The sequence below is a fragment of the Nycticebus coucang genome, chromosome 11, assembly GCF_027406575.1.
Source record: "Nycticebus coucang isolate mNycCou1 chromosome 11, mNycCou1.pri, whole genome shotgun sequence".
Lineage (NCBI taxonomy): Eukaryota > Metazoa > Chordata > Mammalia > Primates > Lorisidae > Nycticebus > Nycticebus coucang.
This window is the reverse complement of record NC_069790.1, coordinates 33539922-33684100: the sequence shown is the minus strand read 5'-3', so window position 1 is coordinate 33684100 and position 144179 is coordinate 33539922. Positions and strand designations below refer to the sequence as shown.

The 144179-nt window shown below is 40.2% G+C and overlaps 3 protein-coding genes, 1 long non-coding RNA gene and 1 pseudogene across 9 annotated transcripts; 1 reads left to right on the top strand and 4 right to left on the bottom strand.

Annotated features, from left to right (window-relative positions):
• Positions 1 to 41768: 41768 nt before the first annotated feature.
• Positions 41769 to 46299, bottom strand: LOC128598631 (cytochrome c, somatic). Of its 2 annotated transcripts, XM_053609250.1 has the most exons (4): positions 46155 to 46251; positions 45573 to 45742; positions 44948 to 45124; positions 41769 to 44831 (listed from the first exon to the last, which is right to left on the bottom strand). In XM_053609250.1, the coding sequence occupies exons 3-4, from the start codon at positions 45114 to 45116 to the stop codon at positions 44683 to 44685; spliced, it is 318 nt and encodes a 105-aa protein (XP_053465225.1). In that variant the 5' UTR covers positions 45117 to 45124; positions 45573 to 45742; positions 46155 to 46251; the 3' UTR covers positions 41769 to 44682. The 2 variants fall into 2 exon arrangements, with proteins under 2 accessions (XP_053465225.1, XP_053465224.1); XM_053609249.1 differs by lacking the exon at positions 45573 to 45742 and having other exon boundaries at positions 46155 to 46299.
• A 164-nt stretch (positions 46300 to 46463) lies between these two features.
• Positions 46464 to 93034, top strand: LOC128598632 (uncharacterized). The gene is made up of 3 exons (XR_008383676.1): positions 46464 to 47026; positions 77266 to 77500; positions 92898 to 93034. It is a non-coding gene; the product is annotated as an uncharacterized LOC128598632 (long non-coding RNA).
• On the bottom strand, positions 58234 to 103861 carry C11H7orf31 (chromosome 11 C7orf31 homolog). Of its 5 annotated transcripts, XM_053609242.1 has the most exons (10): positions 103524 to 103860; positions 102699 to 102856; positions 92270 to 92446; positions 88013 to 88084; positions 85045 to 85074; positions 74298 to 74479; positions 70805 to 70893; positions 63026 to 63200; positions 62652 to 62743; positions 58234 to 59272 (listed from the first exon to the last, which is right to left on the bottom strand). In XM_053609242.1, the coding sequence occupies exons 2-10, from the start codon at positions 102830 to 102832 to the stop codon at positions 58466 to 58468; spliced, it is 1758 nt and encodes a 585-aa protein (XP_053465217.1). In that variant the 5' UTR covers positions 102833 to 102856; positions 103524 to 103860; the 3' UTR covers positions 58234 to 58465. The 5 variants fall into 5 exon arrangements, with proteins under 5 accessions (XP_053465217.1, XP_053465218.1, XP_053465220.1 ...); XM_053609243.1 differs by lacking the exon at positions 85045 to 85074 and having other exon boundaries at positions 103524 to 103861; XM_053609245.1 differs by lacking the exon at positions 88013 to 88084 and having other exon boundaries at positions 103524 to 103861.
• Positions 86969 to 87066, bottom strand: LOC128560589 (uncharacterized; annotated as a pseudogene).
• Positions 103862 to 126620: 22759 nt separating the features above from the next.
• NPVF (neuropeptide VF precursor) lies at positions 126621 to 129891 on the bottom strand. Its single transcript, XM_053609248.1, has 3 exons — positions 129754 to 129891; positions 128054 to 128460; positions 126621 to 126675 (listed from the first exon to the last, which is right to left on the bottom strand). Exons 1-3 carry the CDS (start codon positions 129889 to 129891, stop codon positions 126621 to 126623), a joined length of 600 nt encoding a protein of 199 aa, XP_053465223.1.
• Between the last annotated feature and the right edge of the window lie 14288 nt (positions 129892 to 144179).

The following is a 144179-nucleotide window of genomic DNA, read 5'->3' as shown; positions in this document are numbered from 1 at the left end:
CTCTGCTCCCATTTGGATTCCCTTTATTTCCTTGCCTTGCCTAATTGTATTGGCCAGAATTTCCAGCACTATGTTGAATAGTAAAGGTGACAGAGGACAACCTTGTCTGGTTCCAGTTCTAAGAGGAAAAGCTTTCAGTTTTACTCCATTCAGTAAACTATTGGCTGTGGGTTTGTCATAGATAGCTTCAATCAGTTTTAGAAATGTGCCACCTATGCCTATACTCTTCAGTGTTCTAATTAGAAAAGGATGCTGGATTTTATCAAATGCATTTTCTGCATCTATTGAGAGGATCATGTGATCTTTATTTTTGCCTCTGTTAATATGGTGGATAACGTTTATGGACTTGCATATGTTAAACCAGCCTTGCATCCCTGGGATGAAGCCTACTTGATCATGTTGAATGACTATTTTGATAAGCTGTAATCTATTGGCTAGGATTTTGTTGAGAATTTTTGCATCTATATTCATGAGTGAGATTGGTCTGAAATTCTCCTTTTTGTTTGGGTCTTTTCCTCGTTTTGGTATCAGGTTGATGTTTGCTTCATAGAATGAGTTGGGGAAGATTCCTTCTTCCTCAATTTTTTGGAATAATTTCTGCAGTACAGGAATAAGCTCTTCCTTGAAGGTTTGATAGAATTCTGGAGTGAAGCCATCTGGACCAGACATTTTTTGGTTGGAAGCTTTTTTATTGTTTCTTTGATCTCAGTGCTTGAAATTGGTCTGTTCAGGAGCTCTATTTCTTCCTGGCTGAATCTAGGGAGAGGGTGTGATTCCAAATATTGATCCATTTCCTTCACACTGTCAAATTTCTGGGCATAGAGTTTCTGGTAGTATTCAGAGATGATCTCTTGTATCTGTGTGGGATCAGTTGTTATTTCCCCTTTATCATTTCTGATTGAGGTTACTAGAGATTTTACTTTTCTATTTCTCGTTAGTCTGGCGAATCGTTTATCTATTTTATTTATTTTTTCAAAAAACCAACTCCTTGTTTCATTAATTTTCTGAATGATTCTTATGTTTTCAATTTCATTGATGTCTGATTTGATTTTGGATATTTCTTTTCTTCTACTGAGTTTAGGCTTAGATTGTTCTTCTTTTTCCAATTCATAAGATCGCTTGTGAGATTGTTGATGTGCTCTCTTTCTGTTTTTCCAATGTAGGCAGCTAAAGCGATGAATTTTCCTCTCAAAACTGCTTTTGCAGTATCCCACAGGTTTTGGTAGTTTGTGTCTTCATTGTTGTTATGCTCAAGGAAGTTAATGATTTCCTGTTTTATTTCTTCCTTCACCCATCTGTTATTCAACAGAAGATTGTTTAATTTCATGCCTTTGGGTGGGGTCAATCGTTTTTGTTAGAGTTGAGTTCCACCTTTAGTGCCTTATGGTCTGGGAAGATACAAGGTAAAATTTCAATTCTTTTGATTATGTTGATATTTGTTTTCTATCCCAGGATATGATCAATTTTGGAGAATGTTCCATGGGGTGATGAGAAGAATGTATATTCTTTATCTTTGGGGTGGAGTTTTCTATATGCGTCTATCAAGCACAGTTGTTCTAGGGTCTCATTTAAATCTCTTATATCTTTGTTTAATTTCTGTTTAGAGGATCTGTCCAGCTCTGTAAGAGGAGTGTTAAAGTCCCCTGTTATTATGGTATTATCAGATGTCATATTGCTCAGACTGAGTAAGGTCTGTTTCAAGAATCTGGGAGCATTTAAATTGGGTGCATAAATATTTAGAATTGAAATGTCTTCTTGTTGTATTTTTCCCTTGACCAATACGAAGTGCCCATCTTTGTCTTTTTTCACTTTAGTTGCTTTAAATCCACATGTATCTGAAAATAAGATTGTAACTCCTCTTTTCTTCTGAATTCCATTTGCCTGAAAAATTGTCTTCCAACCCTTGACTCGGAGCTTTAATTTGTCTTTTGAAGCCAGGTGTGTTTCTTGCAAATGGCAAATAGATGGCTTGTGTTTTTTAATCCAGTCAGCCAGTCTATGTCTCTTCAGTGGGGAATTCAAGCCATTAACATTTATTGAGATAATTGATAAGTGTGGTAGTATTGTATTCGTCTTCTTTTGTGAGAGTCCATTGCTTAGTTTTATCTTTTGCATCAGTGTGGAGGTTAGGTTCTGTCCTTTAATTTCTGAGTTCTGACTTTGCTGCTGATCCATTGTGGTGGTCAGTGTGCAGAACAGGTTGAAGTATTTCCTGTAGAGCTGGTCTTGTTGTGTCGAATTTCCTCAATGTTTGTATATCCATAAATGATTTCATTTCTCTGTTAATTTTTAAGCTTAGCTTAGCAGGGTACAGAATTCTGGGCTGAAAATTGTTCTGTTTAAGTAGATTAAAGGTAGATGACCATTGTCTTCTTGCTTGGAAAGTTTCATTAGAGAAGTCTGTGGTCACTCTGATGGATTTGCCCCTGTTGGTCAACTGGCTCTTACTCCCGGAAGCTTGCAGAATCTTTTCTTTTGTCTTGACTTTGGACAGGTTCATCACAATGTGTCTTGGAGAAGCTCTGTTAGAGTTGAGGCGACCTGGGTTCCGATATCCCTCTGAAAGCAGTGTGTCAGAATCTTTGGTGATATTTGGGAAATTTTCTTTTATAATATTCTCTAGTATGGCTTCCATTCCTCTGGGGCATTCTTCTTCCCCTTCTGGAATTCCTATAACTCGTATGTTGGAACGCTTCATAAAGTCCCATAATTCTGACAGTAAACGTTCTGCTTTCTCTCTCTTCTTTTCTGCCTCTTTTACTATCTGAGTTATCTCAAGAACTTTGTCTTCTACCTCTGAAATTCCTTCTTCTGCACGGTCTCACCTGTTGCTGATACTTTCCATTGCATCTTTAAGTTCCCTAATTGACTGTTTCAGTTCCTGCAGCTCTGCTATATCCTTTTTATATTCTTCATATCGTTCATCTCTTATTTGATTCTGTTTTTGAAATTTCTTTTGTTTATTTTCCACTTTATTAGCAGTTTCCTTCATTGTTTCCATCATTTCTTTCATTGTTTTCAACATGTGTATTCTAAATTCCCTTTCTGTCATTCCTAACATTTCTTTATAGGTGGAATCATCTGCAGTAGCTACCTCATGGTCCCTTGGCGGTGTTGTTCTGGACTGCTTCTTCATGTTGCCAGAAGTTTTCTGCTGATTATTCCACATGAGTGATTTCTTTTCCCTAATTTTCCTTTCACTTCCTCTTGTTCTTTAAGTTCTCATGCCTGTTACAGGACCAGAAGGGTGAGAAGGTTGAAGAGCAAAAAAGGGATGAAAGAAAGGAGGACTGAGTGATAAGAAAAAAAAAAATAGAGAAAGGAGAGGGGGTGGGTAAAAGGAATATTGACAAAAAGAAGAGAGGCACAGAAAGAGGGAGACAGAGCAATATAGGTGTACAGTAGGGTACTTCGACACAACCTTAAAAAAAAAAACTCACCTTCTGGGTGTGCCCAGTTGGATGGTTCCCTTGAGGTCAGCAGCTCTTTGCTAACCTGATCAGACACAGTTCCCCACCTCCACCAAGTAGAGAGGAAAGACAAAAATAAAATGCTATAAATCAAACCAAAACAAGCAAACAGAAAACTTTACAGGATAAAATGGGGTGAAAAAACAAATAATAGCGGTAGAAACACTAGCAAAAATGAAGTTCTAGTTATTGAAAAAGGCAGCAATGGGAAATTATAATTAAACCAGAAAAATTGAGAAAGAAAAAGGATCTGTATGGAAAGAGTTGAAATTAAAAAACAAAACAACATGAACAACATCAAAATAAACAAAAAAACCAACCAAACCAAAAAAAAAACACTACCAAAAACAAAGCAGTATGTATATGTTATTGAATATTGTCTGGGCAACACGTGGTCTTCTGGGGTATGAGATGTTAATCACAGTTCTGATACGACTGGAGGCTCCTGATTTCTCAAACCCCAGCAGGTAGACACCCTAAATCTCTCTTCAGCCCACTTAAAAGGCACTTTGAACTTGTAAACTTGCTGAGCAGAAGCTTTCCCAGGAAAGTGCTTGTTGCTGGAATCACTGCTGAAGTTGCTATCCACTTACCCAGTGTGCCAAAACCGGTCTCACTCTGCCCCTGAGGGTTAGGGCTGTAAGGCGGCTCAGACCCCACCCTTAGGCTACTTGGTCGCTCGGTTACCAGCTCCCACCTGATTCTAGCTCTGCTACCCTGAGGGCGGAGCTTGCCGGGGCAGATCGCTCACAACGGCTCCCTGTGACCCACAGCCAAACACTATTAGCTCCATCTGGCTCAGTGGTTCAGACTGGGGCCCTAGACAATGGCCAAAGTTCCCCGCACTCCCGCTCAGGCTCTCCCCAAGGCAGTTCAACTGAGTGCCAAGTCCAAAGACACCAAAACAGTTCACAGGTAAGGCCTGTTTGGTTTGCAGTCTCGCTGCTACTGAACTTACAGTTGCCGGCGGGTTTAGATGGATCGAACACACGCGACCACTTGCCGTTTTTCCACTGTTTTAGTCCTCCTCTTGGGGTCCAGAAGTCTCTCGCTGACTCCCTGTATCCTCACAGGGGTGATGATAGGCAGATCCCACCAGCCAGAGATGCCTGGAGTCCTATCTCCCCAGACTCACGGTGCCCAGATGCAAGGAAGCTGTTACTCAGCCGCCATCTTGCTCCACCTCCCAAGACTAGTTTTTCTAATTGGCCAGGTTTTTAATCACCTGTATAACTCAACATAGAAAAAAGCATGAATAGTTTTGTAAGAAAGCTTAGAAAGGTTGCTTTCTTTTCCAGTGTATAGGAATGAAAATGCTTTTTTAAAAAATTACTTATTATTTAAACGTTCCACTGTTGGTAAATACAAAGCAGTCCTCAAGTGGAGGGAGCTCAGCCACCTTGGGCCCTGACCCCCCCAGAGGATAGAAGGCAGCATCAATTTGTCAACACACCTGTAAGCATTCCCAGCAGGTGAGCGGGGAGAATCTTGGCAATGCAGTGTGACTGATGAGAGGATAGCCTTTAAAGTGTCCAGATTTATGGCACACTATTTTTTCCCCTCCTGCTGCTTATGAAGCCAAAGCCACATATTTTTGTCTTTCTTATGACAGTATCCTTTTTCATGGTAACAATTTTTGCATTATTAGAGTAGGCTCAACTACTATAGTAAACAGAACCAAGATGTAACAGTTCACATAAAATACAAGCTCCTTTCTGATGCCTGTATCAGTCCAGCAGAGTATTCTAGGATGGTGGTACTCTCCTCCACTTGGTGACCCAAGGACTCAGGTTCCTCCATCCGCTGGCCCCACAACTGGTTCCTGATCAGTAAGTCACTGCGCTCTGTACAGCCCCAGAGTTATCTTCCTCAAACATGCTTTTATCATGACTCTTGCCCCTGAACTATACAGAATATTTGGCAGAGATTTCAGATAATATGAAAGTGACATCATAATGTAGACAAATGTTTATGATGAAAGAAGAAGATTATGGGTGCTTTTTCTTCAAAATGTTTTTTTCCCAGTCAAATCAGAAAAAAAGAAAAATCAAAATTAACAACAAAAGAAACTGAGCTTGGAAGAAGATATCAAAACATCTTTTCAGTTCTTCAGTCATCTTCGTTACCCTATAATGATCGATTTAAAAATCGAATTTCTGGGCACTTACCCTGTGCTTTGAGTCGTACTTGGTGCTATGATGCAGTAGAAGACAGGGTCCACCCTGCCGTGTGCAGAACTCATAAGAGGAGGGCTCACTATGTTGCCCAGGCTGGTCTCAAACTCCTGGCCTCAAGCGATCCTCCCACCTTGGCCTCCCAAAGTGCTGAGACCACGGGTGTAAGCCACCATTCTCAGTCTGAGAGGGCTTTTTAGTCTGAATGTCCCCCAAAAGTAGAGCCTGAGACAAAGCTTTGCAGGAAGGTAGTTTATCTTTGGAAGTGGTTCCAAATAGGAGGGGGAAGACTGTGGAGAGTGAAGCATGTTCTCAAGATGATCGCCACTTTGGAAACCCAGGCCAAGGGGGTCCTGCTGGGGACCTCTGGGCAGCTACGTAACATGTGTCTCAGAATGGTCTGCACTAGGGAGTGAAGAGGCCTGTGCTTATGCACCACCCTCTCGTTCTCTTTGGGGAAGGTTGCTCCCTAAACTGTTAAACTCCCCATGCTTCTCTGCCTCCAGGTCTGCCCAGGTGTCCGAATGGCAAAGTGGTTGCTGCAGGTGGTACCAGAGAAATCTGGGTCAGAAAGCAGGAGACACAGGTCACACCTCAAGGGTTGCTGGAGCAAAAGCTGGAATGCAGAGGGGACCCAAGAAGGCAGGAGTGAGGTGCGGAGGTGTACGACACGGGAGCCGGGAGAGGAGGCCCTGCAGGTGGTGTGTTACAGCTGCTCTGTGCCAGCAGCGCCGCCTCCGCCTTCCATGCGGAATAGTTCTCTTCTCTCAGCTGGTCTCCCTGAGTTACTATGTTTTCCCTTCCCCCTGACCTTTTTTCTCTACTTTCCTGGAAGTTAAAATCTGGCCCTACAACTTTCTCTCCAAAAAGGGAATCTTTTTCTAGTTCCTAAGTGGGCAAGTTTCTGGCTTTATTATGGGCTTGAAGCAGGAAAATGACCTCTGGGGAACAAATGAGGAAGAAGAGGGAGAAGGACTGAAGCACAGAACTGAACATCCAGGAAGCAGGAGCAGGGAGCTGCTGAAGGCTCTTGTACGGGGAATAAGTGGCAGCTATGTGACCCATTTTGCTTCCCTGTACCTTCCTTTTCTCACTCTAAAGTGAGGGCGTTGAACTATCTAATCTATAAAGACTCTCCTGGGCCTAAAAGTCTGTCTGTTGAAGAGGAAGGAGGTGGTGGAGGAAGGGGAGACTCGTGCAGGATGGATTAAGTGTGGACAGCACAGAGTCGGGGGCAGGGGGCAGATGCAGATTGTCCTGGGAGGTGCCATGAGATGGGGTTAGGACCCGAAAAGAGGGGTGGCCAGAGAAATGGAGAAGTAGGAAAAAATAAAAGGGGAATTCTAAGAACAAAAGCAACATGATTTGGTGACTAAATCGTCATGGAAGAGGAAGAATGGAGAGAGATCAACACTGGTTTTAAAGTTTTGGATGATTGAAAGGCTGAAGCAGAGATCCTGGTTCTCAGCCTGGCTCATCAGAAAAACAAAGATGAGAAAGATGAGTTGATGGGGCTTTCCCCAGACAAAGGGAAAACAAAGAACATTGCTGTCATTTGTGGAATCTGGGAGGGAAAAAATGAGCTAGACAAGTCAAGAGAAGCAGGACCCATGGGGTGAGGTAGGTCAGACACGCCAAGTGTGAAGAAACAGAGGACTGGAGCTTGGCTTGAGTGAGAGAAAATAATCAGGAGACTTGGAGGTTTTTCATTCGTTCACGTTATGAGCTTTTCCTATGCATGAAGCATCAGTTAGATGAGGCACTTAAGTTGGAAGATAGGAAGGGTTTGGGCATGACAGAAGAAGAGGCAAAAGAAGAAATTTTAGGGACTGTCCAGGGGTAGGGATTGGGGTGAGAAAGAGGTGGGGGAACTTGGGAGTGGTTAGAGAAGTCGGGAGAAAGGAGAAGCCCAGGGAAACATTTAAAGAAGGGTGCCCATATGTCCAAGGCCACAGAGACTTCAATGCAGGAAGAAAAATTTGACTTGAGGAAGCAGTTTTAGGAGGTTCCATTTTTAAGTCACCCTTGAACTCTTTCTACTAAACCTTTCATGTAAAATATGATGCCTTGTGAAAAGAAAACATTTTACAAAAGGCTATAGTACAGAATACCTTATATTTACTGGACAAAAGATTTTCAGATCCAGGAGGAGAAATCTATGGCTAATAGGAGATCTTACAAAATTAAACTGTCAACCAAAGTTTCTCTCAAATCAAAAATTATCAATAAAATGAAATATTACTTGTCAAAAGCCAACGGTAATAACATTTTTTTGCTGTTTTTTATCATAATTGTTCCTCAGAGGTGAGCACAGCTGTGGCAAATAAAATTAATAAAGTGGAAAACTAAAACTGCAGTATAACCCTGAGACTTTATTTTATGATCTGTCAAAATGGGAGAAGCTTTCTCTCTCTGGGACAGACTTTTCATGGTCTCTTTCATCATTGTCATTATTATTTATGAAATGAGACTGAAGTTTCAGGATACCCTGAGACAGTGACTGGCCAAAAGGTGGCTAGGATCCTTTTCTTTCAGACAAAACACAGAGCCAAACATGACCCCATGTCACCTGCTCCTTCCCCCTGCCTAGAGGAGCCAGTCTTAGTTATCCAGATAGGCTAGAGCATCAGAACCTGGGCATGTGGGCAAGACAAAGAAGGGGGGCTGTCCCCACTGCAGCCCACACTGAGCCTCTGCCAATGTGAGTGGGTAACTGTTCCAAGAAAGAGAAAGTGTTTTGAGCCTTTATTTAATTTATTTATTTATTTATTTATTTTTGAGACAGAGTCTCACTTTGTCACCCTTGGTAGAGTGCCGTGCATCACAGCTCACAGCAACCTCAAACTCTTGGGCTTAAGCAATTCTCTTATTTCAGCCTCCTAAGTAGCTGGGACTACAGTCATCCGTCACAACGCCCAGCTATTTTTATTTTTGAGACAGAGTCTCAAGCTGTCAACATGGGTACAGTGCTATGGTGTCCTGGCTTATAGAAACCTCCAACTCTTGGGCTCAAGTGATCCTCCTACTTCAGTTTTTCTATTTTTAGTAGAGACAGGGGTCTTGTCCTTTCTCAAGCTGGTCTTGAACTCCTGCCTCAGCCTCTCAGTGTGGTAGGATTAAACGCATGAGCTTCCTCACCCGGCCTTTGTTTTGAGCCTTTTAATTGCTTCTTCAGGGCAGAAAATGTGAGCAGAAAGAATCCTCCAGTCACAGCTCTCAGAAACAATGATGAGTAACATTTTCCTCTTTAATAGAAATATTAAAAAGTAAGCAGCATGATATTTTGACAGGTAAATTTTTCATAGCAAAGTTGCAAATATCACAAGTACTCCTCTGTGTGATGGTCTGTGTTCTGGAAAGGTAAACACAGATATTGGTGATACATCCTTCGAGAAAATTAGATCATGCAGAAGAAACTTCTTATCTGACCTAAAATATAATATATAGTGTACGTGTATTACATAATAGTTCATATGAATATGTTTAATTATAATTATATTTATATATTACTTATATTCAACATAAACACCTTCTACTTATGTTATAATTATATAAATAATTATATTAATACAATAATCAGGGCCTATAGTTAGTTGACTTATTAAAATTTAGTTAAAGGGGAGAATCATTAAAATAAATATATACATATCTTCAAAATTTTGTCATGTAACATATAAATGTACATTTACTTTGCCAATCTTTTGATGCAGAGCCAAAGCTTTTCCTTGACTGTCTGTTGCCTTGTAAACAGCAATATTTCTATCATAAATCACTTTTATAGTGCACCATTTGTGATTTCTAGTTTTCTTTCTTGAATCCAAGACTTACAGATACTTTTAAAACAATCAGAACACAGAAAGCTTATAAATTTTTCCCACTCATTCCAATTTTAGAGTCAATTTGCCCAATCCTAATATATTTTGTAGTGATGCAGTTTTATTACTGTAAGAAGAAAATCCTCTTTCAAAGTAATTTTTAAAATGGAAAAGTTTATACCCTAAAATGGTCTATGGGTTATCGTCCATTTGATGAAAGAAAAAACTATGTAGCCTATCTAAAAGATAGAATTTCAAGGGAATATTATATCGTCTGTAATTATAGATAATTTCATAGAAAGTTCTTATTATAAAATGAGTGAAAAATAAGATATAAAATAGTACATATGATAAAGGTATTTTTAAAACCATACTATATGTTGAAAAATAATATAAAGAATTAAATTAAGTATTAATGGACATTGTTGTGTTTGCTAGAATTAAAGTGATGTTTTTTCCTCTTTGTACTTTATTTTCCTGTTTTCTTTGTTTATCACTTTTCTTTTCTCAATGTCATTCACAAGTTGCATATCGTACTTAGAAATGTAGAAATACTGTCTCATAAGTAGGGCGGGAAAATACTAGTCCCAAAATGCAGAAGAAGAAACTGAGGGTCAGTAGTTTGTCCAAGGTTCCAGTAAGTGTCTCTGTGTAACTGACGCTTGAAGAGTAAGTAATGTTTTTAAATGCCCATGAAACTTCATATCAAATTAAAACCATGTTCATGTCTACTATGATTAAACTTATGTCCATGAAGTCATTCGGAATATCATCAAACAGGAAATGGAACAATCTCATTATTACTAATAGTAACCACTAATTTCAGTGGCAAGACTATCATGAACAGAGAGCAACCTCTTCACAAGTGATTCAACACTTTTAAGCTCTGATATGTCTCATCTCACTTAATTTTCACAGTTTTGTAAGATGAGTATAATTATTCCCATTTAGTAGGTAATAAAGCTGGGGTTAGCTAGGTTAAAAATTGCCCAAGTTTATAAGAGTGGCAGCTGGGCTTGGATGCTCAGTCTTTCTCTCCAAGTCAGAGGCTGCTCCTTTCAGCCACACAGCCTCTCTTCTCTTCTCCCACTCCACACAGTGGTGCTAGCAGGTGGCCACCCATTAGCCAGGCATGTTGCTCTCTGCTGGGGATGCTTCCTTGTGCCCACCATGGTTCTAGTGATTGGGAAACAGAGAAGAAGCTAACCAGCATTTCCTGCTGACTGGCCGAGGATCTGGGGACTTGAACCAGTGGCTCCAAGAACCACAATGGCCTTTCTCATGAAACCAGAGAGAACCCACCTGTTATCTCTTCGTTATCTGCAACTGTCTTCGCTGGGAGTCTCACTTATAAGGCCCACCAAGAATGAAAACATTTTTTAAAACTATGTTTTAGGCTCGGCTACCATAGCACAATGGTTATGGTGCCAGCCACACACGCCGAGGGTGGCGGGTTTGAGCCCTTGTTGGGGCCAGTTAAACAAAAATGACAACTGCAACAAAAAAATAACTGGGTGTTGTGGTGGGCGCCTGTAGTCCCAGCTACTTGGGAGACTGAGGCAAGAGAATCGCTTAAACCCAAGAGTTTGAGGTTGCTGTGAGCTGTGATGCCACAGCACTATACCAAAGGCGACATTAGTGAGTCTCTGTCTCAAAATAAATAAATAAATAAGTAAACTATGTTTTAATTATAAAAACTTAATTATTAAGTGGCAATTAATAATAAATAATCACTAATTTATAATTAAGTAAACATTTTAAAAGTATAATTTGGTTATGAAATGCAATATTTGCTCATAAGTGAAATAAATCTAATGTACATAATATACATACACATATAGTATATGAAAAAATAACATACTTTTTATTTGTTCAAATTTATGGGGTATGTGAGAAATTTTGTTGCATGTATTTAACGCGTGGTGATCAAGTCAAGGAATTCAGGGTGTACATCACGCAAGAAGGATACATTTTTCTTAAGTATAGTCATCCTACTCTGTTATCAAACACTGAAACTATTTTTTCTATCTAACTAGGTTTGTACCCGTTAACCAGCTTCTCCATATTCTACTCCCCACTCATCCTTCCCAGTCTGTTACGGATTTTTCCTCTCTCTACCTCCATGTGTTTAAATTTTTTATCTCCATATATAAGTGAGAACATGAAATATTTATCTTTTTGTGCCTAGCTTATTTCACTTAAGATAATGACCTCCTGTTCCATCTATGTACCTGCAAATAACAGGATCTCATTCTCTTTTATGGCTGAATAGTATTCTATTGCGTGTATGTACCACGTTTTCTTCATCCATTAATGGACACTTAAATTGCTTCCATATCTTTGCTATTTTGAATAGGGCTGTAATTAACAAAGTACAGGCCTTCCTTTGTTGTATTGATTTATTTTCCTTTGGGTAGATATCCGCGAGTGGGATTGCTGGACTGAAAGGTAATTCTATTTTTAGGTTTTTGAGAAATCACCATACTATAAAAACAAATGTCACTGATAGTCCTAGAAACATAGTCTAGGAGGATGGTCACCAGGGGATGGGTGGGAGTGGGGGGTTGGAGATGTTGGCCAAAGTATAAAAAATCACAGTTGAATAGGAAAAATAAGTTCAAGAGATCTATTGTGCAACATGCAAACTATATAATATATAGTTATATAATTATAATAATAACAGTATGTTGTATTCTTGAAAACTGCTGAGAGTAGATTTTGTGTTCTTACCAAAAAAATGATAAGTAGGTGAGATAATGCATATGTTTATTGTATTGATTTAGCCATTCCACATTGTATACATATTTCAAGACTTTTTGTATATTATAATTATATGTGATTTTTCTTTGTCAATTAAAATAAATAAATTTATTAGGCCAGGTGTGGTGGCTCATGCCTGTGGTGCCAACACTGTGGGAGGCTGACACAAGAAGATCACTTGAAGCCAGGAGTTTAAGAGCAGCCTGGGCAACATCGCAAGATCCTGTCTCCACATAAATATTTTAAAACATTAGCTGAGTACATTGTACCCCATAAATGAATTAATATACACAGTTTGATTTAATAATAAAAAATAAAAAAGTAAAAAAAAAAAAAACATTAGCTGAGCCTGATGGGGTGCACCTATGATACTAGCTACTTGGGAAGCTGAGCAGGAGGATGCTTCAGTCCAGCAGGAGTACAAGGCTGCAGTGAGCTATGTTCAGGCTGCTGCACTCCAGTTGGGGAGGCAGAGCAAGACCTGGTCTCTAAAAAATGTTTTGAGGCTGGGCACAGTGGCTCACGCCTCTAATCCTAGCACTCTGGGAGGCCAAAGTAGTTAGAGGTTCCTTTGAACTACAATGCCACAGCACTCTACCAAGGGTGACAAAGAAGATTGCTTGAGGTCAGGAGTTAGAGACCAGCCTGAGCAAGAGAGAGACTCTGTCTCTACTAAAAATAGAAAAATTAGCCTGGTATTGTGGTGGGTACCTGTAGTCCTAGCTACTTGGGAGGCTGAGGCAAGGTGATCACTTCAGCCAAAAGTTTCAGGTTGCTGTGAGCAATGACAGCACCACACTCTACTCAGGGCGACAGAGTGAGACTGTCTCAAATAAACCAAAACAAATAAGAGCAGAAAAATTAACCAGGTGTTGTGATGGGTGCCTGTAATTTCAGCTACTTGGAAAGCTGAGGCAGGAGATCATTTGAGCCCAAGAGTTTGAGGTTGCATTGAGCTAATATGACACCACTACATTTTACCCAGAGCAACAGAGTCAGACTCTGTCTCAAAAAAATTTTTTTAACTCTAAAAAATTAATAATTAATTTAAAAAAACATTCACTGTGAAAAAGCATTAACATTTGCTCATAAGTGACATAACTCAAATATATACATAAACAAATATTGATCTTCCCCAACTTAATTCTTCACATCTGAGGTGACCAAAGTTAATAGTTGATATATAACCTTATGCAGATATACAAATATATATAGGTAATTTTGGAGCTTGATAATTATAAATATAGAATTTGTATACACATTACTCAGCAATTTGTGTTCTTGATTTCTTTTTCAGATGGTTCACTGTTGGCAAATATAAAGGCTATTGACTTTTGTATGTTGGTTTTGTATCCTGCAACTTTACTGAATTCATTTATCAATTTTTGTAAGTTTTGGTGGAGTCTTGAAGTTTTTCTAAGTATAAGAACATGTCAGCTCGGCATCTGTAGCACAGTGATTATGGCGCCAGCCACGTATACAGAGGCTGGCAGTTCCAACCCGAGCTAGCTAAACAACAATGACAACTGTAACAACAGCAACAACAAAAATACCCAGGCATTGTGGCAGGTGCCTGTAGTCCCAGCTATTTGGGAGGCTGAGGCAAGAGAATCGCTTCAGCCCAAGAGTTGGAGGTTGCTGTGAGCTATGACACCACCGCACTCTACTGAAACTCTGTCTCAAAAAAAAAAAAGTCATGAGGCCAGATGCAGTGGCTCCTGCCTGTAATCCTAGCACTCTGGGAGGCCAAGGCAGGTGAATTGCTTGAGCTCATGAGTTTGAGATCAGCCTGAGCAAGAGTGAGACCCTGTTTCTACTAAAAATGAAAAACTGAGGCAAGAGGATTACTTGAGGCCAGTAGTTAGAGGTTCCTGTGAACTATGATGCCACAGCACTCTACCAAGGGTGACAAAGTGAGACTCTGTCTCAAAAGAAAAAAGAAAGAAAGAAAGAAAGAAAGAAAGAAAGAAAGAAAGAAAGAAAGAAAGAAAGAAAGAAAGAAAGAAAAGAAAAGAAAAAAAAGAACCTGTTATGTTCTTCTTTTTTTCTTTCTTTCCCTTTTTTTTTTTTTTTTTTTGCCGTTTTTTGGCCAGGGCTGGGTTTGAACCTGCCAACTCCGGCATATGGGGCCAGCACCCTACTTCTTTGAGCTACAGGCACCACCCAGAACCTGTTATGTTCTTTGACTTCTTCCTCTTGACTTTTTCCTCTCCAATCTGAATACCCCTTATTTCTTTCTCTTGCCTAATTGCTCTGGCCAGGCCTTCTAGTATTATGTTGAATAAAATTGGTGAAAGTGGGCATCCTTGCCTGTTCCGGTCTTTAGAGAAAAGACATTTAATTTTTCCTCATTTAGTATAATGTTAGCTATGAGCTTGTTATATATGCCCTTTATTATTTTGAGATATGCTCTTTCTATACCCATTTTGATGAAGGCTTTTGTTTTAAAGGGATGTTGAACTTTATCAGATGCTTTTTTGGTATCTACTGAAATAATCACATGATTTTTGTTCTTGATTCTGTTCCCGTGATATATCACATTTATTGACTTGTGTATGTTGAGCTATCCTTTCATCCTTGGGGCGAATCCTACTTGAACGTGGTGAATGCTGTTTTCAATGTGTTGCTGAATTCGGTTTGTTAGTATTTTGTATGTTCATCAATGATATTGGCTTGTAGTTTTCTTTTTTTGCTGTGTCCTTGTCTGATTTTAGTATCTGGATAATGCTAGCCTCAGAGAAAGAGTTTGGAAGTATTTCTTACTGTCCAATTTTTTAGAACCATTTGAGTAGCATTGGTATTAGTTCTTCCTTAAATGGTAGGTAGAATTCAGCAGTGAATCTATCAGGTCCCAGGCTCTTCCTTGGTGGGAGACTTTTTAATTATAGCTTCATTCACATTACTCACTATTGGTTTGTTGAGGTTTTCTGTTTCTTCTTAGTTCCATCTTTGTCGGTTATATGTTTCCAGGAATTTATCCACTTCTAGGTTTTCCAATTTGTTGGCATATAGTTGTTCATAATAGCCTCTATTGAGTTTTTGTATTTTTGAGGTCTCATTTGCTATCTTTTTTGTTTCTGATTTTATTTACTTTGGTCTAGTCGCTTTCTTTCTTTGTTTAAGCAGAATACACACTCTTTTCAAGTGCACATGCAATAATCACCAAGGTAAACCATTTTCTGGACCATAAAAATTCTTAACACATTTAAAAGAATTGAAATCATACAAAGTATGTTCTCTGACCATAAGGAAATTAAATTAGAAATCAATAACAGAAAAATATCCGGAAGTCCTAAATATTTGTAAGTTAATATTTAATAAATATGGGTGGCACCTGTGACTCTGTGGGTAGGACACCAGCCCCATATACCGAGAGTGGTGGGTTCAAACTCGGCCCCAGCCAAATTGCAACAAAAGAATAGCCACACATTGTGGCGGGCGCCTGTAGTCCCAGCTACTCGGGAGGCTGAGGCAGGAGAATCGCTTAAGCCCGGGAGTTGGAGGTTGCTGTGAGCTGTGTGATGCCACAGCACTCTACTGAGGGCAATAACGTGAGACTCTGTCTATAAAATAATAATAATAATAAATAAATATTGCCTAAATATTTTCCCAAAGCCTTTAGCATTTTAAGAGTGCTTATTTCCTCCAGAGAACTTCTTTCTTCAAAAATGCTGTGGAGGCCTAATCTGGGCAGGGTGGCTAATGCCTATAATCCTAACACGCGGGGAGGCAAAAGCAGGTGCATTGCTTGAGCTCAGGAGTTTGAAACCAGCCTGAGTTAGAGTGAGATCCCATCTTTACTAAAAATAGAAAAAATAGTCAGGCATCATGATAGGTGTCTGTGTTTCCAGCTACGTTGGAGGCAGAGACAGGAGGATCACTTGAGCCCAAGAGTTTGAGGTTGCCGTAAGCTATCAGGATGCCATGGCACTCTACCCAGAGTGATGAGTGAGACTCTGGAGGACAAATGAGATTTGTGAATGATCTCTTTGGTATAAATGCCCTAGAAGGGGAAGTATGAATCATATAATAGAAATAGCGTGGGATTCAGGGCTAACTAGTTGTGTGACATTAAGGGAAACTGTCCACCTCTCTAAGTTTCCCTTCCCATAGCAAAGATTCATCACTGAAACCTCTGGAGTCTGAACGATCTGGTTTCCAATTCTGTTGTCATCATTTACTAACACAGGATCTTTGCAAGTGAAGCTCCTTGTGCTGCAGTTTTATCACCTGTATAGCAGCAGTAATAATAATGCAGGTCACCATATGTCCTGGTTTTCCTGGGCACACTTGGCTTATGCTTGTTCTTCCAAGCCAATAATAATGATTATTATTATTACTATTATTATTTGACACAGAGCCTCAAGCTGTCACCCTGGGTAGAGTGCTGTCACATCACAGCTCACAGCAACCTCCAACTCCTGGGCTTAAGCAATTCTCTTGCCTCAGCCTCCCAAGTAACTGGGACCACAGGTGCCCACCACAACGCCCAGCTATATTTTTGGTTGCAGCCAGCATTGTTGTTTGGCGGGCCCAGGCTGGATTCGAACCCACCAGCTCAGGTGTATGTGGCTGGCGCCTTAGCAGCTTGAGCCACAGGTGCCGAGCCTCTACCGTGATTATTAATAGTGTCCTGGTCTGGGTGATAAATCACATACTCAATCTAATAGCAGTACCTATGCATTGTAGGGTTGTTGAGAAGATTAAAATAGTTGTTGGGTATAAAGTGTTTTAGGTTGGTGCCAGGCACCCAGGCTTGATCAATATTTGAGTGCCTCCTACATGCTGGACATTTTCCCAGGAGCTAGGATATGGTGGAAACAGGGCAGACCCTACACTCAGAGAGTCTGGGGTAGGGCAGAGCAGTTTAAATGCACAGGCTCCAATGCTAGGAAGACTAAATGGATTAGTAAGTCACGTGCCATATAATTGTTGTTTTGGTCAATGATGGACCACATATCCAATGATGGTCCCATAAGATCATAAAACTGCATTTTTACTGTACTTTTTCTATGATTAGATAAGTTTAGCTACACAAATATTTCCCATTGTGTTACCACTGCCTGTAGTGTTCAGTATAGCAAAATGCTGCACATGTTTTAGCCTGGGAGCAATAGGCTACAAGATATAGCCCAGGTGTGTAGGAGGCTAGACCACGTAGGTTTATGTAAAGGCACTTTGACGTTTGCACAGCCATGCGATCGCCTGATGACACAGTTCCCAGAAGGTATCCCTGCCATTAAGCAACACGTGACTGTATATGCAAAGTTCACATGCACCCATACTGCAGATTTACCTTTTTCTTTTTTTAACTGAAGTTAACTATTCTGGTGGTTTTTCCAAAATAAAGAAGAACCCCCCCCCCCAGGGGTAAATTAAAACTCCTCTACTTCAAGACACAGAACATGACCAAGAACTTTAAAAGGACATTTTTTTTTCTAGCTCAACAAACAAGCAAAACGACAGTCCTATCATGTTCTCATAGATATTATTAATATCATTAAGGTAAGGAAACTGAGGGTCAAAGATTCACCAAGGTCAGAGAGCTTTGTGTCCTTTGATCAACTCCTTAACAAAAGTGCTAAGGTAAATGTCACATGTATGGTGTTTGCTAGAAGACAGCTAGCAAGCCAGAACAAGTACACATATTATCCAAGCAAACGTGTTTCACTGTTATAGATAGAAAAGCTAAGAAAGTGAAGCCATAAATTGAACATAGGCACTCTAACTCCAATTGCACCCTGAGTGCTATGACACGACATTCAGCCCTTATCTTCCACAAGACGGGATAACTCACCCTCCCAAGTGTGCCACTTATAGCCTAACTATATCTGACTTAGGGTTTGAAGATCCTCCTTACCCACTTACCCCCCAGACCTTGAAGGATTTTACCCATTACTTTTACCAACATCCATAAGCACAGCATTTTATTTTCTCATTGTCAAGGGACTCCAAACATTTCCAAATGCAAAATGTATGCATGTCTAATTCAGCCTCTGGAGACCAAAACCTGACTACAACGGCAACCTTTATAGGCTGTAATATATGTGCATTGATGCACTTATTAAGGCTTCCCTTCACCCAGGCTGCTTGGAATGTACAAACTATGCCTGTTAAATATCATAAACCTTTTTACTCTGAGTGCCTTTTTCCCTGGAGCCTTGTGAGTGCTCTCCAACATAATGGCCTATTTTTAAGAGTCCCCTTGAGACTGGACATGACACCGGGGCCTTAAATCTAACAGAATCAGAGCCTGTCTGCATTTCAACCATTTCTAATATGATCAGAAAGGAGCCTGAAAACTGCACGCCTCTTACCCTTGGTTTCTCCTGTGCCTTAGGGAAGTCCTGATTTAGAAGATGCTCCTCTAACTCAAGTGTAAGGTGCATCTGCTGCTGATACGTCTGACTGTGCGCTGACGTTTAATATCCCTGAAGTGGGCCAGAAGACCTTGACCCATTTCCCAAGCTTCTATGGATACATGCGTGGTATTTTACAGATTCAAAAGGAGAAGAATAAAGAATGAAAACTAGAAATCTTAGAATTATGAAAAATAGGAAGAATCATATGAGTATGTTTTTCTCTTTAGAGATTACTTTTATTTTTTGAGACAGAGTCTTGTTTTGTTGCCCTCGCCCTCAGTGGAGTGCCAAAGTGTCATAGGTCACTGCAACCTCAAACTCTTGGGCCCCAGAAATCCCCTTGCCTCAGTCTCTCAAATAGTTGGGACTATAGGCTCCCAGCACAATGCCCAGATATTTTTGGAGATGGGGTCTCACTCTGGCTCAGGCTGGTCTAGAACTCCTGAGCTCAGGTGATCCGACTGCCTTGGCCTCCCAGAGTACAGGATTACAGGTGTGAGCCACCACGCCCTGCTAGCTATTAACTATTTTAAATGTGTAATCTTTAGGATGTGTTAATCCTGCATGACAGTCCTCACAAGGCAAACTTCCCTTCCTTTCTTAATTCCGTTCTGGGACTTCTTTCCAGCCATCAGCTAAAGCCAAAGATGAAGTTCCATTGAGTATTCCAGGCACTGCTAGAAATCCCATGATTCACTCAGTGGGTGGTGCTGAATTAACTGCTAATCTGGTGATGGGTGTTACTTTCTCTACCAAGTTGTGAATTTCTAACTCTTGAGATGTCAGGCAAAAGCGCTGGTGAGAGAAGAGGAAGGATAAAAGGACAAAGAATCTGAGATTTCTTTCTCCCTGAGAGCTTTTTTCATCTTCATGCCACAGGGAACAGCTGAACATCAAAAACCCATTTATAATTAGTGTTAGTGAAACAGGGAGCTTAGGGGAATATTGGTCTGAAACAAAGGAAAGATGGGAAATATTGATAGATTTTGCAAAAGGGAAGACACAGGATTTTTAAAAGCTGAAATAAAGCATGTCGTATAAGTCACTACATTCCTATGGTTCTACTCAAGGTCATTTTTCAAACAAATGTTATAAGGTAAATTTCTTTTTAAAAATTATATATACATAGGGGTGCGGCAGGAATGCACTTTTTTCTAAAAATTACGAAAACCGCAATATGTCACTGGTTTATATCACGCTGGTTAACATCTGATCTGAAATCAGAGTGCAAGGTAATTCAGCATTGTCACCAGCTGGCCCATGAGTCTTGAGCATTTTCTCCCAGAGTTTAAATTCTGCCAACTGATGTAGCCACCAAAGTGAAATGCATCTTTGGCCTATGCTTTGCTAAGGACAGAGAGGGGCAAGCAAGATCAGCACAAGAGCCATGTTTGGAGCTGTGCCTGGAGAGGGCTCATCTGCACGGAAGCAGCGAGCTCCCACAGGCCATCTTGCTCCCACCAAGGTCTAAGTTCCGTTCTGCATCATTCCTCCTTCACCTCCAGGGCTCTGGGGATGTGATTTCCTTTTCCCTTTTGCAGTGAGATGCAGTCAACTGCAAGGTCCTCATTCCGTATTTATTGTTCAAATGCAGACAAATCAGCCCACTTACCTGCCCTGAAAATGTTGTGACCTTAGATTGTGCTAACAGACACTTACACATAAGAAATGTGGAAGTTGGCTCCACGTCTGTGGCTCAAGTGGCTAACGCGCCAGCCACATATACCTGAGCTGGTGGGTTCAAATCCAGCCCAGGCCCGCCAAACAATTATGACGGCTGCAACCAAAAAATAGCCGGGCATTGTGGCAGGCGCCTGTAGTCCCAGCTACTTGGAAGGCAGAGGCAGGAGAATCTCTTGAGCCCAGGAGTTGGAGGTTGCTGTGAGCTGTGAAGCCACAGCACTCTACCCAGGGCAACAGCTTGAGGCTCTGTCTCATAAAAAAAAAAAGAAAGAAACGTGGAAGTTCCTGGGGCTTCTTGGCTTTCAGGGTCAGGGGAAATAGCGTGCTGTACTCAGTGAGGATTTGATTAAATAGCTGTTTACATTTACAAAATTATTTTCTACCAGGATCTTAATTATTGGGAAGTAGGCTTATTTGGTCAGAAAACCATAGCTTTGGGGTCAAGCACAGCTGTATTTTAACTCTGGTGCTGCCACTCAGGAGCTCTGGGGCCTCAGGTGCTGAACACTTTACCCCTCTAACGGCCTCTTCTCATTACTAAGTTCATGTGATAATACCCAGTGGGTGGGGTTACTGTGAAGCAACAGAGAAAAAGATATTTGAGTTCTTAGTAGAGTAGCTGGCCCAAGGAGCACGCCTTGAGAACCCCTTAGCTAGAGCCTACTATAATCTTACCATGTTAACCTTCCTTTTTTTTTTTTTTTTGAGCCAAGAGTCTCATTCTGTTGCCCCAGGCTAGAGAGTGGTGACATCCTAGATCACAGCAACCTCAAAGTCTTGGGCTCAAGTGATCCTCTTGCCTCAGCCTCCCAAGTGACTGGGACTACAGGCGGGTGCCACCTTGCCCAGCTAATTTTTCTATTTTTAGTAGAGATAGGATCTCACTCTCACCCAGGCTGGTCTCAAACTCCTAAGCTCAAGCAATTCACCAGTCTCTGCCTCCCAGAGTGTTAGTTTTACAGGTGTGAGCCACCATGCTTGGCCATATTTAATCGTAAACAGGATGTAAACGGTCCACTTATACCAATGTGTCTTGCTGTAACAGAAGTAAGGGCCTGAAAAAGGGCAAAATGTATTACTAGTTGTCTCTTTATCCCCCTGAGCCCCCCCCCCCCCCCCGCTTTGAGAATTAAAACCATTCCTGCTGGGGTATCTGCCCTGTGGGACTAATGGCCATGTTACTGAAAGGTTGATGCTTATGCCCTCTTAAAAGAGAAAAAGAAAAAGAAGTTTATTAATTTACCATCAAATGAGGAGGATGGAAGACTTGCATCTTAAAGGAACCTTGTTCCCTCTTTAAGCAGAAAGACAAGAGCTTTAAAAGGGGGTTTTCAGCTTTGGGCTATTGCTGTTTAACTATGGTTGGTGGTCCTGGTCTGCCTTATCTATGGTGAAGATGGCCTCATGCACTTTGCTCAGACAATTCCCATTGATCCATCTCCTTTGGTTTAAAACAAAGAACAAAGAACACTTCTCTGATGCTCTGATTACTGGTTTAGGGCAGGAATGCAGATTTTACTTCACGAAAATAGTGTATATGTGTGGGGGTGAGGGGGGTAAAGAGACAACTTGTAATATATTTTGCCCTTTTATAGGCCCTTCTGTCACAGAGGGTTTTAGGAGAAGGGTCATGGTCATGGCAGCTGGGGTGCTGAGCAGGCACTAGGGGACTCAGGTTGGATCTCTTTACTACCTGGTACAGAAGGATGTAAGCATTTTAATGATCAGTCCAGCCATAATGGGGTGGACTGGCTAAGTATCACCTTCCCTCTTAGGGAATAAAAAATTCCCTATTCATGTCTAGGGCCAAGTAACTAAAATGCGATCTCTCATATTAGTCAAAATGCTAATATTTATTTAAGTGTTTCCTCTACCCCCAACTTGAGGAAAGGAGGGAAGGTCAGCTTCTTCTCTGCTTCCTAGCTTTTCCCTTCCACATACCAGGATTACTCCAGCAACTCCATAGTTGACAGGCTGACCCCCTGGGGTTGGGGCTGGTTATAATTAGAGCCAGACAGAAAAGGTGGAACAGATGTAATCCCACACTGGTGTTTTTGCACTTAGGTAACAGGCAGAATCAAATGTTGATATTGCCACCCACTGGGCATAGGGTGTAATGCAGCACATAGACCAGGCAGCTTTCTCCTCTTAGCCTATAGTTGAGGGTGGGCGGCTCATGCTTGTAATCCTAGCTCTCTGAGAGGTAGAGGCCGGTAGATTACTTGAACTCAGGAGTTCAAGACCAGCCTGAGCAAGAGTGAGACCCCCTGCCTCTACTAAAAATAGAAAAATTAGCCAGGCATTGTGACAGGAGTCTGTAGTCCCAGCTACTCAGAAGTTTGAGCCCAGGAGTTTGAGGTTGCATTGAGCCAAGCTGCTGCTATGGTACTCTAGCCTGGGGCCACAGAGTAAGACTCTGTCTCAAAGAAAAGAAAAGGAAAAGAAAAGAAAAAAAGAAACTTGTGGACACTGCTTTGGTTCAGGAAAGTAGCAAGTACCGCCTGAGTTGGGAATTCCTCAAAATGCCTGCTGGCCTCCTCCCCAGTCCAGCTCTCAGAGTTTTTATCCTGATCGCATTCTATTTTATTACTTTTATCCTTTTTCTCATGTATGCTAAATCTGGAAAGGAAATTCAGGAACATGTGACCCAGCTCTCTCATTTTGAAGATGGAAAGTCAAAACCCCAAAGAGGTGGAATATGTTGCTTACGCCCCAAATAAGTGAAATGATGTGCCCAAGGTTGGGCTGGAGCCAGGAGTTGGAGCAATCTCTGGGAGGGAATAGAGAATTCTAGGCTGAAGGAAGAGCATGGTCAAGGGCACAGATGCATGACCTTGCTGTGTGACCTTAGGCAGATCACTCATTTTCTTGAAGCCTCCATTCTGTTATCTGTCAATAGGGAATAAATAACGTGTAGCCCCTTAGTGCTATTATGAAGGTTAAATAGAAATTGGATGTGAAGCGGTTTTGACACTACCTGGCACAGAGTAAACTGGCAGTGAATGTTCCCAAGGATGATGTTGGTGGTAGTGATGGTGATGATCAAGATGTTGGTATTTAATCAATGGCATAGTATAGTTTAGAGGGGCTGGAACTCTGGGTCAGGTAGGGAATGGGGGCAGGTGTGGGCAAGCAGGCAGAAGACAAGCCTCTTGCTTTCACCATCCTGTCCCCAAACTGTGCTCATTCTTCTGGTCTACTTTCTCCAGTCGTCCTGCAGGAGGCCAGGAGTGGCTGCAGCAGGTCACAGGCCCTTGCTGATTGACCACCTGCCAGTTCACATAGTTCTCAATGCTGCTTAAAAGGACTTTTCCTCCTCTCTGGTTGCTATTTGATTCCCAAAGGTCTGCACCTTTTGACATACCACACCCCCTGATAAACTGCTTTTCTGTGATTATGAAAACTATCCATTTTTGTGCCCTAAACTGCCTTCTTTTCCAACTCAAAACTCAAGCAGTCCACCCTCTCCTCTACCTCAGAATTGCTCTCTCTCCTCCTCCATTCTTTTGTCCTTCTCACTTTGCTAGAAGAGGAGGTATCTTTTCTCTTCCAAGAAAACGTCTTGAGGTGTGTTCTGGACACCAGCCCTTCCCACCTCCTCTGGTGTCTCTACCATCATTCCTCGATTTTGTATCTTTCAGCCTCTCCCCCAAGTTCCTCCATTGTTTAAAACCTTTCCAAATTCCAATAGAGAAAACCTATTGAAAAAAAAGATTCATGATACATGGAAAGAGAAGTTCACAATAATATTTTTTAATAACACAGCAAACTTTAAAATAACCAAAATATCTAACAATGGAAGTAAGATTCAATAAAAGGCACTAGATTCAATCATGGATATGTCATATGGCCCTTAAAATAATGGTAATAAAAACATGTTAGGTAAAGGACCTCTATAAAGAAAACTATGAAATCCTCAGAAAGGAAATAGCAGAGGATATTAACAAATGGAAGAACATACCATGCTCATGGACGGGAAGAATAAACATTGTTAAAATGTCTATACTTCCCAAAGCAATCTACCTATTCAATGCCATTCCTATCAAAGTACCTACATCGTACTTTCAAGATTTGGAAAAAATGATTCTGCGTTTTGTATGGAACTGGAAAAAACCCCGTATAGCTAAGGCAGTTCTTAGTAACAAAATTAAAGCTGGGGGCATCAGCATACCAGATTTTAGTCTGTACTACAAAGCCATAGTGCTCAAGAAGGCATGGTACTGGCACAAAAACAGAGACATAGACACTTGGAATAGAATTGAAAACCAAGAAATGAAACTAACATCTTACAACCACCTAATCTTCGATAAACCAAACAAGAACATACCTTGGGGGAAAGACTCCCTATTCAATAAATGGTGTTGGGAGAACTGGATGTCTACATGTAAAAGACTGAAACTGGACCCACACCTTTCCCCACTCACAAAAATTGATTCAAGATGGATAAAGGACTTAAATTTAAGGCATGAAACAATAAAAATCCTCCAAGAAAGCATAGGAAAAACACTAGAAGATATTGGCCTGGGGAAAGACTTCATGAAGAAAGACTGCCATGGCAATTGCAACAACAACAAAAATAAACTTTTCATTCAACTGAAAAGCTTCTGTACAGCTAAGGAGACAATAACCAAAGCAAAGAGACAACCTACACAATGGGAAAGGATATTTGCATATTTTCAGTCAGACAAAGGCTTGATAACTAGGATCTATAGAGAACTCAAATTAATCCACATGAAAAAAGCCAACAATCCCATATATCAATGGGCAAGAGACATGAATGGAACCTTCTCTAAAGATGACACATGAATGGCTAACAAACACATGAAAAAATGTTCATCATCTCTATATATTAGAGAAATGCAAATCAAAACAACCCTGAGATATCATCTAACCCCAGTGAGAATGGCCCACATCACAAAATCTCAAAACTGCAGATGCTGGCGTGGATGTGAAGAGAAGGGAACACTTTTACACTGCTGGTGGGACTGCAAACTAGTACAACCTTTCTGGAAGGAAGTATGGAGAAACCTCAAAGCACTCAAGCTAGACCTCCCATTTGATCCTGCAATCCCATTACTGGGCATCTACCCAGAAGGACAAAAAAATCCTTTTATCATAAGGACACTTGTACTAGACTGTTTATTGCAGCTCAATTTACAATCGCCAAAATGTGGAAACAGCCTAAATGCCCACCAACCCAGGAATGGATTAACAAGCTGTGATATATGTATACCATGGAATACTATTCAGCCATTAAAAAAAATGGAGACTTTACATACTTTGTAAAGGATGGATGGACGTGGAAGACATTGTTCTTAGTAAAGCATCACAAGAATGGAGAAGCATGAATCCTATGTACTCAATTTTGATATGAGGACAATAAATGACAATTAAGGTTATGGGGGGGAAGCAGAAAGAGGAATGGAGGGAGGGGGGTGGGGCCTTAGTGTGTGTCACACTTTATTGGGGCAAGACATGATTGCAAGAGGGACTTTACCTAACAATTGGAATCAGTGTAACCTGGCTTATTGTACCCTCAATGAATCCCCAACAATAAAAAAAAAACAAAACAATAAAAGCTCTGAACCATGAAAAAAAAAAAACATGTTAAAAGGAGAATAATTATAAAAATTGTGAGTAGGAAGAGCAATATACTAAATTTTATGTACTGTATATATTTTTTTTGTACTGTACTTTTATATACACAGGCACAAAGGGCAGTGTGGGCAAAGAGCAAGGGCTCTGCAGTCAGATTGCCTGGGTACAAATCCATGGATTTGTTGTGTAATCCATTTTATAATAGTTACAAGGCTTGAACAAAAATTTTTTTGCAGTAAAATATACATAAAACTTACCTTGTAAGCCATTTTTAAGTGCCCACGTCAGTGGCATTCAGCATATCCACAATATGGTGCAGCCATCACCACTATCCATTTCCAGAACTTTTTCATCATTCTAAACAGAAATTCTGTACCCATTCAACAACAGCTCCTCATTCCTCCCTCCCCCAGCCCCCGGAACTCTCCATTCTCCTTCCTGTCTATGAGTTTGACTACTACAGGTGCCTCCCATCAGTGGAGTCTTACTGTCTTTATCTTTTTGGGTCTAGCTTGTTTCATTTAACATAATGTTTCAAGGTTTATCCATGTGGTACCAAATGTCAGGATTTTATTCTTTTTTAAGGCTGAATGATATTTCATTATATCGATGTGCCACATTTTACTTATTCATTCATCTGTTGAGACAATACTTTAAAGGTATTTACAAAATGCTTATCATGTAATATTAGCCTACTAAAGAGTACTTAGTCATGTATGTTATGAAAAAAGTACTAGAAGAAAATGCACCAAAATGTTAATCATATGTGTATTAGGGTAGACAGATTCTGTTTCCTTCTCTCTTTTTTTTTCTATATATTCTTTGTGTTTCTTGTTATTGTGGTTTGATAATTAAAAATTATTTTAATGGGCCATGCCTGTGGCTCAAGGGAGGAGGGCGTGAACTCCATATGCTGGAGGTGGTGGATTCAAGCCCAGCCCCAGCCAAAAACAAACAAAACAAAACAAAAATTATTTTAGACACATATACACATATCATAGCTATTTTCCTTTTCCTCTTCATCTTTTTACCAAACTTCTTTTTTAAAAGAATATACATGTAGCCTCCACATCTTTTTAATTTTTTTAATTATAAGCAATTTCAAATATTTTTAAAAAGAGAAGAGAGCAGTATTATGAAATCCTTGCACCCACTACTTGGCCTCAACAATTATCAGTCCATGGTGACTGTTTCATCCTGTCCAACCTTGTTTCATCTGTTCCCTCCCCCTCATTCCCAGTCCTGTCACTAAATTATTTTGATGCAAATCCAGACATCATGTAGTTTAATCTGTACATATGAAACCTTGTAACATCTGGGAAACTCAAACAAATTTTTAATATCAACTGTTCACATTTCCCTAATTGCCTTATGAATTTTAAGTTAGTTTGTTTGAATTAGGATCCAAATAAAATCTATACTATGCAATTGGTTGGTATGTTTCTAGCCTTCCAACAATAAGTTCCCCCTCTGTCTTTTTTGTTATTGTTGGTCTTAAAGTTTTTTGAAGAATTATGTCAGTTGCCTTCTAGAGTTTCCCATAGTCTGGATTTTGCCCATTGCATCCTCCAGGGTCAGTTCATGTTTTCCTTTGTCTCCTGCATTTCCTGAAAACTGGAGGTTGGAAATGGAGGCTTCCCTAGTTTGGGGATGGGTTGTGTTGTTAAGAAGTTGTAGGTGGTGGTCTATACTCCCGTGAGAAGACACAGAATACTAGAAGTCTGTTTTGTTTTCTGTGATGTTACCCATCAGTGATAATTATTGCCCAGATTCATTAATTCACTGAAGATGATATATTAGCTAGAACACTTTTATAAAGAAAGACAACTTTTTGGTTATCAAGGTAATAGTTGATATAGAAAGGGCAGGGTAAATTCTTGGTCATTTACCTTGATTTACCAGTTTTTAAAATACTTGTCAGTTTCCTGGCAATGAGTTTTATTTGTCTTAATATCAGTTTAAACATATTTAATGTGTCTCAATGTGTTGTCATTACTGCAGTAGGCAGAACAATGCTGATGGTATTAAGCTTGTGTACCAGCTGACCTAAAGTAGGGAGATTACCTTGATTACCCAGGCAGGACCAGCGTAATCACAGGCTCCTTAAAAGTAGTAGAAGGGGTAAAGAGGAGGCCAGAGTGATGCAGGGTGAAGCCTTTATAATTGCTTGCTTAAAGCTGGAGTGGGGTGGCCATGAGCCAAGGAATGCAGGAAGCCTCTGGAAAAGCCAGGAAACAGATTTCCCCTAGGGCCTAGAGACTAGAAAGAAACACTGTCCTGCTGACATTTTGTTTGAGCTCAGTAACACCTGGGTGGGATGTCTAGCCCACAGAACTGCAACTTTGTGTTGTGTTAATCCACTAAATTGCAGTAATTGGTCACAGCAGCCACTAACACAGCCACTAGTCTCGCTGATGCTCCGATCAATTCATCTTTGGCCAGTGTTGTCCTTTGCAAGTTGGCTTGAGGGTTGAAGTTTTCTTGTTTCTGGTATGAAAAGATGTTCCAAGTATACCTATTGGTGAACTTTAGCATTTGACTTCTACCCTAGTTCCTCTGTCATCTTTTGAAAGTGATCAGCGATTTTTAAGTTGAACAATCTAGCCCTTGTCCTTTGTGTCTTCACTGCAGTATTTGATGCTACTCTTAGTCTTTGCTTTCCCAAATGATATCTATCCTCCCTGTGATGCCACCACAGTATCTGGCTTCATTGTCCTTCTGGGATTTTACCATAACCCCCTAAAGCTGTCCTCAAACCTCATTTTTTCTTTCTCCACACTATTCCACAGTAATTCCATCCATGCAGTGATCCCTCCATGGCAAGGGATTCTAACCAGATATCTTCCTCCCTCCTGGGCACCAATATAGGACATCATTTCTAACTGCCTGTTGGTTGATCGTTGCCACCTACACTAACAGCCTATGCCTGAAATTCATGGCAAAGCCTTAATTCCCATTGTCCCCCAACTCTTTCTGATTTCTGCTAATGGTTTTCTCCGACACTCAGATTTAAAATCTCGGTGCTATTTAAAAATCTTCCTTGTCTCCTGAAGTCAGAAATACATAGTATAACAGTTGCCAAATATATACACATTACTTATAATATTTCACTTTTCTTTTGCTATAGGAAACCAGCATTTTTAGAGTTTTGCTCATGAACACCCTGTTCAGGAACACAGACCCCCATGATAAGCCAGAGTATTTCCAGAGCTTGCTTTGTGAACATAAAACCAGAGCATGTGGGCTGGGCATTTTGTAGAGTTAATGGTCTCAAGCTAAGATGGGGTGGGTCTTATTATGGAATGCAATACTTGAAGTCTTTGCTAAGCTTCCTCCTGCATCTGAAGAACCTCAGGTGGTCTACACTGATGCCTCAGCAACTCTTCTTCCTATGCCCCGCTTCCTAACCTACCTTCTTTTAATTTCTTTAGAAATATTATTATCTTTAATCTGGTGACTAGCAAATCTTACAAGCACATAAAATAACTGATATGGGCATCTACTAAACTAGAGGTAGCTCTAAATAAGATAAAAGATTTTGTTTAGCACTTGATAATAATTCTTAAGACCTATCACTTGAAAACTATTATTTGTATACATGCTGTGATGCTGGATGTGGCCGTTTGTGGCCTGCGCGTCACGGTGGCGTTTAGCGCCCTCTTGTGTTCGCTATGAGGCCAGCTGGCGCACTGAAATTTACCAGGGAGTATTTTAAAACGCGTCTCTAGGATCTTTCCGAAGTGTTAGATTTTGGCTAGCAGTTTTTTTAAGCTGCTGTCACCCTCAGAATCATATGTAGACAGAGCCAACTGTAGGAAAAACTGAGAAAGATGTGAAGTTCTTTATATTCCTGATTTTCTCTTTCATCCTACCCTCTTCAATACTTTCCTTCCTCCATTTATTTCTCCAGAGCTCCAGATCACACTTGACACTGTAACATGTTATCAAATCATCTGAATTTAAATTTGTGTAAGCTTTTAGGCTTCCAAAAGTATTTTAAAATATTAAGCATCAAGGTATGTAGTGGATATTGGTGGATCAACAGAACCAACTGGAACCCCATCAGATGCATCAAGTAATGCACACATGGGGCTGTGAGGCAGTTTCACTATTTTGTGATCCCATAAATACCATATTCTGGAACAATCTGGAAATGACTCAACATAGGTGGGCACAATGACCATGGCGGTTGACGCCATGCACTTTTCAAACCTCCATTCCTATACTCATCATTTGTGCAAATGCAAACTACTTACCCTTCCTGGGCTCTGATTTTCTAATTTGTAGAACACTAATAATACCTACTTCATAGGGCTATTAGGAAAACAAAATGAGATAACGTATGTAAAATACTAATAGTATATACAAAACGTGCATTTAAAATTCGTGTTAAATTTTTAAGAAAGACATAAGGCAAATACAATACTCCAAGGCAAGGTCAGGCTAACATGAAATTGCTTATTGCCATCCTGAATGATTCTGAGAGAGGAAAGAACATATGGTTCTGGTGAAGGATCATTTAAAAGCAAAGTATATAGCTCTAGATTCCATTAGGAAAAACATTTGATCTCAGAAACAAATTGGCTTTTTGGTCAAAGGCAAGGAATGACTGTAAAGAGAGGGACAGATTCACATCTCAAAAAGGTAATGACAGATACCAGCCAAAGAATAGAGTATTTATACCCTACCTCAGCGTTAAAACCAAAACAAATATTCAGAATTTACTGAACAGGATTGAATAAATTCTATGTAGTTGTGAAATTTCTCTGACTCTGCATTCAGATAACACCTATACACATTCTGTTAGAAGCCCGTGTAAGGCTTTTATTAGACACGCCAATCGCAGTCTGTCAGGCCCACTAACAGCTTCCCAGGGACAGTACACTCCAAATTAAAGTGGGCCCAAGGTTAGAGTAAGAGAGGACCAAAATTAGGACTTAGACGGGCACCTGGTAACCTGTAAAGTGGCTTGGTTTAAAAATCTCTGCCTATCAAGGAGATTTAATAAGGTCACTTGAATGTTCTTCTGCAAGTATTAATAGTTGAGTGAGGGAAGAGTTAGCTTGTCAATAACGTGTAGAGAAGACATCAAAGAGAAGCAAGGAGGAATCATATTAATGGTAGCAAGTTAGACTGAAGATCCAACTGCTTAAGGAGCAAACGTATTCATCTGGTCCCCAAAAGCTGCCTTAGACTATGAATGAAGCTATTCTTAGAGGCCTGTGTGATTCCAGCTTCCAACATTACCATAAATTGTTTTTCCAATAAACCCTCCCTTTTTTAGGGAGTATGAAATTTGTGGTTCACACAATCAGATGAGATTAATTAACAGCAGTGTGGGGGAATAAAAATGAAAAGAAGTGGTCTCTGCCATTATAGAGCTTTAAATTGTAGTTGGGAAGATCACACATATTAATTCACAGAGTATTTGTGGGGTTTTGTTTGTTTGTTTGTTTGTTTTGCAGTTTTTGGCCGGGGCCGGGTTTGAACTCACTACCTCCGTTATATGGGGCCGGTACCCTACTCCTTGAGCCACAGGCGCCACCCATTCACAGAATATTTGTTAGTTTCCTACTGGCAGATAGTATATTAAGTATTAGGTATATGAGGATAAATAGAACATAGACCCTGTGCTCCAGGGGCTTGGAGACTGCAAAAACAAATGGATGATGTGCGGTGGGGGTGGGAGGCATGGGATTGGGATTGAAAATGCTTATAGCATTCATCGTTACTGCTTCCTAATATTAGAAAAGAATACTGTCCAGTGTGTCTATCTACATGGAAGAAGCTCAGTTAATATCACTCATGGCCTTTTCATTCCCTTACCACTTTCTCTGTAAATTTAGGAAGAATTAAAATAAGTATACATGAACCAAATCTTTTCTCCTTTTTGGGAGCTAACAGCCCATAAAAGCAGACTTTCTAAGACTATCCACAATTGTCTGCAAGTGAGTGCACAAGTTTGTCTACCTCTGGTGTTCAATTAGTAGGCTTACTTGGCTCTTAGCCTAAGATTTACAACTTTATCTTCATCAGTAAATTAGGTCATAGTTTCCCATCTGCCTTATTCCTAGTTTTATTTTTCATTTTGTTCAGAACCTGTATGGAGAAGAGAGATCATTATGTGAACCCCTCTGGTGAGACCAACACCCACATGGAGGTTTTTGATACCATATGAACTCCTGCAATCACTGTTGGAATAGGACCAAAGCCAAAATTCGGACTAGTCAGCAATATACTATTTAAGATTTGGGATTTAAAAAAATTACCTGACCTAACTATATTTTGCACAGAAACCAAAAAAAGAATTTTCTGGTTGGTAGTAGGGCAGAAAGATATGTGGATTGTGGCTGAATCCAAGTAATGGTACTGCTCTAGAGCTATGATCCCCAAACTTCTGCCATCCTGTAGCTCCTGGCCCTGTGAGGCCTTGCTTCACCCCCGGATTTCCATAACATTCTATGGGTTGAGTATGTTGGGGAGCAATTTTTCATGGGCCTCTCATGTGTTTGACCGTCTTGTGAACAGATGTACTATTCTGGAGAACAGAGCCTTTGTTCTGGACAGTTTTTTCAAGGATGTTTGTATAATGAACAGCCTTGGAAGATAAAGGTGTCCCTCTAGAGCAAAGGGAAGGTTTGTTTATTGTGCAGTAAAATAAAGATAACGTCTCCCAAGGGGACAAGTCAGTCAGACTTATGCCTATTATAAAGATTCAGGCTCCCTTTGCCCTGGGCACCTCATGTAATGTAACCCATTGCATCCACAGGTATTATCTGGCCCTCTCTGTGTCATCCTGTAGGTCTCTGGGCTTAGAAATCTTACACAAAAATGCTGGTACTGTGGCTTCTGCTATTGTAGCAATTAATAAGTTATCCTTTGCTTCTGATCAAGAGTCTTGTGTCTTTTGCCAGATCTATGACACTGTGGCAGGATAATTTGTTAGCTGCCAAGTAGGGTAAAAATCTCAGATTCTTCACTACTGATGGTATATCTTATTTTTAAGAAAATCTAACCTTGGACAGCACCTGTGGCTCAGTGACTAGGGTGCCAGCTCCATATACCCAGCCCCAGCCAAACTGCAACAACAGAAAAAAAAAAGAAAGAAAGAAAATCAAATCTTCCAAACTTCCCTTTATCTGAGGTATCTTGATAAAATTTCTTTTCTTTGCTATGACAGAACATATTTAAAACAAATCATTCTCAGAAAAAAGTCAGTTCCAATATAGGAGTGATGAATAAGTTAAGTGGGAGTGGGCACTAAAGCACGTGTTCAGTGCCCGGACCTGAGTGCGGGGGTCGCCCTGCGGTGCAGGCTGGGGTCTGTGCAGCCAGCGTTCTACTTCTCATCCATGTCCTTTGATCCTCACCTGTGCACAATCCTGGTGAGGCCAGTGGTGCCCTTACATGCTATCAGTGAGTCACCAATAGTTGTACCAAGAATCTCTTTTTCTTTTTAGACATAACAAAGTACTTAGAGTGCCCAGTCTTCTCTGTGTGTTTGTGCTCAGTCCCACGACATTGTACCTCATAAATATGTGCATGCAAATATGACGTCCCCTCACTAAGACATAATATTTGCACAGATATATTTATGGGGTTCAATGTGATGTTTTGGTCTATGTATTCATTGCAGAAAGGCTAAATCAAACTAAATAACATATCTATCACCTCACCTACTAATCATGTTTTTATGGTAAAAACATGTAAAATCCACCTACCCTTTAAGCAATTTTAAATAATTTTAAGATATGCAATACCTTATTATGAACTGTGGCCACCCTACTGGACAATAAATTACTAAAACATTCTTTGCTTTGACCATCTCCCCTTCCCCACACCCTCCCCACCTGCCACCAGCCACTGGTAACCACCATTCTATGAATTCTAGGAATTCAGCATGTTTAGATTCTACATATAAGTGAGATTGTGCAGTGGTTATTTTACTTAGCATGTTCTTCAGGTTCATCCATTTGTCACAATTGACTTAATTTTCTTCTTTTTAAAAGCTATATAGTGTTCCATTGTGTGTATATATACCATATTTTCTTTGTCCATTCATCTGTTGATGGGAGGCCTAACTATTTTTTTAATTATTCTTACATTTTATTATCAGCCACTAAAAATGTCCTTCGTTGTCATTGTATAGCAAGGTTATGTACTATTCTTGGACATCCACACTTTCACTTGGAGCCCACGGGTAGCCATGATGACTAGCTAGGGTTTGGAATTGTATGTGGTGTAAGATACTGAGAATGAAGGGTTAGGAGCTGGAGCTGTATTAGAAAGAGTGAGGCTGGGCGGCGCCTGTGGCTCAGTGAGCAGGGCACTGGCCCTATATACCTACCGAGGGTGTTGGGTTCGAAACTGACCCCAGCCAAACTGCAACAACAAAATAGCTGGGCATTGTGGTGGGCGCCTGTAGTCCCAGCTACTTGGGAGGCTGAGGCAAGAGAATCGCCTAAGCCCAAGAGCTGGCGGTTGCTGTGAGCTGTGACACTATAGCACTCTACCGAGTGCGACAAAGTGCAACTCTGGAAGAAGAGGAAGAAGAAGAGGAAGAAGAAGGAGAGGAAGGAGGATGAGGAGGAAGAGGAGGAGGAAGAGGAGGAAGAAGAGGAGGAAGAAGGAGAAGGAGAAGAAGAAACGAGGGATATAGCACGAGGCTAGTTTGGAGAGCCGGAAACAAACAGGATTGAGATGGTGCGAGGCGGTGGGGAAAGAGAATGTTATTCCTCTGCCCTTAAAGCAGGGTTCAGATACAGAGCACAGTCACTTGTAAGTGAAGGTGCAGGTCCAGGATAAAGAGGGACGGTGGGTGGGGGCTCAGGATGCCTCAGGGCCACCTCTCTTTCTTGCTGGGAGCTAAGGATGAAGCCATTTGCAGCAGAGCACTCCTGCTGAGAACAAGTAGAAAAACCAGGGCTTTTTGTTTGTTTGTGTTTGGTTTTAAATCTACTTGAAAGTAATGGAAAAGCAATCAGGACTTAAAAGGGTAAATTCTTTTTTTTTTTTTTTTTTTTGAATCAGAGCCTCAAGCTGTTGTTCTGGGTAGAGTGCTGTGGCATCACAGCTCACAGCAACTTCCAGTTCCTGGGCTCAAGCGATTCTCCTGCCTCCGCTTCCCAAGTAGCTGGGACTAAAGGAGCACACCACAATGCCCAGCTATTTTTTGGTTGCAGCCGTCATTGTTGTTTGGCGGGCCAGGCTGGATTCGAACCCACCAGCTCAGGTATAAGTGGCTGGCACCTTAGCCGTTTGAGCCACAGGCGCCAATCCAAAAGGCTAAATTCTTGATGAAGAATTGCAAAGAGAGGTGAGGTAATATTCTATAGCTACATTTTTCCTCAAGATAGTTACCCGTTCTGGGCGTTGGGGAAAAGGCTTGGGCCCTTCCTTCCCAGGGAAAGGGCTTGGGCAGAGGGCCTCTTCTGAAAGGCTGAGAACCCATAGTTTTTGGCAGGACCTTGGGGGAACAGAAACAACCATCAGAGACTTAAGGGTGAATGTCTCAGTGAGAAGCAAGAAGGTAGAATATGTGCCCAATGGTAGCCTTCCCACAGTGGTGACCACCAAAAATGTCTCCAGACATTGCCACATGAGAGCCCCTGGACTACAGTAAGAGAAGATGGGAAGATAATGCAGACTTGAGTTAGGAACTGATTTGAAAGATAGTCAATACACAGAATTGAAAATACCTCATGATGAGTGAAGGACAAGGGGGGGGACAATCTAGGATACAAGATGGATTTCTGGTTTGGATGACATAATAATAAAGATAGGAATATAAGGGGATCAGGTTTCGGAAGTAAATTAAAGAATTTATCTTGGATATGTTAGATTTAAGGTACCTGTGTTAATTTCCCATTGCCATTGCGAAAAATTACTACAAACTTTATTATTTTATAGTTTTGGAGGTCAGAAGTCCAAGATGGATCTCAGCGTGTGAAAGTCAGGGTGTTGGCGTAGCTGGCTTCTTCTGAATATTCAAAAGCAGAATTCATTCCTTGACTCCCAGGGGTCCTCAAACTTTTTAAACAGGGGACCAGTTCACTGTCCCTCAGACAGTTGGAGGGCTGGAATATAGTTTAAAAAAAAAAAAAAACCATGAACAAATTCCTATGCACACTGCACATATCTTATTTTGAAGTAAAAAAAACAAAACGGGAACAAATACAATCACACTGCCACATGTGGCCCGCGGGCTGTAGTTTGAGGACCTCTGTGAAGCTGCCTGCATCCCCTTGGCTTGTGGCCTCATCTCTGCTTCCTTTGTCACATTGCCACCTTTTGACTCTGACTCCTGCTTTCCTCATTTATAAGGACATTTGTAATTATGTCAGGCCCATTTAAACCCTCTAGGGTAAACTCCCCTTCTCAAAAATCCTTAACTTGATTACATTTATTTATTTATTTATTTTTATTAAATCATAGCTGTGTACATTAATGTGATCATGGGGCACCATACCCTGGTTTCATAGACCGTTTGACACATTTTCATCACACTGGTTAACATAGCCTTCCTGGCATTTTCTTAGTTATTGTGCTAAGATATTTACATTCCACATTTACTAAGATTCACATATACCCTGGTAAGATGCACCGTAGGTGTACTTGATTACATTTATAAGTTGCTTTTGCCATAAAAGGTATCTACCATTCGCAGGTTCCTGGGATTAGGGCATGAGCATATTGCGGGAGGGGCTTATTTAGCTTTCCACAGTATCCATGGATAGGGCCCAAATAAAAGTGTTTAAAGAGCAGTAGAGTATATAGCTTTAGAGATTTGAAGATGTAGATATAAATCTGAAGTCTGGCATGTGTGTGCTAAGTGATAGGTGTGGATATTTCCAGAAGAAAAATATAAAGAAAATATTGAAGGCATAAGTTTAGGCAACATTTTTTTTTTGTTTGTTCTTGGTCGAACTGGGTTTGAACTCACCACCTCCAGCATATGGAGCTGGCACCCTACTCCTTGAGCCACAGGCGCTGCCTGAGGCAACACTATTATATAAGGGATGGGTGTATCAGTTAGGACTGGAATCAGCTGCATAAAACACAACCTGAAATAACCCTGGTTTAAATAAGAAGGAAGTTTCTTAAACTGCTAATGAAGTCTGAGCTAGTATGGCAGCTTCACCCCATCCCCAGTGTGCCAGGTCCTTCTCCTCTTTGGCCACACATCCCAGGCGGCTGCCAGAGGGGCTCCAGACATCCCAGGAAAGTTCAAGGCATAAAAAGGAAGAAAAGAAGGGGCAAAAGTGCAGTCCTCCCACTGAGTCAGATCTCTTTACAAATGACTTCATAGAAGTCCCGCCCAACTGACTTCCACCTGACCCACTGACCACTCCCAGGGAAGTTGGATGATGTAGTCTTTTATAGATATATTACAACCCTAAAAAAAAAAAAAAATCAAGATTCTGTTACGAAAAATGAATTGAGTAGGCAAGCAGCAGTCTCTGCAAGAGTAGATAAAAAGAAGCCTACAGTAAGGCTGAGAAGGAACGGTCAGGGACATAGAAGTGGATCCGACAGTGAGGAAGGTGTAGCTGTTTCCAGAAGGCCAGTTCTTTGCCTTCCTATGACCCTAAAGGTAGTTGGATTTGGATATCCACCTGCTGTGTAGAAGGCCCAGAATAAAGACATTTGCTTTCTACTTTCAAGAGATTCTGCTAGAGAACCAGCATAGGTAGAGGAAGCAATTGCTTCAGATGCCTGGATCCTTGCCTGTATTCTCTTATATCTAATATGAGTCTTGGTGCTAACTAGGTCTTGCTGGTAACCTGATTAATCAGCTTTAGGAAGGAGAATAGTAAGCTATCAGCATCTGCTGGAAGGACATCTACAAAAGGAACATGGCATAGACAGACCACAAAACTATCTGAATCTTTACATGATGTTGGGGTAAAGCACACAGAGACGCCTGGCTGGGCAGAGGTGAAATGCCCCTTTCTGTCGTTTCCTAGTACGAATTGGTTCTTTAAATATCTTAACCCAGTCTGATTTAGGAGTTGGCCGAGCAGATGCCACAACAGGAAACACAAAGGCTGAGGATGCAGGCAACACAGTGACGGAAAAGATGCACTGAGGGGCAGCCTAAGGAAGGGAGATGGTAACGGAAGGATCAGGGCCTGGGGGGTTTGATGAGTTCAAGAAGATTCTAGAGAAAGAAGAGAATCATCAAACAATATGAAGTTGTGATCAAAGAGTGGTGTAGAGATTTTTAATTTCAGAGATGGGGTAGTTAGTTCCGGAGTAGTGACAAGTCTAAATTGTAATGATGGGCAAGTGGTGAGAAGAGTTAAAATCAAGGAAAATTTGAGACTATAGAAGCATGAAGCATAGATAGGATACAAGGTACAGTGGCTCACACCTGTAATCCCAGCTACTTGGGAGGCTGAGGATCCCTGGAGGCTAGGAGTTCCCAGGTCAGCTTGTGCAATATAGAAAGACCTTGTCTCTAAAAAATATTTTAAAATTAGCTGGGTGTGGCGGCCCAACCCCATAGCTCCAGCTGCTCCGGAGGCTGAGACAGGAGGATCAATTAAGCCCAGGAGTTTGAAGCAGCAGTGAACTGATTGTGCCACTGCATTCCAGACTGGGCAACAAAGTGAAACCTTGTCTCTAAAAATTAAATAAGTAAACAAAGGTGTTTTTTAAATGAGTGAGAAATAAATACATATTTTTATGAGGCACTGAATTTTGGGTATTTTTTTACACAGCAAAAGTTGACAAAGTAAACAGTTATCTGGAAGGTGCAATTTTTGTGTAAGACATTGAGGGGTGAAGCAAAAGAAATAGGCCTCTAAGAAACTACCAATTTTCAAAGGAAAAGAGTAAGAAATTAAGGCATGTTAACAAAGATGGCAGAGACAAATGCACTTGGTAAAGAGGAAACCAATATACTAGACAAATAAATGTTTATAAAATAAATGCAACAGTATGAGTGACATGGATGAAGATTATTTGTGCCAATGTTTTCTTTTCACCAGACCGAGGAACCAAGAAAGTCCTGTACTTTAGAGTCCTACATTGCCTGTTGTTGGTAAACTCCAGTGGTAAATTGTTCCTCCAAATACTTATCAGAACTCCTATTCTCAAATACTTGACTTAAAAACTGAGTTGTTGGGACAGCGCCTGTGGCTGCGCCAGCCCCGTATACCAAGGGTGGCGGGTTCGAACCTGGCCTTAGCCAAACTGCAACAAAAAAATAGCCAGGCATTGTGGTGGGCGCCTGTAGTCCCAGCTACTCGAGAGGCTGAGGCAAAAGAATGGCCCAAGCCCAAGAGCTGGAGATAGCTGTGAGCTGTGACACAGCTGTGAGCTGTGACACCACGGTACTCTACCGAGGGTGATAAAATAAGACACTGTTTCTAAAAAAAAAAAAAAAGCTGAGTTGTTCTGTGGAAGGTAGAAGACTTAAAGGGAAAATATGCCACTTCTACTAACAACAAGGAATAGTCTCCTGTTCTGTGAAGATGTGGTGGAAAGGCTAGATCTTCCCACTGAAGAGTGAACAGAAATATCACTTCTGGGCCCAAAACTGTAATAAGTGTGTGTGTACACACATTTTGCCAGCTAGAAGTCAACTCCAAGATCTTCAGGGATGGCAGAGCCACAGAAGAAAGTAGCCTGGTTTCTTATTTATCAGATCGCAGATCAGGAATGCCCTCCACAGACTGTTCTGTGAGCAGGATGTGAAATTTTTAGTTGTATTCAAGCTACAGACTCTTTCAGGCTCATTTATTACAGGACCCAGTATTATCCCTAAAACAGGCTTAGAATAAAGTAGTGACAAAAATATTTAACTCACTAAAAATAGAAAGTAAATTAAAAAGAAAGAATATGTCTTTCAATCTCTTCTTTGTAGCCATTACCAGTATAATTAAAAAAAAAATAAGAAGAAGAAAAAGGAGCCAGGTGTGGTGATGTGCACCAGTAGACCCAGCTACTCTCCAGGCCAAGGCAGAAAGATCACCAGAGCCCGGGAGTTTGAGGTTGCAGTGAGCTATGATAATGCCACTGCATTGTAGCCTGAGCAATAGAACTAGACCCTCTCTCTAAATAAATAAATATGTGATGAAAGTTGACAAGTACACAGATGATAGCAAAATGTTCATGCACATGTCAGAAATCTCACCCAAGTAGTTCTGCCTGTGAGAGGAAGAGTGATTATCTGGAAGATGCCGAGACTCCCAGCCGCTGCTGTGGATAGTGTGGAAGAACAAGTGGGCTGTGCTGAGAGGCGCACAGGCCTAGAAAAAGCCCAATTTCTTCTTCTTCTTCTTCTTTTTTTTTTTTTTTTGCAGTTTTTGGCTGGGGTTGGGTTTGAACCCGCCACCTCCAGCATATGGGGCCGCTGCCCTACTCCTTTGAGCCACAGACACTGCCCAAGCCCAAGCCCAATTTAAAGAAAGGGAGTAAGTGTTCTATAAAGAAGTTGATATGTGGAGATGACCCAATTTATGTGGAGTTGTTTTGTTTTGTTTTTGTCTTGAGACAGAGTCTCACCACGCCCTTTGTCACCCTGGGTAGGGTGCTGTGGCATCACAGCTCACAGCAACCTCAAACTCTTGAGCTCAAGCGATTCTCTTGCCTCAGCCTCCCAAGTAGCTGGGACTACAGGAACCCACCACAACGCCTCGCTATTTTTTGTTGCAGTTGTCATTGTTTAGCAGGCATGGGCTGGATTCAAACCAGCCAGCCTTGGTGTATGTGCCCCGTGCCCTAACCGCTGACCCTGTAAGAACTCTTATGATCTCTTCCATTCCCAATATCCAGAGACTTCACTCATGTGATTAATAGAAATATTTTGTCTAAGTTCTAGCAGTTAAATCAGTCATCTCTGGCCATCTTCCCCAGGCCTTTTCTAAGAACTGTGAGTATTTTTATCAACCACCGCACACTGGCCATCTACCCCATGTATTTTTGTTTGGAAAGTTGTATTTTATTCATTGATGATATGTAGACTGCCAGTGAAGTTCCTTCTAACAACCTGAACATTTACTCATTAATAAATAAACACAGTAAGTCTACTTAGTTTCCTGAGTGAAACAAGAGATGGCCTGAAGGTATCACCAATTTTTAAATACCCCAAATTCTAACTATGATAACCCGGAATCCAACTGTCACTAAATGAAAATCTAATATTCTGTATTCTACTCTAAGGATATAAACACTGAAATAATGGTCAGTCTTGGCACAAAAATGCGGCGAAAGGAATTCAGTAAGTACCCCAGCACTATCTAGAACAGTGGTTCTTAACCTTCCTAATGCCGCGACCTTTTGATACAGTTCCTCATCATGTGGTGACACCCAACCATAAAATTATTTTCATTGCTACTTCATAACTGTAATTTTGTTAGTTATGAATTGTAATATAAATATCTGATATGCACGATGGTCTTAGGTGACCCCTGTGAAAGGGTTGTTGGATCCCCAAAGGGGTTGCAACCCACAGGTTGAGAACCGCTGGTCTAGAAGAAATTTATCTGCAGGCTGGGCACTGTGGCTCAGGCCTATAATCCTAGCATTCTAGGAGGCTGAGGTGGGTGGAGCTCTAAAAATAGCCGAACATTGTGGTGGGTGCCTGTAGACCCAGCTCCTTGGAGGCTGAAGCAAGAGGATTGGTTGGGCCAGAGTTTGAGGTTGCTGTGAGCTATGACTCCACAGTACTCTGCCAAGGGCAACAAAGTGAGATTCTGTCTCAAAAAAAAAAAAAAAAAAAAAATTATCTGGGAGACAAACTTTCTCGTCACCATAGAGGTGTGCTTGTATGCTGTCAGGTATAGACCTTAGCAGTGATCCATGCTCTGCAACTACTTGGCTTTCAAGATATTCTGATAAGATGGAGAGCCCACAAGCCCATCACCGGAAATGAGTAATTTGCATTTCAAGAAAATTTATTGTCATTTATTCTTGCCCGAGTTTGACCATGGAACAGCCTGAGACTAGCCAACTGGAAGGCTACTCCCTGGCCTTTTCCTAGAGAGCCATGTGAATTAGACCACACCCTTTGTAATTCACAACCATCTTCAGTGATTAAAGTGAAAATGTAAGTAAATATAATGTTCACGAATAAATTAGAGAAAAGTGTAGGAAAAGGATGACATAAGGGTACATCCCTGGTACTACCAGAGTGCCTCCTGTCCAAAATGAACTGTCAGCTTATAACTGGAATATGTAAAACAAAATTGTGGAGCACATCTGATTTAGAAGTAGGAATGGAATCAGTGTTCTTAAGGACATTATAGTGTACTTGTAAGAATCCTAGATTAATAGGCTAAGGGAAGTAGTTTTCTTACAAACCACTGAATTCTAGTCCTACACCCATGGTGTCAATCCAGTAGCCCCCAGCCCATTTGCAGTTATGTAAATTTAAGTTAAAAATAAATCCAGTTTTACCACAGCCGTATCTCAGAGGCTCAATAGCCGTATGTGGTTAGTGACCACCATTGGTCTAGAAGAAATCCATCATCACAGAAAGTTGTATTGGACAGTGCTGCTATATGCAAAATCAAAACTGTAGGTGGCACTTGGAAGAACTTAAACTCTTGTATCTGACTTTCATTTTTGATACCACTAACCAAATCACTCACAGTGAAGCACTAGAAATGAAGACATGTGGGTTAGTGTTCGCTTTTTTGTCTCAATTTCCTTATTTCTAAGGATATAGACCACTTACTGCAAGGAATGTCCCTTCTTTTCAATTATACATCACTTACATCATAATCCCCAGAGGTACTTATTTGAGCAAAACTGGCCTATGACAGCTGACGTAGGAGGCACAGAAATGAGAAACTTTTTAAACTTGTAAAAGAAGAAAAAAAGTTGAGGCTGGGCACTGTGACTTATGCCTGTAATCCTGAACTTTATGGACACCCTGTATAATCAATTTAAGCTCTCAAGAAAGATTACTTGTATATGAATTAACCAGCATCAGTCAGCTTGATTGATGATGGCTAAGTCACCAGAGCTTCATCACTTCTGTGTTAAATAATAAAATCAAATTTCTGAATTTGTAAACTAACCAAGATGAAAGGTCCAAGACTAGGCCTAATTTCTGTAGCCATCTCATTGCAATGCTCATATTCTGTATCACTCCCAGGATGCAAAAAATTGGAAATCAACTCCCTAGTTTTTGTATTTTTCCAATTAGTCCAGAATTGTCCCCATAAAGTAACAGCTACACTGTCTCTGAATACTGCCAACTTAATGCAGTCACCATTTCCTGTTATAAGGACTTCAAAGGCTGAAAACTTTGAAGGATTTCCAGGATGTATTTTTTTTATCTCCTACCACAACTCAGGCAAGACTTCAAAAATCTGAATTTTAGCAGAAATTGTTTCTGTTTCTAGACTTTGCTTCCTCACATTTCTCTATAAATGAAAATAAGACTCACATGTTACAAGACCTTTGCCAGACATTAAAGGCTCATTTAATTATTCTTATTACTTTGAAATCATAAATGAGGCCCTCTTCCCAATCTCCTTACTAACCCACAAAGCCATAGCTCTCTCATTTCCCCTGTCATTCTTTATAGCTTAGTTCAGGCTCACCATCTCCATGAAGTTCCCAAGGACTACTCTAAATGTGTATGGTATCACTTCTTGGCCTTTTGGCTAAGATAAAGTGCAGTATTTAAACACGTATGGCATGCACTGTGCACAAAATGATTTAGTGTGTAATTACCGGTGTTACACATCACAAAGTTATGACTGGAAGTATTCTATCCATGCCTGGCATAAATGCTGCACTTCTCCTTCTCGACAAAGAAACTAGTTAAGTGTGAATTAGTCAAGTGTTATTCCAGTTTAAGCTGTCCTAGAGGATCAAGTAAACACAATCTAGTACCATGACTGGTAAATTACCACACAATATTTGAGGACTATTGTACAAATTTTGTCATTAGTCGTTAAATCAGGCAGTCAAAAAATTGTGATCTGTGATTTTTGTTTTTAATTATGTTATGATCACACATCATTTTAAAATCTGTGTATATCTCTTCTAATTCACGTAATGAGTTGGCAAAAGCACCATTACTAATCACACACATATAGTTGTTACACAGTTTTATGTGTTTCTGAAGAGTTGCTGAAAGACAATCCCAAATTATAACTTAACCTGACTTAGGTAGTAAATAATTCAAAAGTTTAATTTGCCATTTCTTGACATATTGACTTTTCAAAGCATGACCTTATAGATTGTCTATAAAATAAATGTTAAATATTTTTTATTTGACATTACACATAAACCACACTAAAATGCCTTTCAATAAATAAAAGGCAGCATTTTAGTAGACCCAGGGAAATTATATTGGCGTGATAAAGATCAAAAGTACAAAGTAAACATTGCTACCCTCTCTCCAGCTCTCACCTTTAACAGGCTAATGAACACCAATTAAAACATCAGTGAGTCTTGCTTGGTTCTGAGACAGTGAGGAGATTTCCCCAGTATTTAAATATATACACATAATCAGTTATATAAATCTTAATATAAAACCAATCTTCAATAGGCTTTGGGATGGCAATTTACTATCTTTGTGAAAAGGTAAACATTGCTAATTAAATATGAACATATCTTTAGAAATGGAAAACAGTGATGCATTTACTGAACTGGAATCACTATCAAAATCCAAAAAACCGATCATATTCATTTAACCACAAGCCAGACTTAGTTAAACGGGGACTGTCCAACAAAAATATTCTGTCACTCATTCATGATCTGAATTCTGGTAAATGAGACCAATTAAATTATGGTACACATAAAAAAAAGCCGTGAGATATTTCTCTTTTGTAATAAATAAGGCAATGGCCATCTATTACTCATTTGTAGCTTTTTTGAGATAAGCTATCAAGTCTGCCCTTTCTCCCTTCTTCTTAATGCCAGCGAAGATCATTTTTGTTCCAGGGATGTACTTCTTGGGATTCTCCAAATACTCCATCAGTGTATCTTCTCCCCAGGTTATACCTAAACAAGAAAGGATGCATTGGTTAATTACTACTTACATTCCTGATAAAGAGTATGCCACAGGTTACATTCACACAATTTGTGCTGTGTTATTTAACAAATGTTCCCCCTCTTACCTTTGTTCTTATTGGCGTCTGTGTAAGAGAAGCCAGAAGCCTGACCTGTCTTCCTCCCAAAGAGACCATGGAGATTTGGTCCAGTCTTGTGCTTGCCTCCTTTTTCCACAGTATGGCACTGGGCACACTTCTGAACAAAAATCTTCTTGCCTTTCTCAATATCACCCATATTTAATTCTAAAAACGAAAAGACCCAACTTAGTAACTTTTTCTTCAAGTAACAAATATAGTGTGAACCAATGATCACTTTTAATTAATTTCTAATCCATTGCTCATCTATGACATTAAGTACCAGAATAAATCTTGTTTCATTTAGCACACTCATACCTTTAAGTCTAAAAACACTACTTAGGAAAACCTCCTTAGAAACATATCTTTGTTTGTCTAGGCCCAAGCAAGCAAAATAGGAGGAACCTAGCTCAAGCCGTAATTTCAAAAGATGAGGTCAAGGTCACAAAGAGTCACTAATCTGAGATTGAACTGCGACTACATTAAAGTAAAGCCACAAGAATCACAATTTTTAATAAGAAGGTCTAGTTGTTTGTTCCTACCACAATCTAAAGCCACCTCTCTCTGAGAATAATATAAAGCACATAAATTTTAAAGAGGTCCTGGCTGTTCACACCTGCTCAGGTCACAGGTGTAGCTTGTCACTCTAACTTGCCACGCTGAGATGACAGCACAGGAGAGGGCTGCAAGGACATGGACATCCCTTCTCCCCATGAGTTGCCCGGAGACGACCACGAGGTCGTTCACCCATCCAGGTCGCTTTCAAGGTGACTGACGAAAATCCACCTTTCCGGGATACCAGAGCAGTCGATGGAAGAGACAACAGGTAGCCAGGAAAAGAAATAACCTCTTATTAGAGGAGCAGCAGGTTTTGCTCTCCAAGGGAGGCCGTGAAGCGAAGCGCTGCTCTCTGGCTCTCCGGGAGGGCCCGCGTTTTCCTCGGACGCGCATCTAAACCGCCAAGAGTGCTTGACCTACTCTACACCTAGTTAGGATTCCGCCCCATCTCAAGCCGTTACCCTCCGGGTTCTGGCTGGCCACAGTCCAGGCATCTCACTCCCGGCCCTGCCCGCCCCCCGAGGGCTTCCCTCGGAGGTTCCCGGAGAAGGCCTAGGTCGCGTCCTCGCCCCCTATGTGGGTGTGGACCTCCCACAAGCTCGGCCTTCCACCCACTGTGGTTTCCGCGCCCTGCGCTCACCTCTCTTTGGTTGCTAACAGTACTAAAGTTACGAGCTGGAAGCCGGACGTCCTGCCGTCTAACTCCAAGGACACGCCGGGCTGCGCCTATGTACCGGTGTTAGTGCAACCGAACTCGCTCCGCCCTCCTGTGGCCAGAAGAGTTACCGAACAGGCTGATACGCAGTGTCGTCAAGGCGTTTCATTGGCTCCCGTTTCCAGGGCCTGCGCCAGGAGGCTGCGCGCGCATGCCGGCTAGCAGGGTAGGCTGTACCGCGCGCGCGTGCCCTTCCTTCCCAGGCCTCTCCTCCCTGGGCGTTACTACGGGCTTGCACGCACGACGTCGAGGTGGTGCCGGAGGCGCTGACGTCACTGGATGGTCTCAGTGCGCTTGTGCGTGCGGGCGCGGGGGCGAGGAGCTGAGTCGTGTAGCGTGCCTAGGGGTAATCCTGCTGACGTAACAGGTCTTCGGCGCGGTGATGCAACGAGCTTTGATTCTGGCCCTTCTGCGAAGAGACGCACCTGGAGGTCTCCTAGCTACTTTTTGTCAGCAGGCGACCTTTACTCAGACTCGGGCACGCTTCCACTGCTGGCGCCAGCTGCACCTCAGAGGGACAGCCTGGAACCGGGTGTTTGTAAGAGTTAGACATTAAGTCATTTTTCAGCTGTCCGTCAAATGGACGCCCTAAGACCGAGGAGGGTGCTGTATTGGCAGTAGACGGGATTTTAACTCTGGCCGCTTCCCTGCCAGTTTCTCTTTTGCTGACGCTCCTCGCCACCTGGCGTTCGTGTGCAGAAAGAACAGGGGGAGTGTGCAGGCAGTATCTACGGTAGGAAGAAGCATTTTTAGATGATTAGGGAATTGTTGGAAACCTAGGTAAAGATCGTGTTCAGGTAAGCCTAATGCAGTTCAGGTCATATTAGAAATGTAAATGTTATTACAACTGCTTTTAGTTACCATTATCATGGTTATCCTTGGAAACTTGCTCCCCTACTATCGCCGAGAGTTTTCAGCTTGACTTCTAAGCACCTCAAATTCACGTTCTGATAGATTTTTCCTCTTCTGTCTGGCACTGTTGTATTAAGTCAAGTGTTTTTGTTGTGCGCCAGGCATTTATTTAGATACTTGGTGTAAATCAGTGAGGTCTCTAGCATCCTTCCTCCCATCCCAACTTAGATACATTCCACACCTCTGGATTTCAGCTTCCAGAACTTCCATCTCCCTACTGTGACTGCACTATTTTAATTTTGAACTGAGTCCTGGCTTACAATTCCCATCTAATCTCACACACTACTTGCCACAGTCTTCCTGTAAAACACAGCAGGCCAGATAGATGTACCAATGAATCACCTGGCCAAGTGAATGGATCGACCCCTCTAAATTTATTCCCATGAGAAGAATAGAAAATAGGAAGTTCTTAATATTTTTTTAACTAAAGAAATTGTGGATAGACTTGGCGCCTGTGGCTCAAGTAGCTAAGGCGCCAGGCACATACACCTGAGCTGGCAGGTTCCAGCCCAGCCCGTCAAACAACAATGACGGCTGCAACTAAAAAATAACCGGGCGTTGTGGCAGGCGCCTGTAGTCCCAGCTACTTGGGAGGTGGAGGCAGGAGAATCGCTTGAGTCCAGGAGCTGGAGGTTGCCGTGAGCTGTGATGCCACAGCACTCTACCCAGGGCGACAGCTTGAGGCTCTGTCTCAAAAGAAAAAAAGAAATTATGGATAAAGAGTCTTGTTATTGCAAGTAGGGGGAAAATGAGAAGAAAGAACAACAAAAATGAACACTTGGCACCTTCCTGTAGTAAAGCAAATACCATAAATTGTATGTTATGTCTGTATTTGAAACTTTTTTGAGACAAGAGTCTCACTCTGTTGCCATGGGTTGAGTGTGGTGGCATCATAGTTCACAGCAACCTCTGACAAAGGTTTGATAACTAGAATCCACAGAGAAGTCAAACTAATAAGAAAAGAACAAGTGATCCCATTTCATTGTGGGTAAGAGACTTGAACAGAAGCTTCTCTGAAGAAGACGAGTGCATGACCTATAAACACATGAAAAACTGCTCATTGTCTTTAATCAGAGAACTGCAAATCAGAACCACTTTCAGATATCATCTAACTCCAGTAAGAGTAGCTTACATAACAAAATCCCAAAACTACAGATGTTGGCGTGGATGTGGAGAGAAGGGAACACTTCTGCACTGCTGGTGGGAATGCAAGTTAATACCTTCCTTTTGGAAAGAAGTTTGGAGAACACTTAGGGAACTAAAAGTAGACCTATTTGATCTTGCAATTCCTCTACTAGGTACATATCCAGAAAACCAAAAATCACTTTATAGCAAAGATATTTGGGGCGGCACCTGTGGCTCAGTCGGTAAGGTGCCGGCCCCATATACTGAGGGTGGCGGGTTCAAACCCGGCCCCGGCCGAACTGCAACAAAAAAATAGCTGGGTGTTGTGGCGGGCACCTGTAGTCCCAGCTACTTGGGAGGCTGAGGCAAGAGAATCGCTTAAGCCCAGAAGTTGGAGGTTGCTGTGAGTTATGTGATGCCATGGCACTCTAGCTAGGGCCATAAAGTGAGACTCTGTCTCTACAAAAACAAAACAAAGCAAAACAAAAAAAACAACAAAGATATTTGCACCAGAATGTTTATTGCAGTCCAATTCATAATTGCCAAGTTATGGAAGCAGCCCAAGTGCTCATCCACCCATGAATGGATTAACAAATTGTGGTATATGTATACCATGGAATATTATGCAGACTTAAAAAAAGATGGAGACTTTATCTCCTTTATGTTTACATGATTGGAGCTGGAACATTCTTCTTAGTAAAGAATGGAAGAAAAAGTATCCAGTGTACTCAGTACTATTATGAAACCAATATATAATCACCCACACTTTCATACAAATGATGAAACACAACTATAGCCGAGAATGGAGGTGGGGAAGGGAGGGAGGTTAAGTGGAGGGAGGGTAATCAGTGGGATCTATTGTGCAATTGTGCAAGGGTACATGTCAAATCTATTAAGAGTAGAGTATAAACGTCTTAACAAGTAAGTGAGGTGAAGGCTATGTTAAGCAGTTTGATGTAAGCACTACAAATAATTATAAAGTCAGCACATTTTACCCCATACATGCATTAGTGTACACAGTTATGATTTAATAAAAAAAAAGTTCTAAAGAGATTCATAGTACTTAAAATTTACTCAAGGTACCGGAGAAAATTAGTTGTGAAGGACAGTAACATTGTGCAAATTACTTTGTTTCATATTCTCATTGCTTATGATGAACAGTAGCTAGTAAGGGATATAACTATTATAAAGTAAATGCAGTAGATTTCTTCTTCCAGCAACATAGTGGATGACATACATTTGTTCCTCCTTGGTGGTTTTGCTTTCTACAGTTTCACTTACCTTCAGTTGCCACAGCCCAAAAACATTATGCATTTTGAGAAAGAACCACATTCACATAACTTATTATATAGTATATTGTAGTTATTTTTAATTTCTTACTGTGCCTAATTTATAAGTTAAACTATATCATAGCTATCTATGTGCCATGGAGAAAAAAGCATAGTATAGCTTTGTTTATGACATGGGGAATGTGTCATTAGGTTGTTTTGTTGTGGCCATCATAGAGTAAACCTACACAAACCTAGATTTATAGCTTACTACATACTTAGGTTATATCCTATGTCCTGTTGCTTTTAGGCTACAAACCTGTATAGCATGTTATTGTACAGAATATTGTAGGCAGTTGTAACACAGTAGTATTTGTGTATCTAAAAATGTATAAATACAGAAAAAGTACAGTAAAAAACTACTTTTGTATTTGCAGTCTCTTGACCAAAATATCATGACTTGTGTGTATAGGTTTCAGTACTATCTGTGGCTTCAGGCATCTGCTAAGGGTCTTGGAATGTATTGCCTGTGGATAAGGGGAGACTACTGTATTTTTAAAAATCACGATGAAAAAAAAAATTTAGTAAAATCTCTCATCCCTCAAATGAAAACGTTAACTGAAACTACAAGAAAGTAAGAGAAATCTGGTTGGAGGCAAGGGGGAAGATGGAGAAAAAGAACTGAAAACCAATGTGATAAGCATAAACAGACTCCAGGGCCATCTTAAGAACTTTTACTGCAGTGAAAGAGTCTTAGGCTATGATAGCAGTTCAACAAAATGGAATTAAAACCCAGATAGTGGCACAGGAGAGTTGAAGGCAAAGTTGGCAAAGATACCTTCATAATGTTGGTACACTTGAAAGGTTAAAATACATTCTGTTCACTGGCAGAGAGAACAACAAGATTAGTCTTGTCTGTCTTGGCCTTAGTACTGGGTGGGAGCGAAAAGTATCCCTAAAGAAATCATCACAGGTCTACTTAGGTTTAGAGTTTAGAGTTTAGAGTTTACAAGTTGCAGGTTTAAAGTTTGATATACTCTACCTTTACAGTTTGAGAAAACTCCATCTGAAAAATGAACAAAGTAGTTGTAGATGGGCAGGGTGTCCTGGTATCTGGTGGAAGCAAACACAAATGTTATCCAGAGGAATATCTCTGTGCCGGCCTCTAAGGATTCACATATTCTTAAAAACTGTCAAGATGAGCTCATAATGAAAAGCAACAAAGAGCAGAGAAGTAAAAATCTTAACAGTGAAGATTTCTTCCTATCAATGTGGGAAGAAAATAATTATTGAGTAAACACAATTGCATATAAGTAACCCATAAGAAACTACCAAGTGTGAATAAAATCTTACACAATTTATATAGATAAACTGAATCTTTTTTTATACCATGTTCTTTTAGCTAGCATTCACAATGAGTCTTCAGAATCGATAGTACCCTCTTTCTCATTTGGCAGCACAGTTTTCACTTGTTATTTGGATTTATAGTAACCTGTTTCCCATAGAAAGATTTGAGATCACAGTTTGTGGCCAGATGATTCTTGGTCAAATCCTTGTTTTCGTCTCACATTTCTTCCTGTTAGATGTTGAAAGGTGAAGAAATGCCACAAAGAACCAGACCAAGCAAAGTTAATAGCCGAGATTTAATAAGGGCATCTGCAGGCACACAAGCTGCCCCTGAAGATAGAAAATGTGGACAGCACAGATGAGGGTAAGGGGCCTCTTTGAAAGCAGTTCAGGGTGTGGCTTAAATGCTACTCAGGAACTTGGGATGTGGTGTAAGAGATCAAAGGTCATCTACTAGAGGCCTTGTAAAGGTGGGAGGATTATCTGCTGTGAATTTTCTACAACTTGAAAGGAAATTTAACGGGACCAGAAGAGCAAGGAGAGTTCTATTCTTTGCTTAATCAATGTCCAGACTGACTGGAGCCGGAGTCTTTTCTCTGCTTAAGAATAGTTAGGCCAGAAAGGTTGTACTAGTTTGCAGTCCCACCAGCAGTGTAAAAGTGTTCCCTTCTCTCCACATCCACACCAGCATCTGCAGTTTTGAGATTTTGTGATGTGGGCCATTCTCACTGGGGTTAGATGATATCTCAGGGTTGTTTTGATTTGCATTTCTCTAATATATAGAGATGATGAACATTTTTTCGTGTGTTTGTTAGCCAGTCGTCTGTCGTCTTTGGAGAAACCTCAAAGCACTCAAGCTAGATCTCCCATTTGATCCTGCAATCCCATTACTGGGCATCTACCCAGAAGGAAAGAAATCCTTTCATCATAAGGACACTTGTACTAGACTGTTTATTGCAGCTCAATTTACAATCGCCAAAATGTGGAAACAGCCTAAATGCCCACCAACCCAGGAATGGATTAACAAGCTGTGGTATATGTATACCATGGAATACTATTCAGCCATTAAAAAAAATGGAGACTTTACATCCTTCGTATTAACCTGGATGGACGTGGAAGACATTATTCTTAGTAAAGCATCACAAGAATGGAGAAGCATGAATCCTATGTACTCAATTTTGATATGAGGACAATTAATGACAATTATGGTTATGGGGGGGGAAACAGAGGGAAGGAGGGAGGTGGGTGGGGCCTTGGTGTGTGTCACACTTTATGGGGGCAAGACATGATTGCAAGAGGGACTTTACCTAACAATTGCAATCAGTGTAACCTGGCTTATTGTACCCTCAATGAATCCCCAACAATAAAAAAAAAAAAAAAAGAATAATTAGGCCATACACTCAAGATAAGTGATGGCCAAAAAAAAAAAAAAGAAAAAAGAATGGTTAGGCCCCTTGGAGGTAGAGAAAGACTAGCACTTCATCCTAAACTTATCTGGGAATTGGGTGGCTATTTATTTAATTAGTTGTCTTCTTACTAAAGAATAATAAAACTTACTTTTATTTCCCTAAGAAACATGGTTACACTTACATTAAATTCCCAAGATGATAGGGACCCTGGAGCTGTCTTCCTAGATGTTTACCTTTCAAAGGGATGAATCCAAGCTTTCTGAGAGATGTATTTACATTCCCAAGGGTTAGAGTAAAGGCTTTGACTCTAAAATATTCCAAGGGAAAACTTAAAAGAGGAAGGAGATGGTTTCTTTGTGCCTTGTAAACAGAGAAAATTATTTACTCTTAAAATATACAGTGTGAAATAACATTTAAAACATTGAAGTTCATAAAAGAAGGGGACAAAAAAATGCGATGAAGGATTATCAACAACAAAAAAAAGATTTTAAGAGCCAAAGATACCTTCTAGAAAGAAAATTACAATCATTGAAATAAACAGGGTATTTTATGATAGGCTTTTTGTAAAGTTCAAGGACAAGCAAAACTAAGCCATATATGTACGTACTGCTTGTGTATGAGAGAGCCAGAGAGAGAGCTATACATATATAAAGGAAAGCAATGATAAAAATATAGGATAATAATTCTGGGAGTGGGCAAGGGAATGGAATGGGGAGAAACATACAGGTAAATGTTAAGTTTTGGGTAATATTTGAAAAATTGGATTGATTTTATAGATGAATTTGTGTTTTTTTGCAATATATTGTGGTAAAATACACATAAAAATTTGCTGTCTTAACTGTATTTAAGTTTACATTAAGTGTATTCATATTGTTGTGTAATCATCACCACCATTCATCTCCAAAACGCCTTTCATCTTGCAAACCTGAAACTCTATACCCATCGTGATAGGTAATTTTAGGTGTTACTGTGATTAGATTAAGGGATACCTGGCTAGCTAGCTGGAAAGCATTATTTCTGGGCCTGTCTGTGAGGGTTTCTAGAAGAGATTGGCACTTAAATCAGTAGACTGAGAAAGGAAGATCCCCCCTCACCCAGTGTGGGCAGGCACCATCCAGTAGCTGAGGGCCCAGATAGAACTGAAAGGCTCAAAGGAAAGACCCATTCCCTTTTTCTCTCTCTCCTTTTGTCCTACAACATCAGAACTCCAGGATCTTTGTCCTCTGGACTCTGGGACATGCACTAGGGGCCTCTCAGGTTCTTATTCCTGTTGATAGTGTCTTTTGATGCACAAAGTTTTTAAATTTTCACTAAGTTTTATTTTCTTTTCATATCTTGTTTGTGCTTTTTATGTTTTATTCCAGAAATCATTGCCAAATCCAATGCTGTGAAGCTTTTGCTTTATATTTTCTTTGAGTAGTTTTATAGTTTTAAGTGTTATATTGATCTATTTAGAGTTAATTTTTTTTCTTTTTTTGGAGACTGAGTCTCACTCTGTCACCCTTGGTAGAGTGCTGTGGTGTCATAGGTCATAGCAACCTCCATTCAAACTCTTGGACTCAAGCGATTCTCTTTCCTCAACCTCCGGAGTAGCTGGGACCACAGGCACCTGCCACAATGCCTGGCTATTTTTAGAGAGAGGGTCTCGATTTTGCTCAGGCTGGTCTCAAACTCCTGAGCTCAGGTGATCCACCAGCCTGAGCCTCCCAGGGTTCTCACTCTAGGATTACAGGTGTGAGCCACTATGCCTGGCCTTAAAGAGTTAATTTTTGTTCATGGTGTTAGGTAAGAGTCCACCTTCATTCTTTTGAGTTTGGATATTCAGGTTTTCTGCACCATTTGTTGAAAAGACTGTCTTTGATCCATTGAATGTTTTTGTACCTTCACCAAAAATCATTTGACTGTATATGTTAGGGTTTATTTCAGGACTTTTATTCTTGTCCATTGGACTATGCTGTGGTTTGAATGTCCCCTCCAAAACCCTCATTGAAATTTAATTGATGGTATTAAGATGTAGGCCCATTAAAAGTTTTCTCAGGACATTCAGGCTCTGCCCTCATGAATTGATTAATGCCATTATCTCTGGAAAGTGTTCTTGATTAAAAAAAAGATAGGTTTTTCCCCTCAAGATTGCCCTCTTGTGTCCTTTTGCAATACTGTTGCAGCACTAAAGCTATCACATTCTCTTGTAGTTCTAGCCATCTGAACTATAGCCAGATAAACTTCCATTGTTTATAACTTACCCAGTCTCAGGTATTCTGTTAGAGCAACACAAAATGAACTAAATCTGCATGTCTGTCTTTGTGCCAGTACTGTATACACTGTTTTGCAGTAAGTTTGGAAATCAGGAAGTTTGAGTCCCTTGGCTTTGTTGTTCTTTTACAGAATTGTTTTTGGCTATTCATATTCCTTGAAATTTTATATGAATTTTAGTATATTTTCTTCAATTTCTTCAAAAAACATCATTCAGATTCTGATGGGGATTGCATTAAATCTGTAGTTTGCTTCAGGTAGTATTGACATTTTAGTATTGTCTTCTAATCCATGAACATAGGCTGTCTTTCCATTTTTTTTAAAGAAATGTTTTGTAGTTTCACTGTACAAGTCTTTTACCTCCTTAGTTAATTCCTAAGCATTTTGTTCTTTTGTTCTTAGTTTTCCATTCACATTGTACATTGTTAGTTTACAGAAATGCAATTGATTTTTGATTTTTGTATGTTGATTTTATGTACTGCTACTGTATTTATTGGTTCTAACAGATGTTTTGTGGAATCTTTAGGAGGCTGAGGCTGGAGGATCACCTGAGCTCAGGGGTTTGAGACCAGTCTGAACAAGAGTGAGACCCTTGTCTCTACAAAAAATAGAAAAATTAGCTGGGCACAGTGGTAAACAACAGTAGTTCCAATTTCTGAGGAGGCTGAGGCAAGAGGATCACTTGAGCCTAGGAGTGTGAGGTTGCTGTGATCTATGATGATGCCACTCCACTTTATCTTGGGCAACAGAGTCAGACCCCATCTCCAAAAATATCTACCTACCTACACGTAGCCCTTCAACACTATATTTGGGGGCCATTTTAACTAGCAAAACACTAACAAAAGGCACAACAATGTAAAATACGTGGCACAACATAGACAACAAAAAGGACACTTGTTTATAGTATGGAAACTAAAACAGGAAGGCAGTTCACCTTGTTCAGTTCAGCTGGGAGCTGCATTTCCTGGAGAGTTGACTTGTGTTAGTTTTCAGGTAGCCAAGGGGAGCACAGCTGTCAGCCTTCAGTAGTCAGTATAAGATCACCATGGTGGTTACTCTCCTCTTGGCCACCTGGATCAATTTTCCACTTTTCCTTGCCTTAGACCATGTAAGGAATGTACCACCTGGACCTCCTTGCTCTCTGACTTCTGGTTGGGTCCAAACAGAGGGAGGCACTGTAAGCCAGGACCTTTCTCTTTTCCTGAAGGGTTGGGAGTGGTAAGGCTTCTTGCTGTTGCTAGTTACTGGAGTCCTCACTATGTTAGAGGGGTTCTCTTAACCCTGTCCACATCTTCGTAATGGTCTCTTCACTAACCCCCCACCCCAAGTGAAATCCCTTGAGGGTTTTCAGGATCCCTCCGGGGATCCTGATTGGTACAATTACTTTTCTGCTTTTTCAGAACAGTGTCTTGACCTGAGCTATGCCTTGCTCTCCATGTGAGAAATCCTGTTTACCTTTCTTCAGAAAATAATCCTCCAGATTTCTAGCAGGGTGAGGGAAGGCTGTTGCCTATACTATAAAGCATAGGGTAGAGGGGAGAAGATCTAGTGTCTCTGCTTTCACCCAGTCTTCCTGAATTTAGCAATCCCACTCCCCAAACCTAACCCCAATCCCAATCCTGCTTTTGCTCTCTCTCAGGTCCAAACGTTCCTGATACTGAGTTCTTGAGTCTTTTGGGAATTGCTGTTTTCCCCACTGACAGTTTAAAGTTTTAATGTTTTCAGCCAGTTAGGGCCTATCTTTCTTCTGTCTCTTCTTTTTGTTATTTTGTGTTTTTTGTTTGTTTTATTTATCTCTTTTCCAAAATGTTTCTGATGTCTTAGCTCCTATATCCTGCATTGACCTGGCTAGTTTATGCTTGTGTCTAGGATAAAACATAATAAAACACAACAATAAAAGACTTTATTATAGTTTTAACGTGCTTTTTCACAGTAAGTAAAATTAGATGTATGGATTCATTATTAACCTTGAAGCCTCCTTTTAAACTTTTCAAACTCATAGAATGAAATTTCTCACTAACTTCTCATCAACTGGGGGAAGATGTGGAATTAAGACCTCAAATTTCTATACTAGAGGGTTGCATCTTGCAAAGTTCATTCTTTGAGGAGGATTGCTTGAGGCCAGGCTAGGCAATATGGCAACACCTAAAAAAAAATAGCTGGGCATGGTGGCATGCACCTGTGTCTCAGCTACTCAGGAGGCTGAGTGGGAAGATTGCTTGAGCCGAGGAGTTTGAGGCTGCTGTGAGCTATGATGGTGCCATTGCACTTCAGCCTGGGTGACAGGGTGAGACCCTATCTCTATTAGAAAAAAAAAAATCTATTCTTTAGAATTCTAGTCCAATGATATGCTCTATGATGAAATGATCAGTTTAGCTTGAGAAATGTGTACACCTTGGACATTCCTAATTACGTTACATGAAAGGTTACAGAGAATCCAGTGAGTAAGTCATGTAATTGACTTTGTTGTCCCCAGTTTTCTCTAATATTACTTTACTGTGTTGCCTCTCATGGGTGGCACCTGTGGCTCAAAGGAGTAGGGTGCTGGCCCCACATACCGGAGGTGGTGGGTTCAAACCCAACCCCGGCCAAAAACTGAAAAAAAAAAAAAAAAAGCCTGTCATAATACATAATGTAATTATTGTTGTATAGAATACAGTTTGGAAAAAATTTCCTTATTTTAGCCCAGGATAGTAGGGCATAACCAAATGACACGTCGATCATGAAAGCAAAGTTCAAGAAATCTTCGCAAAAGGCTGGGCAGGGCAGCTCATGCACTTGGGAGGCCGAGGCGGGTGGATTGTCTGAGCTCCTAGGTTTGATACCAGCCTGAGCCAGAGCGAGACCCTGTCTCTAAAAATAGCTGGGTGTTGTGGTGGGCACCTGTGGGTGGGTCCCAGCTACTTGGGAGGCTGAGACAAGAGAATTGCTTGAGCCCAAGAGTTTGAGGTTGCTGTGAGCTACGATGCCACAGGGGTTTACTGAGAGTGACGAAGTGAGACTGTCTCCAAAAAAAAAAAAAAAAAATCTTCACAACATACTTAAAAAAATCCTTATTAACTTTCCATGATAACTACATTTAAAACAACCTGTTGGCACAGTGAGTTGATTGCATATGGGAGTTAGCTAAACTCTTAATGTACACCTTCCAAAAATGATTTGGGGCTCTAGAAAAGTTGATGTCAAGCCACTCTTCTTTGCCACAATAAGAACTCACCAGTTACTAATTTAAGCCATTACTAGATTTTCACAATAAAATAATTTTATCTGCTTGAAAGAGTAATGTTTCTTTATCAGAAGGTTAAAGAGAAGGAAACCTATTTGACCTGCAACATGTGTATGTTGGGTTTTATCTTTTCCACTGTTACTTTGTCTACATGTTTACATACAGGAATAAACATTTACTTTCTTAAGATAATATACTTTTTAGAACTGCCCATCCCTCAATTGATGGGACATTTAAATTTTTTACTACCTAATGCTATTTTGTACAATTACTTTCAGGCACAATGTTTGCATATATATTTTATTAAGTTACTATAGTTTGCGTGGTCATTTATTAAGTTGTTTTTTTTTTACGAATTTTCATTTTGTGGTAGAATGATAATGTAAACTTTGTTGTACACATTGCTTTTCATGATTTTGAAAAATTTCCCTGGTGTATTTGAAGATGACATTAAAGACTACAAATTTTCTTGTTCTAATATTTTATTGCCAAATTGTTAAAATTTTCATGAAGTCAAAACATCATCTTTTCTGGGATCCTCTGACCAGATCCTAACTTAAATCCCTGAAAACATAAACCTTGTTAACCAGGTGCTTATGGCTTAATCTACAAAATGGAATCCAGCAACATGACGGAAATTCTTTTGTGTTTTCTTTTCTTGCAAGATGTTAGGTTTTGAAGGGAAGGATGGATATCTCAATTATAGAAATAATGGGAATTATAGCCAAAGAATTGGTGTTTCATTCCTGAATTCTCCTTATCCCTGAGGTCTTTTTGGTCTTCTAGAATTGATTTATGGAAACATTTTTGTGCTTTAGTTTTTGAAAAGGAGTTCTTAAGGTCCAATAGGTTGGTCTGAGGTTTGGCCACTCCAGATCTAGGAATCCAGCCCAGAATAGGTTTTGTTTCGTCATCTGTTTCCATGTTCAAGTCCAACTGTTCTTCTGGTTTACTTAAAAAACGATCTACAGCAAAAGCTTCTGTGTCTGATTCATTTTGTAAAATATTAGACTTACTAAGGCTAACATGGTTTGGACACATAGTATGTGTATCATATATGTGAGATTTAAAATGGTCATAGGGAATGTAATCATTTGCTTTACAGTAAAGTATGGGCTGGGGCTTTAATAACTGTCTCCAGTACAAATCTTCTGTCCTTTTAGTATCTGTGATTTTTGGATATGGTTTTATGTTGTAAATGTTACTTGGATCTCTTGTGTAACAAGGTGTGTGTGCATATGTAGATTGCAAGCTTTGTTCTTTAATCTTCTCTTCCTGGTCTTTATGGGTCACACCGGCTGCTATTTTATCCCTAAGTGCTATCATTTCTGTAGAACTGGGTCCGAATGTATGAAAATTACACAAAACTCTAGGTGTACAATCTGGACAGGCATAAGGTCTTTCCTGGACAATAGCTTCCAGGGGGCGTCGGTTCTGAATCAGTCGGGCAATCCGTCCTTCTAAAGGTCTGGGGGGTTTTAAGACAGGATGGAATTTTTCTTGCTACAGTTGTGGGATAAAAAGGAGAAAAATGGATCAATTAATAAATATGGCATTATTAGGATATTACTACAAATGGCAAGTCAAAAGTCATATCCATTTTCACTGAGTACACAGGAGAGGAATGTATTGTACATTGGAATGTTCTTTTACATTAATTTAAAGACATTGAAAATTGGTTCCAAATAAACACATTTTCCTCCCTCACTGGTTTTAGCTAATATGGAAAGGGTATATTTTTTTATTTGGCCATACAGAAACTCTTCAATGTAAGAACTCTTTGCTTTTAAACTTCAATGATATAAAGGAATCACTGGAATAAAACTTCTGCCCAGATACAGTGTGTACAGTTATTTAAATCTCAGCCAAAGCCTTTTTTTATTAGGCCAATGCAAGGTTGAGTTGAGTCAGAATTCTCTTCAGGACTGACAGGAAAGCTCCTAACACCTTTCAGGATTGTGTTTCAGAGCATCTGCTGTGGGGCTTGGGGATATGCAGTTTTAACAAGCATCTCAGGTGAAGCTAAGGCTATGATGTCTGCGGTGTCTTGTCTGTGCTGCCTTCTGAGATGTTTTATAAATATTACAAAATCATGTCTGATAAGCAGTGAGTATATTCAAAGTGCTATGTGTGTTGTGGGGGAGAAGAATGAGTTGGTTGGAAAGAGGCATGAGAAGACCTTATTCAACATTGTGATAAGGATTTGGGTTACCAAGGTGTATACGTTTGTCAGAACTCAATGATTTTACACTTTAGATTTGTGCAATTTCATGGAATGTATATTCCACTATAAGAACAACTGGGGCCAGGGGTGGTGGCTTATGATTATAATCCAAGAACTTTGGGAAGCTGAGGCAGGAGGATCATTTGAGTGCAGGAGTTCAAGACCACCATGGGTAACATAGGAGACCCTGTTTCTAGAAAAAAATTAGCGAATCAGCCGGCATGGTGTTGTGCACTGTAGTCCCAGCTGCTTTGGAGACTGAGGCAGGAAGATCACATGAGCCCGGGAGTTTAAGGTAACTATGAGCTATGAGGATGCCACTGCAGTCTAGCCCTGGGCAACAGAATGAGACCTTGTCTCAAAAAACAAAAACAAAAAACCAACCAAACAAACAAACAGAAAAACCAAATAACAAATATTGAACTCTGTTTGATGATATGCATGCTCAGCATTTAGGGTTGACATATATAAATGTCTACAATTTAGGCGGGGTGCAGTGGCTTACGTTTGTAATCACTCTGGAAGGCCGAGGTGGGTGGGTTGCTTAAGCTCAGGAGTTTGAAGACCAGTGTGAGCAAAAGCAAGACCCTGTCTCTACTGAAAATAGAAAAACTAGCCGGCGTTGTGGCAGGCACCTGTAGTCCCAACTACTCGGGAGGCTGAGGCAAGAGTATTGCTCAAAACCCAGGAGTTTGAGGTTGCTGTGAGCTGTGACAGCATGGTACAGGGTGAAAGAGTACGACTGTCTCAAAAAAAAGAAAAATGTCTACAATTTAGTCTCAGATGCATACAAAATAATAAAGTGTATTGATAGATGGTTAGAGGGATGAAAAATGGATAGGTTATATATAATAAAACACGTGTAATAAAATGCTAATGATACAATCTAGGCGGTGGGTGTTAACCATAAAATTATTTCAACTTTTCTGTTTGAAAATTTTTATAATATGTAGAGGAAAAAATTAAAAAAGGATATATGTATGATGATGGAATTGTCAGCAGAGATAATAAAAATGAGCATGTTGAGAAAAATAACTGCAGAATGGACTTTAAAAAAATGGACTTAGGAACATCCTTTTGGTTCTAATCTAATCTGTTCATAGTCGGAGGAATTTCCACACTGAGTTATTAACAAATTTATTATAACTGTAGCTAATTAAATTTGAGTAAGTTATGAAGAAAAGAAAAAACTCTAACAGTTTGACATGCTTTGTTAAATCTGTCATAAATAATAAAAAGTAAAGCTTATCCTATTATACTTTGATAGTATGGCTTTATGCAAGAAGCAGTTTTTAGTAGCTTTATTATACTTTTACCATGTAATATTTCATATATATTTTATTACCACTAAAAAATGTTTTCCCAGAGTCTGCTATTTATGTTTTAGTAAGAAAACAGCAAGCTTCACTGAAACTTTTCTTGAAAACTTCCAACTATTTTACGTATATTTTATCTTGCTTTTAATAAATATTTGTTGTGTTGATTTACATGCACAATAGTTTTGCATATAATATACTTGACAAGCATCTTTTGTATTTCTTTGTAAAAAGGATCAAGCCGCTTCCTGAGGAGCCAAACCCTATACGATCAAATCTGTAGAAATGTGTTGTTAAAGACACTTTAGAGAATGCTCATTGCAAGTAAAACATAAGAACAATTAAAAAACCTTCAGCTCCAGCGGCTTCCGGAGGCTGAGGCAGCGGGGTGCCCGCAGCCCGAGTCTGAGGTTGTGGTGAGCTACCACGCCCACTGCACTCTGCTCAGGGGCATAGGGTGGGACCCTGTCTCAACAAAAAAAAAAAAAAAAACCTTCAGCTAATAAAGAGGTCTATGCAGTTGTGTTATGATTTCGTATCATCTTAGGAAATGCTGAAGCAAATGTAAAATGCATGTATCTAGCTCAGTCTTTAAAAAAAAGAGTCCAAACTGACAATCTTCTAGTTGTTTTGTTTGTGTCTTTCCATAATTTACATCTCTAAAAATATTAATTTTTTTCTCCAAAATTTGGAGTTATAGAGAATAAAATGTAGGTCTCAAATAAAACAACAAATACTTACATATATTAGGTCATTTCTTTTCATTTACATAATTAAGCCAGCAGATTATACCTTCTTTAATTAAAGGGCTTGATCATTTCTTCCAGGCCATTTTGTATAATCAATTAAAAAGTCTCTATTGATACTTGCAGAGAATTTATTGGCTTTGGATTGTAATTTAGCCAACTCTCAATTGTTGTGACTATCAGGAGGAAGCTTTCATCTCTTCAAAAGCAATGGTAATGTGCCAGATATACAAATACGCAAAGATACAAAGAATTTATTAAGAACCTCGCTCAATCACTAGTTAAGCTCTATTCCTTTGTAAACCAATTCCTTTGTAAGTTATTTTAGCAAGAGTAGCATGGTAGAAAATCTGATAAAGAAAAAATAAAGAAAAATACTGTGATGAGGAAAAGAAACCTTGCTTGTCTTTCCAAATAGTAGATAAGAATCAAACCAGTTCAAATCATTTCAGAGTTAACTTTTAAGATGGTTTAAATTTTCCTTTTGCTAGCTTAGTTGCCAATATCCATGACACAGAAAGTGGGCAAAGGAAGAAGTCGTCGAACCCCTGGATACTGTCCCCCTAAGTAACTGAGAGTTGACTGCAATTACTTACAGGCTCTGGGTCAAATCCTATCTGTCCAGTTAACTCTGCTACCTCCTTTTCATGGAAATCATCCAGTTCTAGGGGGTTCATGGGCCCCAGACCTTAATGGAAACATTGTCTTATTATTTGTTATAGTAAATGAACAGCGGCCCTTAAGTTACCATTATGGGAAAGCTTACCCATTCCTTTTGTAATATAATTAGAACCAATAAAATGAAAACCAACCCTACCGCCCAACTACTCATGAAGAGAAACCTACCACCCACCTTAATTCCTATTAGTACTTAGATTGAGAAATAGGGAAAAATAGTAGAAGATGAAAGTTTGTAACAGTATACTGCAATTTTGTTCCAATTTTTACTTGTATTAAAATAATTTTGTACCTGTAAAATCACGAGTATATGAAGTGAGCCAGTGGGACCTCTCAAGATTTCTTTGTATGTTGGCTTCTTTTGCTGAGGTAATAGGGTCCCATGAGTTTAAAGAAGTGTTAGGAGCAAAGGTTTTAGGAGGTTTCGGGTAGAATACTGGCTTATTTTTCTCAACACATTTAGGAAACTAGAATATGAACATAAAGAATATTGCTATTAATGTGTAGAATAAGGGCTGATTCACTATCTCTGCAGGAAAGGGGCAAAGGAAATTAGAGGCTAAAGTCAGATACTGTTTTTTCTTCACTAATTAACTTATATTCTATAACTATAACCATATTTAGAGTTAAACATGATGTTTTGTCAAAGAAATGGGAGGGTCTTTCCTAAAAGTCTTTTGCTTTAGCAGGGACTCTGATATGAAGGGTGTCCACAAAGTTCGTGTGCAATTTACTATGTTACACTATTTTAAATTGCACACAAACTTTATGTGTACCCTGTATATTGGAGAAATGTTCCTGGGTGCTCTACCTCCAGTGAAATTTCATTAGAAATACAAAGGGGTCTGAAGTACTCTTTGGCAAAGGTCGGTCAAAATTGTGTGCCTTCTACTTTCCCTTCCATGCTTGAAATCAAATCATTTGATGTTTTTTATGAATTTCTGATGAAGTCACTGAAATTAAATTTTTATTTTTCAGACATAACTATGGAGTTTTATTTTGTATTTTCAAGAGGTATGTTTGTAAACATGAGTGAATGAGTGAGTCCCAATGCAGTCTTCTTGGTTACTTGGAAACTCACCTTTTCTCATTCTCTCTCTTATACTTAATATTTACTGAGCACCTCTATGTGTATGGTAATAGCAAGAAACAAGAATGGATTGGAACAAATCTTGCCATCTGGGAGCATATTGACTATTAGAGGGGATAAGGCCTGAACACAAATGACTATAAGAGGAAAAGTAACTCTTTGTTATAAGAGAGATTAAGATAAAATTATTTTGAAGTTCAGAGGAGGGGGAGATGATTACATCTGAATGGGGACGTGGGGCTGGGAGTAGGGACAGAGCGGGGAGATGAGGGGCCATGTTAGGCCACACCAAAGAGACTGGGCCTTGAACGACATGCAGAGATGTGGAGACCAAAGTAACAGCAAGAGCAGAGGTGTGGATGGTGGTGGCAAGTATGGGACTAATATTTATTGAGCATTATGCTGCTTGTTGTCCTCACAGCAGGTCCATCCTTAACATTTGCAGGGCCTGGGGCTAAAGCACAAATGAAAGTCCATATTCCATTTGTCTAAGTAGTTTAATTTGTAAATCAAGCAAATAAAGTATTACATATAGTATGTCCCGTTCTCCTACTTGTTCAAGAATAAAAAAGATAAAATACCTTTGTAATAACCTGGAGGATCAGGTTCAGATTTAGATTTGTTGGACTACTAAAACAGCCATTGGCCCCTGGCCCAGCATCCCCCTTCTTTCTTCCTTACTTGCTCTGTCTACCCATCATCCCTACTTCCAGCAAATAGCCTGGTCCTCACCAGTCCTTTGGCCTAGAGATATATATTGGCTGGCAGCACTGTCAATCATTGGCAGAATGGGCCTGAAGAAGATTCCCCAAGAAGGTCCAGGGACTGGGTTCAAAGCCATTTGGTCACGGAATTTTGTGGTTCAAGATCATGGTCTGCAGAGGGAGGTGGGAGCCTGGGCTCCAGATGGACATACCCTCTTGCTCATAAACTCCCTGCTCTGCAGGGAGAGGTACAGTCAGAGGAAGGCCACAACTGCACCCTCTGAGGATGGGGCCCTCTATAGTTTCTGGGCCTAAGGGCGATGCTGCTTAGAGCAACCCTGCGAGGTGGCAGTGATCCCTATTTTACATAGATACAGGATTCATAGTGGAAGGCACTTGGAATCTGTCTTAAGAATTATTAAATGACCACCACCTCTGTAAACCATTAACAAATATGTGGCTTACTTATTCAGGGATAAAGAAAGCTCCCTTTGTTCTCCTTATCACTAATCATTATTTGCAGACCCAGCTTATTTGGGAATAAGGAACAACTTTTTTCAAATATTGTTCTAAGGGGCTGGAGTAATCTTGTGTCTTATTCTGGCTGAACTAACAGCAGCGTCCTACTGAAATGCAACCAAGGGCATAAGAAAGAAAATAGGAAGCTGAAATTTTACTGTAGCCTATGATGTCTTGGGAAGTGGTTAAAGCTCCAGGAAACACTTGAGGTGGGGAGCTGGTAAATTTTCAGTATGTGAAAGTGGTGTTACTCTGAGATGACAGTGAGAGGGGCTGGTGCAATCCTTCACTCAATAGCTGTTCATTGGTTCAGTATACTCTGCACAGGATAGTTTGTATCTGATATGAAAGATGAATGCAAGGCAGGAATGAATTCCAGTTCCTGAGATGTTTCTAGGCAGACAATCCAGTCTACGAAGGGGTGGTGTTAATTGCTTTGAATTTGGAATGCAATCTTAGAGGAATAGCACTATATAAATTGTGGTTATGTTCCTAGCATAGTTCATTCATAAAGTAATGTACATAACATACTTAATAAAGATTCACTGAATGCCAATTAAATGCAAAACTATGTGCAAGGTTTTCAGGGCTTTGTGCTGGCACCAAAACTTCATAAATTGCAATTAAAATAATATGGTTGTAATAAATGAAACAAACAAAAAAACAAATACCATTTTTTGTTTGGTTTTAGTCTTGAATGATGGGTGTACCCAGGTTTAATAGGGGAGCAAGAAAAAGTTTTTTGTTTTTTTTTTTTTTTGGTAGAGACAGAGTCTTACTTTATGGCCCTCAGTAGAGTGCCGTAGCCTCACACAGCTAACAGCAACCTCCAACTCCTGGGCTTAAGCGATTCTCTTGCCTCAGCCTCCCGAGTAGCTGGGACAACAGGCGCCTGCCACAATGCCCGGCTATTTTTTGGTTGCAGTTCAGCCGGGGCCGGGTTTGAACCCACCACCCTCAGTATATGGGGCCGGCGCCTTACCGACTGAGCCACAGGCGCTGCCCAAGAAAAAGTTTATTGTGAAGAACACATTGCCCTTTGGGGATACTGTAGTATTTGGGGACACTGGTTCTTTACTGAATCATAGTTCACTTAATTCTATTGTATTAGCATCATTTCTGCACTAAGAAGTTATGATTAGGCACTTTGTTCATTTACATATGGACAAAGAAAGGGAGCAAATAAGAGACTGGCAGAGAAATTTTTTTGGCATCTAGTCACGACTTGAAGGTTAAGGAGAAAAGGATGCACAATTGGAGAAGGTGCTGCCCAGGACAGGACAAGGGCAAATGAGGAGTAGGTGAGGTGGGAGTAGCCCATTTGCAGGTAGAGGTGGGGTGCAGGGTGGCAGGGGTAATGGAGAGGTGCACTGTGGGCATCCAATTATATCAGTGGTTCTCAACCTTCTTAATGCCACGAGCCTTTAATACAGTTCCTGGGGGTCATGACCCACAGGTTGAGAACCGCTGAATTACATGGTAAGATGGTACTTTTCTAAAGGAGATGCCTGTGTGCGCAAATTCCTCTGGCCATTTGAGGATGGGCATGGATTGTGGGTGCTCTTGTGGAGAGATAGAACTGTCTCAAAGACTAGGAGAGGGGTAGGCATTTTAGATTGGAAAGATGGCAGACGGCTCAAGAAGGAAAACCATTTTCCCTTACAAGGGTGATACAAGCGAACTTCTTTTCAAAGGGAACCCAAAGGTCTGTACAAATACTTAAGTTTATGGAAAACTGTGTTGTAATGAATACTGTCTTAGTAAGGAGACTCAAGTAGGCTTCGAAAATGGTTTTGTTAAAACATTACAAATAGTCCAGGGTTAGGGAAGTTTATGGCACTTGATCAATGTGATTATGTCATATCTTACTCAAAAGATGATTACCAGGAAGACTTTACAGTAAAGACTATTTTCAGATTACAAAAGCTAAGACCAGATGCTTGAATTCTTGAGAAACAGAAAGGACAAAAGTCTTCAGTCACTTAAGCAAGTAATGACATAAACAGCACAGAAGAGTAAAATATTAAAACCTATTGTTTGCCTGTTATAAAAGGAAAATGAATGTTGATTGGCTTGGAAATGGCTGGTCCTGGTTTGTAAGAAGAGATTCAGAGGGAAAAGAGTAGGTAGGAGAGGCCCTGACTAGAGCAACTAGTGCACTGATCAGTAATGGCTCTGGTGGGGAAAAGTGTGCCAGTCCAAAGAAACCAAGAGATCAGGCAGCTCTGGTGTCTGGGTGGGAAAGAGGTACCTGATCTAAGACACAGGCTTCATATATGTGTAAAGTCAAAGGATGAGGCCCAAATGATATTTTATAAGACTCTGTTAAAATTAAACCCCAGCCCTTAATTTTATTATTATTATTATTTTTTTTTTTGCAGTTTTTGGCCGGGGCTGGGCTTGAACCCGCCACCTCCGGCATATGGGGCTGGTGCCCTACTCATTTGAGCCACAGGCACTGCCCCCCAGCCCTTAATTTTTAAAAGATTCAACCCTCTTATTTGGAATATTATCCTTTCTTAGGTTACCCATTTCCTAATGTTGCTAGGTCCACAAAACATTATAATCATTGGAATAATAGTACTGCCAGCAACTAACATATATTATGGGCTTATCACGTACTATTATGGTGCAAAGTGCTACTCTATGCATTTCATTCTCAGGACAACACTACCACGTAGATTTTATTATTATTACTGTCTTATCTAGGAGTAAACAGGTGCTGAAGGGTTAGGTATATTACCCAGGTCATAGAGCTGACAAGTTTTAGAGCCAGGAACTGAACCACTTTGAAATTCACATTGTTTTCCAATGTTATGCATATTTTCTTATTGGCTCCAGTGGAAAATACTAAAATATGGGTCCTAGACTTTCTTCTTTGCACTAGGTGACATATTTTTGAAACTGCTTATCAGATTTTTTAGTGTCCCTCCTCCTCTTTTGGCACAGGGTGGAGTAGAAGGGAGAACACTATTAGACCATAAACAGAAGCTAAGAGTCTTTAAAAACAGGGCATTCTTGTTATGGGTCCCATCCTCGGGGGATGATTCAATGATATGGGATGTACCAAAGGTTGAGGTCTCACTGCTCTAGCAATAGGAAATATTATTTTAAATACCTTCCTTTAATAAAAAGGGAATATTGCAGATAAAGGTGAAGACTCTGACTGCCTCTCCCAATTAAGTGGTGAAAGGAACAACAGGACAAGTACAGGGTATTATCCTAAAGATTAAAAAAAAAAAATGAGTGATGAGGTACTCCCATCAGGCTCAGTATTAATTTTATTTTTATTTCTTTGTCCAGGGAAGTGCAAAACTTGATTAGGGTTAGGGATGACCCAGAAGAATATCTGAAAGGTTGAAAATTAAGACCAGTTAGAACAGATTAAGAAAGTGGGATTAATCATTAGAGAGAAAAAGAATCATTAAATCAGTCAAAAATATTTATGTACAAAGCATTGCAGAGGATATAAACATAAAACTGTCCCTTTTCAAAGAACATGTCATTTAGTTGATGGGATTGTGAAAAGGTATTGGTTATAGTATGTGTGGTAGAAGTCAGAAGAAGAAATCCCTTCTAGCGGAGTAATAATAATGTCTTATAATTTATAGTGTTTTCTATTTTGAAATCTCTCATATGATTCTCATATCCTGTAAAATTTGTAGGACATCTTTTACTAAAATTATACAGATCAATTTTATTAATTAAATCACAGAGAAGGGAAACAATATGTCAAAGCACTTAGCACATAGCAATAGAAAGTAACTAGAACATAGGTCTCCTGACTTGGTTCTTTACTACACAGTACCAACAAGGAGGACTGAGCTGAGCCTTGAAAAAACAGTAAGTGTCAAGGCAGGGAGGCCTTGAGAGGAGGCCAGTATAGCAAGGGAAATAACATGAACCTGTTCAGGGACCAGGAAGTGGAACTAGGCTGCTACAGGGAAGAAAGGGAGGCTGGATCCTGAAGAGTCCTCAGTTAAAGCACTGGGACATACACTCAGGCAGGGGGAGCTGTTCAGGATGGCTGCAAAGGGGCATACGTTATGAAAGCAGGATTTTGAGGAGTAGAAAGAAAGTAAACTATAGATTTGGAGCCTTTAGCTATAAGAACTTGTAATACAGGATGTAAGCTGACATTCTAGAAGACTCATGTGGGAATGGCCATGGCCTTAGCCTCATGCTGCTCAGCATGCCTATGGTGGTGGAGGGGGTTGTAATGTTCAGCAGAATAGACAGGAAACTGGTTTGGGAACATCTGGGTAGAAATCATCAACTTAGTGGAGACACAAAATCAGTGGAATTAGAGGGCAGTTAAAAAATTGAAAAATTACCCTCAAGCCAAGACAATCTAGCCTGAAGGCTATAACTGTAACCTGTCCTCTTCTATCCTCCAAGGCAACTTTCTTTGTTACCTATTTAGTTCTGCCCTTGAGAACTGTTCTATGATTTAGTGCCTTATTGTCATTCACCCTGATGATCTTTTTCATAATCAAAAGATCACCCATGTGATTGAGTCATGAGATTATACACACGCCCTATAAAATCCTAATAAAAACCTCCTGAGATTTCAGTTTGAGGTGGCACCTATCTGCCTCACTATAGGCTGATATATGGGTGTTTATCTCACTGGGCCTCCCCAGATTATTTCACTGAAATTTCTACATGTAAATTTCTTGCATCATTCCTCTCTCTTCTCTGAACCTGTAGTGGTCCGGAAAGCCCCTGCTTGGGGAGTTCTCAATCCACCATGGTGCAGCTCCCTTTTGTACCAAAACAAGATGGCTTCAGAAAAATGTCTCATATTTCTGCTTGCTTACATAGATTTTGCTTAAAAGAATAAAAAAGATCCAGTAAGGCAGATGATTCTTTAAGGATTCTTCTTGATGTCTAACTTTGGAAAAAAAAAAAAAAAAAAAGGAAATAGCTTACTTTATAGACGACTGTGTGACATTGCAGTGACCACATGCTGGCCTGCCATAATGGGTTTCTAGGTAAAATTCAAATGTTTTCAACCTTCCATAATTAGTTCTTGCCTATCTCATAGGCAGTGCTTCTCACAAACTGATAGTCAATAAATCTTAGCTACTATCATTTTTATATGTCTAGATATTTTCCTTTATGATTTTAAAATTTCTCTTTTTATCTATATGGAGTTATGGTATAGAGATTAAGAGTAGAGAATAGAATCTCACAAACCTGAGCTCTCTGATCATGACATAGTCACAAACCAAGTCTAACTTTCCTTGTCTATAAAATAGGAATGATGACACTAACTGTATGAGATTATAAGGGTTAAATGACATATCTAAAGGGGTTAGTGTATAGCCATTGCTTAATAAATGATGCCTATTATTTTATTTTAGTACATTTATTGACATGAATGTACTAATAGTGGCTGAAACAATGATAGCTTGTAAATCTTTCTGAAAACCTCTTGTTCATTCTGTGCATATTTAGAGTTACTTGATAGATTGTGAATCTTAAGAATAGGGGGAAAACATTCCATGGATGGAGTGTGTGAAACACAGTCCATCTCCAGCATCTTTTTGGCAGAAACTTTTTTTTTTGGTAACTGTGGAAATGTTCCATAACTGCCAAAAGTACATCAAATCACCTAAGAAAATTGAATTGAAAAATGTGAATCATGGTCAAAATCTTGCATTTTTCATTCAGCCAGAAAGTAAAAATAATGCTTTTTTATTTTTATAAACTTACTGAACAAAAGTATTTTTTATACATTTTAAAAGATACTTACATCATAATATACACCCTGACCTGGCCATGTCAATGCTTTCTTCTTTGAATCCGTGGGAATATCTATCAGTTCATATCTGTAAGGATGACCTGAAAATTCCAGAAAAAGCACTGTTATCCCAAATAAATAAGCACAGACTTTTATCTAATCAGATTAATAGGTATAATAAATATAAATGAGATAATATAGAATAGAGGTGAATGCTGTACCTTTTAGCCATATAGTTAATAGCTTATGAGATACAGCCTGCTCTTGAATTCTTTGTCTTCTTTTGTTGTTGTTGTTGCCCTGGGTAGAGTGCCATGGCACCATCCTAGCTCACAGCAACTCAAACTTTTGGCTCAAATGATCTTCTTGCCTCAGCCTCCTGAATAGCTGGGTCTGTAAGGGCCACCATACCCAGCTAAATTTTCCATTTTTAGTGGAGACAGTATCTCACTCTTGCTCTGTCTGGTCTCAAACTCCTGATCTAAAGCAATCTTCCCACCTTGGCTAGGACACTCTTGAATTTTTGAGCTCTCACATTAGTAGTGTGTAGTCACAAAGTGAGAAGAAATCTTTAAACCTAGTGCTCCCGGGGACACCTTTCTTGTTAATGACAGAGATCTTTAGATAAATAATAAATCTTCCCAGAACTCCTTTCTGTTCCTTGGAGGCTCAACAAATACATCTCTATTATTTTGACTTTTCTCTGCCTAAATATAAAGAGTTTTCCAAAACTGAGTTACTATTTTCTTACCCAAAAGGTACTAAATGAGAACATTTTAAAGATAACAGCTTCTTAGATTTTGGTTCATAACATGATAAGCTTTATAACACAGCCTGGCTTTGTTCCTGTAAGCTTCAAGTTAAAGAATATTCTGAACACCCATTCTCACATGTAATAAGAACAAAGGCTGGTATTTATTGAACACTACTATGTGCCAGTCACTAGGCTAAGTGTTTTTATATCATCACATCCATTTTTCATAGCATCACTATAAGAAAGGTACTGTTTTTTCCACTTTGATGAGTAAGGGAACTGAAGCCCGGAGAGAATAAGCAGTTTGTCCAAGATCACACAGCTAGTTGGTAGAATTCAAACTCAGGCAATCTGGTTCTAGAATATGCACTCTTAACCTACATGATTCTTATTTCTACTAAACAAGAGTTAAACTAAGTGGAAGAGTAGAAATCTAATGCAGTACCAGTTCCTAGAAAGATCTTTTTATAAGGGTTAGCAGGACAGAGTTATCTTTTTGAAATCTTCTCAGAGTGAGGTAGATGCTTGGAAGTGCAGGAAATTAAGGCTATTTGCTTCTTTAGTCCCTTATCCAAACTGTACTGACAAGTGTTTTTATAAATTCAACACATATTTCTGTGATTTCTTGCAAACTATATGTACTTCATATAAAAATCCTCATTGAAGTCATAAAAATTTCAATTGTTTAAGGTTTAGTATCCCCCTGTCAAGAAATTAGGATCCTACTCGGTTGCCCAGGCTGGAGTGCAATGGCACAATCATAGCTCACTGTAGCCTTGAAGTTCTGGGCTCAAGTGATCCTCTTGAGAGCACAGGCACTTGCCACCACACCCAGCTTTAGGTATTTTTTTTTTGAATCAGAGTCTCACTATGTCACGCTTGGAAGAGTGCCATGGTGTTTCAGCTCACAGCAACCTCAAACTCTTGGGCTTAGGTGATCCTCTTGCTTCAGTTTCTCATTTTTAGTGGAGATGAGATCTCATCTTGCTCAGGCTGGTCTCAAACTCATGAGCTCAACCAACCCACCCACCTCAGCCTCTCATCAGAGTGCTAAGATTACAGGCATGAGCCACTGTGCCTGGCCAGGTATCATATCTTATATTCTTTTGCACAGTACCCCCCTCTCTCTACTCCTCCAATATATTATTATAGTACAAAATACTAAATAGTCTCTATACTTGATACATCTCTGGCTACTTTTTATCCAGGCTGTCTGGTTTGAGAGGCAATGGAAAAGTTCAACTTTTCCACATAAAAGTGCACACATACTGGAGTCAGTATGTTAGCAAGGTGATAAAAATAATAACTGCTAACATTTATTTCTGTTATCTATGGAGGCAATAATATGTGTATTTTCATTTTATGGACTGGGAAGTAGAGGCAGAGAAGTTCAGAAGCTTTCCCGTGGTCCATAGTAAGTGGCAGATTGAGAATTCTAGCCATGCAGTCTGACTCCAGAATCCATGCTCTTAAGCACTCCGCTATGCTAGCTCTCTGATAAAATTACCATCTGATAATTAGGTTTTGAGGTTTAGATTGATTATGATAGTATCCTGTCTTTGCATTTTGATCCAAATATTCATGTACAGAGGAACCACATTGTAAGACAATTCCTGAGTCTTACCTACCTCCGGCCTAAGTGCCTTTGACTGTGATGTGCCTTTTCTATCACTTTCAGCTACCTTCTCTCTATCAGTTTTTCTCCAGAGGTCTCCTCTCTGTTTTCACACATGTGTAGGTCTCCTCAGGAAAGACCAAGGTGTCTAGTGTGGGAGGTACTTGATAACTGGTGTTACGATTATGGTCCATTTTACTAACATACATCCACGAAGATGTGAGACTGGGGGATGCTCCAGTGCAGTGGTCCTCAACCTTCCTAATGCTGCCAAGTATTTTCACTGTTACAAAGGGGTCGCGACCCACAGGTTGAGAACTGCTGCTCCAGTGTGCCAGCGTGTTGAGAGGAAGTGAATAAACTGCTCCCATTACTTTCTGAGAGTTACTTCAAGGGGGATCTTTCAATTTATTTTTTTGTATTTTTAGACTGAGTTTTACTCTGTTGCCCAGGCTACAGTGCCATGGCCTCAGACTAGCTCACAGCAACCTCAAATTCCTGGGTTCAACTGGTCCTCCTGCCTTAGCCTCTTGAGCAGCTCCGGAGTACAGGAACCTGGCTATTTTTAGAGACAAAGTCTTGCTCTTGTTCAGGCTGGTCTTGAACTCCTGAGCTCAAGCCATCCTCCCACCTTGGTCTCACAGAGTCTACATTGCAGGCGTGAGCCACCATACTTGGCTGGGGTCTTTCAATTTAATCACCACTCCTGCATCCACACCCAGACTCTAATAAATGAACCAAACATTGTCCCTTGTGCTGATACATCTGAGCTAGGAGGGAAATTTTAAAAGCTAAACCTAAGACATAAAAAGAAGGAAATAAAAACAGATAATACAGGTAGAATAAAAACAATCAATTCTACCAAGTTTTGGCTTCTGATGTTAACAGAAGGAGGGAGGCTGTGTGTTAAGTAGGAAGGTTAGAAGTGTTTGCAAAGTCTGATTAACCTGGTCAGCAGTGGGGTCCCAGCCGACTGTAAAGTGCAGCCACAGTTGAGAACAACTTTCTTAATCTATTGATGAGTCACATGTTTGAGATTTGAACCCTTTCTGCTGCTTGCTTTCTTTAATTTTATTAGGAATAACCCCCCAAAATAATAAGGATTCATACAGTTCTAATTGCATATCATATTTTACCTCTTATCTTCAAAACAGTTGTATCATAAGGCTTGGTTGGCACAGTGGGAGGAAATGGCTGTTGGGTGCGGGCTTTAATGCCAGTGTAGAGGTCCTTTGGCGACGTGAAGGTTGGGAACATGCCACCACGAGGTATGTGTGTATGGTAAGGGTGTTCAACTGGATATGGCAGGCAGCTCTCCCTAAGATTTATTGAGCAAACAAAACAAAATAAAAAAGAAGAGAAAGAAGTATGATTAAAAAAATTAATCACCAACAATTTATTGGGACCCTTTTTTTATTGTAAGACTGTTCTAATCCCTGGGGATATGACAGTGGGTCACAAAAGTCCCTGTACTCATGGAGTTAGCATTCTACTAGAATGTATACTATAAAAAATGAAACTTCCTTAATTTTGCTAGATAAAACTAATTTAATTTTTAAAATCATGTTTAGTTATCAGTGAGTAATTTTAATAACTTATAAAAATGTAAAGCAGAAGATATGTGAATTTTGTGTTTTTAGACTAGTGTAGAAAATTCTATTTGCTTTTAATTCCTGCTTCTTGTTTTAAGAAGATCACAGACTTTATTTTATTAAATTGTTTTGGGCATTAGTTTCAGTAATGCAAAGTGATCTCTAACCATTTTGGACTGAACTTTCAACCCAGGCCATCCGTCTTTTTAAGCAATCAATCAACAAAATATACTGCCTGTTTATTTATACAGTATTTGTATTTATTTATACAAAATCAAAAGCCAAACAAAGCTAGTAAACTGAAGGAGAAAAACAAGTTAAGAAAAGTATAGAAATATCATTTTCCTCTCATTTAGGGAATAGGCAGAGGTTAACAAAACCACCCAACCAACCATGTGGGAGCAGTCCAAATTAGAAGAAAACAGATTAGGAGGTCAATGGGACAGAGAAATGTTGTTTGTAATTAGAAAATTAAGTAGAAGAAAGCAAGTCCAGTGTTGTGGGTTGAATTGTCTCTCTCCCATCAAATCCATTATGTTGAAGTCCTAAGCCCCAGGGCCTCTTGTGAGCTTATGTGGAAATAGGGCCATTGCAGATATAATTAGTTAACGTGAAATTTCTCCATACTAGAATAGGCTGGGCCTCTAATTCAATATGACTGGTGTTCTTAAAAAAGGACAATTTGGATACAGACAGGCACACAAGGAGAACATTGTGTGAAGATAAAGCAGAGGGTGGTGCCTGTGGCTCAACGGCCCCATATGCTGGAGGTAGTGGGTTCAAACCCAGCCCCAGCCCCTCCCCCCCAAAAACAGATAAAGCAGAGGTGAAATCTGCAAGCCAAGGAAGGCAGAGATTGCCACACACCACCAGAAGCTGGGACACAGGCCTGAGACAGATTCTCACGTGCCTCCCATGGAAGCAGCCCAGCTGCCACAGTCACCTTGTCTCCCACTTTGGGACTTATCAGCCTACAAGGAGGAAGGCAAATCCAAGAAATACAACTCAACAAAAAGGGCTTAGATACTTCTCATACTGCTTATGCAGACAATTTCAAAATTCCAAAACGAGCGTTCTTCACATAGCTGTTTTTTTCAAAAACAAAGACCAAAAAACCCTAGACCTTAATTTTAACAGCGGTTTGAGTCAGTCATTGCTTTACCTAAAACACAATTTTAATGTCTATTTCATATTTTCAGTTAAGATTGATAGGGGACTTCAGTAGCAGAGAATACCTAGGACTCAGATCTCAGTTTCCAGTGCTACTCTCCAGTGAAAGGAGCCAGGATTTCTTTCTTAGTTTTTAAAGATGAGCTCTCACTCTTGCTCAGGCTGGCATGGAGCTCCTGAGTTCCTAAGATCCCAGAGTGCTAGGATTACAGGTGTGAGCCACCATGCCTGCCAGAGCCAGGGTTTCATACAGTTAGAGTTATGGATGATTCTAGAAGTTAGGCAAGGGATATACAAGATGAGCCAGAAAGTGAGGAAATTCTAAAAGCAAAAATACAAAACATGGCACAGTGATGGGGGAAATGTCAAAAGAATAGAAGTGAATTAAAATTGCCCCTAAAGGCCAATTTGAGTAACAAAATAAAGTGATATTGCATTTACTATCTAAGTATAAAAGCATAAAATAAATCCACAAGTCACTGATATAAATAAATGACTAAATAGAGCAGAAGAGATAAATCTCACAGGCAGAAGAATGCTAAATAATTTGTGTAGGTATTCTATTCTCAAGAAGGAGGAGTATAATTCCAGATACCTTAAGTACAGGCAGCACAAGTAACTTTCTTCTAAAGAGTACAGTGTGGAAAGGAGACAAAAAAGAGTAAGTGTACAGTGGGGAAGCCTCATGAGCACTCTGTCTGCCAGGAGACCAGCGTTAACATCCACAGTGATAAATCATGTTGATAGCATGCAGTCTTGCTATGATGTGATGAAATGGTACTTTACTTCTGTGGATTTCCTTCCCAAAATACATTACCCCAGTCTAACCATAAGAAAAACACTGGTCAAACCCAGGTGAGGGGCATTCTATGGAATATCAATAGTCCTCAAAGTTGTCAAGGCCATCAAAACAAGGAAAGCCTGAGAAACTGTCACAGCCAAGAGAAACCTAAGGAGACACGATGACTAAACATAATGTGTCTTGGGTGGGATCTTGTGCCGGGAGCCAAAACACCTCACAAAAATGCCTCTTGCTAGCTTGCTTGATTGCGGTTTTACGAGCAAACTATTCTCAGGAATTCAACCATAACAGAAACGGTACTTTCCCCTTGCATAACTTCCCAGAAATGCACTCCCTGCCTTAAGGACTTGCCGCTAGCAATCTTTTAGAAACCAGCCCCCTCCCCGCCCTGCTAGGAACAGCCCTTAGTTACTTCCTCGTTTGAATGCTTATAAGCCCAGCTGAAAAAATAAACTCTTCGGAGCTTGATCAGACTCTTGACTTGCTCTCATTCTTTCGTGTCTCTTGTCCCCTCATTTGACTGACCCTTTTGTTCCCCAGGTCCCCACTGAATTCCCCGCGGGTCGGGGCAATTGGCGCCCAAACGTGGGGTGAGGGTACGGGGGTCTTGTTGAACGTTGCTGCCAGTAAGGGTACCCTTATTATTGGATTGCTGCAACCCGAAGGTTGTGAGTGAAAATCCACACTGTGATTGCCGCGCCACAAGAAGGACGTGAGTGAAGATCCGCTTGGCGATCGCCGCAGAATTGCCCACCTGCGAGTCTGATCCATCAAGGTAAGAGAAAGCAACGAATTTATGGGACAAACGTTAAGTAAACATGACTTGTTTATTCAGGGACTCAAGGAGTCCCTCAAGACACGAGGAACTCGGGTAAAGAAAAAAGATCTCTATAAATTTTTTGTTTTTATTGGTGATATCTGTCCTTGGTTCCCCCAAGAAGGCACTATTGATGTTCTGAGATGGACTAGAGTCGGTGATTGCCTAAAAGATTATTATAGAACATTCAGCCCTGAAAAAATCCCCGTTCAGGCATTTCCTACTGGAATTTGATCTATGAAATTTTAAAAACTTACAACCAATGGCCTGATGTCCAAGAGGTTGTTAAAGAAGGAGAAAAGGCACTTAAAGAACACTCCAGACCACCCTCAGCCTGCCCTGCTGTTTCTGTTCCTATGCCTGAGCCTGACACTCCCCTCAATCCTGAACCTCCCAAACCTCCTGTTAATTCCCTATACCCCTCCCTCAAAGATCCCCCCCCCCGACTCCCTCTCCCCTGAAGAAACAACCACCCGGGAAGAGGAGGCCGCTAAGTATCACAATTCTGACTGGCCTCCCTTCCCCTCTGTCCTAAATCATCCCCCTCCCTATGTTTCTGCCCCTCCATTTTGTGCTCCGATCCTAGGCATAGACACTCCAGTTGAAAATGTCAAACGCAAATTATGTCAAGAGGTCTCCTCCCTTAAGGACTTACTCCAAACAAGGAAGGAACATTTAAAACTCATTCAAGCGTTACGTGCTTTAGAATTAGAACTAAACCCCGCCCACCCCAACGTTCCATAAACATAGCTCAAAAGAAAAACCTTTAAAGGCACTGCACGCCTTTTCTGTAACTAAAATTAAAGGGGACCCCCCTTCCGAATCAGGACCAAAACCTCCCTCTGACAGGGACGACCACCCCTCGGCAGATGATGCCTCGGATAATGACCACGAGGCCTCTGACTCAGATGCTGAAAAAACTGAACCTGCCGATCAGCAGTATCGCCGCTTGAATTTCAAGCATGTTAAAGAATTAAAAACTGCTATGTCCCTCTATGGCCCCACGGCCCCTTTCACTATATCTTTAGTTGAATCTCTGAGCAAGTGGTGGCTCACCCCAAATGACTGGTTCTTTATAACCTGCGCCACCCTGCCTGGAGGTGATTATGTCCTCTGGAGAACTGAATATGCTGATAACTGCAAAGAAACAGCAGCCCGTAATCTTGAAAATAAGACCTCCAAGAAATGGACTAGGGATAAACTCATGGGACGTAGTCCCTATGATACTAACATTATACAAGCTAAATTTTCCCCCAGCCTCCTGGCCCAAACACAGAATGCTGCCCTCAAAGCATGGAGAAAGCTCCCTCCCAAGGAATCGGCAACTACCTCCTTGGCCAACATTCGACAGGGCCCTGACGAGCCTTATAGTAATTTCATCAGCCGCCTTACCAATGCGGCTGAGAGACTTGTCGGCCAGCACAAAAATGAAAGCGAGTTCATAAAACATCTCGCATTTGAAAATGCAAACCCTGCATGTCAAGCTGCCATACGGCCTCACCGCAGCAGCAAGACCATTTCTGATTATATTAAACTTTGTGCAGGTATTGGCACCGCTCACTCCATGGGACTCGCTATTAGGGCCGCCCTTAAAGAATTCGCTGAGGGAAACAACCCCAACACTTGTTTTAATTGTAAACAACCAGGACACTTTTCTAGAGACTGCATGGCCCCTAAGGCCGAATGACCCATACCCCCCTCCCTTTGTCCACGATGTAAGCGAGGCAAACACTGGGCGTCCCAATGCCATTCGAAAACAGACGCCCAAGGCAATCCCTTACCTCAGAAGCAGGGAAACTTCCTATGTGGCCAGCCCCTGGCCCCCAAATGGGAACAAACCCCTGGGGCTATCAGGTTTGTCCCCCAAAACCCGCCCCCTCAAGTCCAAGCCTCCTCTCCCACTCCCGAGCAACTGCCGGCAGCACAGGACTGGACCTCTGTTCCTCCACCAGCGCAATACTAACACCTGAAATGGGCATCCAAATCCTCCCTACTGGGGTTTAGGGCCCCTTACCCCCCAACACTTTTGGACTTCTTCTTGGCCGTGCCAGTACCACCCCACAAGGCCTTACTATTCCCCCTGGCATCATTGATAACGATTACGCCAGAGAAATTAAAATACTTGCTTCCGCCTCCCTTCGTCCTATAACCATTCACCCAGGTCAAAGAATAGCTCAGCTAATATTACTTCCCCTCTTACCCTCCAAACATCCTTATTCTCTAAAAACCCGGGGTACTCATAACCTTGGTTCCTCTGACGCCTGTTGGGTCAGACAAATCACACAAGAAAAAACCCTCCTTAAGCTACAATTAAACGGCAAAACTTTTGAAGGATTACTTGACACTGGGGCAGACGCCACAGTAATCGCCAGTAAATACTGGCCCCCTTCCTGGCCCCTCACTACTTCCCTAACCCATCTCCGGGGTATTGGCCAAACCTCCAACCCCCAACAGAGTACTGAAATCCTCAAATGGACAGACGAGGAAGGCAACACTGGTACTATCCAACCTTATGTTGTGCCTGGCCTCCAGTCAATCTCTGGGGCAGAGACATCCTTGCCCAACTAAGACTAATTATGTGCAGTCCGAACGAAACCATCACCCACCAAATGTTAAAACAAGGGTTTCGCGCTGGTCAGGGATTAGGGAAATATTCCCAAGGAATAAAAGAGCCCTTTCAAATAACCACAAATCTTAACCGTGCTGGACTAGGCATAGAAAATTTACCCTTTCGGCTATTGACCTTCCTGTACCCCATGCTGATAAAATTACTTGGAAATCCAACAAACCGGTGTGGGTCGATCAATGGGCATTAACTACAGAAAAATTAACTGCAGCAGCAACGTTAGTACAGGAACAGCTTGCTGCCGGCCATATTGAACCTACTACTTCCCCTTGGAATACTCCTATTTTTGTCATAAAAAAGAAATCCAGCAAATGGAGACTATTGCAAGATTTAAGAGAAATAAATAAAACAATGCTTTCCATGGGGGCTTTACAACCAGGTCTGCCTACTCCCGTGGCTATTCCCACTGGATTTTATAAGATTATAATTGACCTCAAAGATTGCTTCTTTACCATTCCCTTACATCCCAAAGACAAGGCACGCTTTGCATTTAGATTACCAGTAACTAATTTCAAAGGACCCATGCCTCGCTTCCATTGGAAAGTTCTACCTCAAGGCATGGCTAACAGCCCAACACTGTGCCAAAAATTTATAGCCCAAATTATTGACCCTTTTCTAACATTATGGCCTACTATCTATATAATTCACTACATGGATGACATCCTTTTAGCAGAAGCAGATGCTTCCCAAGTACTCCTATGTAGTCAGCAACTCTCACAGAGATTAATAGACTGAGGCCTCCAAATTGCCCCAGATAAAATTCAATTAAAAGACCCCTATTTTTATTTAGGATTTGAGCTCCACTATCAGAAAATCACCACACAAAAACTCCAATTAAGAACCAGCCATTTAAAAACCTTGAATGATTTTCAAAAACTTTTAGGCGATATTAATTGGATTAGACCCTATCTGAAACTTACCACTGGAGACCTCAAGCCCCTCTTCAACATCCTTAAAGGTAATCCTAACCCCTCCTCCCCCCGCTCCTTAACCCCTGCAGCGATAACAGCCCTAAAAACTGTCGAGGTGGCCATCCAGAACCAAGGGGTCACTTTTATCTCTTATGACAAACCCTTCTCATTCATTATCTGTGCCACACCTCATACCCCTACTGGAGTATTTTGGCAACATGGTCCTCTCTTATGGACCCACCTTCCCGCTTCCCCTTCCAAGGTTCTCGTCCCTTATGCTACCTTAGTTGCCAGCCTTGTCCGTTTAGGACGCGAACAAAGTCGTCAGTTCTTTGGCAAAGATCCTGACAGGTTAATATTACCCTATACAAAAGACCAGCTAAACTGGCTCTTACAAACCACAGATGAGTGGCCAATTACCTATTTATCTTTTTCCGGTGTGATTGACAATCATTACCCTGCCGACAAATTACTCCAATTCAGCAAAATTCACCCTTTTATTTTTCCAAGAGTAACTTCCTCTCAACCACTTCCTGAGGCATGCCTTGTATTTACCGATAGCTCCTCTAATGGTCTTGCTGCCTACACCATAGACGGACAAACCACCACTGTCCAATCTCCTTTTAAATCAGCACAACTTGTAGAACTTTATGCAGTAATTCAAGTTTTCTTAACCTTAACTAATCATCCTTTTAATCTATATACTGATAGCACTTACATTGCTCATTCAGTTCCTCTCCTTGAGACAATTCCCTATATTAAACCCTCCACCAACGCCACCCCCCTTTTTATCCACCTCCAAAAATTAATCAACTCCAGAAATTACCCCTTCTATCTTGAACACCTTCACACCCATTCTGATCTCCCCGGTCCTCTCGCCAAAGGAAATGTTTGTGCTGATGCGGCCACCCGCCTCACCTTCCCTATTTCTGTAGACCCTATTGCAGAAGCCCAGCGATGCCATGCCCTACATCATTTGAACGCCCAAACCCTAAGGCTAGCCTTTAAAATTACCCGGGAACAAGCACGACAAATTGTTAAACAATGCCCAGCCTGTGTCACCCTACTACCCTCCCCTCATATAGGTGTTAATCCCAGAGGTCTAATTCCTAATGATCTATGGCAAATGGATATTACACACATCCCTGAATTTGGCAATCTCAAGTACTTGCATGTAACTATAGACACCTTCAGTGGATTTATATTTGCTACCCTCCATACTGGAGAAGCCTCCAAAAACGTTATCGCCCATGTCCTTAATTGTCTCTCAGTCATGGGCAAACCTAAAATCATCAAAACTGACAATGGCCCTGGATACACCAAAAAAAACTTTCAAGAGTTTTGCCACCAAATGCAAATTAAACATATTACTGGCATACCTTATAACCCTCAGGGACAGGGCATTGTTGAACGTGCTCATCAAACCCTTAAAAATACCTTTCACAAGTTAAAAAAGGGAGAATTATACCCCACGAAAGGATCCCTAAGAAACATTCTTCATCATGCCCTATTTGTCCTTAATTTTTTAAATATGGATGCCCAGGGCAAGTCTGCCGCTGACCGCCTTTGGCACCCAGAAACAAATAACAATTATGCCACAGTCCTATGGAAGGATCCACTCACCTCAAAATGGAATGGCCCAGACCCAGTTCTTATCTGGGGCCGAGGATCCGTATGCCTATTTGATACCAAAGAAAATGCAGCCAGATGGCTGCCTGAAAGATTAGTAAAACAAATTGATAACAAGTCTAAAATCCAGGGAGAAGAACCTCCCTGAGATTATCTTTCTCCTTTCCCTTCCAGAACCATGGATTTCCATCCATGATGTTGCCTTATCTCCTGATCTTCTACCTCCCAACACTGGGCCAACCTGTTCCAGCGGTCACCAAGCCCTTCGCTTGGCGCTTCTATTTAACCGAAAACAAGACTGATGAAAAAGGTTTTGGCCACCTCCTAGCCACTGCCGACTGCCCGCCTTCTGGATGCAGTTCTACCATTTTTCTTAATTTTACTGACTTTAAAATCCAAGCACGGCATCCCCGCCCACATCTATGTTTTTTGTACAATCAAACCAATCGTAGTTGTAAAGATTACTGGTACATGCAAAATGTAGGCTGTCCCTATTACTACTGCAATATTCACCCAACCCAATATCCTGATTCAAGTTATTCCCTTAGTTCACTTCCTTACAATAGCCCCCATAAGCTTTTTTACTTCCAAGACCACTACACCCTTATCATTCAAGATCCATGGGACAATAGATGGACATCCCCTGTCAAAGGCGCCATGTACCCTACCTCATACAGCTCCTGGCCTTCCAGCAAGTTATTCATATGGCGCTCCCTCTTACAAATCATAATCACCCTTGGACCCATTATTCTTAACAAAATCATGAATTTTATCAAATCACAGATTGACTCCCTGGCATCAAAACCCATTCAAGTCCATTATCATAGACTCGACCTTGCAGACCGGGGCCTTGCCGAACCTAACAACGAAGCTATTCCTCCGGGAACTGTGTAAGCACTCAGGGCTATGCATGTTGACTCACCATCATATGTGAGTACAACCTGGGTACCTTTTTACGGGGTGCAATAAAGACACTGCAGAGGGAAGGCATAAACAGCCTCTCTGAGTCCCTTGGAAGCAAACCTGATTTGCATAGAGGTTAGCGTCGTAAAAATTTCTCCTCTCCTCCCCAAAAGATGCTCAAACTTATCGTGCAGTCATTGTGCCCGGGGGAGGAATCAGGTCAATACTTCCCCCCAAAAGGTTAATGCCCTCTCCTCAAAGCCGACAACTGACAGACCCCAACAAATTTAAAAACTAAAAGGGAGGAGATGCCAGGAGCCAAAACACCTCACAAAAATGCCCCTTGCTAGCTTGCTTGATTGCGGTTTTACAAGCAAACTATTCTCAGGAATTCAACCATAACAGAAACGGTACTTTCCCTTTGCAAAACTCCCCAGAAATGCACTCCCTGCCTTAAGGACTTGCCGCTAGCAATCTTTCAGAAACTAGCCCCCTCCCCGCCCTGCTAGGAACGGCCCTTAGTTACTTCCTCGTTTGAAGGCCTATAAGCCCAGCTGAAAAAATAAACTCTTCGGAGCTTGATCAGACTCTTGACTTGCTCTCATTCTTTCATGTCTCTTGTCCCCTCATTTGACTGACCCTTTTGTTCCCCAGGTCCCCATTGAATTCCCCGTGGGTCAGGGCAATCTTGGAACAGAAAAAGGGCACTAGAAGAAAACAGGGAATGTGAATATAGTGTGAACCTTAGTAGTAATGCATCAGTTTTGGTTCATGGTCGCAAAGGTGATTTTTTTTTTTTTTTTTGAGACAGAGTCTCACTTTGTTGTCCTCAGTAGAGTGCTGTGGTGTCACAGCTCACAGCAACCTCAAACTCTTGGGCTTAAGTGATTCTCTTGCCTCAGCCTCCCAAGTAGCTGGGACTACAGACGCCTACCACAACGCCCAGCTATTTTTTTGTTGCAGTTGTCATTGTTGTTTAGCAGGCCTGGGCTGGGTTCGAACTCTCCAGCCCCAGTATATGTAGCTGGTGCCCTAACCACTGAGCTACGGGCGCAGAGCCCAAATGTGTGATATTAATGTAAGATGTCAATAATAGGGAAAACTAGGGGTGGGGTATAGGGGAACTTTGTATTATCATCCCAATAATTCTATAAATTTAAAACTATAGTAAAATAAAGTTTATTTTTTAAAAAAGCTTTACATCACTCCTTTTCTTATTGTTTGAAAAAATACAAAAATATTTACAGGAGATATCAATGAAGAGAAATCAAAATAATATTACCTTGGAGTTAAATCAATTTCTCCCTTCCCATTGTTAAAAAATAGCTTTCATGAAAAGCTTACTTGTCCTCAAACTTGTCTAAGACTTTAGGAATGTCAGTATTTTTTTTCTTGATTGTAAGAGGGAAGGAAAAGGTAAGTTTCATACTTACCCAATTGCTGAATTAGGTGGTTTGGGTAACCTAGAATAAAAATAGGAAACAAGACCTGATTTATATTGAGGGCTTTTTAAGGCTTATATGCTTACTAAGAACTTGATTAAGAACATCAATGGATGCTGTTTTCAAACCACAGTGTCATTAAGATAGATTTTCTTTTCTTTAATTCCTCTCTCCCTCCCTTCCTTCCTTCCTTTTTTAGAGATAGGGTTTTGCTCTATTGCCCAGCCTAGAGTGCAGTGGTAGGATCATCGATTGCTCACTGCAGCCTTGAACTCCTGGCCTGAAGTGACCTTCCTGTGTCAGCCTCCTAAGTAGCTGAAACTATAGGTGCTCATTGCTGAGCCTAATTTTTTAGTTTGTATTTTAATAGAAATGAGGTCTCATTATTGCCTAGGCTGGTCTTGAACTCCTGGCTTCAAGCAAGCCTTCCCTTGGGCCACCCAAATTGCTGGAATTATAGTTGTGAGCCACCAATGCCCAGCCAAGATGATATTGTTGATTAATTTTCTGGATCCCTGAATATTGACAAGATAGATCTGATGTTTTATATCTCAGTTGTCACTTGATCAATTTTTCCATTCCATTTATTCTAACTTCAGTTCTGCTTGCTACCTTTTTTGAATTTCTTATTTGTAGTGAAGGTACAGGGTTGATTACTTCTAATGATGAGAAAGCTCTGACTCTTATTGACCTTTGCTCTCATAATTAGGCAGTAGCCAAAGTGCTCCGAGGGAGCCTGATGTCACAAGTGTGGTGCAATTACATGACCTGAAGCAACCTGAGTGTGGCCTCTCTGGACAGGGTATGTAAGTACCACGTGTGCTCTGTCCCTGTGCCCAGGGTTGCTGATCTCTAATCTTAGTAAATGTGGCCCAGTCAACAGAGAGGACAGAAAAAAAATGACCATGTTTCTGGAGGCATGCCTTTTCTGAACCAGTTCATTCCAAGGTTGTGTATTTACTAATTACTCTGAACTTTGCATGCCAAGAAATAATACTCCAGCCCTGGAAAGAAGTCTACTAAGGAGGGATAATTATCCACTTAAATTTGATTTAGACAATTAGCTTCAGCCTATGCAAATGAGATTCAGAAAGATTTCAGGCATGAAAAATGAACAGAATATTATCAATTTGACAATAAAAATCAGTAAAACTGAATACACTGTTTATGACCCTCCATGTTAGAGGATTCTCACTCGGAAGTGGTACATAAATCATATAATTTTATAATGTACCAAAACCACAAAATTCACATGAACTACAAAAGTTTATATCTTTTGCCAAAGTTATATTGCTTTGGAAAAAAAAGAGAAAAACTTTATATCTTTGTTTGGATTCTATATTGTTGCATTGGAGAGATGGGGGGGGTAGGGAAGCAAGGAATATATGAATACAAGGAACAAAGAGTTACTAGATTGGCTACTATATAAAAAAAACTTAAGTCTTAAAGTTAGCATCTAAAATTGTTCTCATGTGACAAATTTTGCTATAATATTGATACGCATATGCATAAAGTTGACTTAATTAAAAATAAAAAATGAAAATATGAAAGGAACTATTTCTAAACACAGACAAATTTGAAAGGATAAAATGAAAACAAATGTTCAGACACACCACTTCTTTGACCTAAACTAGTCCATTTTACTGTAACCCTCCACAACTGCTTTGCAAAAAAGTTAGTAATTCCAAAGGGATATAAAACTCAGGCAACCACATTTTTGGTGTGTTTTTGGCTCCCTCTCGTGGCTAAACTTATATTAACTTCTTACCTACAAACAACTGAGAATTCTTTTCTTTTTCAAAATAAAAATACAGTAATTTTACAATTCACTTAAAGATGACTTGTGACCAAAGATAACCTAGAATCACAGGTTATGTACAATCACACAAACTGATCATGTAATAAATCAGACTTTGTTTATCACCAGCATTTATAAAACCAAGCCTAGGAAAAGAACTAGGTCTGGGGACACATGCATGGTTTTTATATAGCGAATGTTCTGAGAATTCTTAATGTGGTATTTTTACTGTTGCTTCAGGGAAGTGACAAACTATTTCAAGGAATAAAAAATTTGATATACTGGAAAATAATACCTTCAAGCAAAGGGCAAGTGAATAAGTATTCCTTATCCAAAAAGAGACTTAATTAGTAATTTTTTTTTTTTTTTGTAGAGACAGAGTCTCACTTTACCACCCTCGGTAGAGTGCCATGATGTCACAGGACTCACAGCAACCTCCAGCTCTTGGGCTTCAGCGATTCTCCTGCCTCAGCCTCCTGAGCAGCTGGGACTACAGGCCCCGCCACAACACCCGGCTATTTTTTGGTTGCAGTTCAGCCGGGGCTGGGTTTGAACCTGCCACCCTCGGTATATGGGGCCAGCGCCCTACTCACTGAGCCACAGGCGCCATCCTTAATTAGTAATTTTATTAAGAGTTATTTATAGATGACAATAACAAACCTCTCTCCTCATATAATTCTGATTGAAAATTTGTTGAGGGCCACTGTGGCATTTTCTGCCAATCTTTTAAGAAATGGAACAGGATCAGTGTAACCTGGCTTATTGTACCCTCAATGAATCCCCAACAATAAAAAAAAAAAAAAAGAAAAGAAAAAAAGAAATGGAACAGGTTCTAAGTAGATTGAGTACAAGTAGGTCAAAGGCAAAGAAACAGACCTACGATGACCTGTAGGAATCCCTTTGGGCATTACTATTCAATATCTCCTATTTTTTCTTGACTTGTTTAAATGCTACAAACTAGAAAAAAGTGAGACCAGTGTTGGTTTATGGTTTGTTTTTTTGTTTGGTGTTGGTTTTCAGTATTCATTATCTCTGTTTAAAAAAAGGAACAAAATTGTTTCCCTAAAAGTCCTCATTTGGGGGCTTTAAATTTCTCATACAACTCACTTCCACTTAAAAATATCATTTGATCTTATATAAAAAAAAGAAACCCAAACTTACAAAGAATCATTTCCATAGATGTCACTTTTTTTGTTCTGTGTCAAATGATAGAATTGTTCAATAGGAAGTTTTCTGAAAAGAAAGTAAAGATTGAATTGAACGGCTTTTAAAATTAAATATAAATGTAATAGTGAGATAGTAAGTTAAATATAAGAATAATGGTGAGATAATAAAAGACAAATAGATTAATACCACCATATATAGAAATTTTAAATCAGTGGAAAAGGTCGTACTTTTCAATACAGGAAAAATTCACTTTCTTTGTAAAATATTACATCTCTGTTTTAGACTATTCATAAAGATAATTTCAGAGGGATTAAAAAATCTAAAGAACTGAGGAAAATTATACAAATATTAAACGAAAATGTTAGGAATATGTTTTCTTATGGTGGCAGGGAGGACATTTTATTATTATGATTTTTTTTTTTTGAGACAGAGTCTCAAGCTGTCACCCTGGGTAGAATGCTGTGGTGTCACAGCTCACAGCAACCTCAAACTCTTGGGCTTAAGCAATTCTCTTGCCTGAGCTTCCCAAGTAGCTGGGATTACAGGCACCCGCCACAACACTTAGCTAATTTTCCTATTTTTTCAGTAGAGGCGGGGTTTCGCTCATGCCTCAGGCATGTCTCAAACTCCTGAGCTCAAGTGATTCTTACATCTTCGCTTTCCAGAGTACTGGGATTACAGGCATGAGCCACTGCACCCGGCCAGTTCATGGTATTTTTAAAAGAAAATTAAAACTTTTCAATTTTATTAGCACTTAACAAATGAAAAAGTAAAACTGAAAAAATTCCCAAACTATACATATGTATCTTTTCACTACACAGACCCTTCAGATTTGTATAAAATTAAGAAAAAAGTTTCAAAAACAGCATGTCAGTCATTATTATTTGTCAAATAATATTGGCTTTCCAGTATGAAAGACAAAATGATAAACCTCTGTGAACTAAAAATAAAATTCTAACTAAATGGACCCCTCCTGGCCAAGGAGACCCCCTAAAACACCTTATAACTGACTGCCCAGCCATGACGGGATGGGAGAGAGAAAGCACAATTATACGTGTTTGTAATTTTTCATAAATATTCATGACTCTTTCTATAGCTTGTTAAATATGTATCTATAGATATAGAAATATATATATGCAAAATCTGCCTGGCTTATCATAAAATCTTTTCCTTTTTGTCTGTCCTTTGAAGCTCATGTGCTGGCTGGCTGCTGGCCAGGGTTCTGCTTCCCAGCCTCTTAGAATGGCTACTCTTTATGAGAAATAAAGCTTTTCTTTTTCCAAAATACATATAAACATTGTTAATCTTTTTTTTTTTTTTTTTGTAGAGACAGAGTCTCACTTTATCACCCTGGATAGAGTCCTGTGGTGTCACACAGCTCACAGCAACCTCCAACTCCTGGGCTTAGGTGATTCTCTGCCTCAGCCTCCCGAGTAGCTGGGACTACAGGCACCCGCCAGAATGCCTGGCTTTTTTTTTTTTTTTTTTTTTTGGTTGTTGTTGTAGTTTGGCTGGGGCTGGGTTCAAACCTGCCACCCTCGGTATATGGGGCCAGCGGCCTATGCACTGAGCCACAGGCACTGCCCTACTCTGTGATTTCATTCTTTTTTTTTTTTGGTGATGGAATCTTGCTCAGCCCAGGCTGGAGTGCAGAGTGGCATGACCATAGCTTCCTGCAGCATCCAGCTCCAGGGCTCCAGTGATCCTCCTACTTCAACCTCTCTAGTTGCTGGGACTATCGGCATAAGTCACCAGGCCTGGCTGGGATCTTTATTCTTTTAGTGAATGAACGCTGATTTAAGTGATGACTGACCTCATTTAGAATTTCTGAAATTTGCACATTGGGGATATGTAAATATTGAAATTCCTTTAAGACAGTTTAATAGATATATTTGTGTCAGGAAGCATCAGAAGGGCAGTGATCTCCTACATGGCATGACACTGACATTGCAATGGAATTTATAATACATAAATATAATTATATTTCCTTTAGTAAATCGTGCTCTTTTAACATAACCTCAGACAACATACTATAGGACATCGCACCTTGACATTTTCCTAAGGAGCAGGTATTTTTTAATTTCCAAAGGCTGTGACTAGAGGGTTGGTGAGGTGAAGGAGTGATCCTGTTCTCCATGAGGAGGAGGGTGAATGTGTGTGGCACCACAAAACCCCACTGAAAACACCTTCCCAGGAATGTGGCAGGGTGTGGCTGGGAAAGCCAGCTTTTACAGGCACTAGAAGAGAACTTGACCAATCGGAGAGCTGGAAAATATTCTGTTATTTTATTTAAAAGGCTCTTTTCAAATAGAAAGAAAAATATCGTAATGGAAATTATTCCTTCTTAGGAAACAGGATAAAATCTATTCTGTAGCAGTTTGCCAAGTGATTTGTACATAGTATTATATGAGAAGATAGGACTTTGTCCTAAATATATTTTTAAGATGTAAATATACTAATGTAATAACTTTTAACATAAAATGATGTGAAAAAAACAAACAGAATAAATTAACTTGCATTTCTGAGTCAGGAGATGACTAGCATTCTAAGTGGAGCAAATATTTCCTCTTGGTGTGTCCTATAGCTGCATTCAGTAAGAGATCAAACACACACCTTATTTCAAACTGGATTTCCTTTGAGAAACTAGTCTTTGGTTTTCTTTTTATACACTGGAATTATGTATGAATATATCTAATTATTATGAAATACTGGGCATTTAAATACATATAATAATTTGGGTGCACAATAGCTCTAAACTCAATGAAGAGTCATACCTTCAGTGTCTAGAACAATGCTTGCTATACTCAAACTACTGAACAGACAAATGAATAAATGGATGAATAAAGAAAATGAACAGATGAAAAGATTGTGGATTTTGAAGTCAAACAGATCTGCACTCAAATCCTTATTCCACAACTTTATAATTGTGTTTCACCCAAGGAAATGTACAGAATCTCTTGGGTCTCTGTTTATTCATTGTGAAACCAGGATGACATCATCTACTTCACAAAGATATTACAAATTTGTATGATATTAGAAAGTAAGTTGTGTAGAGTGGGGACTTAAAAAAAATCTGTTGAATGAATGAATGAATTTGAGGTCCTCACTCTCTATAATATGTGTTAATGTCTGAATCTTTCCTATTGGCCTCTGACTTTTAGGCCTTTTCATCTGTCTGCTTTTTATGTCTTTACCAGGGCTTTGAGAAGATCATTGGTGGCATACATCCCTGTCGTAAATGTTTCTGTCTCTAGTTAGATTTCGTCTTTCCTCTTTTATTCTTTTACCTGCTTTAGAACAAAATGCCAGCTAACTAGCAGCTAGGTAGTCAAAGTGGTTAGATAAACCAGGAGTAAATAGGCTCTGTGCCAAGGTTTGATAAATTCTGCTCTGAGTAAATTTCATAATCTTTAGAAAATACTTAATGTGACATTTGCTGCTCAGGTTGTTTTTGCTTTCTCTTCAACTTTAACCTATTTTGAGTAGAGCTGCTGAGCAACTATAAGATTTATAAATTATTATTAAAGTATTTTAATACTTGAAAATAAAACCCAGCAGATTCTAATGAATATAATAAAGGCTGATGAACAAAATACAAGCCAAAAGTTCCCTAAACCAAGAACATCTATACAAATTAGGCCAGCTCTTTGCTCAAGTGAAAACATTTTAAATTTAATTCCTCTTTCTGTCTCAGGAGTATTCTCATTTAGTTTTAGATAAGATGTGGTAAGCAACGAAATTAATCAAAAGTTCTTATCATAATAGTTTAACATCCCCAAGGACAGGAAAAATCCTAAGCACAGGAATTTTATTAACTTCACAATTAGAAATCAGTTTTTCCATTTGTGCCTTCTTTCCTTTTTTTTTTCTTTCTTTTTTTGAGAGTCTTGTTTTGTTGCCCTCAGTAGAGTGCTGTTGTGTCATAGCTCACAGCAACCTCAAACTATTGGGCTCAAGAAATCCTCCTGCCTCAGCCTCCCAAGTAGCTGGGACTACAAGTGCCTGCCACAACGCCCAGCCATTTTTAGAGACAGGCATCTCACTCTTGCTCAGGCTGGTCTTGAACTCCAAGACCAAGTGATCCAGCCACCTCTGGCGTGAGGCATGAGCCACCACGCCCAGCCTCCATCTGTACTTTTTCGTAAACAGTAAAAGAAGTAAGTTTGGAGGCAGATTTAAATTAATAATCACAATAGAAATAAAGATAATGGATAATAAAAACCTTTATGAGAATGGCAAAAGTTTATTTACCTTGGGCAAGTGTCTCCCCCAAATCCAAAATGTAAATGTCCTTTGCCCATGGCACAAGGAGGGTCGAATTTTAGCCTGTACTGCTCAGGGAGTGAAATTGGTATGATCCCACCATATTCCCTTCCAGCACCCCATGGAAGCCTGCATCGTCGGAGTGAGTCCCTTAATTCGTGATACCTGTGAAAGAAGGGAGGCTTTTTGAATCAGCTTCAGAAATATAACATTGGCTTAACTGCATAAAATTCCTATTACTTCATATGTCTTTGCAGATTATATTTTCAGAACACAGAATTCTCAGTGTTGAGTACTTTCAGATAGATGTGGGTTATGTGGGCATCATGGGACTGCTGAAGGAACGAGGTTAAATCCTGAGGACCTAGAGATTATCTTTTTTTCCCAACAGTTACAGTGTGTTTTATTTTGTAAACAGCTTTATTGGAATATAATTCAAATGTCACATAATTAAATCATTTAAAGTTATAATTCAACAGCTTTTAAGTTTATTCACAGGTACGTGCATCCATCACCATGGTCCATTTTAGAAAATTTTCATGATCTCAAAAAAGCCGTATCTCTTATGCTCCCCATCCTCACCCTAAGCAACCACTAATCTACTTTCTGTCTACAGGTTTGCCTGTTCTGGATATTCCCATAAACAGAATCATATACTATGTGGTCCTCTGTAACTTAGCATCATGTTTTCAAGGCTCATCCCGCAGCATGTGTCAGTGCGTCATTCCTTTTCATGGCTGCATAAAATCCTACCATATGGATACAGCACATTTTGTTTATCCATTCATCAGTTAATGGACATTTGGGTTATTTCTACCTTTTGGCTCTTGTGAATAATGTTTCTATGTTCAGAGTTTTGTTCAAATACCTTTTTTTTTCTTTCTTTTTTTTGCAGTTTTGGCTGGGGCTGGGCTTGAACCTGCCATCCCCAGTATATGGGGCTGGTGCCCTACTCCTTGAGCTACAGGCACCACCCCAACAAATACCTGTTTTTTCATTCTCTTGGGAATATAATTAGGAGTGGAACTCCTGGGTCATATGGCAAGTCTATGTTCAGTTTGTTGAGGAATTGTCAAATTTTTTTTTATAGCACCTGCTCAATTTTACCTTCTCACTAGTACTGTATGAGAGTTCCAATTTCTTCACATCCTTGTCGATACTTATTATTTTCTGTTTAAAAACAGTTTTTTTTTTTTTTGGCCAGGTAGTAGTTCACACCTGTAATCCCAGCATTTTGGGAAAGCCAAGGCAGAAGGATTGCTTGATGCCAGGAGTTAAAGACCAGTCTGGGCAACATAGCAAGAACCTGTCTCTAGTAAAATATTAAAAAAACAATTAGGGGGGCATGGTGGCACGGGCCTATAGTCCTAGCTGCTTGGGAGGCTGAGGCAGGAGGAAAGCATAAGGTTAGGAGTTTGAGGCTATAGTGAGCTATGACAGTGCCACTGCACTCTAGCTTGGGCAACAGAGAAAGACCCTGTTGCAATACACACACACACACACACACACACTTTTTTTTTTTTTTTGAGACTGCCACCCCCAGTATGTTGCCCTTGGTAAAGTGCTGTGGCATCACAGCTCACAACTCTTATGCTTAAGTGATTCTCTTGCCTCAGCCTCCCGAGTAGCTGAGACTACAGGCACCTGCCACAACACTGGGCTATTTCTGTTTTTTGTTGTTGTTGCAGTTGTTTAGCTGGCCTGGGCCAGGTTCAAACCCAGCACCTTTGGTGTATGTGGCTGGCGCCGTAACCACTGTGCTATAGGCACCAAGCCCACATACACGATTTTTATTATAGCTATTCTAGTGGGTGTGAAGTAGTAGTATCTCATTGTGGTTTTGATTTGCATTTCTCTAATGACTAATGTAGGATAATATTTAGAAATAAACATATCCTACATCAAGCACACAAAGTGAACTCAGTGTGAGTTTAAAATGGCTTGCTATTCTTACAGAGGTTTAAGGGACCTGGGTCCCCCTGGGACATGCGCAGAGTTAGCTTGCCTGGAGTTAAAATTCCACAAGCCAATTCTCTGAAGTTGTGCACCCCGTTAAGCCTGAGGCCAAAGGGCATGCCGCCCTTCCTTAGAAATATGGGCCAAAGGGTTGATGTATGTAAAAACATATTGTCAGAGGTCTATAGGTGCTCTGCCCTGAGGAGAGACACAGTCGTTACTTCATGCTGTGTAAACTGAGTGAATGCTTGAAGGTACTCTTCCATTAACTCTGTTCCCCTGTGGCTGCTTTTTTGTGATCTTTATTTAGATACCTGCCCAAGAGATTAGTCAGTGTCTAGAAGAGGATGTTTACTGCAGAAGTGATTGTGTTGATGTGGTAACAGGTTATTTCCTTACAAGTTAATTTCAGATAGGTAAAATGAGGTATGGTGAAACTAACAGATGATGGATTAAGTGTGTATGTGTCTAGAAGTGTATAAAATCAAATCCCTGAATAAAGAACTTCGCTACACGCCATCCCATACCGTGTAGTCTGTTTCTTGTTTACCCTTAATAATTGCAGAAGCGAGCTTATACCCATGGCAAAGCTACTGTTCTTTCACATCTCTGGTCATGCAACAACTAATGATGTTGAGTGTTTTTTCATGTTCCAATTAATCATTTATATATCTTTTTTTGAGAAATATTTGTCAGGCCAGGTAGGGTGGTTCACACCTGTAATTGTAGCACTCTGAGAGACCGAGGCAGGTGGATTGCTTGAGCTCAGGAGTTGGAGACCAGTCTGAGCAAGCGTGAGACCCCCATCTCTAAAAAAATAGCTGGATGTTGTAGCTGGTGCCTGTAGTACCAGCTACTCTGGAGGCTGAGTCATGAGAATTGCCTGAGCCCAAGAGTTTGGGGTTGCTGTGAGCCATATATGACACCACCACACTCTACCAAAGGTGACAAAGTGACACTCTGTCTCAATTTATCTATTTTTCCTTTTGTTGTTTGTGTTTTTGGTGTCATTATCTAAGAACACATTGCCAAATCCAAGATCATAAAGATTTACTTCTGTTTTCTTCTAAGAATTTTTATAGTTTTAGCTCTTGCATTTAGGTCTATGATTCATGATGAGTTAATTCATGTGTATGGCATGAGATAAGGGTCTAAATTTATTCTTTTTCATGTGGCTGTCCCCTTGTTTTATCACTATTTGTGGAAAAGGCTATAGATTATTTTTTGATTTTCAAAAATAAAAGATTGTGAAGGAATAATACTAATATTATAAAGGCTCTACTTGTGCCTAAGTTCTATCTAGAGCTTCTATGATAATGGTTCTCAAAGTCTGGTTTGTAGACTAGTTGCAGAAGTATCTCCTTAAGAGCTTATTAGACATGCAAATTCTCAAGTTTCTTCCCACGACCTAGGAATCAGAATCTCAGGACAGAGCCCAGTAATGTTTTAATAAGCCATCCAGGTGATTCTTATCCATGCTAAAGTTTAGAAGCACTGCCCTATTCAATAGTTACTATTAGGGGTATCCAACCCACAGGGTGCATGCTGATTTTCTGAGGACTTTTTTTGCTTATATGTGGTGTTTGATATCACAAAAAGTATGCGTGGACTTTGTTTTTGTTAATCAGCTTTCATTATTGTTTGTGTATTTAATGTGTGGCCCAAGACAAAGGTACTTCTTTCAATGTGTAGCACAGAAATAACAAGGTTGGATAGTAATCAGGTCTCCAAATCTCAACTCTTAACAACAGTGCTATTCAGTGGACTAAAGACATGGGAGTGAAGGGCAAGGAATCCATCTTGTTAGCACTGTTGTAACTATGTTTTACCCTAGTACCTGGCACAAAAGAAGTGCTCAAAGACTATCTGCTGAATGAATGAGTAAGGTCAAAGAGATGGAACAAAGAGATGGATTTGTTTCCTGGACTGCTTTCTATGATGCTGGAATGAAATTCTCTGGCTGGGGTAAAAGCCTCACAAAAACAAACATATATCTGACAAATGTAATTAGGAAGAATTTAATGATTTCTAGTTTCCAGTAATGGCAAGCTAGGTTATTTGGACCAAATTTCCCATGGAAAACAACTGAAAATGTTGGGAAGAAAAAAACAATTAAAAAAAATCTGGAGGCGGGGCACAGTGGCTCCCACCTGTAATCCTAGCACCCCGGGAGGCCAAGGTGGGTTGATTGCTTGAGATGACAGATTGGAGACCATCCTGAGCAAGAGGGAGACCTCATCTCTAAAAACAGCTGGGCATGATGGCAGGTGCCTATTGTCCCAGCTACTTGGGAGGCTGAGGCAAGAGAATTGCTTGAGCCCAAGAGTCTGAGGTTGCTATGAGCTGTGACACCACGGCACTCTACCAAGGGCAACAAAGTAAGTCTCTGTGAATAAAAAAAAACAAAAAACAAAACTGTCTTGTTTACAAGACAGAAAAGTATATAAGTGCTACAAAAGAGGATAAATAGTAAGTCTAGTAAGGTAAACACAGAAGCCACTATTGCCCTCAGGGCAGTGCCCATTCTGGAAAATTTACATATTTGTTTTATGGGCCTTGCAAGGTGAAGGATACAGAAATCAGCCAGGTGAGGAATCAAAAATCACTATCTCCACAATAAATTGGGACCCTGAAAGGCTCACATTAAAGTTGAGCAAACTTTATTACTAAAGTTTGCATTCACCCAAAACTTGACCTTGGATTTAAGCAGTCCTGAATTGGTAGTATACCCCTAGGCACTTGACAGGACAAATAAGAATCTTTTCAGGAGAAAGGATTCTTGAGGGAATCACAAGATGAGTTCTAAAGGATGAACAGGCATCCAGTTCTCCCATCCCAGCTCCCCGGGTCTCAGGGTCTCCGCCGTAGGGGCGGCTGGAGGATCAGCACTGGCCAGGCACCCAGCATGCACCCTGCCCACTAGAGATTAGAAAGATTATAGAACTGAATATTCCTGACAAGGTTTGCTTTAGAATCCCTTTAGGGAAGAAACTAGTTTTGCGTGACAGAATATTTTGGGAGGGCATTTGTGTATGCATAGACTCTGCAAGTGCTGGTAGGAGCCCAAGCAACCTCTAATTCTTCTGCAGTGGGAAGGATTTGTTTGTTTTTTGCTCTTGAGAGAGGAAGAGGAAAGGGAAGGGAATAAAGGAAAGGGGAAAAGAGAGGAGGCAGCAGGGTGGTTATGATGCTGGGGATTGCACTGGTTGAAAATCTGGTGAGTGACCCCTGGTGACAGCTGGGTTAAAGAACTTTTAAGAATACAGAAGTCATAGTTAATAAGGAGTTTTAAGTTATATGTAGTAGGGCATGATGTGATTTTCCCTTCTGCCTCCAACAATTCAGTGAAGTTTACCAGGCTCGCAAATGCTGTTTGTGAATGAGGTCTTTGGAGGAAAGTGAGGAACAACTGACTTTCTCTTCTGGACTGGTGAGTTGCTGAACAGAAACAGCATGCATGGAACAAGGAACCTATGAGACTCAGAAGTGATGCTGACACTCTCAAACGCTACCACATTAATTCTGGGGAATTCCACAAACATGGAGTACAGATTTGAGAGGAACTTTCCTAGATTTTGAGGGCTGAGAAAATTGGTTTGAATTTCAGATTATTTTAGTGGAGCTGATTTAGATTCAGGAATCTGGGGGCACAGTAGAGAAGAGCCATGGTGAGAGGGAAAACAAGGATGATATCCAGCGGGGCCTTCTAAGCCCTTTGGGTTATACTGTGAGAACAGCAGGGACCTAGTCAGAAATGCCAGAGCCCAGGAGAGAGGCATGAACTGTGAAACTACCCTTTCCTTTGTAGCAGTGGAGTTCTTAGCTTAGTTAATAAGAAGTAACAGAAAATGTAACACCTAGGACTGTCTAATAAATGGAATATATTGTCAAGTCACTAGATTGAGGGTTGGTAAACTATGGGCCATGGGCCAAATCCAACTCCCCACCCATTTTGTTTTGGGTTTTTTGTTTTGCTTTTTTGAGATAGAGTCTCATTCTGTTGTCCTGGGGTTGAGTGCTGTGGAGTTGTCATAGCTCACAGCAACCTAAGGCTCTTGGTCTCCAGTGATCCTCCTGCTTCAGCCTCCTGAGTATTGGAATTATAACCATGACCATCCATTTATATGTTGTCTGTAGTCTGTGATTGCTTTACGCTGCAATGGCAGAGTCAAATGATTGTGACAGAGACTGTAAAGCCTAAAATATTTACTATCTGGCTCATTATAAAAAAATGTTTGTGAATGTGTACTAGCTAGGCCACAGATATGGGGTGTTATAGAAGAGATGCTGGCATTCATTTCAGTTCTTTACAGCCCACCACTGGCTCTTACTGCAATCAACAGACATGTTGGGGGGACATGACAGGTGAAAAATATTTAAACACACTTGATTAATGACAACTTAAGTTTAATATCTAAGTTTGTAAAAGTTATATTCAAATCATAAATTAGTCAATTTTTCAACATCCAACCCCTGTATATTACATTGTCCCAGGAAGATGAGTCAGTAGATAATGTTAATCAATCATCTGGGCTGGCATCCACCTAAAACCAGCAAGTTTCGGAAAACCATTTAAAATAACAGGCAATGCATAAATGAGTCAGATTTCTTTTACTTTAGGGTCTCATGCCCCACTCCTCCCTTAGGTTTAATACTCATAGTAATATATAGAAAGAACTAAATTAAAGTAAAAATTGAAGTTTTAGAATAGAGTTTAAAACACATCTCCATAACAAAGAGAACAATATTCAAAGTACTGGTACAATCTGCAGTTCCAAATTGTTTTTGAGAAAAATATATTCCATATGGATGAATATCTCATTTTAAAGTCACTGTACAGAATTTTGAGCATCAAATCCCAAAGCCAGGGAGTTGAATTTTTAGTAAGTACAGGGAGGCATGATTAAAGGAAAAATTGTAACAAATATAACGCTCATTTTGAGTTGGCAGAGAACTAATATTTAAAAAAATGTTCCAGGTATGCAGGGGGCTCAGTAAGTTCCCACCCAAAAGGGACAATGCACGGTATTTGGCACACTGGCTGGGTGAAGGACACAACTACAACTAGGACTTTACCTTACAAATGCAAACAATGTAACCCAATAGTATGTTTCCTCATATTAATCTGAATGAAAAAATAAACTGTTCAAGAATCAGAAACAAAATGGGAACTTATAATGAAATCATAATCAATTCTCAAGGCATCTGCTTAATTGATATGTTTGTTTGCCTACTGAGCTAGAGAACATGACACCTGTCATGTCCCCCAACCATGTCTGTTGATTGCTGAATGGAAACGGGATAGGACTCTGTGATGATTTTGAATAGCTATCCTCGCCACTTAAATTATCAGTGGAAGGAATACAAAAGTATATTGCCTACATATATACTTGCTATTTTTAAAGGAAATCAAGTGAGATTATCTAAAATAGTGGCTACTATACTTTTTCTAAACTATGTACTTGAATACAGTAATTATGGTATAACCATTAACTTGCTCCTGGTCAGTGGGTAAGCCAGAGCACAGTTGTGGCTTTCTCACTGTTTTCAGTGTTTTTTGCTAGCCCAGTGGTTCTTAGAAAAAACTAAAAAACTTCTTAAAAAATGCAGATTCCTTTTCCCCAACTCAGACCTAGTGAGTCAGAATATTATAGATTAAGCCTGAGAATCTATATTATTAGAAAGCTTCTCAGGCGATTCTGATGTAAGATCAGTCCTGGGTAACAATGGAACTTAATTGCATTGTTTATTGGGAAATGAAAAAAAGTAGGCTAATGTGAGGAAGTAAGTTTTTATCACTGGTAAAATCCCCAGGTTAGTGCAAAATAAATCAAAATATTTAAAAAGGGTGTCTCCTTAAATATATCCATGTTTAGAAAACTAAGCTGCTGAAAGGAAATGTATGCTAGATCTCACGCTCACCCTTCCCATTATGATGGGTAATCCCTAAAAACCAGCAGCTTTTTGTTTTATATTGTTTTGGTTTGCTTTATAGAGACCTTGTGGTTTGAAGGTGGGAGCCACAGACACCCTCATCTGAAGAAGTAAGCCTCAGGAATGATAAAGGAGAGGTACCACGAATTCCCTGATGACCCTTTTCAGAACAGTTCAATGAATTACACTAAGAGAAAATAGAATCTTATATAAGCTGTCCGGTTGCTTTTTCAGAGAGTGAAGAGGGTGCATTCTGAGAACACATGATCATCCTGCTTTTCTCAATCTGGAGACGGTGAAAGGGAAATAAAAGAGAAAGCAATTTGTTAGTTAGTACCCTGTTTCCCCGAAAATAAGACAGTGTCTTATTTTAAGGTGTGCTCCTGAAGATGCGCTAGGTCTTATTTTCAGGGGACGTCTTATCTTTCCTATAAGTAGGTCTTATTTTCGAAGGATGTCTTACTTTCGGGGAAACAGGGTAGGAGCCTAGCTACACCTTCAAACAAGACCTTCTTGTAGTTTATAGGCAGCTGATCTTATGTTGTATTTAATTTTATAATCAGTTGATGAAAAGCTATATTTTCTCAAAGGTGCTCCTCTTAAATTTCATAGCAGTTAAAGAGGGTTTTGGAGCCAATCACTAATCAAACATAGGATCATCTATGTAGAGGGGATCAGTATTTCAGTGAAAAGCCTTCGACGAGTCCTTTTTGAGGGCACAGTAAATTCAATCTGATATGGCAGCCCTAAGTTCTTACTCAGATTACTTTTGGCTAAATACAAAACCACACATTGCTGCTTCTCAGCCAGGAACAATTGCCTATCCCCAGATCACACATGCTCTGCCATGGGTTTCATCTGACTCAAGAGAAACTCTGCCTAATATGGTGGCTGTTGGAACTGAAGAGGAATTTAGGCTGAAGGCCACTCTGGTGAATCAGGTTAACAATGGAGGAGCAGGGGCAGCAAAACCTGACTCAGAAGTAGAAGTGACATGAGCCTTTTAACTCCAAATATTAAAATATTCCTTTTAATTAAGTGAAATAGCAGTTTACATACAAAAAAATGTTGAATGTGATCTTTACATTTAAAAAAGTGGAGAGGACAGATGTTAACAATGGTTATTATTGCTGGATAAAGTTTCCGAGATTTTCTTTCCTGTGCTTTAATTTCATAATTTTTCTGTTGCAAAAATAGATAATTTTTTTTTTTTTTTTTTAAGAGACAGAATCTCACTATGCTGCTTAGGCTGGTCTTGAATTCCTGGCGTCAAGCAATCTTCCTGCCTTGGCCTCCCAAACTGCTAGAATTATAGGTGTGAGTTATCATACCCAGCCTTGCTTTCTCTGTGGATTTGTATGGTTTTAAGTTGTAAGGAACGTGTGTTAGTTTTATAATTAAGGAAAAAAAGCCTTTTTCTTTTTTAATCTAAAGGGCACATTTATAAACTGGAAAAGATCTATGGAAGTCAGATTAAAATGGTGAAAGAATAGATACAAGAAGAAAGAAGAGCAAAGTCTGTGTAAATCAATGTTTAGTCTGGCAAAGACAACTCTTAGGCCAAAAGAATCTTCAAACTCTTTGAAGGGTTGCTGGAGAAGGGTTGATCAATTATTATTCGGTATAGTTCCAGACAAAAGAACTAGAAACAGCAAGTAGAAATTATAAGAAGGAAGAAAGTTCTCATAGAAAGAAAATTATCTCTAACAATCAAGAGCATTCAAAAATGGAATGGCCTGCTTTTGTGGTAGGGCTGTCCCATTTTGGAAGCCAGGTGACTTCCTGTCAGAAAAAGACTTATTTAAAATAAATAAGAGATAATCAGTGAACTTAAAACACATAAAACAAGAAAACAACCACACAGTCTACTTTTTTTACCAAGTGTTTTGAGCTTTTTTCCTCAAAATGATTCAAATAGATACAATACAGAAAAAGTTGGCACTAAGTTCTTATCAAATTTTCTGTACTTGTTTTTTTATATGTAAAATGGGAATAATAATAATACTTAAAAGGTTGTCATGAGGACTAAGAGAATTATCATATAAAAAGCATTTGGTACAGTGCTGACACATAGTGATCACTAGATACATGTAGTTTTAATCATAATGTGTAATTAATGTGTTACAGGGAATTTAGTAAACCAGACATTTCAATATCTGGGCTCTGGGAGTATTTCTGAGCTGACTGTAGTAGAGGATATTGGGGAACCACTATAGTAATTTTTATAAAATAAAAAATCTTTAATTAAAAAAAATCAAATCCCAAATGAGGGTACTCATCATTCTAGAATTCTACAGAGTAATGGATGAAATTGATGTCTGCATTTATATAGTACATAGCCACTTTCTTCTCACGGAGTTTCTAACAGATGTAGGCACCTTAAGGTTTAATTAATTGTCATATTTTGCCTTCCCTATGATGTGATTAAACAGAAGAAGCTTAGAATGAAGTTCTTCCTCACATACAAAAATACACGAATATATTAGAACGCTTTTTGTCTTCTTTGCTTTTTCCGGGGTTTGTTTACCTGGCATGTGAGGCAGTTGGGCGAGTACTTGTTTGTAGTGGCGTGTGCAATTCATTAGAGTAAAAGGTGTCTGACAATATGTCAGATCCTTCAAGCTCCCTGCAACAGTAGGGCCTGCCGTGAATTACCTCCATGCTTCTTGGCTAAAAGGTCACACTCTGGAAAAGAAAAGGAGGGCACATTTTGTTTGGGAATCAAGGCAGGGGAGAAACATGTTTTGTATTGCTAACTTGTTTAACTTAACCCTGCAAAGAAATCAGAGGTTTCTTTACTCACTAAAAGCCCGTTTGTCGACTCTATGATGTCAAATCAGTAGAGTAACTTAACTTAGCGACTTAAGTTCTGTGGAAGTAAATTTCAACGGGACAAATCCACAAAGTGGAAAGTGTTTACAAGTAGTCTGAAGGGCTAGCCTATAGGTCCATAAAAAACTACTTTGCAGACATCGACTAAAATTCAATTCTTGTCTCAAATTTAACCATAACTATTCAAGAAAAATTCAACTTATTTTTTACCCCCGTGGTCTTTCTGTAAATCAAACAGAATCGTCATCCAACAGAATCAAGAGCTGTCTGTCCTAAAGGCTCCGGGGATTCTAGACAAGAATCCTTTTGCAGAGAGGTGGAGACTCAGTTATGCAGTATGAAAGGGACAGGATCCCAAAGGGGATTCCTGGCTCCCAACTGCGTGAAAGTCTCCCCCTCCCTCAGAGTTAGGAGGAAAGCCTAGGAGGCGCAGCAGCTGGAACCGAGGGTCCCGGGATCCCGGGCCCAGCCTCCGGGCCATCTTGCCCCGCTAAGCGGCGCCTCTGGGATTCCGACGCACCTGGGACATCAGCCTGGGAGCGCCACGGGACCGCACCTCCGCTTCGCCTCTCCAGAGCTGGCCGGCTCCGCGGGGCGTGGAATTTCGTTGTCGTCCGCACCTGCGGCCCCGGGGAGCTTGTTGGCAGGTGCGGGTGAGGGAGAGGGACTGCGGGCGGGCCAGGGTGGGGTCGAGGGCGCCTGTGACGGTGACTGTGACCATGGCACTAGGTAATGCATGCATGAGGGGCGGGGGGGGCTCTAGGGTGGCAGGCGGGGAGCCGCAGGCCGCACTTAGATGTCTGGGGAAAGCTAACCCAGCAGGTCCGGGAGCGGCAAGAATGGGAATGGGAATCGGGACCGGAAGTGAAGAGGGAGGGGAAGGCTCCGGGTCAGACGCTGAAACCGGCTCTTCCGCCACCCAGCCCCTGGCCCCGCCCCTCGGGTCTATTGCCCCGCCTCTGGTCAGACCCGGCCTCGCCAGTCGGCAGGAGCCCTCTAGCGGCGACAACCACGACTTCACAGTTTCTTCTTTCAGCGCTGACTGGTCTAGAGATTTCTGGGCGCTGGGCGTTCTTTTTGGTTGGGAGCATTGATCCAGGGGTCCAAGGCAGGAGGTTCTGGCCTGTTCTTCTCCCCGAGTCACTTTGAAGGAATGGGGATATAAAGAGAGCTGCCAGATCGAGGGTGTGCACTGCATGTTTGTGTAAGCACAACCCCCAGTGAGCACTCAAACTGAGCCTCTGCTCTTCCTTCCTTGGTGGAAAAAGACGTGGCACAGGTCTTTACCTGCCTGTCCCCAAGGGCCTAGCCTCTCCTCGATTGCCTCAGTTCACCCTAAAAGAAACGAATGCAAACCACATTTTTGCACCGGCGGGGTTTTGAGCTTCTGTGATGGCTGAGAAAGGAAAAGGATGTGGAAGGCTAGAACTGAGCAGAAGGTGGGGGCACAGTGACCAACTCTGAGAAGGGAGGTGTGAGGGCACTTTCCCTGTTCTCTGCCTGTTTCACAACTTACAGTTTAGGTATTCATTTTCTGCTGCGCTTCCAGGTGCCTGTTTCCTGGTGGGGGAAGAAAAGCGTGTTGGAGTGGGCACAGTGTTGATTTTGTAGTCTTGGTGTATTTCTTAGTTCTGGCTCTGCTCCCAACCCACAGGTAGTTACCATCTACCAAGCCTGACCAGGAAGATCCTGATGGAGACCGAGTTGTGAATTAAGCAGCAATGGCCTTATCTTTGACATCTTCACCCATCTTTTTTTTTTTTTTTAAAGACAGAGTCTCACTTTGTCACCCCGGTTGAGTGCTCGGACATCATAGCTCACAGCAACCTCAAATTCTTGGGCTCAAGCTGTTGTCTTGCTTAGCCTCCCAAGTAGCTGGGACTATAGGCTCCTACAGGCTCCTACTGGCTATTTTTAGAGACAGGGTCAGCTCTGGCTCAGGCTGGTGTTGAACTCCTGAGCTCAGGCAATCCACTGGCCTTCAGCCTCCCAGAGTGCTGGGATTACAGGCGTAAGAAACTGCACCTGGCCTACCCATCTTTTTTTTCTTTTTCAATTTCTGGTAGAAGACTATCTTAACCTTTCGCCCTTTTACTGGACTTGTGTGTCCAGGATTTCTCATTAAAGTCCTTGTCAGCACTGCCCATTTCATGTCCCCAGACTTTCAGTAGTTGCTATGTGTCATGTTTTCCTTGTGCTGGACCTTAGTCCCATTTTTTCATGACTGGGTGCTTCCCAGAAAAAATAACTGAGTTTAGCAGATATAATCAGAGACATCTGATAAAGATACATAACTACCATGTATGTGTGTGAATGGTGGTGACACCCAAGAAATTGTGACAACCCCAAGTTGAATGACCAGGATATGTGGTGATAGCCTCCAGGCTAAAGTGCAGTGGCACTATCATAGCTCACTATATGGAACTTCTGGGCTCAGGCAATATTCCCTGCTTAGCCTCCAGAATAAGTAGGACTACAGGCACACACCACCATGGCAGGCTAATTAAAAACATTTTTGTAGGTTAGGAGCGGTGGCTCACACCTGTAATCCTAGCACTCTGGGCAGCTGAGGCAGGTGGATTGCATGAGTGCAGGAGTTTTGTTTTGTTTTTTTTTTTGACCATTATCTTAGCGTTTAATGTTAAATTTTGCTTCCGTACACGTTAACACACACACACTCTAGAGTAGACACACCACATGTTAGTTAATAGTAGCCATCTTATGAAAAGAGCTACCTACTCGCTGGTCATTTTTTTTCTTTCTTTCTTTCTTTTTTTTTATTAAATCATAGCTGTGTACATTGATATGATCATGTGGCATCATTCACTAGCTTCACAGACCATTTACCAAGTTTCACATATACCCTTGTAAGATGCACCGCTGGTGTAATCCCACCAATCCCCTTCCCTCTACCCACCTCTCCCCTCCCTCCCCTCCCTTTCCTCCTTCCCCTATTCTTAGGTTGTAACTGGGTTATAGCTTTCATGTGAAAACCCTAAATTAGTTTCATAGTAGGGCTGAGTACATTGGGTACTTTTTCTTCCATTCTTGAGATACTTTACTAAGAAGAATATGTTCCAGCTCCATCTATGTAAACATGAAAGAGGTAAAGTCTCCATCTTTCTTTAAGGGTGCATAATATTCCATGGTGTACATGTACCACAATTTTTTAATCCATTCGTGGATCGATGGGCACTTGGGCTTCTTCCATGACTTAGCAATTATGAATTGGGCTGCAATAAACATTCTGGTACAAATATCTTTGTTATGATGTGCTTTTTGGTTAGTGCAGGAGTTTGAGACCAGCCCAAGCCAGAGCGAGACCCTGTCTCTACTAAAAATACAAAAAACTGAGGCAAGAAGATTGCTTGAGTCCCAAAGTTGCAGGTTGCTATGAGCTATGACATCGCCATGGCACTCTACCCAGAGTGACAGATTGAGACTCTGTCTCAAAAAAAAAAAAAAACCAAAAACAAAAATGTGTGTGTGTGTGTGTGTGTGTGTGTGGAGATGGGTCTCACGATGTTGGCCAGGCTCGTCCTAAACTTCTGGCCTCAAGCAATCCTGCTGCCTTGGCCTCCCAAAGGCAAGAGCCATGGCAACTGGGTTGAAATTTTATTTTATGTCAAATGCCTGTAAAGGGTAGGAAAATGTAATACATCATTTTTATCCTTGTCATTTTTCAAATAAAATTTATAGGCAAGGAAAATTCATTGTCAGGTCTTTGTGAAACAATTTGTGCTCTTTGGAAATGCTTCTCCATCTGAAAGTTGTCAGTGTTATCAGAGTTGGGTCTATTTGTTTGATTAACACTCTTTATTCTTAGCTTTTGTGATTTAATTCAGTCCACTTCAGCCACGGGTGATATGTGACCCCAGCACCCAAAGAAGCTTTCTACCCAGGAACGTTCAAAGTGATTGACTACTTCAGTATATCACCCCTGCGGGGGTCGGTAGCCTCAGATTGCCTGCTTTCCACTTCTGACATGTTGATCTCTTTTTGACCAAAAAGAGATCGCTAGTATTCCTTCAATCGGGAAAGATGAAATTAGGTAATGAAAATAATATATGCATAGAATACTGTATATAGGTTGACAGAAATTTCAAATCACAGCTAGACCTTTCATCTTCAGGTAGGAAGTATAACAATGTAAAGTGTGAATTATATAGTCTATAACCTTTGAGTCTGTTATAGAGATCTTTAACAAAGTGGTATTTGAAAATGAATTAAATAAGTTTTTGAGGGACTTGGTATGAGTATGTTTTAAATAAAAAAATTTTGGGTCCGATGCTTTGCCTAGAAGATTATTGGGAAATCTCTTTCAGTGATTTAAAATATGCAATTTAAAAAATTGGATGGTTTCAGTTTATATATCTTCCTGCTAAAATAACAATTAAAATATATATTCTGCTGGCTTTAAACTATAAATGAATTAAATGGCACTTCAACATTATTATTATTTTTTGCCTTTGGTAGCTAAGGAACTATGTGGTCCTTTCGTAATGAACCTTGCCATGACATAGATGCGCACAAATATAAAATGTGCTTATTTAGTAAATAGTGCCTATTGCCTAGAATGTGTCAGGGATTGTCCTAGCACATGGAGCAGTGAATAGTCATAATCCAGGGAACTAAGGGCTTGACTGGGGGAGGACTGAGCATACTTGATATAGGAGTCCATGGCTACCTCACCAAGACCCTCTGTAATGACAGAAGAAAAAGGCATAAGGATGGGTAGGGTTGCAGGTTAATTTCTAAACAAGATGTGGGGGAGGTTGAGATAGGAAGTTGAGAAAGGTAAACAGCTCAGATGATTTGCTGAGAATGAGGACAGAGTTGATGAAGTAGAAAGTGTGAAGTAGTGGAGAAAGTTTGAAATAGTCGCTTTGGGGAAGGGGAGTGCCAAAAGCAGAAAAGAATATCTATTGTTTACCTAGAGTTGCCACATTTTACACTTGCCATTCTTACCTCTCTTGAGCCTCACAGCTTTGTTAGGCAGGGAAATGTGTAATGCACATGAGTAGCTGGTGACCTGGGGTTCTCCAATGTCCTGAAGCAATAGGCAGTTACTGTGTTGGCTGGAATGACCAATCTCAGTTATTTAGGAGACATGGGGCACTGCTGTACAGTGGGGAAAGGGAATATTCTGAGAATTCCCTTGGAATAAAAGAACAAAAAAGGGGTGCCTTTTTGTTCATGTTCAAGATAAAAGTTAATGAAAAACTATAGCATCCCAATAATGGCATCACCACTAAGAGTTCAGATCTTTCAGGAATAAAGATTACACTCCAGGTAAAAAAAACTCTAGCCCTAGTACTGTCTGAGAGCAGAGGGAACATGGGATAGATGGGAGAATAAAGAAGTTATAAGTGTCAATTCCAGCCCCAGGAGGAAATGGATGTGAGGACAGTGGGAATGCTGTGTGTTTCCTTCCTAGTTTCTGGTGGTAACTTCACTCCATGGGTGGCCCCAGTGAGCCACCTCTTGCTATTCGTGCTTGTGGGTAGCTCCCTCTCATGTTTGCCAGGGCTGGTCTGTGACCGGCATTAACCACTTAAGTGCCCTGCAAGTAAAACTGTACCAGTTCTAGACTCAGTCTTTGACAAGACTGGTGGCTTCTGCTCTCTCTCTCAGAATGCTTGCTTTGGGAGCCCTGAGCCACCATGAAATGAGCATACTACCTTGCAGGACAGGCCCTGTGGAAAGCCTGCATGAGAAGGCAGAGAGGCTCTGTGGTTAGAGTATCTCCCGGCTGTATAAAGAGACAAATCCAACCTCAGCTGCCATCTGATCACAGCCACATGGAGGAGGCCCATGAGATAAAATGGGTGTTCTTTTTTTTATTGTTGGGGATTCATTGAGGGTACAGTAAGCCAGGTTACACTGATTGCAATTGTTAGGTAAAGTCCCTCTTGCAATCATGTCTTGCCCAAAATGGGCGTTCTTTAAAACCACGTTCTGAGATAATTTTTTAATGCATGCGGCAATAGAAAACTAAAGTACGTGTACTTGTCACATGTATATTTGCATATATTACATAATTTGTTCTCGCTTTTGCCATTCTGTTTTTATGCTAGGATGATTGTTGGTGGTTGACTTTGCATGTTAGTCTATAGGTACAAGATAGTTTGGTGAGATTGTAACTAGTCTAGAAAAGGAAATAACATCACCCAGAAATAAATATGGTGACCATTAGGACCGTCTGAAGATAGGATGATAGAATCCTCATTTGTTTGAAAAATAATGGCATGTTTTCAGGTGGAAATAGGTCATATTATTATTGGATTGGCAAATATGTAGAAATGTGTGTATGGATACTTAGTAGCCAAGAGTGGACTGTGCTGGTTATTTATCTATTGCCTTCACTTTGAACCCATTGCTCTGCAATTCTAGGGCAGAGATAACATGAATTACATTTCACAGATTCTCGCCACTGATCTTCCATTAGATTCTGACAATGGGAGGCACAAGAGGAGAGAGGAGGAGGGGAGAAGGGATTTCCTTGCTGCTTTCAGCTCCGGCCTCCAGCAGTAGTGGGTAGCTTGAGCTCCAGCCTCCAGCTCCTTTTAGCAGTCCCCTGCACCAATGTTGCTATGTCCCTCAGTGGTACCAACAGCAGTCCACAGCAGGTTACCTCCATGGACAGTGGGAGTACCAATTATTCCTCACCCTTCATCTGCTGCGTCTTCCCCCAGATCATCTGTATATACCCACCAGGTCATGTCCGCTTTCAGAGGTTCAAGCACTGCCTATTGAGTGTCCCCTCCTCAGAGGTCTGAAAACTAGCTGTGATAAGCCTGTTTTTTGCCCATAGAGGTCTGTGTGCCAACCCACATTGGAACCCTTCCCACAAGCTCTTAGGGTCTGGAAGCACCACCTCTCTTTTTGACCCCTTTGTCTTAGGGCTTGTAGTTTCTCTTTGAAGTTGTGAATGTTTAGGTTACTTTGCATTTCCATTTCGCTGTCTAAAACTAATTCTCTTTTAAGTTATCTGTTCCTGGGGAAATGTTGGTCAAAGGGCACAACATTTCAATTAGACAGAAATAATGTGAAAGATCTATTGTTACATGATGGCGATCAAAGTTAATAATACAGTTGTCCCTGGGTACTCCCAGAAGATGGTTCTAGGAACCCCCATGTATACCAAAATCTGCGCATACTCAAGTCCCCCAGTCAGCACTGCAAAATCTATGGATACAAAAAGTTGGCCCTTCTTGTAGGTGGGTTTTGCATGCCTTGAATATTGTATTTTTGATCCACATTTGGGTGTGGATGGGGAATCCACTGCTATTGAGGGCCAGCTTATTTATTGAAAAAAATTTGCATATAAGTATAGACCCTTGGAGTTCAAATGTCAACTGTATATAGTATAGAGTCATATGCGTCATAGCAATGTTTTGGTCAATGATGAACCCTGTATACAACAGCATCCCCCTCAAATTATAATGGAGCTGAAAAATTCCCATCACCTAGTGAGATTATAGGCATTGTAAGGTCTTAGCACAGTGCATTACATGTTTGTGGTGATGCCAGCAAACCTATTGTTCTGCCAGTTGTATAAAAGTATAGCATACACAATATGTACAGTACAGAATACTTGATAATGATTATAAATGGCTGTGTTTCTGATTTATGTATTTACTATATTGTTTATAATTATTTTGGAGTATACTCCTGCTTATAAAAAAAATTAACTGTAAATCAGCCTCAGGCAGGTGCTTCAGGAGGGATCCAGAAGAAGGCATTGTTATCACAGGAGATGACAGCTACATGCCTGTTATTGCCCCTGGAGACCTTTCAGTGAGACAAGATGTGAAGGTGAAAGACAGCGATATTGATGATCTTGACCCTGAGTAGGCCTAGGTTAAGGTGTGTGTTTGGGTCTTAGTCTTTAACACAATATCGTAAGCAATTGTAACACAATAGTAAGTATTTGTACTTAACATTTAAAAAGTAAAACAACAGTTTTTACATAGAAAAAAGCTTATAGCATAGTCTTATGCTGTAAGGATATAAAGGAAGAAAATATTTTTATACAGCTGTACAATAGGTATGGGTTTTAAGCTAAGTGTTATTATAAAAGAATCAAAAACTTTAAAAATTTAAAAAGTTTATGAAGTAAAAAAGTTATAGAAAACTAATGTTAATTTATTATTGAAGAAAAAAAATTTTAAAAAATATAAATATAGTATGGACTAAATGTGCAGTGTTAATTTATAAAGTCCTAGGCCTTCACATTCACTTACCACTCACTTACTGACTCACCCAGAGCAACTTCTAGTCCTGCAGGCTTTGTTCATGGTAAGTGCCCTGTAGTGGTGCACCATTTTTTATCTTTTGTACTGTGTTTTTACAGTACATCTTCTGTATTTACACATGCAAATACCTACCATTGTATTATAGTTGCTACAATATTCAGTACAGTAATATACTGCATGGGATTGTAGCCATGGAAACAACAGGCCATACCATATACCCTGGGTCCTAGGAGCAGGTTGTACTAGCTAGATTTGTGTAAGCACACTCAGAAATGTTTCTACAATAACAAAATTGCCTAAGACATGTTTCTCAAAACATATCTCTGTTGTTACATAACACGTGGCTGTGTTTGAAAATTGCTAAGAGACGATTATGGGTGTTTTTGCTACAAAAAAAAGTTAAGTACATGAGGCAATGCATATGTTAAATGGCTTGGTTTAGCCATTCCATTACATATACATGTTTTAAACATACTGTACCCCGTAAATATATATAGTTTTTACCTGTCAGTTAAAATGAATCGAAAAATAGAGGTACAAATATAAGGGTGTGGAGAGAAGTGATGATAATTGGCCTCTACCATTTAACAGATACTATCTGGGTAATTGGCTTATGTTATCTCATTTAATCTTCACAATAACCCTATGGGAAATATCTTTATTTCCATTTCACAGTGTAGGATAATATTTAGAAATAAACATATCCTACATCAAGCACATAGAGTGAATTCAGTGTGAGTTTAAAATGACTTGCTTTTCTTCCAGAGGCTTAAGGGACCTGGACCCCCCTGGGACACACACAGAGTTGTTGGCTTGCCTGGAGTTAAAAATTCCACAGGCCCATTCTCTGAAGCTGTGCACCGGTGAAGCCTGAGATCAAAGGGCATGCCGCCCTTCCTCAGAGATACGGGCCAGAGGGTTGACGTATGTTAACAACATATTGTCAGAGGTCTATAGGTGCTCTGCCCTGAGGAAAAGACACAGTCATTACTTCATACTGAGTAAACTGAGTGAACGCTTGAAGATACTCTTCCATTAACTCTGCTCCCCTATGGCTACTTTCTCCTTTGTGATCTTTATTTAGATACCTGCTCAGAAATTAGTCAGTGTTTAAAAGAAGAGGTTTACTGCAAAAGTGATTGTATTGATATGATAATAAAATATTTCCTTTCAAGTTAATTTCAGATAGGTAAAATAAGATAATGATGGAAATAACAGATGATAGAGTACGTGTGTATGTAACTCAAAACCCTGAATAAAGCTTTTTGCTACACGCCATCTCATCTTGTGTAGTCTGTTTCTTGACTTAATAATTACAGGAGCAAGTTTACACCCATGGCAAAGCTGCTGTTCGTTTGTGTCTCCGGTCGCGCAACACACAGAAACTGAGGTTAAGAGGAAAGGAGCTCAAGGTCACCTTTTAACTGTAGAGGTCTTGAGGAAGCAAGAAGCACTGGTTTCCTGTGAATGCTAAAGCATTCACTATTGTATAGACACAGAATGTGTAAGAGAGCAAGCCGGATGCTCAATAATCTGCAAGTGTGCTGTTTCGATAAATGGAACAAATCATCACCTGACAATGTACTGTCATTCTCTTGTTTCCTAGTGAAGTGTATCTGTATTTGGTGATAGTGTTTTGTAATCAGGAAATATAGGCAGAGGTGGGTCTGCAATCAAGAAAGATATGGTTGAATTTAGGTGAATTATGGGTGACTATTTTGTTCTGCAACTCAGTAATGCCTCTTTATTAAAATGATTGATAAATGGGCCAGGTGCAGTGGCTCATGACTATAATCCTAGCACTCTGGGAGGTCAAAGCAGATGGATTGCTTGCTCTCTGGAGATTGAAACCAGCCTGAGCAAGAGTGAGACCCTGTCTCTACTAAAAATAGAAATACTAGCCAGGCATTGTGTTGGGCATGCACCTACTGGGGAGGCTGAGGCAGGAGGATTACTTGAGCCCAGTAGTTTGAGGTTGTGCGCTATGATGATGCCATTGAACTTAAGTCAGGGTGGCACAACAAAACTCTATCTAAACAAACAAACAAACAAACAAAAAAACTGTTGATAAATAGTGAAGTTCCATTCAAATCAGTTACATCCAGGCCTCTACCATCTCAAGAAAGCTGCTCTTCTCTCCCCGTCTGTCATCTGCACATACACTGAAAAAATCCTCTGTGTTTGAAGTATGTGTAGTTTTGTTTTGCCTACTGGAAACTGCAGGACACATATTTTTCATCTGAGTCTGATGACCTTGATAGATAAATAGGTATGATTTTCCAGACAAGTCAATGAAATAGAGAAAAGTTGCTAGATTGTTGAATTTTTAAACCATGAATTTCCAGTGCACAAGTCTGAACAGCTATTTGGGGCTGAGTAGTGAATAAGTTGGCGTATCAGGTGTTGAAGTGATTTAAATCTGGAGTTTTTTTTTTTTTTTTTGGCAAATGAATCAGAAGCACAAGACAGTAGTGGGTTGAATTATTAAATTGGTTGTGAAGGTAGTTGTGAGATTTGATAGTTTAATATTAATTCCTATCAAACCTAGATTAAACAAAAAAGAGCCGTGGTTGTGTGTATACTTGATGACAACCACTGGGTAAATTACTTTGCATGTTTAAATAAGTTTCTCTAGGTTACTCAGCTTAGAAGTACTGGTGTTAGAAGAGAAAGGGAACAACTCTCGGAAGGGGTAATTGTAGGGAACTTACTTTTAGAGCCAGTGACTGGACCAGCATTGGCTTCTTCACAGAGACAGACAGATGAGTCTGGCATTCACCCAGGGCAGACATCCATGCTTCCCAGACTTCACAAGAGGGATACACATGGAGTAAAACTAACTACCTGAAGGAATATAAACCATTCTGAAGAGAGTTTTGCCTAATGCTTCAATAGATGGGCTTATCTTCACGTCAGACTGTGCATCTGATGTATTCACATGCTAATGAGTGCCTGGTACATAATAATAAAGGAAATATCTATAACATGAAAAAAAGACCTAGCGGTGTTGAGATTTGAAACACAGGAAGTCTAATGTGAAAGCTTGTTTTATTAATCACAACGCAGGAAGAAGTCGGGTGTCTCCATGGAAAAGGCAATAGGGTGAAGAGACTAATGTCTTCATTCCCGACAACAGGGCCTAGAAATTTTTTTAGTACAGGGCCCAAAAGTAAGTATTTTAGCTTTTGAGGCCATACAAAGAACAAGTTTCTGTTCCACTTGTTCCATTTTGCTGTTCTAGTATGAAAATAAGAATAGACAATAATAAATAAATTCATGTGGCTGTGTCCAAGTGAAAAATTCTTTATACGGGGTGTCCATAAAGTTTGTGTGCAATTTAAAATAGTTGTACAAAAATAATTAAAAAAAATAGTTGTATGCTGGATTTGGCCCATGAACAGCAGTTCGTTAATCCCCGATTTAGAGCAAGAAGGTACAGTGAGAGTAATTGTGAGCAAGCTCAGTGGATATAGTTTTGTGAACAGAGTTTGGGATACTTGAATTCAAGATTTCAATGGCAGATTAATTCAGGGTGATTATAGAGTCTAGAGTCAGCCTAGGAATGACTGAGTGAAGAATGAATGAAAAGATATGCTGGCATGGATGTGGAGAGAAGGGACACTTCTGCACTGCTGGTAAGATTGCAAATAGGACCTTTATGGAAAGAAGTATAGAGAAGCTATAAGGAGCTAAACATTGACCTTCCATTTGACCCTGCAATTCTATTACTAGGTATCTACCCAGAAGAACAAAAATCTTTTTACCACAAAGACATTTACACCAAAATGTCTATTTCAGCTCAATTCATAATTGCCTAGCTGTAGAAGCAATCCATCAACCCACGAATGGATCATGAAACTGTGGTATATGTGTACCATGGAATACTATTCAGCTATTAAAAAAGATGGAGACTTTATATCTTCTACATTTATGTGGATGGAGTTGAAACACATTCTTCTTAGTAAAGTATCACAAGAATAGAAAAATACTCATTACTAATATGAAGCCAATATATAAAGAATTACATGCTCATATGAATAATAAAACACAAATATAGTCTAGTATGGGGGCAGAGGGAGGAGAAAAGGGGAAGGAGGAGGGGGAGGATGATTGGTATAGAAGGGAGAGCATTTGGTAGGATCTCACCTCATGAGCACAATGTGTGGGTGGATACCATGCCCCCTAGGTGAGGGGTTCTTTTACAAGTGGAACTTTACCTTGGAAGTGAGAGCAATGTAATTTATACCCTCATATTAATTTGAAATAAATAATAAATAAATGAAAACACACATCAATAGTTTTTTTAAGAAGAATGAATGAAGAGGAGTAGAAGTGAGTGAAACGGGGGTTAAGAAATAGTGCATAGAGTCTTTAGTGATCGTTAGTCCAAGCTGTAATATAAAAGAAGGAATGAATCTATTAGATTTGTTTTAAAATTCCAATATTTGCAGATTACATTGGACATATTATTTTACTTATCTGAGTCTCAGCTCACTTATTAATGAATTAAAAACTTATAGGAGGCACTTACATGAGAAGATAATCAATATAATATGCCATTGGGGAAGTACAAATCAGATCACAATGAGACACCACTTCCCACACACGAGGATGGCTATGATAAAACACACACACAGAGAAAATAAGCATTCGTGAGAATGTGGAGAAACTGGAAGCCTCATGCATTGCTGGCAGGGATATAAAATGATGTAGCACCTCTAAAAAAGGGTTTGGCAGTTCCTAAAAAAGTTATAGAATTACCGTATGACTCAGCAAATCCATTTCTAGTTATATCTTTAAAAGAATTGAAAACAGGAATTCAAATAAAACCTCTCACAAATATTCACGGCATCATGATTCATAGGAGTCAGAAAGTGGGAACAAGTAAATGTCCATCAGTAGATAAACAGAATGTGGTGTATACACAGAGGGTGCTAAAAATACGTATACACGTTTAAAGGGATGTTATCTATGTATTACTTTTTGAAGTTGAATTGAAGGTGCTGTTACTGGTCAAGCGCACCTAGACATGTAATGCACCTTCGTTTTACCTGCAATTCATATACTTTGGGGGAATGTTTGATTGTACTTCTGACAAGACCTGCTAAAAATGTGGATATGTTTATTCAGACATCCCTGGGATACACTATGGAGTATTACTCAGTCTTAAAAAGGAATGAAGTTCTGACACATGCTATAACATGGATAAACCTTGAAAACACGGTAGACCGTCCAGAGTTGACCACCTCCCTACCCTGACCACCTCCTTCAGTTGGCCTGATTTCCACAGACTGGACATGCACCACATTTGTGTACAAGTACAGTAGGCCGAGTTCATTATGTTGGCCACCTCTTCATGTTGTACAGTTTGTTACAGTCCCTCAGGTGGTCAACTTACAGACTGCTATTAAAGATCAACACCTGAGGAAGGAAAGGAAGGAGGCAGGATTGGGCAGAGGGAGAAGTCCATCTGTGATGATGAGGGCATGATGGAACCTTGGCTGACCCCCTGGGGAGTTGTGGGGGCACCCATAGCCTGTGAGAACAGCCCCAGGTTGGGTGGAAATGGCCTGCATACTGCTTCCTCATTCACGTATGGGATGCTGTTGACTTGGGAAGGCATTACATGGGCCAGGTAGCTCTCTGCAGCTGAGGCAATTCCTGTGAGGGCTGACAGTATGGGCAGCAAATCCTACTTTGTAGGGAGGTCTGGGTATCATGTCTCAACAATGACGTAACTTTTCCTATCCTCAAACTTTGTTGAGAATTTGGATGGCTGTACAATTCCAACAAAGTTTAGAGGTAGAAAAATTTATTTTCAAGTGAATAAATCTTGAGACATTTTATCTTCCAGGCACCCTTTTCTATTTGTTTAAGTCAATGATTTTTCTCCTTGGTCTATAAATTAGTATTCAAAGGCAATTTTTAACCAATGCAAATAGTATAATCATGTTTTTAAAATTAATTTTGGGCCAAATAGAAGAAATTATAAACAACTTGAATGTAGTTACTTCTGGAGAATAGAAATTGGGAGTAGAAGAGATTGGGACTTGGGATGGTAATTTTTCATTCAACTGGGACACTTTTGAGAGGGAAGTGGGGGCATTGTTAATAGTTACACTGGGATAGCAGGTAAAAATAGTATTATAGACTCAATTGTGTCCCCACAAATTCATATGTTGAAGCCTTCACTTCCAGTGTTACTATATCTGGAGAGATGGTCTTTAGGAGTTAAGGTTAAATAGAGTCAAAACAATGGTGCTCTAATCCTATTGCAAAGAAGGAGGGAGAGCTGTCTCTCTTTGTGCGTGCACCAAGGAAAAGACTTGAGAGCACATAGTGAGAAGGTGACTATCTGCAAGCCAGGATGAGAGCCCTTACCAGAAACTAGACCATGCTTACATCCTGATCTCAGACTTCTAGTCTCCAGAACTGTGAAAAAATAAATGGCTGTTGTTGAAACTACCTAGTCAACAAGCCATATTTTGTTACAGCAGCTTGAGCAGACTCAATATAAATCAGAACTGACCCTGGAAAACTGGGTAAAAGCCTTGTAGAATTCTTTTGAATTTTAAAACTTTGTATGTTTCCTATTAAAGGTAAAAACCATCCTTTTTTTTTTTTTTTTTTGAGACAGGGTCTCACTATGTCACTCTTGGTAGAGTGTCGTGGCATCACAACTCACAGCAACCTCAAACTCTTGGGCTCAATTGATTTGCTTGCCTCAAAAAGTAGTTGGGACTACAGGCGCCCGCCACAATGTCCAGCTGGTTTTTTTTGTTTATTTTTTTAATTGTAGTTGTCATCGTTTAGTAGGCCCCTGTATATGTGGCTGGTGCTGAAACCACTGAGCTGTGGGTGCCGAGCCAAAAGGTAAAAAACATCTTAAAGGAAGCATTATAAGGTTTTAGAAGTTGATTATTAAAACTTCACATCCTATGCAGAAACAGTGCCTGTGATATTCCTGATGTATAACAATCCTTGAACACCTTTCTATGGCCAATATTAGTCAGATCTGTTACTGGGCAGCTATAGTTGTTGGAAGCTTTTTTTAAATTTGCCAATTTGTAATTTCCACTAGTAGGCAGTAAAACAAGTTTCTTTCTTCTGTGACTAGTCCAGCTTTTAGAAGTGCATTGCTTCTGGCCGCATGGTGGCTCACTCCTGTAATCTCAGCACTCTGGGAGGCTGAGGCAAGTGGATTGCTTGAGCTCACAAGTTCGAGACCAGCCTGAACAAAAGTGAGACCGCCGTCTCTACTAAAAATAGAAAAACTGAGGCTTGAGCCCAAGAGTTGGAGGTTGCTGTGAGCTATGATGTTACAGCACTCTATCCAGGGTGACAGCTTGAGACTCTGACTCAAAAACAAAAACAAAAAGAAGTACATCGCTTCTGCTAGTCCACCCCAGCTTTTCTGTGCCACTACACTGTATTTATTAGTGTTAGAGTGAACAGTGCTCACAGACCTGAAAAGTGAGGAAGGAAGGTTTGCTTAGATTAAGAAATAAGACTTCAGAAATGAGTTAGTGTCTTGGGTAAAGTCATGTGTAAACCTACAAGGTGAAAGCTGTATCAGGTTTGATAGGCAGGGAGAGCCTCCTGCATCAGAGAAGTCACCACCTATAGTGATGTATGACCCTTGGATTCCTGCCTGCTCTGTCACTCTGTCAGCCGCCTGCCATTGCCCCTTTGCTGTCCTATGATGTAGGACATGGCTGAGATTGACAGAGAGGGAAGGTTGAAGGGGCAGTAGTTAAAATGTCACCCACCTAGACTGAAATCCAAATGACTTAATTTACCATGATGTGTTTTAATTAATGAGAGTGAAAAAGTGAAGAGGTTGTGGTTTCTAATCAAACAAAGTAATGCTTTATTTACTGAAATGCAAATGGCTTCACTGGGAGGGAAACAAAAGTTAATTAGGTCACAAAGACAAATTAAGAGGAAACCAGAAATACATTTGCCACAATTAGTTGGCTTCTGGTAAAATAAAATACATATAGAAATTGAAGATTCCAATGTAAATATTTTAGCATTTTATAGTTTTACAACTTTTTTTGATGACTATTTCAGTCTATTCCATTGGCAGTATTTTCATGTTAAAAGAATTTTGCTTATTCTCAATGGGTATTGTCTGTTTTGCTTTGTATTTTAAGTGTTCTCCCTTTCTTTGAGGATGTGCTGATTCTCTGGTGCAAGTAAATGATTCTTAACTCATGGCTACAATTAAGATGCAAAAAAGATGTTTACTTTTACTTTCTATAAATGGTTGAATTGAGGCAATTGTATTTCAGTTTAAATTAAAAAATTTTTGGTACTCCATTTTGATACCCTGATTTGAGTCACATTGTATTCCTATATCAAAACATCACATAATAATTAAAAATTGTACAATTATGCACCATAATAATTTAAAAATAAAGTTTTAAGGTTATTAATTGAGCCATAAGTGTGCAGTATACTACATAGTATAAAACCAGATCTTCAAGACTTTTTGTCATTATTGTAGTGGTGGTGATTATTGTTGTTTTGGTGTAAGTCTAAGAATTTAAAATTAGTTAAGTACTCCCGTGGAGCATTTTCTGCCCTCTAGTGGTTAAAAGTAATTTTGCAATATTGGTTACATTTCAGTGCTTTAAATAACAAAGAAAAGCTACATGATATTTTAAAAGCATTTTGAAAATTATATTGGTGCATTGCTGTAGCTAATTACTATTGCTGCATATTTTAAGGAAGAGAAACAATAGTTTTGTGTTATTAACCGCAATATACTAATGCTTGAAATTTGGCAAGAAGTAAAATAAATTTTGTGATAACTTTTCTTCAGGATAAAAATAATATTTCTTCTACAAAGAGAATATTAATTTGACATTAATCTAGTTATAATTTAATTCCATTCGTGATTCTAGTAGTGATTTTCCTGTTTAGCCTGTTTCATATTTTAGTTCCTATATTTAGGAAGAGAATAATGGGTGATAATAGTTCCCATTTCTAAGCTACGTATAAGATTATATGTGTTACATTTGTGTTACATTGTGAGAGAAAATTACATGATACATTTTATGAGCAGCTATTTTTGTTAGTTATCCATGGACATCTATTTGACTAATTATTGTTATTATATATTCTAAGAAATCAGGTACAAAGATTTTAAATTGTATTGACTACAATATAAAAAGACCAGGGAGATAGATGAGGAGCAAAGTAAAAATGGGCTATTAGGAAGAAGGTGTAAGATCCCTGAAGGTCAAAGAAAAGTGCTATAAGGTAGCATCTGAATGATCATTGACTTTTTCATTTTTCCAGGAGAATTAAACTAATCAATCTCTACATTTCCATTACTGTTCTAAAATTAATGTCTCTCCGTATCTGATTGCTAACAGAAATCTTTGCTGTCCCAGGTATTTCCAAAGAAGCAGAAAGTCTGATCCCAGGTGAAACTGATATATTAGGAGATGACGAGATGATAACAGAGTTCAGGAGAAAAAAAAGATTAGCAAGAACTATCCCCTTTCAAGACAAGCTTAAAAGGAACATAGGAAAAACATAATGTCCTGGTGAAAAACGTGATTTTCTTAAATAATATAAGTATTTGTAAGAGTGGGAACATCTATAAAACTACCAACCTTATTGTTCTCATAGGAATTTTTTTTGGTAGCTAAATAATGATAAACCTTTGGGTGTGGTTCTGTAGGTATTAATAGTGGGAGTATGATTAGTGGATAGTGCCAGACTATGTAAAAAGGCAAGTGAAATTTACTTAATGCCACTGAATTGTATACTTATCAATGGTTGAAATGGTAAATTTTATGTTATGTATATTTTACCACAATAAAAATACATTATGTATATTTTACCATAATAAAAATACATTTCAAAGGGCTACATTATCTCCCTTTGAGTAAAGCTTAAAAAGAATACAGGAGAAATTCAATGTTCTGGTGAAAAACATGATATGCCTAAATAATATGAGTCTGTAAGAGTCAGGGGACCTCTACAAAGTGTGACCCTTATTATTATACCTCCCTGATTTTACATACTTCTGACAAAAGTGAATAAATGCATGACATCTAACAAACATTTTAGGAACTCAGGGCTACTTAATAAATAGTAAGTTGAAATCAACAATGGATATAATAAAGAGGGACAAATGCTCACCAGATAATACTTTCCTAACTCAAGCCTGACTCCAAGAAGCGAAGTGATTATATTTGCCAGGAGCATTTAGGTACACATAGGGTGAGATTGCCTCTCCCTCTCTCTTCCGGCTCCTCCTCCCTTACCCCTCCCCATCTCCCTCTCCTCCTCCTTTTGTTAAAGAGGTAGGGTCTCTGTCACCCAGGCTGGTAGACACATGCCACCATGCCCAACTAATTTTTCTATTTTTTGTTGGGATAGGGTCTCCCTGCGTTGTCCGGGCTAGTCTTAAACTCCTGACCTCAAGGGATCCTCTCCCTTTGCCTTCTAAAGTGCTGGAATTACAGGCATGAGTCACTACACCCAGCCAAATACTTACTTCTGATTTAATTCCTTTACTGTTTTGTCCCAATTCATGAATATGAGATCTGTGACAGACTGCAAATATCTCAGGGAGTACAAGACTTATCTGGGCAGAGGTTTACCTATAGACTGTTTTTCCCCACTCCATTTTCTGGACCACTGCTGTTCTGCCACTGAAGCAGAAGATAGAGACAATAGTCCATCTCCTTGTGCTGCAGCCAGATCACCCTAACATCCAGAAGCATCCAAAATTGACTTGCATCTCAGAGGATTTTGATTGGTAGAAAAGAAGCCTTTGAGCTGAAGGAATTAGCACCAACAAAGGCTCAGAAATGTCACAGTGTGTGTTTTCAAGAAGTAACATGTAGCTTAGCATGTTCATGGAACAGTGTAACTTCCAAAGAAAGAGTGTCACATAATGTCCTCAAGAAGATCTTTAGGGGAAAAAGAGGAACAAACATGGGGAGCCCAACATATTTACCTTTCCTGCCTATTTCTATAGTCACAGTTAGGTGAACATTGACTCTTCATTTTTCTCCGTCAGAAATTTGTCCCAGAGTCAGTACAAATTTTTCCCTTTTGTATTTCTCAAGGTCACTGTCATAGTATGATGTACGAAATGTGGACCTGAGAACACATGAAAGTCGCCTTCCATGAAAGTCGTTGCTGGTCCCAGCTTTCCCCTGAAGCTCCTGCTCTCTGCCCACATTTCTCAGGTTGGCTGAGACTTGGGTAAGAACCAATCCAGTCAGAATTTCCTAGAAGAAGGGAATTGTTGAAGGAAGGAGAAAAGATATGGGATGGAATCTTTGGGGAAGGTGCCTGTGAAAGTGCTGGAGAGAAGAGCACAGTCACCACCTCACTTTTGTTTCTTGCCTCTGTAAACAGCCTAGATTTGGAGGAATTTCAGGCTAAACAGTGGAGTGATTCTCACGGTTTTGATATTATGTTCTCAGTACTTAAATGACTAAACAGATAACAGCATTCACCTATAAATTGAGTTGGGTATTAAAATAATTCTAGAAATAATCTTCTATTACAGTGATTCTTCAACTTTATGGGATCATCTTTATAAGATCGTCTGAGAATCCACCCCAGAGATTCTCTTGTCTGAGAATCTCTCCCCAGAAACATGCACACAAACGTGCAACGATTTAGAGAAAACAACACTTTAGGAGCTGTGAGCATTTTTTATAAGGAGAGATCTATCTTTGTTGCAAAGGAAGCAAAAGTGTCATTTTAACCAAAACACTAGAATTTAATAGAGGTAAAATTCCAAAGCCAGACTATCATTTGTAGACTTTTTGAAGGAAGTCGTTGGAAATAGTTCCATTAATCCTCAATTCCCTCACCCATTTGGAGACTATAAGAGGACAGAATTTGGGTTTGTGAGAGACTTTTCTGGAGAGAGTTCTTACCCTGCTGTGAGTTCCTGTACCCATGCCCAGGTGTCTGGGAGTCTTCACCAGGGAGCAGCTTCCCTATGATGAGGAAATGTGTTCCATGTAGTTGGGAGAAACAAAGGTCAAAAAAGCTGAAGAGGCAGAGAGAGGGGCAGGGCAGAACAACCACGTTGACAACACTGTTACGAAGGGTGAGCCACTCATGACAAGTTGTAGGCAGGGAGGGATTTCCTGGAGCAACGTCAAGTCCTACTGAAGAGGACCTCTGGAAGAGAGATAGGTATGTCTGGAGGGGTGTCTGTCTTCCAGGGCTGAGGGCCAAAGCCAGTTCTGGGGAAGACTTTTCAGGGGAGTCCACCCAGCTACTGGGAGAGGGTCCAGCACTAGTTGGTGGTACCATCTGCTGGGTCCTGAGCGTGATGATATTCAGCCCGGTAAGAACTGCCTCTCCTCTTGACTCTCATCCCAAATTCCCATCTGTCCCAGTGGAGTCCAAAAAAGCAGCCAGCGAGGGACAAAGCAGGTGAGGCTGGAAGAGAGAAATCGACCACAGTCCTGTTTCTGAACCCATGTGTCAGCGTGAGAAGAGTGGAAACTGAATGAACCAATAGCAAAATGCAGATTGAAATGCTGATCACAATGGAACTGAGTCTGTATTTTTGACTTGGAGAGGCCAAAGTTCTGAGATTACTTAAGAAAGCAGTGGGCTGGGCATGGTGGCTCATACCTGTAAATCCTAGCACTTTGGGAGGCTGAGGCCGGAGGATCAGTTGAGGACAGTAGTTCAAGACCGGCCCGAATAATGTAACTTGATCCTGTCTCTACAAAAACATTAAAAAATTATCCAGGCATGGTGCCACATACCTGTAGTCCCAGCTACTTGGGAGGCTGACACCAGAGGATGGCTTGAAGCCGGGAATTTGAGGTTGCAGGGAGCTCTGACCATGCTATTATACTCCAGCCTGGACAACGGAGTGAGACCCTGTCTAAACAAAACAACAAAAGGCAGTGAAGTTCATGGCATCAAGGTAAGTTTCCACCAAGGGTCAGCAGAAGATTTCTGCACACCCTCTTCTCCCCTCTTGTATAGGGGCAGTGGGACATAAAAATGAATGTGCATTTTGACTACCTCTCATAAGTCATGGAGTTACAGTTTACACCCTCTGTAGGATGGAAGCCTCCTACATGAGGCTGGCCCTGGGTTTCATGGAGAAAATGGAAGCTGCTCTGGTTAATAAACACTGGGAGGAACTGGACGTTAGAGGAGCTAATGTGGCTGAGTTTGGGGGAGGCAGGACAGGCCACATGATATGCGGCGCTCAGTGCTAACTAAAAATGCAGAGCCCCTTGAATTACATGACAGCAACATCAGCGCACTTAACCAAGCGTGGGGATCTGTGTGACTGCAGGGGTGGCACACCCAGGACGCCACCCAGGGTGAACAGCAGAGGGTGAGGAGGAGGGAGCTGCGGTGGTCTAGGTAACAAGAGGCTGGGAGACAAGCCCGTGGGCTGAGAATCCTGGTGAACTGCAGGAGGACAGGACCCCTCCTCCGTATCCCGCAAATGCTTAGCAAAATCGCAAACTCTGGGTAGACTTACGTGGATGGCTTCTTGTGGGAGCCGGGTGGGGTCTACCAGAGTACGCGAAGTAAACAGGGAAGGCTGACACCTAAGCTAACATTTTCCACAAATGCTGGGGTTTAGGTTAAAAACCCACATTCTATGGCTAGAAATTTCCTTTACTGTCAAGGGACCAGGTGGCCTTAGTTTATGTATTAGTGTAGCAGGATGTGCGTGATGCTTTCTCTGATGCCCAGAATTGGTGACTGGAGGTAGAGAGGCGCTAACTACCCGACACCATAAAGGAGAGCACGGATTGCTGGGGCCATGGTGGCTAAGGCACAGCAGAGACACAGCCTCCCTGCCTCGGCCGCGCCTCCCAGATGTGCAAAGCCTCACGAGAGGGGTTCCTAGAGAGTCCCTGGCGGGGAGTGGGATGGTGACTGCACGCTGGCCCGCCGCTGCTGGCCCGCGGTTTGCTCCGGCAGCAGGGTGAGGCCCATGCGGCGAGGGACAGCAGCGACAACTGCATTTTCTGTGCCTCAGGTGGTCCCTGGGAAGGTCACTGGCTCGAGCCTTTCCTTTTGGCGGAAAGAGGCTGTGCGGCGTGCAGATGAGGCGAGCGTCGTTGGGAGAGATCAGGTGGCATCCAGGTTCCCAAGCTCGGTGACCTGGGTGCCGTGGAGGCCCTTGTGTGGCTTCCTGAAGAAAGCACTCAGTGTGGCCTCGTCTTTATAGACAGCCTCTCCTGACCGCCCCGCACCCCTCTTGCACCCAGCCACACACCCTGGGGGAGTAGGCAGATGGCTTTCCAGGGCCCGCTGTGTCCCACCCCACCACCCTCCTCTGAGGCGAGAGGTGCCAGGGAGAGCGCAGGAGCCGGCTTCGCGCCCTTCCAGCCACCAGCCCAGACAGCCAGCCGTAGGGGGAATGCTGCTTTGGATATCAGGTTGGTGTCTTCAAATGGACTTGATGGAGGTTTTTAATATTCAGAAGTGACCGAGCCAGTTATGGAATCCATCCAGGGTATTGTTAAGGGATCTCTACCCAGCAAGGGAGGGAGATTGAACTGCCCAGCTGGGGGCATGATGGGCAAAAAGCAAACCATTTCCTGTGTGCACCCTGTGGGGGGGACTTTTCAATAAACCAGTTACATTTGATTAAGGACCTCATATTGGCAGCCTAAAGTTGAATCCCTATGTATTTGTGTTCTGGTGTACTGAATTTATAATTTTTTCCCTGCAAATCAAAAGCCTGAAATGTTAAGTGAGGAAAAAAGAGATACAACAGAGGCATGTCTCTGGAGACACTAAGAGAGGTCACTTGCCTTTTTCTTTTATCTTCCTAAAATCTAAGTTTCCCTTGTCTTGTAATGTTACACAGACAGTTGTCAGATTTTAAAATTTCAATCTGTCACAGAGTCACTAACAGTTGAGTCAATGGAAAGAATGTGTATACCATGTTTTTGAGTGATTTGTTATCCTTGTTCAGTTATTTGTCAATCGTGTCATTCTGTTAAATTATTTAATTTTCATCATAATGTTTGCCAGGCTACTCTTCTATTTAATTTTTTAAATTAAGTGTAACTGTGCCCAGGATTTTTATATAGGGTAGTGATGAAGTTCTCTCTCTCTTACCAGAGGTTTCTTAAGAATTTGCAATGCTCTTTTTATTCAGACAAAAATTACTTCAACTTTATCACAAGTATTCTTTAAATTGTTTTTTGAATAACTTTCAAGATACTAGCTGTACTGACAAGGACAAATTGCCATCAACGAAACATAACTCATCCTGTGAAGGCAGCAACTCTTCCTTGTTGCCTTCACTACAGAGCTGTCTGTGGATTACAGTCCACACTTCATACCATCCTTAGGAACAGCAGGCTCCAGATTTCTTATTTTTCTTGTTTCACAAATTCTGCATCGTCAGTTTTCTTGAATACCAGTCTCCTAAAATGGAAGCGGTACAGTGTTCTCATCTATCAGAAAAATAGATGAAAATACAAGCCATAATCTCAATTGCCTCATTATACCTGAGTTGAATTGTTTTGCACTTGAAATGAATGAGATATTGAAGGAATGCTGAGCTTGTGATGGGCACTCAGGCTTGAAAACTTAACCACGGAGTCTTCTCTCCCTCACCACTGTCTTATTCCCAACAGCTAATTAGTTGCCAGATTCTGCCTCTGTATAACCTCCCAGGGCCTCAGTAGAAATATCAGTGGTTCTTCCTCTGCAGATGAGTGATGCAGGTAGTCTTTGCCCCTGCCCCAAATGTCTGTACTCTGTGCTCGGACTCTGTCTGCCTCGCCTCTTTTCCTCTCCTCTTCTGTACGCCTTGCTCTTTCCAAACCGAGCCTTGGCTATTCTCGGCTCAGCTTGCTTTCATGCCTTTGCTTATGTTCTCCCCTTTACCTGAAAACGACCTCACCCCTCCAGTGAGTCTTGCAAAGGCAGATTCCTGTATTTAAGAGATGCTCTTCTATCGGACCCTCTGTAGGGCCTTGTTAGTGCCTCTCTTCTTTCATTCATCCTAGCAAATATTGAAGGCTTACTACATGGCAGACACAGGTCTAGGTACTGAGATATGGCACTGGGATATACATTTTGGGATTTATAGAACTGAAATTCTAGTAAAGGCAATGGTCCCTAAATATATTTCAGATGGGCATAAGTACTATGAAAAAAATAAAGCAGGAGTGTCTGAGAAGGTCTCAGATAAAGGAGTAGTCTCACATTGCATTCTACTTCATATCAAGAAGAATTCTTTTTTTAGCATATATTCTCTACAAGAAAATAAGTAGGTAGCTTGTTAAGTTTTTAAATCTCTTGCAGTACCTTGCACTCTGATTTGTACATAGTAGAAAATAAATATTTATTAATACAAAGGATGATTATAATGGGATGTATTTACAAAATGAGATCCAGAAAAAAGAAAAAAATTGATTAAAGAAAGAAAACCTTCCACATTTGAGACCTAGGTCTTTGAGATGGTATCCTTTGTACTTGAAGACAGCCCTCTCCTGGGGGACTCTCATGTCAGAGAGTCAGACAAGCTTGTCATTGCATGGACTAAAGAAAAATAAGATTGGTGCCCATGTGGAGTGGAGGGAAAGCCATGCAGGATTTGACACCTAGAGACATGCTTATTATACCTGACCTTCTAATAGTTCTCAATTGATAGGTATTTAGTTCATTATATGTTTGCCTTTCTGCTTCTAAGAGATTTACTTCCTTAGAAACATGTTTTGAAGACATGTAGTCATTTTCAAAGTTTCAGGACAAGCTCTACCCAACTATGCATGCATTTTATTTTTCAGATATTTACCTTGTTTGTTTTTGATTAGGATTCTGGATTTCTTGGGGTTGGCAGGTCATGGAATGAAGTAACTCACTGGCAGAGGGTGAGTGGATGGATTGTTGACACAAATCACCCAGTGTCTTCGAGACCCTTTTACCCGTTGTTCTTCTCCCAAATCTTTGGGGCAGATTAGGGACACATCTTGAGATGCTTGCCTTCCTACTCCTTCCAAATCTCAGAGGCAGGTTGGCTATCGCCCCCGTGCTTTGTTCTTCTTCTGTGGTCCTCCCAAATCTCAAAGGCAAGTTGGCTGCTGAGTGTGGCATTTTGTTGACCATGGATGTACTCATCTTAATGACATTTTTTGTCCCCCAATCTTTTAATTCCTCAAAATTGAGATTTCTTTCCTTTTCTCCTTTTGGGTATCCTCTGGGCTATAATTAGAAATAACCATTATAATAATATATTCTCATTATAGCAATAGATTTAAGCCCCCAAATTAACTTAAATCTAAACTTCAATATGTTGGATTGTTAAAGCTATAAACAAAGTTTGTGTTCTTATGTGCAGAATTTTTAATAAATAATTTGTATGAAGCTTCTTAAAGCAATTGAGTTTCTCTGTCCCTAGACTATTGTAAGACAAGTATAAAATATTAATAAAATATATATACTAAATATAGTAATGAGGTGGAGCAGCGGGAACATAATGAAGTATTGAAACGAGGCAAAGTTTATTTTATTCTCTGTCAGTTTTTTGATTCATATTGTTAATGAAATATTTTATATGTTTTTTATATTTTGATTTTAGAGAAACCTCCCACTTCCATTTCTTGTTTCTTGTGTCCCCCTCTTTAAAGGCCAAAGTGATAGAAACATGATACATGGAAATAGATGCTAGTCAGGTTTTGGGGTACAGTTGTTGGAGGGCCCACTGAGTTTTTTTTTTTTTTTTCATTCTCTCTTACTTGGAGTTTCAATCTAAAAGCATTTCTCAAGAAACCAATTGCATTTTTATTGAAATATAAATTACATTTGTAGTAAAAGACCAATGTTTTATGGGTTGCTACACCCCAAATATACCGACTTTATAGGAATCATTTAAAATATAGTGACTATTTAATTAGATTTAGTTTTACCATCAAAATTTGTCCATATAAAGATTTTTAAATGATTGCTTTTTGATTGTAACTTGGGTAAAATGGGTAATACACACTAATTTCTGGAAACTTGGAAAATACTGTATATGAAATATGAAATAGGAAATACTCTATATGAAAACATAAAGAAGAAAATAATGATAATTTTCAGTTTTACCCTCTAGGGATAGACATTTTTACTTAGGTATATATTTACTACAAACTTGCCAGCTTGTAATTGCTAAGCAGAAAATAAAAATGTATTTTTTCATTTGTAATTAAAACAGATGTCCAGTTGAAAGTTATGCATATGAAATTTCTGTAAATATTTATTACAAATATGCACTTCTAAGTTCATTGAAAATTATTAATGCACCTATGATTGCTAAGTATCATACTTTCTACTTCACTTGTCATTAGAGAAGCCACACTGTTTGCTGTCATGCTAAATAATACAAATTTCAACAATACACCGTCATAGGAAGGCTGAAGTTTGGCAGAAAAAACAAAGCACAAACTAACTTACTCTTCAATCGTTACAAAATTATTAGACTTAGGACAAATGTTAGGTAGATTTTTCAAAACTTACCTCAGAATATTTATCGTAATTTTCTTTGCTGTGAAGATTGGATATCATTAATTCATCTGTGCATAAGATGTTTGATGTTAACAAGCTGGAAGTGGCTAAAGTCAGTAAAATGAATTGTTTTGATGAAATGATTTCCATTTTGTCCAAATCTAAAATTAAGTCTATTAGTGCAGCCCAGTGTCTACAATTAGGGAAAGTGTGGTGTTTTTATACTATCTAAAGACAAAGGGTAGTTTTATTTTGTTTTGACGGTGAAATCAATCCCACACATTTTAAGTACTAATATTAATTAGAGTGTGTAACTAAAATGTGCATGTAAGGAATGTGAGTAATTCATTCTGGGAAGATAGAAATGTTTATGCTTACACATCCATTAACTTTGAAATTAATTTTCCTCATTATGAAAGAGCTTCTAATCAGGTAAGTTTGGGGTGATTAAGTCATTAAGATTCCAAACAAACAGAATGCTTCATTTCTAGGAGCTTGAACAAAAAGTCTTTTGTTTTTGGTGTTTGAGTCAATTCTTGAGGGAGGGAAAAAAATATTCAATTCATGTTAGCTGTTTCCTTTCTTTTTTAAATTCACACAAAAGAAAGTTAGGCGTCAAATTTTCAAAATGTCAAACAAAATTAAGAATGTGAAAAGAATCAGAAGGCACATAATACTCCCAATGAAAGGCCATGAATTGATTGTTTGTAGATGCTGTATGGTTATTATAAAGCTTCAGGAGTAAATGTCAGTGGTAACACAAAGGATGTGCACTAGAGTAAACATTCAGTGGGTGTTCGGACAAACTAGCCGGCTCAGGAGCAGCTGGAGGCAGGTAAGGCCCTTAGAATTTGCCCTGTGGGTCTTATTTGGCAAAACTGCATGAATCACCAGGATTTTATTTTTATCAATACGTTGCAGCCTACTCTCCTCCTCAGAGTCCCCCAGAACACTAGCAGAGGTTTGGTGAGACAGATGCATGAGAACTTTGTTGCTCTCAGGGTCCTTATTATTTAGGCAACCTTGAGCTCACCAGCATTGAAGGAGAATTTACAAAATAAATACATATTTATTGAAATGCCAAAGTGAGTCTCTTTCAGCATAGCTGACTGTCTCCTAAAGATCTGCCCTATCACTATGTTGCCTGGTTTCTAGGAAAACCTTTACTTTTTCCCCGTCAGTCCCTTCAACTCTCTCAGGAGGCAAAGACCTTCCATAGATTTCCAACAGTCTGGCTTCTACTAGACTCACAAAAAGTCATGAAATTGCTGTGTTGTGTCAAGAATTGTGCCACTTCTAGACTCTCTCACCAACTTACTGTACATAATTTAAGGTATGACATGGCAAAGTGAAGCCCTGTCTCTGTACTGAAGACCTTTGGAATAAGCCAGAAAGTTGAGAAACATCAGTAGGTGTACCCTTATAGTGCCTTGACATCAAATTTGCCTGCAGCCTCTCTTTTTTTAAAATCTTTTGTTTTATTTTTTATTTTTTTGTTGCAGTTTGGCCACAGGAGGGTTCCAACCCGCTACCCTCCATAACTGTAGCCAGTGCCCTACCCACTGAAACACAGGCGCCACCGCCTGCAGCCTCTCTGTGGCATTTGACCTCAGGGGCTCCATTCGTTTTGGTCTGTGGTAGCCAGAGACTCCCCACAGTTGGAGGCAATTAATTTAATTCATAGTCTAGTGTTAATTTTGTAATGCTATTATTGGGTTATTTGGTTTAATTTCCCTAAGGATTTACTACATTTCTCTTCCAAATTGTTCTTCTGTAAACTGCTGATGGGAACTTCCTTTTTTTTTTTGTGGTCAATAGATCCAAACTTTTGAGAAATGAGCAAAGCAAGGGGTAAGTTTTGTTGGCTGAGTTCACACTCCAGAAAAACTAGAGAACATTGGGCTGGGTCCCTTTCAAAATGTATTTGTGTCTAGTTGTTGTTTTCAAGTAACATGAGACTTAAGCAGTTGATCAGTTTTCAGTGCTGCTGCTTGGGGTGCTGGCACTTTGATTGGAGTTTTTCTGATCCCAGTCAGCTTCCCGAGTAGCTGATATGACTAATTGCTCCCCTGCCTCCAGTTGGTCAGGCTTCCAGGTTTGGAGTATAATTAGAGTTGTTGTGTTAATATAGGCCTTGGATCTTTTAAACCAGGTCTTTCATTAGCTTTGAAAACATTAACAGATATAGAACAGTATTACCTGAGGTACACAGTATGAAATCATCATAAATCTCTTGGTGAAGTATGCAGCTAGCTACACATACATTCCAATTAATTGGGTTTGGGCTTCTTGATGAGACATATGAGCACACAAAAAATTAACAAAAAGCCTATCTCCCTGATTTGTGGCATTTACATAATACGTGTTTCATTTACTAAGATTTTAAAGGCTTAAGCCTACTCAGTTATTCCTTTTTTTTTTTTGAGTTGGGGGTTTTGCCACGTTGCCCAGGCTGGAGTGCAGTAGCATGATCACAGGTCACTGCAGCCTCAAACTCCTGGGCTTAAGTGAGCTTTCCTGAACTTTAAGCGAGCACCCTCATAACTGGCTGACACTACCCTCACTTCTAAGTCCATCTCTCTAGCCTGTTCTCGTCTCCTGATCTTTAGACTCCCCTATACTCAGCTTCCCACCAAAGAATGATGTTTGGATGTCCTACAAGCATCTCACGTCCAATATGTCCAAAATGGAATTTATCTTTTCAGTACCTATTTTTTCCCCTATGTTTCTCCTTTTGACAAATAGTGCTGTATCAGACAGGGTCTGACCAGGACACAGGAGACACATAGTCATTTGAACAGGAAATGATTACTGTAAAGAATGATTAATTATAACAGGGAACTAACTACAAAGGGGTAAAGAATACACTAGGGTTGAGGTAGCGTATCCAAGGAAAGAACAAACTGAATTCACATGATGGCAGGGAGGTTTGTTGTGTTGCCCCAGGCCAGAACTTATCTGCAGACTCAAGCAGGAGACATCCTTCTGGGGTGCCAGTGGGCCTAGTCTGGGAAGAAACTTCTGGAATATCTGCGAAATCTTCCAGTGAACCTTGCTGGAGGTGCACACCACTGGATGTTCCCTACAGGTACCACTAGCTGTGCACCCAGACGAAACTGAAGCACACTTGAACCAGGAAGAGAAGTACCTTCCGTTCCAGTGACCCTCCAGTGCCTTCTACTGACAAATCTTAAAATTGTGCCTGCTGCAAAGGAGAAATGTGTACTGGGTCTATCTCCCTGATCTCAAGTGTGCAATGCAGGGTAGATTTGGAGTTGAGAGTCAATAAAGCAGTAACTGGCCCAGTTACTGGCAGCCATTCCTTTTTATTTTTTAATTGCCAAATAATTTTTTTAATTTTTATTTTCACTGATACATGTGTTCATTAGGCTTCCACTTTTTGCCTTCACAAAATTAAAAAGGTAAATTTTAACAACAATAACAATGTTTAAGATAGGGACCAGGAACAAAAACCTCTCAAAGAACAAACGAAGAAAAAGACATCCAGAATCAGCCATTCCTTTGTCGAAGTCCAAATGCTCTTCTTTTCCTCCCACATCCCACTCTGTAGTTGATGAACAATTGTGTTGTTTTTAGTTTTTCACTAGTACACTTAGTAATAGCCAATATTTTCTGAGCACTTATGTGTCCAGAACTGTTCCAAGCACTTTTAAGAACTCACTCATCAGCACTTGGGAGGCCAAGGCGGGTGAATTGCCTGAGCTCAGGTGTTTGAGAGCAGCTTGAGCTACGGTGAGACCCCATCTCTAAAAATAGCTGGGTGCTGTGGCAGGCACCTGTAGTCCCTGCTACTTGGGAGGCTGAGCCCAAGAGTTTGAGGTTGCTATGAGCTATAATGCCACAGCACTCTACCAAGAGTGACAAAAAAAAAAAAAAGAAAAAAAAAAGAAAAATAGTACTAACTTATTTTTCATAGTAATCCCACAACAAGGTACTATTACCGTTCCTATTCTATAGAGAGGAAAACTAAGGTGCCAAAGAATTAAGTAACTTTCCTCACGAGTGTCAGAGCCAGGATTTGAACCCCCAAAGTCTGAATATTTCATGACTATGCTAGTCTGCCCAATTGAGTGTATCATCTTCTAACTTCTAAGTAGCTTTTAAATCTGCCATTATTCAATTTATCATTTTGCCTTGGCTAGCTCCTTTTCTTGGTCTTTTCCAATTTTTCCTCCACAGTATAATCAGAAAAATTTTTATAAAACATGGAACATATATGACTTTCGTTTTCATGATCTGCATTCTGCTTACTTCTGTAGCATTGACTCTTGCCATGCCCTGCTAACTCTGTTTTTTTTTTATGACACACTTCTTTCTGTTCTTTCAAATAAATGAGGTTTCTCTTGTCTCCAGGCCTCTGCCCATGATTTTCTTTCGCATCAAATATTCATCCACTCGCATCTTTTCTTCATTGTTTGGGCCTCAGCTGAGGCATCCAATGTTGTGAACAGTTTCTCTTGACTGCCAGCTCCAATAGCTCCCTCTTCTTAATTCACTAATCATTGCTCTTATCACTCTGACTTGTCCTGTCCCCTCCACTGCTCTGAAAACTTTGTGACAGAAGCACTGGCTTGTGCAGATCATGGCAGTATTGGCATTGTTGATTGCACAGGTGCTTAGGAAATTTTATTTCTACATAAATGAATACGTTTCATTAGTGCTGGGGATAGGAGTTAAAACTAAAGTTATTTGTTAATTATTTTTCCCCATTTTGGCCATTGACAAGAGTTTTCTCTTTACTGTGATTCTTACATTATTAGAGCTTAGGTTGTCCTGAAATCATAATGTCTTGACAGTCTCCTGTTGGGGATTCACAGACTGAGACAGTTAGAAATAAGGAGGTAGAACGTGAGTTTATGTTTATTCTTTTACAGCTGAGCTGGTTGATCCTGCAGCTTGATGAGATCATCTGTTCTGAAGGATCTTATCACGAGGATGGGCGACAATGGTGTCCAGCACCAGGAAGGATGTAAAAGGGACTGCACCGCCCTAAGGAGGGCTGCCTGATGATGCTTCAGGATCTCGCTCTAGGCAAACTTCAGAACAGAAAAGTTTTCTGACTGCTTATTGTCTCTCTATGCCCACTAGCTGCATCCTGACCTCTGGTGGACACTTAGTGTGGGGGGACAATTGATTCCACCAATCATAAAGGGAGCTGACTTGAGTTTGGGTTTAGGATTTTGTAAGGATTTATCTGCGCTTCTAGCAAAATATTTCAGATAAGGGGTTTGTGCTATGAGCTGCAAGTTTCTATTTACATCTTTCTGTAGAAGGGGTAGCTCTCTCCACACAATGATCCATGCTTCCTAAGCCCATGGTGAGGTCTACCAAGGAAGTGGTTAATGTAACATCTGGAGGAACCTTTGTTATAGAGCCCTTCTCCTCAGTCCAGCAGTTTACTTGCAGGCATTTGATTTTTTACAACATTTATTTCTTCCTTCCCATCTAAGCATAATCTGATTGTTATAAAGAAAAATTTATGGATATTAGAGTCTTTTTTAAAGAATTTATTTATTTATTTATTTTTTGAGATGGAGTCTCATTATGTCGCCCTTGGTTGAGTGCTATGGTGTCACAGCTCACAGCAACCTCTAACTCTTGCGCTTAAGTGATTCTCTTGCCTCAGCCTCCCAAGTAGCTGGGACTACAGGTGCCCACCACAACGCCCAGCTATGTTTTTTGGTTGTTGCAGTTGTCATTGTTGTTTTAGCTGGCCTGAGCCAAGTTTGAACCCACCATCCTCAGTGTATGTGTCTGGCACCCTACCCACGGAGCTACGAGAGCCGCCCGGACATTAGAGTCTTATTTTGCACTTCATGTTTGCACAGTATTTTGCAACCATTTGTTAACTAATTTCAGGCCTTCTTTGGAGGTGAGTGGTAGTATTATTATATGTAGTATAATTCATTTCATCATTCTGTGTGGCAAGGAGAAAGCAATTGCTACCTTTGTTCCAAATAAAAGCATCCTATGTAAATTATATTCTATAAAATTATTATTAAAAATGTATGGTGGTACTTTTGTTTCCAGATTTATGAGAGGCTTGTTATAATGAGCTTGCCATATTCTGAGAGAAGAATTGTATTTACTTCTCTGCTTTTTACTATGACAGATTACAATGCCAGGGCCTTAGAAAGTGCCAGTGGAAATGTGACATTATTCTTCCATGGAGTAAAAGCAGTTGAAATTCAATTCTAGTAGAAGTAACTTAAAGAATCAATTTGTGTAATACAAGAATAAACATTAAATATTTATAAAAAGTAATTCTCATGATTTATCCTAGAACATTGACTCAATGGCAAGGACCCTATATCCAATAGGCATATTTTAGAGCAATATATGGAGCAAACATTCAGTACCAGTATTAGATCTTTCAAAAGATAAGGAGTGGTAGTATTTTTTAGAGTCTTTTAGAGTAATTGTGCAAGGCTGATTAGGACATGGCCCCTCTACAACATAGCTTTTACATATTTTTGGTTTCAGTTTTTAGTGACACTTTTTTCCTTGTAGGTAAAATGCGTGCTTTTTACTGGCCTGGCAGGGGATTGGGGTACCTCTTGCCAATTTGTCAAGAAAACTCAGAATTTTGTACATGAGGGACAAAGCCCAGATGTTTGGCTAAAACAACATGTACCTTTTACACAAGTATAGGTAATGGAAACAAAGACCTTTACTGAGACTTTTTTTCTTTTTTAGCCAGTCTTGCTTTTGATATTTTTAAAAGCAAGCAGCTATCTTGTCATTGCAACCTGGGCAGAACAATTTAGTTTCTTATAAAATATGTGCTTTTTCAATATTTTGAGTTTTTACGTTTTGTTTGACTTTTTTTGTTTTTTTCAGATTCTACTCTAAAATGTAGAATGTGCCCTTCAAGTACTAATTTGCTTTGATCAGGTTAGGAAAGACCTAGTCTAGTCTGTAGCCTGCCCTTTCCTACCAGCCTGGCCACATCTTCACTGGGGAGGAAATCTGTTGCTGAAACCTATGCTGATGTGGCTTGTGGAGGATGTTTGCAAGGATAACTGTTTCCCCATCTCAAACAGGAACAAGGGCAGATGTGTAACTAATCAGAATGAGCATCATCAGTGATGTGGACCTTCCCAGATGCTCTTTCATCTCTGATGAAAAGGGGATGGATGGAAATATGCACATGAATGGGTTATTTTTTTTTTCTTTTCGATAGGGGGCCGTGCTGTTCCTGAGCTGCTCAGTGCTGCTGGTGAGAGGTTCTGTAGAGGTCTCTGGACTCTGAGCAGCAGCTGGCCCAGTGCTGACCACCTTTGCACTCACACACTGGCACCTTGACTTTCTTCTTGCTGTCACCAGTGCTTTGGCTTTGGCAAGACCACCTGGTTCTCTGTTCTGCCTGTGAGAGCATGTCAGCACCTCAGGCTCAGTGGGTGCCTCTATCACTTGGGTCATAGTGGGTCTTCAGCACTGAGAAGAGGTTTATATTTCTCTTCAATGTTGGTTTTATTAGACCCTCCCCACTCCCACCCAAAGGGATGTGTCCATGATACAGCCAGGAATTACAGCATGGTATAAATAGTTCTGCTGGTTAAATTCAACCCATTCCATTTCAAATAAAACTTACCTAATTCCAAGTAAGCAAGCAGGAAAATCTTCAGTCAAATTATTATTGTTGTCTTCAGAGGAGCACTTAAAAACATACTTTTGAACTTATAGCAATAACTTTGGGGATAAATTTAATTAAAACAAGATTTTTCTAGCCATGTTTTGATTCTAAAAGATGAAATCTAGAGTGAAAATTTTTGTACCAATTGAGGTTAAATGAGCTAAATCAATGTTAATGTGATCCTCATTAAATACCTGTTAAATTAAACGAAAGCTGGCCTGAAGATGCCTGTGTGCTTGAGTCCTTGCATAATGAACGGCAACCTAACTTAGTATCAAAGCTCACTGGCAGCCTAACTTAGGAGTACACTCTTATAGGAAGTAGCTGAGCCAATCGCTGCATCTGAGCTTCTGTCAGTTTCTGGTGGCCAACTCATCAGACATGTTCCGATAAGGAAAAAAACATGGCGCTATAACCAATTGGGCTGGCTCTGAACCTTCCTTAACGTTTCTCTGTCCATAAATGCTGCCTGCCTGTGACAGGCCACATTTCTCTGAACCTGTTCTGGTTTTGAGGGCTGCCCAATTTGTAATTCATTCTTGCTCAATTAAGCAACAAATTTAATTTGCCTGACATTTTTATTTTTAACATACTTAATGGTGTTAGTTGTATGCTGGGTTTTAAAACTTACCAGATTTTAAAAAAGAAAAACTTACCAGGTTTTAAACTGGTGAGTTTAAGAGACCGGATATTCCCCTTTTATGAACATATAATAAAAAGAAAATAGATAAAACTGGTAAGGGTTTTAAAGCATAGTTAGATGACCAAACAGGCATACCACTTATAGGGACAATAGCCTATTTTAAACATATCCTTGAGGGATCCAGTGCAGTTTTAGAATATGTGTGGTGGATGCTGGCTGATGAGCACTAGTAGAGGAGTCTCCTTGATTCATCACTGGGAGTAGCCAGTGACTCATGACCTAGTGGCATCCAGCTAGGAGAGTTATGGGGATCTTCAGTGAATAATACCATCCCACTCGTCCCTGCCTCATCATCCAACCTCTAGGTCAGGAGCAGTAGAATAGCTCTATTAGATGCTCTCAAATACTCTAGGATGGTTTTTTAATTTAAATTTACCACCTCCAAACTTCCCTTAATGTGTGTGTGTGTGTGTGTGTGTGTGTATATATATATATGTATTATTATTATTTTTTTTTTTGGCTGGGGCTGGGTTTGAACCGGCCACCTCCGGTATATGGGGCCAGCCCCCTACTCCTTTGAGCCACAGGCGCCACCCCCTAATGTATATTTTAATTTTATCTTACTTGAATAAATATCCAGGCAGCAGGAGTCCCAGATCCTGGAGAGACCCTGATATCCAGGATTAGCAGAGCACACACTGTGAGAGATAGAATAGGGAAGCAATCATGATGGTGGGCTCCCATTGGCCCTCCCTGCCTCCCTGGGCAGGTTCCTATTGTAAATATTTTGTAGTGGAAGCTTTCCTATCTGCACAGCTGCAAAATGAGGCTCTTCTTTACCTGATAAGTTACTTCTTGGTTGTACATTATTGAAATTGCTAATGTGTTTGAGCAAAATGGGGAATGTGTGATAAGCATACTGGGATGACTTATGAATGGGATTGGGACCTATAGAGAACCTGAAGCCAAGGACTCAAATCACCATTGAGACTTTCTCTTGGATTCTCACTTCTTCTCTTTGCATCTGTTTCTTTATCTCCTCCCAATATGTTCAAATTTCTCTATTTGTCAATAGAGTTTACATATCTTCAAGTTTGGTCATTTTGTAAAGAACTGCCTTAATCTTTCTCAGTTCCAGATTCAAAGTACCAGGGAAGGACTCTGGCCCAGTCTCGACAAGGTGCCCATTCTTGAACGAGTCATTCGCGGCCAGAGGTTGGCCACATTGCACTAACATAGAAGATCCTTCTGTGAACCCTGGAGTGGAGCAGGGTGAGTGGCACAACTGGGAAGACCATACAAAAGGTGTCCAGGACAGCTGGACAGAGAGTGAGTGAGACTCTGGGCTCATCACTCTCACTCGCAGAGAGAAACTCCTTACTTCTTCAGTTGTTGGAAATGTATGTTCTGATGTTCAGTCAGAGGGTGACAACCATTCTGTGTTGCTGCAGGAATTTCTCTGTTTCTCTCTCAAGATGCTCATGAAGTCTCTATTCTAGCCTGGTGATACCAGCAGACAGTGCTTTCAGCTGTGCCATCTGGGTCTTTGTTTTTGCAAGCAGGTGCTCTTGTGTGATATTTTTGTTGCTCACAAGGGGCTTTAATGGTAAAAAACCAAAACAAAACAAATTCTGGATCTTTCTTCCTGAGGGGCTGCTGAGGGCGCAATTCCCAGCTATTTCTCCGTATATCCATCAAAAGCAGTGCCAACTTTGAGAGCCTGTTAAGATTCCCTTTCTCCCCTGGCGGGTGAAACCCTGGCTCAGGTATTTCTCTTTGGCATTTGGAGGCACTCCTGTTTCCAGCATTAGGCTCACGCCAGCTACAAAGCACTGTCCTGAGGGTTTCAAGGCCAGATGGTTTGGCCCCGAAATAGTCCTAAGCTCTATCCTATTTGGGCCTCTTTCCTAAATGTTTTCCACTTGTTATTTTGCTATGATGATACTGGCTTGCTTCATTTCTTTCTACTGAGTTTACTGAGGTAGGAAACGTTCTATGGCCCAAAGTAGAGTGGGTTTTTTTGAGCAAAAAAGTTAATTTTTCTAGTAAGTTGGCAGATTTGCCATTCTCTGCCTGGTGCTTGGGTAGTCTTCCTTAGAAACATAACCCCCAAATTTCTTTTCTTTATATAATGAACTAGGTGGAGATCAGTAAGAAATGTTTATATTGGAGGTAATAAAATAAGACTCTTGTGTATAATTCCAAATATAAACATATTTTTTTTGGTAATTAGCTTCATTGCTCTCTGTCAATTTTTAAACAGTGTTTACACTAAATTAAAAGTAGTAATAGTGGGGCATTAGTTCAGTCATACAAGCATATCCATCTACAATAAAATATTTGCTTTCAGCGACAGAAAGTATTTTAGAAGTATTCATTAGAATAGTCTGATAACTGGGTATCCATTATTAATATAACCCGAGACAGGGAATTACATGTTACATGACTCATGTGACCAATAAGGAAGCCACTATTTCCATAATTATAAAGAATTCATATCACATCCATTTTACTCTTCTGTATCATTTGACCCATTTATGCCTCATTCTGAAAGAGTAAGATTTAAAAATTTATAAAGTTTTTTTGAATGAAAAATCTGTCAGGTAATTTCTCCCTTGCACTGCTGGAAGTAGGCACTCCCCATCTCCGTTGGCGGCCATTTTGTGCCACATCCCTCACATCTTACTATACACTAGCATAGGAAGTTCAGGACGCTCTGCGCTATGCTGGCCCCTTTCCCTCCGGCAGAGAGCCTGACAGACAAAACACGACCCCTCTCTGGGAAGCCTTCTGAGGAGTAAATTATGAGGAGATTTGGCGAGGAGGAGAGTGCTGTGGGTTGACCACATTCTGGAACAAAGTAGAGCTGCGGGATAAAGGGCAGTCACCCAGTGTGCGCGTGTTGTCTGTACAGGGGCCCAAAGTTTCTGAAGGACTCACTTGGAGAAAGAGCTGAGCAAGTGCTTAGCAAGGCTGGCCCAATCCTCCGCCCAGTGAGCTCCCAGTAAGTGTCCTACTGGTTACTGGCTGCTGCTACTGCCCCTGCTGTCATTCCTACTATCTCCCGGAGTGATGGATACACGTGTGTGCAAGTGGGTGGGAGGAAAAGGAAGTGGCTGTAGGCCGGGTGGGAGGAGAACGTGGCTTGGAAGCCAGAAGAAGATGGACTTTCATCTTCTAGGTTTTCTTTCTGGTGCAGACAAAGGTCTTTTGCATGATTATTGGCCTGTTATTTTTTACCCCCAGCCCCAACCAAAATCTTGAAAGTAGTTAAATTTGGAGCATCTCGAATTTGCAGATTCCCCACTTATGGTCACCCTGAGAACCTGAGGCACATTGTTCTTGCTGCAGTGAAGTCCTACCCTCCCATGTCACCCTACCACGTCACCCCCTCCCTCTCTGGACTTGCCTGTGAACAACAGTTGCTGAAGTGATTTTGATGAAATGTGACATTTGCAGACTGTGGCCACCGACCAAAGAATCTGAGCTATGGTATCCAACAATTTTACAGGCTACAAAATATAAGCTGGCCAGCCTTTATTGCTTGTACTAACAGCTTGAGCCAAGTTTCCTAAGCCTACATAGCAAACTTGTTACTGCTGCTAATTTTACTATCAGCAAACAAAAGGGAAAGAGGAAAGACTACCGAACAGCTGAACCAGAGTGTTTGTATGCACCGTGTGAATATGAAGAGGGGGCGACTTTCTCTGTGCTAAAACTAAAAAGAACTAAAGCTGCACAGAAATGGAATGGAAAAAGATGTGATATAGAAAAAGTTATAATCGGAGATTCTGCGCCGGCCTCTCAGGATGGCAATGATTTATATATTAAGGCAGGCACCAGGGACATATTAAAAACTCTATAGGGAAATTTCCAATGTGATGGATAGAACTTTAATATTAATAGAAGATTCATCATGATAATGTAAGTCATAGATCTAAATCTCCTTTCATCAATAGAATCGTTCTTTTCCAGCCTATTATACAAGTAGTACATGTTTTAAATAGCATCACAGAGCAGGTCTAAAGACTTTATCTGCAATTTCTGAAGTTCTGTTCACAGAAATAGTGACTGACTGAGTCATTCATCTTTCACTGTATAATCTAGGCCATCTGAATTTTCCCCTCTTACTTTTTATTAATATTTAGCACTCCTTAAAATATACTTAAGTTGTACTTTTTTTTGCAAATGGAAAAAAAGCATAATTCAACACATACTATTTTCCATACATGAAGTGGTGTGAAGGGATGAATTGATTATTAATCTATTTGTTGATCATTATACAAAGAAGAAAAGTAATTTCTGGGTTGGTATTTGTTATAGTTATCTAGGATGTCTTCACCCATTCTAGTATGTAAGTTGTTCAGCATCTTACTCTGGGTGACACTGAAAGTCAAACAAATGGTGACATATCCTCTTTAGAGTTCTGCATGGCAATAATGACCTTTTTGGAATGAGGATGGTTGCAATGCTGGTGTGAGTAATAAGAAATAAGACTTGCCTCTCACTTTTCTCAAAAGGAACTCACTCTGACATTCATTAATGGAGCATATAATTGCTTTTTCTTATCTTGGACCAAAACATGCATGAAAATAAGTTCATAAATACAGACAGACTGTATACACAGAAAAGTAGATCCTTAAGTTCTATGAAGAAAAGGGAAGCTCTTCTGAAGCCTCTTTTCTAGACTGTGTCTCTTTTCTAGATTCATAAGGTGCACCCACTCCTCTCCATTCCAGTTCTGTACCCAGGGCATAACCAATGCTAACTTTAGGTTATCATTTCCCCTATTTGGTTGGCATAAATGTTGTGAAAGGTCAAGGTTCTGAGAAGTCCTGCTGTAAAGAAAACTGTTTAATGTGGTAGAATCTGGCATTTTTGAACTTTCTTTTGACTGTGGAGTCCTATTTTTCAAGTAAGATCTATAAACATTTGGGAAATACTGGCCTAATAAAGGCATTCCTAAACTTGCTCTACTCCTTTCCATTTTCAGAGTTTGATTTTCATTGGAAACTTGGTGGTGAACTCCTATTCATCTTTTGAGTCCTGGCAGAGATATTGCTTCCTCTGTGAAGATTTATCTTCTTGTACTAGAATGGATATGATGTTTTCTCCTCTTGCCTCCTACCCCTATAGCATTTTTTTTTAAAGAAAATTCATTTTAATTTTCAGATTAGTTAATTTATTATTTTGTATTTTTCTCTTCTATTCTATGACCTTTATTAAGGACTGTGGTTTTATCATTCATGCTCTGTATAATGCCTGGAACACTGAAAGAGTTCAACAAATACCGCTGAAGAAGTGAATAAATAAATGAGTAGAGTCTGGGAGCTGAAGCAGAAAGATTATCTTTCTGATGTGTTGATCTGTGATTAATGAATGAACCCTTTTGAGTTAAGTACTTTTTCTATTATAGTGACTAATTTCCATATAGTTGATTGGATAGAGATAGACTCTGATGTGAAATGGTTAATCATTTAATCTTCCAAAAATACAAGATTGGCTGTTATTCAGTCTCTTTTCCACCTTGAACAGATGTAAGTGGTATATATAAAAAATTCTAGCACCTATTCACAGCAGAGACACTTTTATCTATACTTACTTTTATTCCATAACTCAGAATTTTCCTTTTCTTAAGTGTGAAGGAAAAAATGGAATTTATAGACCCTTTTACTTTTATTACGCATTCCTAGCATTACAGATTTATAGAATTATAGATTTGACTATATTATGCTTTTATTCCTTTTATTTATAATACTTATTTTTTCTGATATATTCTAGGTTTCAAGTTTACAACTTATGTTGTGGTCAGGTATGTTTTTCTTTTTTCCTTCGTTCTTTCTCCTTCCCTCCCACCCTTCCTTCATTAAAAAAAATCCTTTAAAAGGTGTGCTAGAATAAAGATAATAATCTCCCTCCCTAGTTCTACCACACTCCAGTTCTATGCTGGTGGAGTGACCAGTGTCACCAGTTTGGAATATATCACGTCATGTATTTGACTGGCATGCATGTGGGGAAATGTGAGGATCCGGGCCAAGACAGGCACTTAGCTAGAAGCCCGCATTTCTACGTTTCTTTGTTCTCCTTGAAGATGTTTCACAAACTCATAACTCAGTAAAGATATTCAGAAATTTAATT

What these genes read in the sequence shown, in the direction of transcription:
- LOC128598631 (XM_053609249.1), bottom strand. Translation starts at nt 45,116, where the DNA reads ATGGGTGATATTGAGAAAGGCAAGAAGATTTTTGTTCAGAAGTGTGCC. An exon ending in AGACGCCAATAAGAACAAAG is followed by an intron (nt 44,832 to 44,947) that starts GTAAGAGGGGGA and finishes TTTCTTGTTTAG; the next exon opens with GTATAACCTGGGGAGAAGAT.
- C11H7orf31 (XM_053609242.1), bottom strand. Translation starts at nt 102,832, where the DNA reads ATGGAGGTAATTCACGGCAGGCCCTACTGTTGCAGGGAGCTTGAAGGA. An exon ending in CCAACTGCCTCACATGCCAG is followed by an intron (nt 92,447 to 102,698) that starts GTAAACAAACCC and finishes CTTCTTTCACAG; the next exon opens with GTATCACGAATTAAGGGACT. An exon ending in CCACCTAATTCAGCAATTGG is followed by an intron (nt 74,480 to 85,044) that starts GTAAGTATGAAA and finishes AATAAATCTTAG; the next exon opens with GGAGAGCTGCCTGCCATATC.
- NPVF (XM_053609248.1), bottom strand. Translation starts at nt 129,891, where the DNA reads ATGGAAATCATTTCATCAAAACAATTCATTTTACTGACTTTAGCCACT. An exon ending in ATTACGATAAATATTCTGAG is followed by an intron (nt 128,461 to 129,753) that starts GTAAGTTTTGAA and finishes TTCTAATTATAG; the next exon opens with CCCAGAGGATACCCAAAAGG. An exon ending in CCTAATCAAAAACAAACAAG is followed by an intron (nt 126,676 to 128,053) that starts GTAAATATCTGA and finishes CTTCCATTTTAG; the next exon opens with GAGACTGGTATTCAAGAAAA.